We start from the raw sequence: 103,639 nt of genomic DNA on the forward strand, positions 1-103,639 counted from the left end.
TATGTGAGGAAACATATATGGTTCAAGGTTTAATAACACATAAAACTCTTATATGTTTTGAAATGGTTATATTCAACAACTTCAAAGTGGGTTGATGTAGAATATTATTTCAATAGTAAGGAAAAGCAAACTGTAAAAACTATAGAGAGGGGACATTTTATTTCTTTTATGTGTCGAGTACCAGAAGCCGAGTATAATTCCGCATCGCATTCTGAGTGTATTTCGATACTGTATTCTCGATTGTAAGTTGATCTCGCGTTAAGTTTAATAAACTCGTAATGCGGCCATAAAACGTTAACACGTATTCACCCGTGTGCGCTTTTAATATTTATTTTACAGAATCGATATAAGAAACGTGAGCGAACTATACACTCGATACTTTATACCCTTTGTTTATGTATATGCACGTGTGTGAGTTATAACTTATAAAACAATATCAAAGTGGTGGCAAAGATAATGGTAAATTGATTCAGAGGTGTGCAATCTCAGCGCAACAAAAATATTCATTATTTCTGAGAAAAAACAAAGTTTATCGTAGATATAATGAAGTGGGTAGTATGAATTTTTATTCATTTAATATATGCATTATTATTGAGTCATATAATCGTGCATGTTAATCGTTAAATTACAGTTTATTAAGATGCATGCATATCATGTCGAGTGACATGCAGCAGTATCTTTTAAGTAACCGATTTATTTATGTCGATATGAGGAAAAAGGGAATGGATATATATATATATATATATATATATATATATATATATATATATATATATATATATATATATATATATATATATATATATATATATATATATATATATATATATATATATATATATATATATATATATATATATATATCCACCGCGTACTTTTTTGATTCCGTGTGGAATCATGGTCCCTACGTTTCGGCCAGATTCGCCCAGCCATCCTCAGGGGAAAATTGAGATCTGAACAACCACATGCTGGGCTTTGCTCACACCGGATGTTCATATTCTCGTAAAATATAAGAAAGTTAATAATTGATATATATATATATATATATATATATATATATATATATATATATATATATATATATATATATATATATATATATATATATATATATATATATATATATCAATTATTAACTTTCTTATATTTTACGCTATATTATATTTAAAAAAATTATTTACGTGTTTTTTTCGCGTTCACTTTTTTTTTAATGAGTCTCTATATTTCGCTGAAGATTGTTCCAGCATCATCAGGAGTAAAAAAAGTGTACTCTAAAAAATGTGGAAACTCTTGATGATGCTAGGACAATCTTCGGCGAAATATAGAGACTCATTCAAAAAAAAGATGAACGCGAAAAAAACACGTAATTAATTTTTTTATATAATAAGTATCTATTGTACTAGCCATGGATGTAAATTTATTTAAAATATCTAATTTTAATAATGAGATCAATTGTTCTTAAATTTTATTAGATACACTTTAAGTTTACTCAAAACTCAATAGTATAGGAACAACTGAAAATTCTCAAAATTATGCGAAATAAGTTTGGTGCAGATGTGGGCAAGTTTTTTAGCATTGAAAGCCATATTTGACTGTAAATCGACTTTTAATTGCGGATTAAATTAGCTATTTCACATCGGTAGCATGTCAGAGCTTAAAAGGGAAGCAACGACTAAAAAATATAACTATAAAAGTCGTAATCATTAGAAGTTTTTGGTAAATACTCGTCGGTTTGATTCAAGAGAAAAAAATACTTTATATATGTATGTATTGTATAGAATATTTCTCTTTTCAAGACATAAAAATATTTATTTTTGCTTTTAAGTATTAGAGAAAGAACATATTTCTTAACAATTAATAGTATTCATGTAATATCGATACTTGAAGGTGAGCAAATAAATGTTGATTATCAATAAAGTTTGTTTACTGTTTCATGTAATTATATTAGAATTGTGAATTTAAAGTGAAACAGTTGTTATTCATTGCTTTGTCGATTTAAATATTTTTTAGATTCTTATATACAAAATATTTTTAATACTAATTAGTTGTATATGAAAATTTGATCATTAATTTACATTGAAAATTGAGTCACTCTAAGAATGTTTTTCATATATATTTTACATTTAATATAATACCGAGGATTTATTAGTTACGCAAAGCTTCAAATTATGATAAGAATGGTTTATTCTTTATCATTATGGAGCTTGGAGCACGTGCATCATATTATATTAAAATTTTATTACTGTATTACATGATGAATTTTCGTATTAATTCACTCTGAGACACAGAGACGTCGTTTGGAGATGCATATGCTTAGTCTAAATTTTGCCATAAACGTGTTAATAAACGACATACACAGAAAATACAAATTGAAAAATTTAAATCAAAAATATAACATTCATATATTTGATTTTACTGAATAAAATTATCGTCGGCGTCATTTTTTTAATTGTAGCAACACTGGGGATATAGTGTAACCTAAGCGATAAAAAACAAAAGACGATTTTATTAATCAATAATTATTTTAAATTAAATAATATTTTACATGCAATTAATTGATTTTTTGCATTAATTGGTTAAACAAATTGATACCCGTAAAAACTGAGAATTTCGAATTTTAATAATTGAGAACCTACCTCGAAACCTCCACAACCGAGTTTTAAAAATTGTATACGCTTAGGCCGGTTTCACACGTGCTGGATGGATTCACCCGGCACCGAGCCGGCGCTGTGTAGTAGGGATGGTGTTGTATGGGCTAGTACCTTCCATTTCAGACGTGCCGGACGAATCCATCCGGCGCCGGCCCGACGCTGGCTGCTGGTTGTCGCCGGCCGTGCTCACTACAACTGTCCGGCGCCGGGTACCGGGTCGAGTATGGTGGGGGTAAAACTCAAATATGAACTGGGTCGTTGACAGTGATTGTGGTATCTTGTAATGAAATTATTAATTATATTCCTCGTGTTTAAGCAATAGCGGAAGAAATAGACCTCGAAATTTTAATTATATTAATATAATCTCTTTTAATTAACTTAGTAGAATTCATACAAAAATAAAATGCGTTGAAGGACTTTTGTGAAGCCGTTAATCCTAAATGACTGGCATCAGTTGACGGGGTATAGGTCAGGTTGGGAAGAAACCGGCCAGAAACCGGCCAGAGACCGGCCCATCCGGCACGTGTGAAACCGGCATTGGAGTTTCATAAGTTGGCAGCACTGTAAATCAGACATCTGTCAATAATAACGCGTGTACAAAATGTCAAATGCAGGGACGTCGTTTCTTTTTTTTCCTGAAGGGGCAAAGGTTGGTCAATCAGTGATCGTTTTTTTTAATATTTCGATTTCATAGAGACTCATGGTATTTTTTATTAAATGACATGTATAATATTCTGAAACTGTAGATGTATCACCCTTTGTATATGAAATCATTCAGGATGCAAAATTCTATTGTACAACTGAAGGACTACTCTCGATTAAAATTAAAAACATTCAGTCAAATTAATCCTCGCGACATTATAGATTTATAATATGGTACAAAATAATAAATATATGATAATTGATTCGTCAACATCATTTTACAATTGGGAATTTAATGCTCTTAAAATATATTTAATGCTATTAAAATATATAAAATATATAAATTGAACTCTATATAAAAAAATATATAGAGTTCAATTTATTTAACTCACCGGTGAGTCATCTGTTGATTATTTTTTTAAACAAATAGTTTTTTAAAAGAAGCTAACGAATTATTTACTTTTTTTTTAATTATTGAATATTATTATACTAGCTTCATTTATCAGTAAATCAAGTATTTTATATTTATTCTTTAAAAGCGAAGCACTAAAAAATCGCCGACGTTTAAAGGGTTAGAGAAAATATGTTCTTAAATGTAAAAACAAAGATTTTAAAATTGCTTAGGTTTTGAGCGGTTGGCACAGACTGGTTAAAAAATGTTTCTAAAATATTTCTTTTAAAATCGAATTTTAGTAATTTGACAATTCCATGAAAGAAGTATCTCTGAGTAAATAATGAAATAAAATACTAGAACTTTTGTTATAAAAGCATTTAAAATGGCTTCAGAAAATATATTGATCATGACATTGGACTGCAATGTTAAAATCATTTTGGGCATGAATATGCACATGCCTTTGGTCTTTGAAAGGTTAAATAATATACACCTTACTGCCCTGTAGTCATCTGACAATATTTTAGGCATTACATCAATATACTTCTTACATAATCCCAATGTCCCATAAAACACAATTTGGCAACATCATATTATAATGTTATATCAAACATATTTTTATCGTCTACTTCTGATTTTATATTGCACAAAATGACGGCTTTCTATTTAAGGTAGAAACATCTTACCTATGTACAAGTAGCAAAATCACAAATTAAAAATTGCTAATGATTGATTTTGAGTACAATTAGCGATATGTACATACACACATACAACATCCTTTTCCATACAGCGTATAAAGTTATTGGCAGCATATGCAAGCGTAAACACTTAAGCACTTTATTACGGTGGAACACCGGTCCAGTGGTACCGCTCTCGGCCTACATGACAGATGGGGTAAAGTTAGCTCGTACAATAATGACTTTACACTGCTCGATTTAAAATTCGCAAACTCTACTATTGAAACTCTGCAACCTTTTAATCTAAATTTTCGAAATGCTTAAGCGAAATTCGTTCGGCGCAGCGGTCCGCGAAGTCTCGTCCGTTTTAGGCGGATTTTAGGCGAGGTCGGTATGCGAATAAAGTTGCGAGAGCACCGGCCTGCTGTGGTGCACCAAGGACCACCCAAGTGGCGGTCGGCGGAGACACCCCCCACCTCCCCACGCCAAACCAAACTAACTTTGCTAACCTCTATATAAATAAATGCATTACTCACATTCACACGCGACACGGTCCCCACGAAATCGCTTCCACATATTGAATTAAAATGAACAATGTAATTTTCTAATATTAGCTAAAAAACACAGTGAAGGGAGGAGGGATACTACATTTTAATAGTACACTCAAATTTTTTTTTTTTTTCAATTGTGATTTGAATTATTTTTTTTATTATGCAAGAAAAAATTTTCGACTATTAAAAAATAACTCTTTAGCTACTTTGATTTTTATAACAAATATAAGATAACTCAATAACTATTCTATAGAATATTGATTAATAATACATATATTGTCGATTTACTTTTATTTTGTTTTTCATATATTTTGCCTTGAAAAATGCTGTAAAATCACTTTTAATTTAATTTTCATGTGTATTTTAATTGCTAATATTTGTACATTTTTAATTTATTCAAAACTATGTTTTTGACTTTATATTATTTATAATCAGGTATTGCAGAAAAAATGTAAATAATTTAGCAGCATAACTGATGAAAAAATGGGATTTTTGGTATAATGATCAGTGGTGCAATTTTATAGACTATCGCTTAAAAATGTGTTCGAATCCGACATGATCTGGTGGATCGGAATTAATATTTATTATAATTATAATATTGATAGATCATCGCTCTTTAGGTTTCTAATCGCACTTGTTTTCTCTCTTAGCCGCTTGCCGGGCAACTTTTTATATCCAAGTGACTAGTGCCGCTCCAAAATCTATGGTCCTCTGTGCGTCTTTTGTTTTATTTCAAAATGCTAGACAAAAAGACGCTTTTTCTCATTAATATATTGTTTATCGGTCGTATCTACTATGACCGAAATTCGCAGAATTCATTCGTTGAACGAAACAAAATGTGGTAAAGGCACACTTTTTATTACTGTTTAACGCTCATCTCAAAAACAGGTGTGCGTCGCAAATTTTTGTGTACTTCATGTTACGTTTTTATATTTGTTGTTTCAAGACGCAACGATTTTATCAGTTTAATAATTCGATCGCGGTTAATTTACTGCTAGTTATTTCATATATATGTAAATCCGCATAAACCGAACGTTGATACGGATATAATTTTTATGTTGATATATCTAATTCGTTCCAAACATTATTAGTTATTGTATATACTCTAAATTCGATAAAATTATGTATTTCATTTTTTTTAATCAATTTTGCAGAATTTACTCAATCGCAGCTGATCTTCATTTTGGTGTTTTGAAAAAGCTGAAATGACGTCTTTGATCAAAAAGTAAGTAATAATAAATTAAATATTTTTCTTCTTTTATGCATATTTTATAAAGTGCAAAAAGTTTAACGATTATAAAAGTAATTAATGATGACATAGAATAATTATTATTGCTCATTATTTATTTTTAAATTTAAATTGTCGGTGGTTCAAAGTGCCTTAGCGAGTCGCGATCGCGTCCCTTGTTTCTTGATTAAAACATATAATACATCCTTTGAGATCATTCATACACGAGGCACAATTTTATATTTTTATTTAAAATATTGATCGAAGTATATACAAACCAAATTTTGGGTAATAGTAAAGCGCAAAAACAATTATCACTTCTCAGAAATCAAAAATTCACGTCAAAAGCAATAAAATCGTGTCGGTGCCGTCGCAGTGGGAACGCTTGATAACGACGGTTTTATTGCTTTTGACGTGAATTTTTGACTTCTGAGAAGATATAAGGTCGTACTTTCTTCAATTCTCACTTCTTGAAAGTCGTACTATTATTATAAAAATTCATAAAACGAACGCTAGATAAACGAGTGTTCCCACTTCAACGGTGATTTTATTGCTTTTGACGTGAACTTTTGCCTTCTGAGAAATAAATGTTTTTTGCGTTCACCTATTTCTTGTACTATCCTCAATTCTCACTTATTGAAAATCGTAATATACTATACACTGCAAAATAATTAAATTTTTTATGTTAAAAATATATTACAAATAAAAATAAATATTTTGATTTTAATTAGATTGCCAAAACTCTGGTGCAATTAAAATTATTATAAGTATATATTTAGTGTCCTAGAAAGTCGCGATCACGTCCCTAATTCTATATGTAGCTGTTACTTTGAATTCTTGATCTTTTTATTCTTTCCTGTCGCAACAAAGACGTCAGCGCTCAAAGACGCTTTTGAAGAGCTAAGATCATTAAAAAATATTTATGTTTGAACAGTAATATATTGCATTTAAATTATAAAATATATAGGATAATAATTTTACATTTATTAACCCAGCTTGAGCGAAAAAATCTATGGTTTAGGGCAATATCTCTTAAATTAATATTATTATTAAAATAATATTTTAAATATTATAAAAAAATCTGTGACTATTCAATTAAGCTCAAATAAATTTTAACAGATCGAAACTTGTTTTGGTCCTGTCCTACTACACCACTGATCATCATTTAGTCACTGAGGAGTTAACGCAAGCTGCTAAAGGATTTGGAGATGGTTCGGTGTGCGAGCAGAATATTAATTGAATAGTTAATTGTAACCAAAATACAGTTTATTTACATTATTTAATATATTGAAGTGTAAATAATAGAGACATTAATAACAAACTTATGATATGTTAATGCAGTACAAAATACGATAATTTACACCGCATTATGTCGCACGAATTGTGCATAATACAATTCGAAAAAGCATTTTAAATCAATGTAACTGGCTCATACTGGTTACATTTCCTTTTAATTGCATTGTATATATGTCGTGCTAAAGAGTTAACGTGCAACGATCGCGTGCACTAGACATGTGCAAAAATAAGTTAAAATTACACCATAAACAGTCGGAACTTTTGACTTATCGATTTTAGCATTTCAACACTTTGAAAGAAAGATTGAACAGTCTTTTTAAACATATATCTTATAGATAACAATTTTAAAAACTATTCTCAGTAGCTTACGATTAACACTTTTTTTTTGTAAATTATCACTCACAATAAAAACTAAAATAAATCATTATAGTAAAAACATTAGGTTGCTTAACAAGCAAATATATAATAATAATTGTAAATATTTTATTAATATTGATCTGGAAAAACTAGGAAATAATTCGGATTTTTTTAAATTTATAATGAAGTTTATATTTTATTTAGCTAATTGCTCTTAAATTTGTTTTATTTTTTTCATATTTTTTAATTCGTATTAATTTAGAAGCTTACTGATCATTAGTATATAAATATAAATGCCCACTAACTTTTTGATAAATGATCAGTAAAGCTAAGATTACCGCTATTAACCGGTTATAAGGACAATATAAAAACTGGGTTCATATTATTATTCGAGGGATTATATGTCATTTTAGTACATAGATATTTTATTTATCGATTTTTACGGAGAAATTTAATAATTCATAACTTTTAGTTTACATAACTTGTATTTATTGGGTCAGTTATTTAATAAACGATCATTAGAATAAATAAATAACCAGTAGCTGTAATTATTATGCAGTTTTATTATAATAATTCTATTAAATTATTAAATTTTTACCATATAGATAAAATAGCTCGATTTATATTGAATCTTTATTAGTAATTATCATTGAATTTTTTATTCTACTTAAATAAAATATTTATAAATTAATGTTTGTAACATTTAAATTATTGCTTATGCTAGATTATGATCATAAGTTAAATACATAATATTTAGTTATTTCAAAAATATATAAATATATATATATATGAAATTAAACTACTACGTAATATTGTTTAATATAAATAATCATTGATTTTTTTGTAAAAGCAAAAGATATTTAAAAAGATTAAGTTTGTGATAATTAAGGTATAAAAATAAAATAAAGTACCTCTGAAATAGTTTGTTAGTAACTATAAATAATCAGTAGCTTTGTTATAAATGGGCAATAAATCTCAGATTGATATCGAAACAATACGAAAAATATAAAAATTTTCATTACATTTATTTAATTGTGGGATTTTAGTATATAAATATTTTATAGTCAATTTTGAACTATACATCTATTTATTAGATCAGCTATTTTATTTAACGGTCAATAGATTAAGTGGCCAGTAGTTTTAATAAATGGTCAGTTATTATTAAACATATTGTATTGGATGTTCTGTTTAACTGAAAACGATACATACTTACTGAAATAATCAATTAAAACAACAAAATAAACACGAAATTCTATTAATCATACCATTTAAATTTGATATGGTGATTTTTTATTAAAACATGTTATCATTAGATTACTCTAGCCATTTAACTATCGTTTTTTTTAAATATAAACATTCAGTAAAAATATAACTAACCATTTAATTTTAAAATTTAAACATATAAAACTATAATTACAAAACTTTAAATAAATTTAGTTGTTAGTTAAAAATAGTCCGACCGTTTATTAAAAAATTGCTGGTAATATTTTTTTTGTATTATATTATGTATTATATATTATGCTAAAGTATTAAGATTCCTAAAAAATATAATTACATTTAATATTAACTGTAAATTTATTAAAGCTACTGAAACAATAAATACAAACCTTGTTATTACTTAGACTACATAAATTTGCTTAGTTTTTAATATTATTTAAAACAATTTACAGTAATCTAATGCCACAAACCCAAGATATTTTGATCTATATGATAGATTAATCGATTATTATGTAAAGTTTTGAACTCAATTCTTATTTTCATATTAAATAGAATAGATCTGATTTTTACTATTAAACTCATCACTAATTACTGATATATAACTAAAATTTACTATGATTATTTACGTATTGTTATCATATAAAGGACTTGTATTAAAATTTGTATTCAAAGCAAATAACCTAGAGTTTTTAGAGCATTTCTTCCAAAAGGGTTTTATTATAAAATATACATTTTCATAAAAAAATATTTTTATTTATAGCTGTAATGTATTTTAATAAAGAGTATAAAAAACCGTTATAATAAAAATCCTCTGTATACAAATATTCATAATAAAAAATAGTGTAATACTCTTTGTTAACATTTGTTAATTTTTTAGTATACATCCAGGAGAGAGTTATTTATGTTGTTATATATTTATTATTATTTTTTATTGCAAAAAATCAGTGATTTTCAACGTTTTAGTTCTTTTAGTTTTTGTATTAGTATGTTCTAGTAATTTATTTTAACACTTTTCTATTATTAAATATCATTAATTTATTTTACATATTTTATATATAATATTTGGATTTTATGGATTTTTTACATCAATTCATAGGTTCTTAATATTTTTTATAAAATATTTTTTTGGTGTGTCTATTTATTCCATACACTTGATATTATTTTCTGTAAAAATCATTTACATTGCATCTATTTATAAATATATAGCTAGATAGGGGTACCTCAAAACAGCGAAAGCTCGACCACCGTACATGTACGGCGATACGGCTCATAGGGTTAATATACTCGACTAATAATCCATTGACGTCACACGCAAACTGTACGTTCTTGTAATAGTTTGTGTTAAAATATGGCAATAGTTCTAATGAACGAAAAATTTGATTAACAATTATTTTTTGCTTTTCGTACGATTTGTGAATAAAAATAAAATGATAAATAAAAAAATTAAAAACTTCTTAAAACTAAACAGAAAAACTGCATTAAAGTGCAAGCGTAAATATTTACTTATTTATTACATTTTATTTCTAGTACTAATATTTTACATAAGAATAGAGTTATTATGAGCAATAATTTATTTTATTTTATTTTTTATATATAATAATCTCTATGAGCTATAAGTATTTTACCTAATATTTACAACATATCTTATTTTAATCAATTTCCATGGTATTTATTCATGAGATTAGATTAGTATATTTATACATTAATCACTAATTCTGATCTTACAGACACGATATAAATTAAGTAACACAAGGGTTCATATGGGATTCGAATCCATGTCTTTCATATATTATTCACTGGTCTTTCGTGCTGGTATATGTTGTATGTAATATAAATTATTTTTTATAATTTTAAATGATAAGCTAGTTAATTAAAATATATTTTTATACATTTCTATTATCATATTTAAACATAATAAATAAAATTATGTAAAACGTATTATGCAAAACATATTATGTCGCACTTTTGAACAGTGTTTTTTAAACTAATTTTATTTTATAGTCCTCAAAACCTAAGATGGATCTCTATTTAATTACTATTATACATATGATATATTAATGGGCTAATTATAGTTTATATCATAAATTCAATATATTACATTTATAACTTACAAGTGTGCTTAAATAAATTTACATAGTAAATGCTTAAAATATAATACTTATGTCAGGGTTTGCTTTAAGTCTTTGTATTCATGTATTACTTATGTCTATAATTTTTAATATTCAAAGAAATAATATTTATTATTAATATTTAATAATAATGCTGTCAATCAATTATTCTTGAGCAAATCTTAATTAATTTTAAAGTTTAATTATTAATTTAATTAATGTTAAGAAATTTATCTAAGCAATAAATTTTGATGGAAATGAAAGTCAGCTAAACTGCATTTGTCTCAATTAAAAATTTGAAGGATTCAGCAAAATTTCTATAAATGAGTCACCCCTTATCTCAGCCGTGCACAGAATATTGATGGATTATTTAAATGCATTTTTATACTATTAAAAATCACTGCTTTAAATCAGCTTTAAAGTAGCTGATGATACAGATATCTCGAGCGCTCTGCAGTAGCACATTGAATAAAATTATTGCACTAGAGGTCATTGGTTCGACACTCGTCGGTTCGATCGCTTTCTAAGGTACATATTTATTTGTTAATAAATAAATAAATGATGAATAACTGAACGTCAGGATTTTCCTAGTAAGGATGAGTAAATTGGCAAACACCGTGTAGGCAGTGGATGAGGCCCGTGAGCTGGGACGCGGACCGAAGCACTGACCCCTGCATTCCTCGGGTGCATTATGCAATTCGGGCCTCCGCCACGTCACCGTGACCGAGTGAGTGGCTCATAGGTCGATCGAAATTTGATATCGGCCGCCGAAACGGGAAACGCCTTTGCCGGGGCCGAAAAAATCAATATCGGCCCTGTGCTCCCCGATTCGCCATGCGCCGGCAACTTTTTCAATTACCCTTTGAAACGCGACCTTCGAGCACTTGGTGGAATTTTTTCTTCCTTTTTTACATTTAAGAAGGTCGGTTGGAACATTATTTCTTAGGAATAATTTTCTGCTAAGGAACTATTAAATAATCTAAATTAAAAATATGAATCAATTAGCCGAAGATCCATCATCATTTACACTAAAACATTCATATTTGTTTAATCGATCAAAATCTTCTCAAATTCATATTATATTCATTCTTAAGTTATCGATCCTTGTATTCCTAATTTTATTTGACGGGAAAATGTTCTAGAATTATAGTTTTTCTCGTATTTTAAACGATATGACAACATAACATTCACATGAAAACATCGACTGTTTCATTTAGTCGGTGAGCGAAATCTTACCAAGGACTTAATAATATAATCACTCTCAAGGAAAAGATCCTTTCATTATATTTTTTTTGGCCGGCAAACGTTCGAGGTAGGCAAAATGAAATGTTTGTAATATGCTTTGCTATAGTCAATTTTATTATATATTAAACAAGCGTAAATTGATAAAATATCTTAGATCCTAGAGCATTTGCGTTTATATTACTAATATTTTACATAAAGAGAGAGTTTTCAAGATCGATAATTTATTTTATACATATGTATATAAAATTCTTTATGAGCAAAGTGTCATCTCAATATTTTACATTTTTTACTTAATTTTTACGACCTATCTCGATTTGAATTCATTTTCACGGTATACGAAAAAGCTAAGTATACTTAAATTAAGATGATTTAATGAAACTATAATAATTTATTTGGTGAACAAGAACCTGCTAAGGACTTGATAATATAATCATCTTCATTCTAATATTTTGTTAACTGTCAAATGTAGGTAGAGGTAGTTGAAAGAAAATGTTTGCTTATCTGAATTTCTAGAATCTATCGATTACAAAATATTTTGGAGTGCTAATCAGAACTACCTGCTCTGTATGAATCTGTGAATATAGCGGGTTTGAACCACTATTTGATAAAAATTCCAGCAGTTGTATATAAATTACTTTTTCAAATAACACTTTGAAGAATATAAAATTGTTAAATAATACGTACCAATGGTTCAATATTTATGATAAATATGATGAAAGTAAAATTATATTAAATACAATCTGGCACAATTTACATTTATAAATATCATATATTTACTATTATAGCAATACTTATCTAATTTTTTAGTTATATTAATTTTAAATGACTGTCGTGGTTAATTAAATGTTTGTAAAGCCTTATTTTTTAACTCACGCCTATAGATTGACTGTACAAAGACGTAAAGCATTTGCTTACGAATCATAAGTGTATAGGCGAAGTGTAGCGCTAAAATTAAGATAAAATACATATTTCATTTTTTTTACCGTAAAATAAAACGAAATGTTTGCTAATAGTCAGATATAAAACAAATATTGGCAAAGAATGTTTTCAGTGTTAGTTAAAAATACTTGTCTCATTTATTACTACCTGCTCTGAATACAGCTGTGAATTATTAATGATGATGACATTTAGTGAAAATAGTGGGTTTAGTGAAAATCAAGGATGTCTTTTGGGGGGGGGGGGCAAGTGGAAGAATTTGCCTCCCCTTTGAATTTGGCTATAAAAATGCATGTCTTTTAACCTTTTTAGTAGTGAGTTAATTTTACGTATTTTTAGATTGTTTTTTTTATGTATTATTATTTTATATTCTGTGATTGTCTTCTCATCGAATATATATATATATATATATATATATTGATCCCGAATTATTTTTTTGCACTATAAATTCGACTAAGCGTATAAATTGACTATGCATAAAATCCAACTCTTGAGTTTAGGAAAATAATAGCATAATTCCATTTTTTATTATGGAAGTAATTGTTTTTCACTTCTACTGCTTTTATCTCAAAAATGGTAACATTACCTTTCTCCTCAATTTTCGAGCTTCTTCGTAAAAGTTCTCAAGACTTTCAGAAGATGCAATTAATTAAGCTGCTTAATTTTTTTAACTAAATAGGCAAGACGTTTTATTTAACACCCTATTCTGAACTAGCAAAAATAATTTGAGCTTATTTCGAAGCTCAATTTTGACATCCAATTCAACACGTAACTGCTAGAAAAATTATGAGTTAAGAGCCTCTTGCATAAAATTCACAATTTATTGTTTGATGTAAAAAATAATGGATCCGGGGGCATTTTTAAGACCTTTTAAAAGATTAAACAATCTTTCACTTTTTACGCTCGCTCCTTTACTCAACCTTTGATCATAATTTTCTCTTTAACATAATATAGTATCGGCACCTACAGTCATTATTACAAGAAAATATACAAAGAATAAGCTCTTAGTAGTTGTTTCAATTTTAGAACGTATACAAGACATGAGAAAACAATGGTTAGAAAAGCATAATAAAAAATATTTGTACAAATATATTCAAAGGTAGTTATGCGCAATTAGGGTGCCTAGAAATAGACGGGTGTATGTGTGTTATTTTTTTAATTGCCAACCGAAATTATCGCTCTGGTATTATATAATATTATAGTACATACACACGTCGGACCGAAAGTCGTAAACAGTTTATATTTATACGCGTTATACAATTCGAACGAGTTTACACGCGTTTCCGACGCCGTTATTAACTTTTAATTAACGTCAATTACGACGACAAATTTCCCACTCGGCAGTTATTGGAGCGAATAAAAATTAAGCGTTTTAATGGAGTTGTTGGATTTATCGCTAAACCGGTGATGACTAATGTCGAGTATTGGACGAAACATTGGTCACCGGTCATATCTGCGATCGTTTCGATCTTATGACGTCGAGTTAACAGCTTTACTTCGCATAATATATTGCTATTACTAAACTGAAAGGTTTTGAGTGTACTTTGAATATTATGGCAGGGATAACCAACTGTTTTAACTCTATATTTAAAAAAAATACAATTGAAACATTTAAATAAAAAATGTCCCTGTTGATAATTATTATTACTTTTATTATTTTTAATACTTATGGATACAATATAAGTTTAAAAAAATGTAATGGCATTTATTCATTAAATGTGGATATATTTTCAACCCATTACAATCTCAAAACATCCGTTACGTTAATTACAAATCGAATTTCAAGACATATGATTTTAATTCATAGGAGTTTAAAATAATAAAGCAGTTGCACTAATCGTGTTTTGCTATTAAAATGCTGTCAATGTTAGAGTACGCTCGGCCTAAGGATGCCGGTTTGTTATTGTGTGCGTGTACATGTATTATATATGAGAGGGAGAAGCGATGCAGCGTGTACTTCGTTGTCTCGCTTTCTCTTTTAAGGACAGTCGCTGATTCGTCAACGCTGGTATTCGTCATTAAAGTGCAGTGTAGCACAGAAGTTCGATCTTTTCTAGTGATTTATTTTAAATAATTTTGTGTTAATATTGGTTTAACCCAGATATGCCCACTGTCCCATGGGTAGGTCACTAAACTCGTGCCACTGTTTTTTATTTATAAATGAAATTTTAAGAGAACAAAATTTCTTGGGCATATCTGGGTTAATTGATATCAAGGCTTCAAATATACACTGTAAGTTATTCGTTCTCTTATCCGTGGATTAAAATATTTTAATTATTTTTCCATTAATCCGTACGTTGTTGGTTTTTTTACACTATTCTCTGTAAGGCTTAAAAAAGTTATTATTCTTATCGTTGCGCCAATGATAATTTTTTAATTTATTCAATGGTCGTCGAACCATTAAACAATCTGCGAATAATTTCTTTCCCCATTTTATATCTTTTTGCTTTTGAAGAATAGCTAAAAACTTCATTATTTTTTTGACTAGTGAAAGATTTTGAATTTTGTAAATATTTAATTAATGACATTAATGTCTGGTTTCTTCGATTGTATAATATATTTTTAATTGTCCGTTGAAATTTCCAGCTTAGCTCAGATGTATGTATGTTAAGTAAACATATATTTTCTTTTAAAATAAAAAAATTAAATATTCTGAGCGAAATTGTTTTGAGACACACAGTTCACGCACACAGTAACAAACCGGAATCCTTATCCCGAGCGTACTCTATCACTGGCAACTTTTCCTTAAAATTTAGATGGCACCCATGGATAGATTTTTTTTGGTCGTCAACGTAGTTGAAGTGCAATCTTTTGTGAGACGTCTGAATAAAACACATATAATTTTATGAAACAAATGTTTTATTTATGCATGTGGGTATACATATTTTTTAATGTAAAATACGATTAACAAACTTGAGTTTTATGAATTTGATGTGAGAATTAGCTCTTGCAAAGAAATCATGATGTCTTCTATGTTCGAATTTGTATTGGAAATCGCAATCCTCCGCTTCAGACAGTCGTTAAAAGACTGAGAAAGTACGCGATCTGCGTCGCGTCGCTTGGCACTATTACCTGTTTGCCCCTGTTACCGTCACAAAAATAAATATAAATTTGAATAATATTTATTTCGCAATTTTACTAATATATATTTGATTCTTATTATGTCAAATAAACGATTCCAAAATTTTTTCCATGATCTTCTCGTGGGTCAGTATCTATGGTTTGCGTACTACACTGCTTATTGAAATATATACCTAGCAACCTTAAATCTCTCAAAATTACTTCATAACATGCAAAAATAAAAATAAAAAATTCATAATTTTTTTTAAACTTTTTACTTTTTGTCATCGATATTTATTAATATTTCGCTCAGGAATCTATAATATGTGTTTTGGTTTTACAAAATAGCTCAAAACTATTAAAAAAAACTCAAGGCTGTTTCTAGGGATTCCTTGTAGTGATAATCCGGAAATTCCCGATTTTTAGTCCGGTATCCCAGGACTAAAAAAATATTAAATTTATCTAAGACTGATTTTCCACTGAAAATTTTTCTCAAATTAACACAACTTTAAATAATAAATAAGCAGCTTATTAATTAAATACATTTTTTATAAAAGTCCAACTATGTTACCAATGAAAAAGTTGCTATCAAAAAATATTTTTAAATAATGGAAAAATATAATATATTAGAAGTTATTTTATAATTTTGATAGACGATTTTATACATATGACGTTGTCAATAAAAAAATAATTAAACCATCAGATTATATCTCTCGATAAAAGGGTTAAATGTAATCGATGAATTGAATGAATTTACGATATTGAAATTAGCCGGAGAATAGATTCAAAATATTTTGCTCATAATTGTGTCAACATTAACGGAAAGCGAGCAAGTATTTTTAACAGTAAAAATATTCACTACAAAAATTATAAATAATCTATCTGATTCGACCCTAAATAAAAAACTTTTTTTGCCTAAAAAAATATATCTATTCTTATTTTTATATTATTATTTTATAATAACTGTATTTTACATAAAATCCGGAAAAATTTTCGCCCGCAATACACCACCAGCAATTATTCGCCAGTAGTTTACGCTGCGTCAATTGATCGCGTAAAATGATCACCTCATATAATTTATTAGTCATTTTAAATTAAAAATAAGATTTTTCTATAGATCTTATTTTTACGATTCGCGCAGTGAATAAATACAGTTTCCCTGGTATTGACCAGTTGAATTATAAATAAATTGCTTAATACAGTTTAACCGGTCTATTTAGTAAAATTATATTTATACTATTTAAAATAAATTTTACTGTAACATTTGAGAGCTGTAACCAAAGGTTTTCCTTACTGTATTATTCGATTAGAATGTTATAGACTATACGAATTCTTACCACTAGGTCGTTTGGGTAATAAGGAGTATTACTTTGTAATTTTACGACGTTTTCACGAGGCAATCAGAATAAAACGGATAGAATTGTGGACAAACATCGATTCACACTTTACTATTAATTCATATTTTTGCCAAAAACGACACCGTCGTGATGCCGCAACCACTGTATTTAACAGATATTTATCCCCTTACTAGTTTGAACTGTTCCTGCAGATTAATAGGACAATGTAGATATTTTCCATTAACTTTTTAGAGAATAGTCAAAACCCAGTATCTCCTTATTGTGTCGATCAAACTAGCAAAGGTCACCGGACGGATCTGTCTAAAAATGGGTCGCGATAGTGGCGACCTCTGGTGGCGGTAGTATTATACAATGGTTCGGTATCACATTCCCAACGGCACCTGGGTGGTCCGCCGTACCGAGAATCACCTACACGCACACACACACTCCGGGCCAGGGTCGCACACACCTACGGGCCGCGCTTTTAATGAGGCCCAACATTTCGCAACCGACCCATCATATTCGCGTTGACCCGGACGATCGATCCCCGGGTATTAATCAAACTTTTGGACAAATTAACTCATCAGCGTCAGCGGCGGGGAACCGTCTGGCTCGCGGGCCGGCCGTTGTTTATCTATAGGCTAAATAATTACTACTACCGGATTCTATCGATGGTCGCTTCTTGGTTGCTTTTTTTCCTGAGGAGCTATTGTTGTTCAAATTCGACTCCCACGCGGGCGGTTCCGTGATTTATTTATTTTTTTCTAATTTATATTAGCTAATTTATTTATTACTTATTTAGCTAATATAGCTAATTGTTTATACAGTAAGCAAATATAAATAAATAAAATGCGTTAATAAATAAATAATATATAGCAACAACGATTTTTTATTAAAAATCTCCTATAGATGTTGATTGATATTTTTGTCGAAACGTTGAGAATAAAAATAAAATAATATTTTGCACATACGTTAATAAATAAATTAAAATATTATTACATAACAGTTACGTGCAGCTTATTTTTTTTTTACCATAAATCAAACACGCAGGTTTTCCGTCATGATATGGACATCATACAAACGATAATTTTACATTTCAATATTTAAAAAAAAACAATTATAATTATATTCCACATTTTTTCCAGCTTCTCATAGCTATCGCTAAAACATCCTTGTGTTTGGCAAGTACTTTGAGAATCTTTAAGAAAAGCGTTTTCGAGCGCTATCATCCTGGCCGCGACAGAATAGAATAAGGGACGCGATCGTGATTATTAAAAAAAAAAAAAAAATTATTCACTAGATTTTAATTTTTAATGAATTTTAAAACATTGTGTTAATTTTTTTTATAAAATAATGAACCTTAAAACCTATTTTTTATTAAGCTTAAAATATACTACTAATCATCTTATATTTTAAACAGTAAAAAAAAACATTTTTTTAGGATTTATTTAACGTTAAAGAATAATAATGAAATTTTTTCACACAAATATGTAAAAATATGCATTGATTACAGTTGATCTATTGTTTTAAGTAAATACTCAAAAATATATTTTATTTGCATTTTAATGACTGTTTAAAGTATAATATGATGCGTAGTACATTTTACATTTATTTATAGCTTCTCAGTTTTAAAGTTTTATTAGGAAAAAAAATAAAATTTTATTTTATTTTTAGATATTGATATTTTAAATATTTTTAGATATTTTTAGTAGAACTTGTAGCACGATAGATTGAAATATATGTTTATTTAATCCACTTCCTATATTTCCCATATATTTCACTTAAAGTTTTATCACCCTTTATTATAGTAAATTAAGTTCTACTTTATTTATAATGAGTTTAAATTTTATATAAAAATACTCGATTATTAATTTAAAATTAATTTAAAAGAATATATGTTAATAATTTTTTTTACGTAAATACACGAGAGTTCATCCAAACTAAAATCGTGCAAAGCATTGCCCGAAAAAGCGGCCGCTTCCCCCTTCACGCTAAGCCTATGACGAGTTTTATAGACGCAGACAAGGCTACGTATTAATAATAATTCATAGCCAAATAGGTTTGCCTTCCATAAAAATAAATTCATAATAAATATTCACAATAACATATTTTCTAGCCCTCTTTCAAACGTATTTTTTACAAGAAAAATCGTGCATCGTTGTTAATTTCAATTACGACATTCCCAATCCAAGCCTGTTGTTTCTCGCCGGCATTTATTAGTGTTTTATAGCAAAATTATATTTATCGGAATCGAAACGAAATTATTGTGTAAGCCAGCAGCGGAACGTTTTACGATTTTGAACGTTTTCACTCGGCCTCCTATACTATAATCGATTCGTAACGCGTTTTGTCGATTGTTATTAACTTTTTCCTCTTCACACACACCTATATATTTCTATATTTACGATTTAATTGATTCAGAACGGACGGTTTCGTGATTTATCGAATCGAGAGAGGAGAATATTCCGCTTCATGTTTATGGACAGACAAATTATCCCATGCATCTAAATCTATACATTTGAGAGTCGCAAGCTGCAATTTCGTAATAGTCAATAAAATCACTACGCAATTTCGTTTAATAACTAATGTCGCTTGGAAACTTTAAGATCGAATAAACTGAAATAATTACCTCGAGATAATAACTATTTGAATGTTTAATGTTAATCCAACATCATAACTTCACTTCTAAATTGACCTATGGAAAAGTCGGGCTTAACTACAATATAAGTTCTATTATATAAGAATTATAAGATATACGAAAATATAAACAGAATCAGATATACCACATAAATTATATTTATAATAGAAAAATTGTGATTAGACGTTGGTTAATTTGGCAATTAATAATTTAACTTTAATGGCACGAGAATATACAAAATTATATGTTTGTAAATATTGTTTAGCTTCTTAGTGTTAAAAACTATAAATTTAATTCAGCAGTCTGGTTTCATTGATAGATTTTATGTATTAAATTACACAATGATGGATTTAAATAGAAATACGCCTTATGACGCTAAATTCCATTTATGAGTTTTTGAGGACACTTATAACTTCTGTAGCTCGGTTTTTTAATAATAGTGCATTTTTAGAGTGGCGCTGCTGGGAGTCGAGCCCACGACCTCAGAGTTACTAGTCTGAAACGTTACGGACTACGCTATTCAGTCCTTGTTATTTTTAATTTAATCCAATATGTTATTTTTAATTAGATTTTGAAAACATTTTTAGTAATTGATGCTTAGAGTTTAACTTAGGAAAAATATAAATTATATTGAAGCAATTATTATTTTAAACATAATATAAAAATAGCTTAAAATTAAATATTATTCGTAAAATTAAGCAATGGTTAATATGATATTTGTTATGTATATAATATTTTTTTTATATATTAAATATGTAAGGAAGTTATATAAAAAAAATGTTTAACACGAAATATATGTTTAACACGATTTTATTTATAAGACAGAATAATGTCAAGAAAAAAGTAAGAAAAAATATTTAAATAAATTATTTCGTTATATACCAAATCGCGCATATTATTAGAGCAAAAAATATTTTTTATTCGAACGAAACTTGATCTCTGAAATTTGCCATATAAAGTCGTACGTATGGATTAAAAGGTCGTATAGATTAAACCGTAAACAATCCATCATTTCTTGATAAGATTTATGTAGAGGCTCAGTATTAAAAAAAATGTGGTTTTGAATTAAAAGAAGAAGTCGAATACACATTTATTGTCATTTGATACTTTGACAAACACATGCAAATGTTCTTACAGATGGGTCATTGAAAAGATATTGTTGTGCTAATGATGCAAAAAAAGGAAAGGTGACCTCCGGCGAAAAGATCAACGGAGTAATTTATAAACACTGAAAAGCACTTGATATAACAAAGGATAAAAAAAGAGCATTCTGTTTATAAAGAAAATTGCTTTATTTAAAAGAATCAATGAATAAATATTACTGAGCAAAAGACTCAATAACTGAAACATGAGTCATGACAGCATATTTGTTTAGCAAAAGTAATACATTTATTGTAAATTAATATAATTATTAATTTACATTATAGGTTTATAATTTTGTATTTGAAAATATTCATCAAATTAATTTCTTTTGTATATAATAAGCTCTAAAGATAAATAAAAATGTTTAATTGCAATTTTTTTAATTTCCACATTCGGCTCTGCGCTATCGCTAATGTCATAATTGTGAAAAATTGTGCCGAGGCAATAGAAAGGTCATAAATGTCGAACTATTCCGTACGATCCAATAAAAACTTGAATAATTGACGAATTGTCGAATTGACTCGTAAATGTCCAAAGAGTTGCGTGGGAATTAATGACATACCCATTATTGTCCTAAAATGTTTTTTATATATTCATTTATTATTAAAACAACAGTTGAGATATGGTACATATATTTTTTAATTTTGCCGTGGTACTGCGACATAGTAGTCTTAAAGGCGTCTCGAAAGTCGAGTTTAACTCTTTGACAGTTAAGGCTGCTTGTATAGATTGAATCGTATGGGCTAAAGTGAAGTGTAGGCATCCGTATTTCTAAGGTTTCATATGGTAGTTTGGTTGATTTGAGTTCGAACTTGACACTCGTATACTCCAAGCTGAAAGCGAAGTGTTCATGTTGTATGTGCGAGTGGTGTGACTTATGCAATCATTTAAACGCCGGAAGTATTTATTGTTTGATACATTGTTTTATTTCACAGATACAGGAACAACTCAAGGCCGGTGTCTAATGAGGATGAGACTAGGTTGGTACAAAAGAGTTGTAGCAAACGATTAGGATCCATGTAGAGCAGCGCTGTCCAGCTTACCTTACTCCGTGGGCCATCTATTTTTTGCAAACATTTCGGAGGCAAAACGTCTTTTGCTGTTTTTAGCAAAAATAATAGTCACCTTTGACATTAAGGGATGCTAGTAGGAGCTATAAAAAATAAGCTCGATGCTGGGTAAAGAACCAAAAATTTCTGAGATGCTCTTTTATAGCTCATTTTTTTAAATTTAAGGCTAGTCATTTCTGAAGTACTCGATTGTACCTTTCAAAAACAAGAGTCTCTCGGGTCTCTAGTCTTTGCTGGTTGGCTTGTGGTGTTGGTCTGAGGAGAAAAGGCTTAATTATATCAATAATAAGACTGTTATACTTTACCTCTGTGACGCCATTGTAAATTTATCAGCTCTTCAGATTTATGGTTGTCCCGAAAATGACCATTTCTTTAGATTTTGTTTAGTGAATCACTTTTGTTCGATTGTCCGTTCTTGCGGAAGTAAAGTTTTAATGCAGCGTTCATCAAACAAAAGGGAAGAGACCAACGTCCCTACTTTATATATTGATTTTCTGACCAGTGCAGATAATCTGGGGCGGAGCTTGAATCTTTGTTTTTATTTAAAACATATTAGCGGTGCTTAACTGTGTCTAATGTTTAATTTATTGTTTTAGTAATTTAGATGCACATTGTTTCTTTATTTGCGTCGACACTATAGATCCCATTTATAACTTTCGAGTTTAAAACAAAAAAATGCACGATACTCATTTATTTCTTTTATGAGCCTTTTAGCGAGTCTTCTACAATTTCAATTCAACTATTATGGATGGTACTGACGGAAAAAATATTGAATAATATATAATATTATAACTTATTAATAATATATATATATATATATATATATATATATATATATATATATATATATATATATATATATATATATATATATATATATATATATATATATATATATATATATATATGTGTAGATAAAAAATAGCTTAATTATGTGCCAATAGAATTTAAATCAAATACATTTTTTTCACATGGAAAAGTTAAAAAAAATATATAAACATATATTTTGTTGTAAAATATATCATATTTTGTGTACTCTTTTATTCTAAAGGCGTAAGCGCAATGCGTTATAACGGGGTGAATTTATACTAGTCAGTATTAATATAGTAAATATTATCCACCAACTTTTTAGTTTAGAAATTAATGATAATAAATTAGTAAAATTATTACAATTTATAAACAAAAAAATTAAGTCTGTAAATAAATTAAAAAAGATATTGTCCAACGGCCCAGATTAATATATTTCTTTTAAAACATAACAAAAGTTTTTTTAAATATATAAAATGTTCCTAGATTGTCGCGATCGCGTTCTTTATTCTTGCCCATCGCGACTAGGACGTTAGCGATTGAGAACGATACTTTTGCATAAGCCACGCAGCTTTGAGCTTTCTAAGCACAATGTTTTCGACGATAGCTAGGAAGAGCTGCAACAATTATCTAGAACTAGCTGTCGGTACATCACTGTCGTGAGGTACCGAAGCTAGCGAGTGTGCGAATATCGGACCCTTAAATTTTTGGGTTTTAAATATTATTTTTGATTCGTTCTGATTTTAAAAATATATTTTATACAACCAGTAGGTTGAAATAAGACATTAAAATTTTGGATTTTCAATGATAGTCTAAATGGTTTAATCTATAAAAAAACTACTTAACATTTTCAATTCATTTGAAAATAGATTTACAACTAAGCTAAATATTGAAACTTAGATACTAAATGATAAAAAAAATGTATATCATTTAAATTTTATAATAAATTGATAGCATGTAAATACAAAAATTTTGGCTATTTATTTTATACAATAGAAATACAATTACATACTTATTGAAGTTGCTAAGTGGCTGTGTTCATAACCCTTCAATGCTCGACGAAAATAAAAATTAGTGCGTTACTGATCTAACCAGCCACCCGCCGATTATTTTCAGTCTTTGGCCCGCGACGATCAAAGAAATAATTCTCCAATTACCCACCTCTGCTCCAGATTATATTTATGATTTTTTTAAATATTAACAGTAATAATCGCGTAAAACAAAGATGATTAGAATTTTATATTCAATCTGTGTTTCTCTGGTGAGAAAACTGACACATTACGATGCCGACTAATACAATTTTTTTGGTTATGCACGAGCGCCCATATATATTTTTACGCTTTAATTCGACGTTTAGCGATTTTTAGGGAGGTCACGTCGCAAAGGTGAGCTTGTTCCGGAAGTGAGTCCGTTAAACGGACCACCCGCATAGCCACTCCGTGTCCATTGATTGGATTCATTATTTACGAGCCGCAAAGGGCGGAACTCGGAAGGAAACGCAAACACATGGTTCGCATATCGGACCATTAACTCTATACGACACCGACTAAAACTCTAGATTTATGACTGTTGATCTTAAAGTGAGCTAGCGCAGTCAAAACACCAGATAAAGGATCTCGGATCTTGGAGGATGACGTTTTTATTAGTCATGAGTCATACGTTTACTTCGGAAATTTATTCTCAAAACGTAAAAGACTACGTAGTCTACAGGTGTGAAGTTTTTAATACAAATACAAATATTTTTTATTTAAAAATATTATTGATTGTAAACCAATATTTAAATTATATTATTTTTAATTATTAAATTAGAAATATTATATACAAAGAAAATCATTTTCTATTGATACAATTGCTAAATAATTTAAGCGTTAATCGATAAAGGTGATCGAAAATACGTCTTAATAAGTTTATTGGAATAATTAATAAAATTCTCAATGCCATCTACAGATTAGGCAATACGTTTTGTTATCTGTTCATATTTAATAAAATGAAAATCTCTATTAGAGTACTTTTATCTGCAGAAATCAATAAACTTTACTTTTTATTTTGATTACATAAATCACTGCCATTAATATCTGTAGTATTTTTATTTGTAAGAATTAATTCTAAATTTTCACATTTTGTGATTTTTTCGGAAATATTTTTTAATCTAAACATAGCTCCATTTTTTTAAAAAATATCGATTAGTTGAAAAGCTTCTTTGCGAAAGACTAATATATTATATTAATATTTATATGCTATTTTTCAATTTTTCTTTCGAGTTATTGCTACCATTATCTACGCATCCGTAATCAAACGTTCGTTTCTTTCTACGTGTCCTTTTTCTACAAATATTGCTTCTACACCTAATATTTTTGTTAAATTTGTCTTCGTTGACATGATATTCAGTTAAAAATTATGTACCCGATTTCAACATTCATACTGCTAATATTAAATATATTACGACCTAAATCATCCGCTATTAGTCAAGGAAATAATAAAAAAAGTATATGGTTGATCTCCTCTTATTTCCCTAAACAAACATAACTGGAAAGTTGCCTAAAAATGCTGCCACAGTGCCTTCAGGATTTTATTGCTTTTGACATGGATTTTTGACTTCTAAAAATTGATAATTGTTTTTTGCGCTCTCCTATTGGTCGAAATTTGGTTTAGATGTACCTCATTCGATTCTCATTTATTTTAAGGCATAAAATTGTTATAAAATGTCTTAATATGGACGCTAAATAAACTAAGCGTTTCCACTGCGAGGCCAACGGCACGGTTATATTGCTTTCGACATGGATTCTAAACAGAGTACCTTGAATTTGGCCGGAAAATGCATGTTAATAAATGAAATATTTTAAATTTTGATGAAATCGAAATATTATTAAGACTTTTGCCAACTTTCCCCCCCTCCCCACCACCATCCCCTAGAAAAAATTGAATTTTTGTCCCAGCTTTTTGTACCTTCTTTTTAGTCTTCAGTAATTCTTTTTTTTATTAGAAAATCAGTCTCGTTGCTTCTTTAAAACATATGTTTGATCTTATTCTTATGACATTATCATTTCTTGTATATGTATTCATTAAAATAATAACTAAATGTGCATTATTAATTATATACTAGTTGCTATGTTGTAGGCTTCTGTCAAATCATTCGAAATAATCTTATATATAGCTATGTCTAATTCACTTTCAACATGCTTTATTGTACCAACAGCACGGTTTTTGACACGCATGTTCCATCTTTATTTTAATAACAATAAATTTGCAATTTAAAATAATGGGTCACAAAAAGTACATAATTTAAAAAAGAGACACATGGTAAAACAGTTGAGAAGCACTGATCTAGAGCACAAAACTTATTATTTATTGAATGAACTATATATTACGTGTCAATATATTTTAAATCACATTTCATAATATAATTAATTATACATTATTTACAATCAATAGATGCCACTTTGCAGCTAAGGCTGGTTTTCAATAATAGCGCATTTTATATGAGTCTGCTGCATTGACTCGAACCTGTGGTTTTTGAGTTATCAGTCTAGGAAGTACGGACCTTATTAGATTACATACAAAAAAACATTATCGATGAGTCACCCCTTATTTCGCCGTTACTAGAATTTTACAGTTACGCTTTTTTATTAAATTAAAGATCTTTTAACTAAATTTATTTGTAAAACTAGTGTTTTTAAATATTACTAGTGTTAATAACAAGAAATTATGTAGCTAGAAGAAAAGCAAATAGTAAGTCTCAGATACTTTAATTTTGAGACAAAAAATAAAATTTTGAGACAAAAAATATAATGAAGTTTTATTCCATTATGAAAACTGTATTTATTCCTTAATTAGGCACCATTTTTTCACAAAACATTAATCTATTTAAAACAATTAAAGTAATAGCCATTTTTTAAATATTTTTTTTAAATATTAATATTTTCTTAAAATATTCATTTTTTGCAAAATGAATATTTTAAATATTATGATTTAAATATATAATTAAAATATTGTTTTTACTTAATAAAAAATATAGTTTTTAACCTATAATAAATGTTGAAGATTGTCTTACAAAATATTAAAATAATTGCCATGGAACGTTTTAGACTATAATTAAATTATTAATATTCATATTCATACAAAAAATAATTGAACCATTGAACTGCACATGTTCATTGTTTACATGCTATTATTACGTTTTTTTAGCACTCGAATGTCTGGTATCAATTTTTTACTCTATTTACAACCTCTCAATCGCTTTTCTCAAAAAAACGATCATTTTTAATAGCAAAATATAACAACCGACTTACGAAACAACCATATTGCCTAATGCTACTCGGAAATTTCCCGAATCGGGGAGTCCGGAAAACGATCTCGACGTCGATTTTTCCAAGAAAGGCGTCGGTTTTTCTCCGAAACGCGAGCCAAGTGTTCTCGTAGCAGATGAGGAGACCACCCACGAAGCGGACAAAAACGCTCCGGAGAGAGATAAAGAGAGAGAGAGAGAAGAGTGGCAAAAAAGCGACGTGCGTTCTACATTTTTTGACTGCGTGCTCTTTTTGCGCGCTGCAATAATACCACTGAAAGGTGAGGACCACACACAAACTCGCCAACAATCGGCGACAATCTAATTCCGACGGTCGGAAATTAACTAATTAATTAACATTTAAGTAATTAGGTTTTTTACAATTTGACCAAACACTATTGAACATATTGTTATGATATCATTTGTATTATTATGCATATTTATTAGAGAAAAATAATTATTTTCAATACCACACCTTCCCTATACACTTAACATTTTTGACGTCGTTATTAGAGCATTAAATTGACAACGATAATGTTAATAATTTAAAAAATGCTACTCTAATTGTATATACATATGAACATAACATTCTATAGTTATATAATTTTATTTTAAGCAGCGTTGCTTAAATGATCTTGCAATTTAAAAAATTAAATTTATACGAATATTTTAAAATGATTTACCACCACTGCAATTTTGTAAATAAATAGTGATTTTAATGCAATTCACAGCTGCATTTAAATCAAGTAGTGAAAAAAGGTACAAGTTTTTCCGATTAACAGTCTGAAAACATTGCTTGACAAAATAAATTTAAATTAGTAAACGTTTCGTTTCGATTTCTTAAACATTTTCCAATTTTCTGTTGTTTTGATCAATCAATTTTTTGTTGTTATGAAAGTTTTAAGTAGTATCTACAGTTTTCGATTAGGCTCGGGGATTCTTCTAAGCTTTTAGGTGAAAAGTTTATCGTGAAAAGTTTTAATATATTTTTATAAAACTCTTGGTAGCTTTGGAAGGAAAACGAATTTTCAAAAAATGAAATGATTGAGTATGACAAATTTATATATTTAATCTAAAATTATTATTCAATAATTATATATTAATTTATATATTATACTTGATCAAGATTATTCCTTAATATCCTTTACGATCGTTTTTATATGTAGGTTAATTCCACATTAAATATATTATTGGGCTACTTATTTAAATGGCTAGCATTTTTCGCTGTCATTGGCATCGCAAAAAAATAATTTATTTTTTGCACCATATCAAAAATTCAATTGTCGAAAAAAGTTAATCACTTAGAGCAAATAAGCACACATAATAATAAAAGCTCGCGTCATCGCTGGATACGTAGGAATTAATTCAAAGCGGCGCAACTATTAATCACGTTTTAGAATTAAACTTTCGTGGCCGCGAAAGTCGCTACCGATTGGCTTTCCGTGTAGTCATTTTTTTTGGTCTGTCGTAAATCAAAAAAAAAAAAGTTTTTATAATGGCAATTTCAATTTGTCCGCGCTTAAATAATTTATAATCTATTTATTCAGCGACACAAGTGAAGCGGCGTGGAGCGCTTTGACGGACGGTTTAACGGATTATTAACTTTTAATGCTCGTTTCTAAATGCCGACCTATAAATACGCGTTAAACTTAACTGTGTGAATAAATTGTTGCGTCAACACGAGCGATTATTACATAAAAATAAACTGAACAAGAGACCTTTAATGTTAAACTTATATAAAGCTGATATTCTCTTTACTCTTTACTCTCTATATGTTGTATAATAAATTTATCTACATATTCGTACTTGGCGTTTTCAATTATTTTGGTTCAGTTCACTTGAAATATATTCTCTTGTCGTGTGCCGAACTTACGGTATTTTTTTTAATTACAAAGTTTGAAATGATGACGTGAAATTTTAGTATGTGTCTCTCTCTAAGTCGTATTAAACAGAAAGGAGAGTAAGGATGCTCCGTGAATAATACGACTGTATGATCCTGTAGTTCTCCTGACTGATTGATTTTTTATTCATTTAATTATTTCATATTTATAATTACACCGCAATGAAATTAATAATACGTTACACGTATACATAATCTACGTGTAAGCTTTATACATTACATATAATTAGTTCATGATGCATTATAGACATATATATAATAATAAAATGGTTATTGTGTTTTCGATTGATTGATATGTTACATAGTGCATTTATTTTAAAATGCCGTTCTAGCTTGGCACCTGGCAAATTTAGGTTACACAGCAAGCCTATAATAATATTAAATTAAAAATGCTCGTTTACTTTTTTACTTGCTCTGAAATAATATACAATAATCAGTAATAATAAAAAGCCATTAAGAACGAAATGCCTTCATGCATTAAGCACAGTTTCACATTTACATATGTCCATTTTTCACATTGTGTACGTACAAATTGAAAAATCGTTAGCCGATAATGGCCGCTCATTACAAATTGCCTCAATTAAGCCACCGATAATAATTAACGGCAAAAAACGGGCCGCAGGGAGTATATTTTTTTAGGCCTTTATTCTGTCATCCCGTGGTGTATTGTCGGACATGTCGCAAATGGTCGCTTGATAGCGGTTTGGCATGCCAACCGGTCGTAAAAAAACAACACAAATAACAACCGACTTACCTAATGGAAAATGGATTTTTCATGCGGGAAAACTAAAGCGGAGACCCTTTAGAGGGGCTCTTTGTGAAAGAAAGAAAAAAAACGAATTAACCCTAATTGAAATATTGCCTTGCTTTATTCGTGAAATGGTGCTAAATTTTTTTAGTAACCCTGAAAATGGCAATTATGTTGTTAATATAAATAAATGTATATGGTAGTTATTTGTGATTTTTTTTATGTATGCTCAGGGTGTCTCCAAGACGTCGAGATGGAGCAGGCTTTTTCTTTGCCTAGTTAATACAAACACAGTGGTCCAAGCTGGAGAGCTCTTGAAGTGAATCTTCTAATATGATTCTCAGCGTAACCGTAATTATACACATGGCCCCCTCAATACAAGACTTTATTTTACTTCCCTTTCGGTGGAACAATCGATTGCAAAAATAAATGAAAATTAAAAATCAATCCATTTTCTATGGATACATTTAATCTATGTTTAATCTTTAATCTATATTTAATCTATGTACTTTGATTTAATCCATAAAAAAATTCTCACGGTGGTGTGCAATTTTAACAGCTTTTTTTTGTTATATGTTTTAACACTGTCCTTGTATATCACATGCCGGTATTTGCTTTGCCACTGGTGCTTATGATTTTTTTCTATTCTTTTTAATTTCTCTATGAGCAAAAATAGTTCATTATTAGAGAATTTTCAAAACCTAATATGTACGCCTAATACGTAGCTCGATTTTAATTATTCATTATCTAATTGTCATCTGTGATATTAGATAAATCTAGATAAACCTAATCTGTGATGATCGATCGGAATTATAATGATCTTCCAGACACGATAGAAATTTAAAAACACTAAGGTTCATTAGGGATTTGAACCTAGATCTTTCAGGACAATAGTCAAAAACTTATACCACCCGTCTATTGTGCTGGTTAATTTACTAATAAAATATATAGATTCTGTAAAATTGACTGTAAAATTTGCTAAAGGATTATTGTCTGTATCAAAGTATCAAAGCATTAAATGCAAGATTATATTTTTTTATTTCTTAAAAACAATAAAAATTCAGGGTCTTATCCATTTAAATAAATAATTACTAATCATCAAAGACATTTGCGCAAATTTATTACTATTTTATGTGAGATATCACTGAAAAGTAATATTTTCTCATAAAAAAATAATTAATTAATTTTACAATTTTAAATTCATTCAAGCAATTAAGTTGAACAATTAATTAAAAAATATTATATGACAAAAACTTATTTAGCCATTACACAAAAAAAAAATATCAATAGCACGATAGATCAACATATAGTATAGTCGATGAATAATATTTGAAAGACCTGAGTTCGAATCCTATGTTACCAATTTTTTTTTTCAATTTATATTGTGTGTAAAAAAATATAAAAAAGTATTTTTAAGTAAGCTTAAACGACAATTTTCTTGTTATTATATTTGGGATGATTTAGGCATTTTATAAATTCATACTCTAATTTTAATATGTTCATATAACGTATACATTTTGTTATTCATTTGTTATTTTTTTTTAACCTATATACATATGTTTAAATTTTCAGAATGGGTTAATATGTGACATTGAAGACATCAGACCTGAAGTCTATTCTGTCTATTAGAATCATTTATATATAAGGTTTCGCTTTTGAGCTTTAAAAAGTATAAAATATATTTTTTTTAAATAATTAAATACAGCAAAATTGTGTTAATGAAAAAATAATATTATTTTTACATTCAAAATCTATTTATATATGTATGTATCTAATCTTTATGGTAAAAAATATTGTTGGAAAGTAGTATTTAACTCATGTAAAAATAATATGTTTCAATACCATCTCAGTCTCTCAACATTTGTATGTGTTTATATTATTAATCAACCCCTATATGCTCGCATTTTATTTAATTACAAAACACCCCTCACGTAGGTGTTCGTTGTTCGTTGACGTTTTATTTAAAGTCCCGATACCGCATCGATTTGGGTAGAAGCGGGTAGTTTAGTAGCAAGTTACAAGTATTTCAATTACGTCGATGTAAAACGCAACTGGTGCGAATCGTCGAACATTCCATTCGAGAGGGGCACGCATTTTTCCTCTGACAGATTCGCCCCGACAAATAAATTCCGATGAGATTTTTTCACCCGCGACCCCAACCCTAACCCTGTGCAAGGTTTCGCACTGTAACGCCCGTTTACAACGAAAACATCTCAAGTCACATACGCGACAAGGACATATGGTTGCGACGACTCCGTAAACATATATTATTATTTTCGCGAGAGTTTTAAAATCCCTCATAGTATTGTCTGCGTCACGTAGTCTCCGAGTAGTCTCCAAAAATCGGGTTTAACTCTTGGATTCTGGACGGAAAGGCATCTTGATCTAAGCTTGGCTTAGCTTTGATTGGTGCGACTTAGACTAAGCGGTATATTAAGTCTTTATGATATTATCTGTTACATGATTTTAAGAATTGATTGCTCTTTTGTAACGGTCAAGCAGCTAGAGATTTGGCAACGCTGTCACTGAGCACTTTTGATTGGCGTGTCAGGCGCATTCCACTAACTTTGTCTACACTTGTATTGCTTTCATTTGGCAAAATGCATTATTTTGTGTTTTTGTAGACAAAAACTGTGTATAAACCGATTTTAAAATAGCCCTAATCCACTCAAAATATTCGATTGGCACATGAGCTTATAGCGTGACAAATATACTTTTATTTTGAAAAGTAATTGCGACAAACTTAATCTCACTTTCAAACTAAACTAATCGATTCTAATATAGGTTTACAGCAAAATTTTGTACAACACAGTAAAAATCTGTTAAAAAAATATATTAAAAATAACTAATAATACTGCTAAAAAAATATAGAAATTAAGCTCATTATATTTACATATTATGCAACTCATATAAAAGCAGCGATTATTTTTAAGTTATTCAGAAATATATGTTCCAAAATCATATCAAAAGAGCCGCATTGAAAATAACTACAAAAACTGTATATATTTTAAGTGAGAACATCACTTTTTTATGGATATTATGTTCAACTTTTTGTGGTATAACATTATTATTCTAAATCGGCATAATCAGTCGTTTTTATAAAACACAATAATATACATTTTAATTTAATGATCAATTATGAATTTTCGTTATCAAATATCAATTCTTACAACTTCCTTCAGTTTAGTGTATTTGTACTCAAAATATTATATATATATATATATATATATATATATATATATATATATATATATATATATATATATAATTTATATTAACCTAACAATATAATATATGTAGATATACGAGCTAATAAAAATAGCTGTATACCTTTTTGCCGTACATTATATATTATAACTGTACTTTTTTATTAATTGTATCGTAAATTATTATTTGTCTATATATTACGCAATATAAACATAACTCAATAATAGCATTAACTAGTCGTATATTATCCGATTTCCTCCCATGTTTTTTTTCCATAGATTGAAATCAATACCCAAGTAGCAATCCGACTCGACGGGAGGTCATAAAAATATTTTCTTCATCATTATTTAGTACTTCCTTACAATCAACTTCTGTATTAGAACCGTTCGGATGTCTACTTTTTAATAACCGAGGGTGGGTGCAGACAGGTGGAATTCGAGCGACACTTTTTTTCTAAACTCCAATATAAACTTTGCGCCGATTCGTCACAGGGTGGTTTCCATCTGTTAACCCTCCGGCGAGTAGCCGTTTGATCGCCGGGACCCCAGCGCGATCAAACGAACATGACAATTGATTAAGAGGGGAGGGGGGCACTTTTTAATTTAAAACTCACCCCCGCGACTTATTGCCGACGTGAAAGAATTTCTAAACTGTCTATCGACCCCGAGAGTGGGCGTGAAACACTCCCACGACTCCGTGTAAAATTCAACCCTCCCCGACTGCCTAAAACTGTAGAAATAATTACCCTGAAATTATTTCATGGGCTCGAATGAATATTTTTGTCATACATGAGCGCCAGGCTCGCCCTTTACTCGTTTTGGAGCGTAGACACGTGCCACTTACGCAGGACCGAATCGGTAAATATTTGTACACACGTGAGAAATGTATAAATTTAAATATCACGTTTCATTGGTTATGGAAATTGCTCCCAAGTTCAAATTCTATAAGTGGTGATTATTAAAATTTTATTTATCACTGAATTAACAAAAACAATTCTATAAATAAAAGGATAGAAAAACTTATAATTTTATCTTGATAATATTTATACGAAGTAGATTGATGAAGTCATTTTACCATTAAAAAATAAAATTAATTTTTAATATTTTATAATTTTTTATATGTATCATTCACATAGTATTTTTTTATAATATGGATTTTTTTATATTTACCTCTCTATATCCTCTACGAATATTGTTCTTTAACTTTGGAAGAAATCTAGGCTTATGAACAAAAACTTTATTTTTTAGTGTTTCTCTAAAAAAATGTTTGTTTTTTAAGAATTTTAATCTGTATTTTATAAAACTACGATTTTTTAAATTTTATTTTTCGTAAGAAAAATGATTTCCTTTTAAAAAACATATATTTGTAATAGTTTATCTTACAAAAAAATACATAAAATTAGTTTTAGCCCAAGAAAAAATTGTACGTATTGACAAAAAAAAAATCGAAATTTCTGGATCTTATTCTTTTTTTTTGAAAATTTTCCATACAAGCTGCAATGATAACTGAGCTCAGAGCTCCCAAATTTTGCTACTAAATACAGTAAAAATAAATTCTACTTTTACTTACAGAACCTAAAAGTAAAAATTAATAATATATATCACTAAAATACTAATCTAGAATTTTTATTTAAATTGAATAACACATCGAAATATATGATTTATTTATTTGGATCATAGAACTGTATCTTATAATATTGAATACATTATTAAAATTTCGGATTTTACGATAAATTTTTGATACATTGATATTTTTAATTCTGCGTTCCATTTCTAAAAACCTAAATAGTATATATATTCGATAGAATCTGAGATAATTTTTTGCAGCAATATATGTAATTTTAGAAACATTCTTAGAAATTTAGATAAATTCATTTAAATTGCATTTTATATTATTTTGCAATTTATATTAAAATATTACATTTTATAATGTTGAAATAATAAATATTTTTGAAAAATATCTAGTTTTTGGCAAATAATTTAGTTAATATTTTTTATTTATTATTTTAGTGAAAAGTAAACATAGTCGTACATTATTTTGAACAGGTTTTTTTTCAGTTGCAGATCAGTTCTGTTTCGTCTTCGGTCGTGTAACAGCCCCAAATTAAAATTATCAATGAATTTATTACAATTGTATGAAATATTTGTGGACAGACAAAATATATTAAATTTTTACTAATCAAACGTAATAAGACATCTACACAAATTTGGGACGGTGTCAAATCGCAGCGTTTGGGTGCCATGATAGATGCTTAGCTTTAACTGACTTCGAAAAAATTATGTAGTAGTTAACAATAGTCTCTGGAACGATTTCATTATTAATCCCAAACAAAAATTGTACCAGAAAAGGGTAGTGTTGAACTTTTAAATTTAATGCGCCAAAGAAGTTTATAAATAGTGTTGAAAATTGAATTGAAAAACAGAATTCAGTTAACAAAAATGCATTTTCCACAATTTTACAATAACTATAATTTATTTCGATGCTTTAACTTTAATCCTGTGAAAGAAGTTTACACATATATAAATAAGATTTTCACCGTAAATTTACAGATTTTTATATAAATTTATAATCATTAATTAAAATAACATAATTAATTAAAAATTGAATATTGAAATTTTATATATCAATAGTCAATATAATTTAAACAATAATAATGAAAAAAATATCTAACGGAAACTATGTAGTGAAAATATGGAAAAAAAACTTTTGATGAATACAGTTATAAAACTATTATATTGAAAATGGTATTCAGTAAAAAAATCACAAAAAATAATTTTATCAAAAAAGACTCTTAATTTTATGTTATATTTTATTTTATTTAATCGTACATATAACATATTTTTACTACCTCATTGAACGTACATTATAGTACATTCTTTATTTTATATATTTTCAATTTAGGTTTTAGGTTTTATATACGTAAAATATACCGGTTTATATACACGATACGTGAACGTGATAATGTAGATTTTATACATATCAGATTATTTGCTGTCGGCAAACTATTGTAAAACGTCAAATTCAATATAAAAAGTAATATTTCAAGTGCCTCCATCAAATTTAACATGTCCAATATCCATCGCATTAGCCCGACGCAGGACCGAATCGGTGATAACATTAATTTTTATTGTTATAGAATTGCGTTTTGCAACGGCGTCTATTAGCATACGTATAAACCACACCGCAGCCTCCAATTAATATAAATCTCCGCAGCTAGGTGGTAAAAACGACGTGTTTTACTGTCTCGAATCGAAAGAGCACGTCGCTAACGACGTGATAAATACTTTAATTTCTCAATTCCGTTTTCATTAATAATAGGGAATAGGCGTAAAGGCGATTCGGCCACGCTTTTTACGGAATATCCAGATAAAAATATTCGCCCACATGCCCAGATAGATAGACGATTGCCCACGCGCTCTTCTTTCAAACGCGTGTTTGTTTTATTTTACTTTAATTTCTTTTTTATTATTGCTTTTTATGGCTCGCTTTTTATCCTTTCGCTTCGTAATAACACATGTAGAATTTACGAGTACTTCCGATGCAACCCTTCATACTCTGTAGTAAGACGATATGGTGATGTCTCAACCGATCGCATGTGACTGATGCCCGTTATGTACACATGTGTGTGGTCTTTGCTCAGAGGTTTCGAACGTTAATCGTTTTGCATTTAATTTATAATTATTTAAACATACATAATAACGATCACCTTTTCCTTAGTGCATTTAGTCTTAGATCAAGCTTATCCTACAATTAAGAATAGTGACAATCTAAAATAGTACGATTCAACTCATCCACAAAAACACACCAAAAAAAATGATGCACGCCCCCCACTCGAAAGTCGGATTCTAAAGATCCGCCAAAACTGTCCAAACTTGCTACCAGTGAAGCTCACAACAAATCAACTGACATAATTAAATTGCGAAAAATGCAGTCTTTTACTTCGATTGTTTAATTTTCAAAAAGGCAATCTAGCTTTAGAACATGTATCTAAATATAAATTAATTTCAAAAATTTATAAGGGCGGATTATTAACTCTTTGCAATTGAAATTTGCAAGCATAAGTATTGCAAATATTTTATTAACATTTTAAATAAATATTCATAATGTCGGAAACACCCGTAATTGTTGTTACTAAATCAACTGAATTAAATCTATATACTTAAAAAAAATGGTATCAAAAGTTTGAGAAGCACTGCTCTGGTGTATTTCTGGTGTATCCACTAGCATTTCTAAAGAAGTGCACTAAAAGGTATGTAGTAAACGCTATGCGAACAGGTAATAAAACCTGATTCACACATTCAAATAAATGACGACGTTGTCGTGATAGAATTATTTGTAATATACCATAATCTATAAAAAGAATATTGATAAGATAATCGTAAACTAAAAGGGACGTTGAATTTTGCTAATTTTTATTTGAATATATAAATTAAAACACTACCGTAATGAATTACTTATTTTAGATAATTCAGTCAGAAACCTACTTCCACTACTTCATCAAGAACTATCTTCGCTTTCGACTTGGAATAACGCACCAAGCAGAACCAGGTAAAATCTACCGATGCCAATACCTTCCCTCTTTAAACAATCACCTAAGTTCTAAGAGTGCAACTTGCTCTTCGAGAAGACTGAGATGACGCAGTACTACTACAATAACAGATACGTATATATTAATTAATGCACAATTCGATCAAAAATCGCATCGCGTTAATTTCTAAAATTTCTTTACAGCTTAGACTGAGGTGTTTTAGGAAGATATACTTTTGTCGATGACTTGATAGTCTAGCAAGAATACAGATTTTTTGTATCTATTTTATATTAAGACGTTAGACTTTATTATGCGGAGCGCGTGTCACTTTAATATTCTATTGAAGATTTTCGTCCTCGAATATGTCCCCATTTTCCAGAATTTATGGCGCCAGTCCACCACACGCTGCAGCACATCATCCATAAATGTGGGAGAGCGAGGTTAAGACCCAAACCCTTGAGGAGATGTGACCTCTTGGGCTGGCCGTCTGAGATAACGCGCGAGGTACTACCTAGGACGAACAAAGCATAGCAGAGTAACGCAAGCATGGCTAAAGGCAGCATATACACCACCCATAGATCTAGGGGGGGGGGATACTGAGATGATGCGCATTGCATGCAGTACAAATCAATACAGGCCAGCCAACGAGAGCATATCTCGCCGAGGAGAAATACTAATACAACTCCAATAACATACTTAGTACTAAGGGGAGTGGGAAACCCCTCACCCGGCTGTCAAAAGCTGGGTGCCCACCCATAAGGGTTGGACTCGTAGAGCTTTAGTACTGGTAACGGCAGTGGTGCACGCAATGGATAACACCTAGCTATACTTCAGTCCAGAATATAAAGGAAACAAAGTACTCTTTGTTGCTGGAAATAATTTTAATACAATTTCAAAGACATCTCTACAAAAATCGAATGGATCGTATTTGTATTTGAATCCTAGTGCCTTTTTGCTAAAACTTTAAAATAAAATTTATTGCAATCTCGACGTAACGTTGCTTTTAACACTTTTTTATGTTGCTAAGGATGGTGATAGCACAATTAATCTTTTTAAGGTATTGATCAAAGTATTCAAACCGAATTTCGGTCAATAAGAGAGCGAAATAAGTCAAAAATTCACGTCAAAAGCAATAAAATCGTGTCGGCGTCGTCGTAGTGGGAACGCTCGGTAACGAGCGTTCCCACTACTCTTCTATTCATCAAAATTTGGTTTAGTAGTACTTTCTTCAATTCTCACTTCTTGAAAGTCGTACTATTATTATAAAAAGCCATAGAATGAGTATTACCACTGCGACGGTGATTTTATTGCTTTTGATATGAACTTTTGACTTTTGAGAAGTGAAAGTTTTTTTAGCGTACCCCTATTTATCGTACTATCTTCAATTCTCACTTCTTGGAAATTGTAATATATTATACTATACACCGCAAAATAATTTTAAAATAATTTTAAATATATACAGTCCGTCCAAGATGTGAACGCTCATCGATATAGTATTGGTGAGAACTATTTTAGGGTGACCATGTGAAATTACACGTTAAATTAATTTTTCCTTTCTTAATTCAATTTGTTGGGGAAAATGTAAAATATCACTTTCTTGCTTATTTTGTTAATTTATATACATATTTAACTAAAAACATGAGTGCAGTTTTGGAATCACTCTCTAGATTGAATATCTGTTTAATCTAATATTTAAAAATATTAATAGAATATTACAGTAATTATTTTTTTGATTACAAAATACCACAACATTACAATAATTTATAATAAAAATATTACACATTTTAATTTTTAATTCAATTTCCAACGTATGGTCTCCCTACCCTCAAAAATTTTCCTATCGGTGTAAACAAATTTGCGGATAACTGTATATGTATGCATGCATGCGTACACGCACTCTTATAATGAGCGTTAACATCTTGGATGGACTATACATAGGTACGGGAAGAAATAATAAATAAATGACATAAATCACGCAACTTTTTGTCTTTTTGCCGATAGATATTTTTATCAGCTTTTACAAGAGATTTGTAATAAAAATAGCACAGGTTTAAAATAAAATTTTATTTTTACTCTCAGAGTTTTGACAAAAATATCTATCGTTATCATCAGGAGGTCATCTTTGGCGAACTTTATTTATAACACAAAATTAATGAAATTGACACGTTTTAAAAGAATTGTATTATTACTTACAAATTACAACTAATCTGCTTTGTGATAGTATTATTAGCTAGTATAACGAAAAATGGTACACCAAAAATATAATACAAATCCTTACTTGATATAATCAGATGTTGCTGAAAAAGTATGCTACCTTATAGTAAAAAAAAACAAAAGAATAATATAAATTAATTAATTATTCGTAATTTTATGTGAAGCATATTATTTCATTTGTTATATGTATATACATAATTTATGTCAGAAAAATATTAAAATTTTAATTAAAATGTTGACAATCGCTCGACACAAGTATTTTAGTAGGGCCAATTACCATCTTAAAAGTGATAAATTAACAAGGGGTCACCAGATGCTTGCAAGAACACCAACCAAGCTCAGGCTTCTCAAACGTTCCGCTACTTGCGCTCTAATGTAATCTTCTAAATTATATTTAAAAAATCTTACTTGTTTCATCGCCGAAAATACAAGCAATCAAAGCTTCACTTCAGATAATGTATATTTTTTTAAATAATTAATTGTTACCGGAAAAGGTTTCGAAACTGGTCCAATAGGAATTCGATGAATTTTTCGATAATTGACTAAAAACTCGGACCCCTCTGAGCTCCGGACGAATTTCATACCAATTAAGTTGTGAAGATCGTAAATACCCCCAAAACAAATATTTATATAGTCTTTGGGATCACACGGCGAAACGGTCGAACAAAAAAATTCTTCCTCTCGTAATTATTACAAAACAGATAAGAACAAAAAAACATTCATGATCATCTATCTTTTTATTTCACATTATTAAATATTATGTTCAATATTTTAATTTATTTTTTACATATGTATATATAATATAATAGTATAATGTGACTACTTACAATTAATTCGTTTCTACACATGGGATATGGATTTTTAATAAATTATAATTTATTTTAGTTTTTTATATATATATATATATAATAATAATATAATGCTCTTTTTGTATTTATTGTAATATTATATATACTCGCAAGATTTATCTATTTACATTTATTTACAAAATCAATTTAATACGTGTCCACAAAATAAATATCAACATATCGAAAAAATACATAAAATGAACACATATAATTAAGTATATAATACTGAAAAAAACAACATAATATCTTAATATAATAAAATAAAAACACATAATTATCACTATCTAATATTTATGTGTATATAAGTTTTGTACCACAAAATATTGCATCGATTTTGGCTCTATTTTTTTATAATAATATTTATAATAATATATAAATAAATTTTAAATAATTGAACTATTTTTATTATTTACAGTGATTTTTATTTATACTTGTTCGCTTTATTTAAAAATGCATAATTTGTTCTAATCGACGGATCGCGCTAGTTAAATACCATATTATACTTATAACCACGTCAGCATTTCTCAATCTGTGTGTGTGTTTATTTTATTTTTCAGTCTCAAAATTTATTCGTTCGATTTTTTTTTAGTTTCAAGCGCTGTTCTCTCGAGATTCTCTCGCGTGAAGTTCTTGAAGTTCTTCTTCTTCTCGGCTCAAAGGTATTGTACTGTGGTTGTAGAGGCCTTGGGCCATCAGCTGAAGAGCCAGAGGGTTCTTCTGGCCGCTGGCTTTTTTTATCTTTGCTCTTTTGTTCTGAAACCAGATTTTGATCTGAGCTTCGTTCAGACCTAATTCGGCTGACAACTGCTGTCTTCTTCTTTCTGTCAGATAACGATTTTCGGCAAACTCGTGCTAGAGAGACAAAACATAAAAAAACAAATTAATATATTATAAGAAAATCATTTCACAAATGTGTGCTCTAACCCAGTGCTCCCAACGCTAAGATTTGTGTTTTTTCTCATTGATAATATCTTCTAAGATTTTTAATTTCTTAGTAATAAACCTAGATTGTAAAATATATTCGTCCCATTTTCTTCGCTTGGTGGCTGAACATTCATTTTCGTAATGTGCAGATTTTTTTACGCGGCAATATGGCGACAGTCTGCCTCGTGAAATGAGATAACAACGCTTCTCTGAACGAGATCAAGAATTTATTCTCAAAAAGGGTGTGCTTTACCGAAGAGGTTTTTGTTCTGAGAAGCTCCGATTATATTCTAAGCATCGCTTTTTCGTACTAATACCAACTTCTCATCAAATGTTTTTTTCTACTTATATAATATAACGTAAAAAATAAGTAGTGAGTTGAATAATAAATTCTAATGATTTCATCACCAGCGAAATATTTGTTAAAATATACTTTAATCCATGAAAATATGGCGACTGTCTGCCACGAATATAAAAAACGAGACAACGCCGCTTCTCGGAACAAGATAAATAAATGCGTCTTATAGAGGGTGTATTTTTCCGATTTCTAAAGGGTTTTGCTTTCAAGAATTCCTATCTGATATTAATGGATTTGAGCCACGCTCCAGTCAATAGAAATTAAGTTAAATCACAGAGAGGGCTTTTATTATTTGATTTCATTAAAAAATGTTTTTATTTTGCTTATCTAAGATGTTAAAAAAACATTCAAAATTGAAATAGCACTTAAACATAAAAAAATCCATAATCAATAAGCAAATAGATTCGAGAGAATTAATAGATGCTCAATCTAAAATAATTGCTTTTAAGGTGTGAAAATTAACGCTGAAACTGGTTATCTACATATTTAACATCTCGAATATGTGATAAAGCAAACACCAAGAGAACGATTAAGCATAAAGTAATAGAATATTTTTTAATAAAATTGAAATATAATCAAAATGCGTCACGAAGAAAAAAAATAATACAAAAACATTAAAATTAAATAATATGAAAAAAACCAGCTCCTCGTAACTGACGCTAAATGGACATAATGCCAGCGTATTATGGAGCTGGATGGTGATTCGGCTAATACGGGCGTCTTTACTCTAACAAGCATCAAAAGGGGATGCGATCGTGACTCTCAAAAACGTTCCAGAGCCTAATTTTTTTTGATCAATAAATTAATTGCTTTATGTCAGGTTGAGTAAATGCTTCTAAATTAGAATGTATAAATACTATTTAAACATTCAAATCTATTTTACGTAACATTTAGTACAAGTAATAAAAATTGAGTCATTTGAGTCGTTAAGAATTATAAATATAAATGGACTACAGAAAAATGTTTAGAATTTCTAATCACAAATTATAAATTAAAACATATTTTTATTTTAGATATTTTGAAAGTTTAATAATTTATTTAGCTTAATAGTAGCTAATCTTTTTTAGTAGATAAGGATAGATTTTTTTGCTATTGATCCAAATATAGTGACTTTTTACAGGAAAATATAAATTACCTCAGCACATTATTTAATTTATGCGATCATTAAAAAGTGTACCGTCGCGCGTCGTCGTCGTCGTCGACGATTGAATATGATTAATTAATTATTCAAATATTAATTACTTTTAATCTCGCCAATTGAGGCCCGCTGAAAGCAGTTCTTGGTCTTTTCTCTTCTTCCCTTGTCCCTGGACTTTTTTCGCCCGGAGTTTTCTTGGGTCTTCTCGTTCTAGGACCTGTTTTTAAAAATACACTATTTTAATAATTAGGAATATTTATTTTTAATAAAATTAATCATAAATAATAATCAGAACATGCACAACGTTTTCACATGCATTTTTTTCAATTAAAATGGCGGACGACGTTGTCGAGTCTCGCGATGCAATATCTTAACCAAGTTGATTGCAAAAATTGGCCAAAAATTGTTTAAGACATCACACCACGTGACACGCGACAATAGGATTCTTCGGGTTGTTCATGCATTATCCTTCGTGCTGGGACGTTTTTTTATATAATATATTGTAAATAACATCGAGTATTATTTGTGTACATAAATCATATTGATACATTACTTGCGGTTAGACCTAAAGATTTTTTGTTAATCTACTGATATGCTGTTGAAGGGTGAGGGTAGTTAAGCATCGAATCTGCTTTCTACTTACTTCTTCCTATAACAAAAAGAAAAGCAACAAATTAGTAATAGGCAAAGGCATCGAACACAAACGTAAAAATAATAATTATCATGCAAGATAAATTTAAACAGTAATTATGCATTTTATATATATACGTACTATTAATATGACAATTTTAAATATTTTTTATTTTATTTTTTTAAGCGACTGATATGTCCATTATATAGATGAAACATCGCCATTGATGAAACATTAACACTTACATTATAATATTGTAAATTAATATATATGCTTTTTGAGTACAATAAAAAAAATTCTTTACAAAATTAACAGCTTATAAAAAATTGTATAAAATATGAAATTTGTGGTACTGAAAAAGTACATATGCATATGACAAACTTAAAAAAGCTAAGCATTCGTTTTTAAGCTACAAATTCGAATTTGCGAACTATACAGATTTTCTACTCAACTATGTAGAAACAACCATTTATCGAGTGCGCTGTTAATATTCTGTTATTAATGACACGTATGTTATTTTTAACGATATTTAAGTAATGAGAACATTATCGAGTTCGGCGTTAATACTTTGAAACCTATTAATTTAAAAAAATTGTGAATTTTGTTCGATTTTAATGTTTTTACGACCCAAGCCGTCAATTTCGCGACGCGTCTTGATGGATGCGAAATGATGCGAAGTGGAAAAAAGAAGACGAAAACGGAGACAGGGCAGGAGGCGCCGGCCGTAAAACGCGGGGGGTCTCTTTGTAATAATTAAAACATAAAGCGGCCCACTTTGATCCGATGTGAAATGGCTTTATTGGTCTCATTAAGGGGCCGCCGGGGCCGGATCGGGCTAATTGAGAAATTATGCCCGTGCGCTCTCCTCGATAACCGCTCACTATTTTTATGGTCTTATCCCGTGATTGCGGCCGATGTCATTGATGTGGTCCGGCGAATTCACCAAAGACATGCCGGTTAATGTGAGTAAAAACCAAGCCCACAAATCGATGGTTGTTGTGAGAAAATTTCACGAAAATTATCAGCGAGATGCGAATTACGCAAAATAAAAATCAGCGTATTCCCTTGACGGCATTAAACATTATTAGCGTTATTATTCATATTTTATGGCAACATGGTGTTTGGCTACGGGGCTTGTAATAATACTTTAGCTACTAGAGATATCTTTTGATTATAACATTATATTTACTTAGTAACACTATTCTCCGTTATTGATTTTACACATTTTTATCTGTGTTAATATTGTTTTTAACGAAATTTTGACTAAAATATAATAAAATATTCATATTAGAAAAATCAGGCAAAAGTCAAAAATGTTTTATAATATAAAATTTGTATATGGGATTTTGTTACAGAAATAGAGAAAGAGATAGGGATTTTGTAATAATTTGTATAAAGCTTTTGATAAAAAATATTTAAGTAAATTTGCCTTTAATTGAAATTTATAATAAAAAATAAATATATTATTTAAAAAAAACTAAAGTTTTGTAGTAAGTATGCAACAAAACTAGAAATTCAACAAAATATTTCATTACTAATCTATGGTTTTTCTGCATTTTGGTGTCACCGTGATTCAAAAATATATTATATATTCTTACAGTCATTCATACTTTGATGGTTACGGCACGATTTTACGAATTTTTGTCTAGTTTTATTGGATGAAATATTTAAAAATCGAATTTTGGTCAATAGGAGAGCGCAAAAACAATAAAAGCAATAAAATCGTGTCAGAGCCGTCGCAGTGGATACGCTGGGTAACGAGCGTTCCCACTGCGACGGCACGATTTTATTGCTTTTGACGTGGATTTTTGATTTCTAAGGAGTGATAATTGTTTTTTGCGCTCTTCTATTAGTCAAAATTCTGTTTATATGTATTGTATTTTATTAAATTCTGACTTTTTTAAAGTCGTAATATTATTATCTTATATATAATTGTTCTAAGCCGTCGTTATCGCTTCCGCTTCCGGACGCGCATAACTAAAAATGAAACATTTTCTGTTCAATTCTCTACTCTTTAAATCGTGTCGCATTGTATGAACGATGTATATTAAATAATACACGTAAACAAAAGAAATATATTTAATTATAATAATAAATAATAATAAAAATGTAATTTGCTTCATTGCTTTCCGAAGCACCGATAATGCATTCTGCTGTTTCGACCAATGAAAAATAAGCATTCAAATATAAAACAAGATGGCCGACAGTACCGTGACAACAGTTTTAAATAATTATTATTTAATAATAAAATTTTGCTACGCGACAATAATTTTCATTAATTCGTCATTTCTGTATATAAATAATCGGATTTCAATTTACCTAGGTGTGTTATAACTATGAAAATGAAATATATACATAATGTTTTGAGGATTAGAAGAATACATTGATTAAACTAGATAAACAAACATAAAACAATCCTAATGAAATCTTCAAATTTTGCTCCGGGCTCCGAGGCCGAAAAGTGAGTTTTTCTTTTTATATTACATAAACATTATCATTGCTTCCGATTTAATACACATATACGTTAGATTTGACTCAACGTTTAAAACGTACTTAGTATAAATAATTGTAATATGAACGCTGGATAACCGAGCGTCACAATATGACGTTAATTTTTGACTCCTGAAAGGATATATTTTTTGCGGTCTTCTATCGGTTTATTTCAAGTCTTAATATTGATATACAAGAATTGTAGTATGAACGCTAGATTATTTATCGTTCACTTTACGATAGCTATGTCATGATTCAATAACTTTTGACGTGAATTTTTGACTTCTAAGGAGTAATAATTGTTTTTGCTTTCTTTTATTGGTCAAGATTTGGCTTACTAGATTAAATTCGTAATATTATTTTTAAAAATATAGTCTACCGAACGTTGCTACTACGATGTCGACGGCACGATTTTATTGCTTTTGACGTGTATCTTCTGAGGAGTGATAATTGTTTTTGCGTTCTCTTATTTCAATTAAAATTTAAAATATTTCATACAATTTTTAGCTAGAAAAAATATATTAACTAGTTTATCAACATTTTTTATGTGATAGAATATTTTATTAAATGCAAACTGCTTTTTAAAATAATATTTATAAGTATTTTATATAAAAAAAAAAATTTTAAATCAGTTTAATAAGATAATTTGACATTATTCATGTATTATTTAGTTATTAGTACTAAAAGGTTACAAAAAAATCAAAATATTGCTATATAAATATTTTTACTTACCATAAAAAATCATTTTTATATACCATGAATAATTTAAACCTTGCCTAGTTTGATTCACAAATAAAAATCTAATGTTACTCAAGTCGTATCCAATCAACATCATATGATGCACCATAACAAGCTAACGTTTTTCTGACATGAAATAGTCTATAATTTGTCCATAACTTTCAACCAATTAAAACATAATAAAAATCAATATACGCTTTTTTCAAATAATATCATAAAATACAGTATTTGACGAGCGAACGTATAAAACTAATTAAAAACAATCACAGCATTTAATAATAGCCGTATTCCGCATGCGAGTCGATAAAACGCTTAGTTGATTCCCCGTAGTAAATATTTCGCGTCGTGTAAACCGCCACGAATATACATGTCTTTATGGCAAACGAATCGTTATTACCCCAGTCGACCGACCGTAGTAATTAAACTCGCATGATTCGCATTCAATTAGTATAAAATCGCTTTATAAACACACACGATTAAAAATCATTTTCGATTTCCGCGATTCGTTCGATTTTCGTTTGATGAAGCTTTCGCGTGGCCGCTGATTAAATTATATCCACATTAGTCAAATGCGGTATACCATATAGTATTATAATGCCGCTTTTATGGTGCGTTATAAAGTCATAAGATTTTTTTTCGAAGACCATCGGTCGGCTGTAAAGCGGGCGGCCCTTGTAATAAAAAATATTTTATTGATGTAATAACTCCCTTAATGGTGGCCATTAGATAAAATAAACAATATAATTATTGCCCCGAAAAAATACATTTTGTTTGCTTTTCGTGAAGACCGCCGCGAAAATTAACCGTTTAGTTAGTAGAATAAAAAAATAACGCCTGGAAGATCCGCTCGATCGCAAATAGCATTAAACTTTTTATATGAAATCAATACCGAAAGTTATAGCATTTTGTATTATAATAGTGCTGAATGGTAAGGACATAGTTTATGTTTAAAAATGTTTGTATTTAAAGAACACCAGGTGTGGCCCACTGTTCGCAGGTGGTCCATCCTAATCTGGGGGCCATCGGATGGAACACTGGTTAATTGGCGACAGGTGACAAATGTTTGAGACCCCTGCTACCAGTCTTCAAATATCCTCTAATTTATATCGAACTTTTTGTTTGTTTTTTCTATTCATCCATCGATCTACTTTCAATTCTTCAACAATAAAATCACTATTGATCACTACAAAATAGTTGTTTATCAATTGCTATAAAAATAAACTACATCCTTCTTAAACCCGATTGATCGATCGTTATTATCCGGAAGGATTTTTTAAGTCCTAGAGTTGCCGAGGTGGCACGTTGACAGGTATGTAGGCACAAAAACACCTATAATATAACATCTCGCTTTCGAATTCTACTCTTCTTTTTTTCTCTCTCTTCCTTCAAGAAGCTCGCGCACACAATGGGCCCACGCAAGTGAGAAATAACACTTCATACCATTGATTTATTTACGTTAAACTCACCAAATGCATTATTCCACCTCATTGTGTTCATCCCACAAGAGCGGCCACTCAAAAAGCTCTTTTTGAAATATTCCACGGCCTTTGTAACTTGGCTTCTTGTTGGGATTTGACGTCTTAATACACGCACTGACACGTCCCAATATTGATTTTTCATATTATAGTTATTATGATGTATAAATGATGGGTACCGGAAAGAAATGCATTTAAAATAACTAAATTCTGAAACTTTAATATTAAGTTTTTATTACAATAATTTAAATAAAATATATTCAATTTTATTTTATTTTATATTAAAGAAAGCTTTGAAGTTAGTTTAGAGTAAAACAATACATGTTTATTATATTTATTATTTTTTAACATAATATATGTATATTAAGATTATTTTTTTAATATTTTATAACTCAAGTTTAAAAAATAATGGTTTTATTACAGCGAAAAACACTAATCTAGTCAACCATAATATATTATATTATATTGCAACTTATAAACAATCAAAATAAATAAATAAATTCTGTTTTTTAATTTTTGTAACATCTAACCATTTCAATAATTTGCAACTAATAAATCTATATTTATTCAATACTATTCTAATCGCCTTTTTCTGTTATTTTAGAGGCATTGCTTAATCTGATTTATTTAGCATTGAAATAAGGCATGATAGTACTCCTGTGAATTGTTAATTTTATATTTACTCTTAATATAATTTCAGCATTAATAATAAATCATTACTTTGTAAAAGTATTTTTAAAATTAAAAAAATATGTATGATAAAATAAAAAAATCTTAAAATAAAATCTCTAAAATATAGAATTTTAAGAAGATGAGCTTTGTAGAACATGTTTTAGGTTTATAATACATTTAAGTAATTAACATTTTATACTAGACACTCGAAATTAATTATTTATAAATAGTACCTGTAAATCAAAATATACTAAATTTATAGATTCCTTTTTTAATAAGCTAAATACTATATTGCTTAAGAAATTAAGCAACATAGTATTAGCTTATTTAAATCCATAGAGCCAATTGCATTAAAATTAAAATTAAAAATATGTACCTACTTCTAATTTTTATATTTAATTTTCTTAATCAAAACATCCATTTTTTATATGATATTTAATGATTTTTAAGGAAATCAAAACTGTGTGCAAAAAATAATATTATCATTTGAACACAGATCATTTTCAACCTCTCGACGTTTCGCCAAAAAAATATTAGGTATCCTTTGGAGAAAAACATGGGAGCACAAATTAGTATAATATATGCAAATTAATATTATTATTTTATACAACTAATTTTTTTGTTCAATAGATTAATATTTTTTACGCGACTATATTTTTATTGCTACAATAAAAACAATAATATCAAAACGATCGCGCAATAAACTTATACAGATCATTTTTATTTTATATCATTTATTCTTCTCAACGCTTCGCCAAAAATATTTTTCAAGAATAAGATATTTTTTTTTTGCACAAATTAGTACAATTGATGCGTTTATTTATACACTACCTTGCTGTTTGTTATATAATATAATTATAAATTATATTCGTGTTACTTTTGAGACTTTTTTTCCGACATTTCGCCGAAAATGTTTTTCGGCATTATCAGGAGAATCGCATTAGTGCACATATCTCTGCACAAATTTATTATAAGCAACGCATTTCATCGAAAGAATTGCTTTTCTTAGAAAAAAATCGGTTTAACGATATTAATCAGTATGACTAATTTATTTCGCGCTTATCTGTGTATATAAATATATGTAAAAAATAATAAAACAATTATTTTTTTATTAAAATTAAATATTTATATTACAAAAAAAATTAAAAATATTTTTCTTTCTCTGTTTTATTATTTTTTATTATATAAAATAAGATCTCGAAGTACTCTAGTACAGAAATAATAGTTTAATATGACATATAATCCAATGTTATTTTCAAATACTGTTTCAACTGATAAAATATTTATAAATAAATAAACAAATCATCAAAAATGTTTGCTATGCTGATGACACGGTATTTTTAAAGACAGCAAGTTTTTTATAATATTTAAGTGAAGCAACACAATAACTTGTTGCTTACCAATGGAAATTTCATATAATTTATCATTTTTTAAATATTCACCGCGTCTGGAAAATCATTATATTCATTAGATTTCTTAATATGGCTGAGAATTGCCATAATGTTTGACTCAATTCTAGCTATGTCATACATGTATGACATAAAACGATTTTACAATATAATTATCTATGTAAAAAAAAAAATTAAATACATTACTAGAAAAAGTTAAAAAATAAATAAATGATTTACTACTTTTGATTCGTAGTTAACGATATTAAAACATCCCAATATTAATACCGCAACTTAGATAGTACCATAAAGCTGTATTCGGAAACATTAAAATATTATTAAAAAAGCCTTAAGCATGAAAAAGTGCCTGCAGCTCGTATTTCAATATCAATTTGTATAATAGCTAAAGAATTTAAGATATTGCTTTCTTTGCAGCACAAAGTAAATTTGTAAATAAATTTAAGAAAATTTAATGGGCAATCACTCTACAGTTGTTGCCATAGCTGATTTTTATACTGATGAAGAAGTAGTAGCAGTAGAGAAACGCTTTCGCCTAAATGTGAAGTATCAAATGATTTCAAAGTCAAAGTTTTCGACGTCGGCATTGATAATCCACAGTTTGAGAAGCTCTCCCGCAGACAGCGTGTCTGATATTCGCCACAGCAGCGTCTTGGCAATCGTCCCGACATGTTCTGTCACAATACTGTTACGAGTCGTTTAACAGAGTCAAAAGTTCAGTAGCTTTCGTGGACGGCCAATCAAAACGTTTTGATCGGTGCGCGCATTTTGAAGAACTCATTTTAATCGGTTATTAGAAACTTAATACGATTCGACCGAGTGTGTGTATGTGTATTTGAAGAGTAGAAGTATAAGACGTTGAAGAACGTCTCGCGTGTGGTCCGCGCGTCACTGGTGACACGCGCATTAGCCGCGGGCGACATCGGGCGGATTGACCGGTCAATCTGCACAACAGAAGTCGACAACCAGCTCAACCAGGGATTGGAAACTATTTTTTAGATCGGATTAGAACACAGGCGAACGTCGGAGACGATTCATTGTAGCTTATCATTAGTCAAAGCTATACAATTCATAGATATTACAAAAAGAAACGGCAAAAGTTTCGCTGCACGGTTTCTTGAGTACATTGCATAAAAAAGTAAAACAATATTAAGATAAAATAAGTATTTCACTATTTTTTATACTTAATTAAATATATTTTTTAAAAATATCGTAGTATGATTGTACAAAGAAGGACTACGGTAAACTCGAATGCCGCGCGAAGAGCGATTAAAAATAAACAATTGCCTTCTGCATGAAAACGATCAATGTTAAACGAAAAAAATTGTAATTACTGAAGTACTGGTAAAAATAATTTTACATTGCCTAATTTTAGAGCAGAAGTAATCAAGAGTGCATATTCTAGCACCGGCGCACATAGCGTGGGCGTACAACGTCTGTAGAAAATAAATTAGAAAATTGAATCGTTTTAATATTTTTCAATTAGACAGTAGTTTTTATTTTTGGATGTGTTAAAATTCGTGGGTTTTAATGCCACATGAACCACGATTTAAAAATTTCTGTTATAGGTACATAAAATAATTTTATAATATCGATTTCGATCGTTCTCCTGAAATTAGGTTTTACTAGCTTTTACTAGTCATATGAACATTAATGTAAACTGGTGACTAATACCAGAAAGATCTAAGTTTCAATCCCATATGTATTAGTGATTATTATATAAATATAATTCTGGTTAATCAACACAGATTAGGTTTTCATAGATTTTTCTAATCTCACGTATAAATATCGTAATGATTAATTATGTATTAGGTATTAAAAATCTTCGTTTAATATAAAACTACATATAAACAAAATTTAAATTAATATTAATTAAAATATATTTATGGTGTATATTTCTAATATCGTACAAGTCAATAGTAAGTAAAGTACGTCAAAAACATAGGTTACTGCCATAATTTTTTGTTATTTTCTTTCATCATTATTGTGGGAATAAACATTAGTATTTTCTGAGATCATTTTTACTAAAATAAATTTGTAGAAAATTAATTAATCTCGTAAAGTTTGTTTGAATAACCAACTCATTGTTATTGCTTTCTGACTGGCTTTGAAATATTTCAGGCAATATTTCAACATCATTATGAGAAGAAAAGTAGCCACTACCGTTTGAAGTTGTAGAGGGAGAAGAATGTGCATTAGAAACGCACGCTCACTACATCATACATCATCCTTTCGTCATATTATGATTTATTCATATTTTCAACAGAATTATCATTACAAAAAACGCATTTTCGCAATTTCGTGATAATTAGAAAACGAAAATTTGACGGCATTTGATAGAGACGTGGCCAGCGAATGTCAAGTGAATAAATCGCATAGCGTCGATATTTATTTCTTAATTAATTTGGCAATATCTACTTTTTTATATGATGAGTAGAAAAAAAGAGAATATTTATCAGACGGCGAAATGGGAGGTCCGAGCGTCGCTACATCATTTATATCTTAATTGATTATTATAGCATAGCGATAAGCATAATTACGCATTCGAATTGGCCATAAAACATAGTTTGTACAAGGAAAATCGCGCAATAAAAGTATTGTGACTTGATTATCTTTACATGTTACTGGCAATGTGTATAATTTGCATATTTACACACGCATGATTTGATAACGGCGATAATAATTAATTCAATACAATTTCGCCAATCATACGGTCCACATATTTTTGTGAGTTGCGAATGTAATAAAATTATAATTTTGTGTATATGTTCATGTGCTATTGACTTCGCTAGTCATTCCAGAATATGAATCTATTTTGAGAGAAAATACTCATTCCAGACAGTCCAGAGAATGTCGTAATTACGCATTCAGCGTGCAACTTTTTTCTTCATTTCTAGCATCATAAAATCAATCTCTGATCTTGAGATAAAATTTTACTAATTATTATTTAATTGCCAGCCTCATCTGTGCATTTTATCGACTGGCAACTATTTTAATAACGATAATATTTATGCGGCAATACCGTGTGAATTTACAATTCGCATTTGCCAATATATAGAAGAAGCGGCGTTGATTTATTACACAGCGTTGTGCAATTAATTAAGCAATAAAAATGTGTGATGTTAGAATTTGTCCGACCATGGGAAAAGAAGATGTGCTATACACGCTAATGGTACAATAAAATACACAATAATGTAAAGAAGAAGAGATACAAATTAAAGCACTGTTTGTTCTCATCGAGGTGTGAGTTGAAGTATCATTGTTTTTCCGAATATAAAGAAGACGTTAATGAAATTCAGCAGAAGAGATTTTAGATCAAAAGAGTCATATAAAATATATATATGTATATATTTGATAATGACTGAAACTGATCAATATTTCGGCAGTGATAGTCCTACCATGATTACGAATTCCTTCTCACATAGAGAAAAATGATTATTTTATGATTTATGATCTATGGATTTTTTATACTTTTTGCGAATTGAAATAATACTATATATTATTTATGACCATTTTGACGCATTGGAGTAACCTATTAGGTTACGATGGTCTAAATTTAATTTTAATAAATATATATTCTAATATTATTTAGGATTCGCAAGTATACCTCTATTTTGAAAGCTGACTTTTATTTTTACTAAGACTCACTGTTCGATATTTCGGCAGTGACGAAGCTGCCATGATTACAGCTGTCTCAACGAAAATATGAATATATATATATATATATATATATATATATATATATATATATATATATATATATATATATATATATACATATAATAACTGTTAAATATTTCGGTATTGATGAATACGTTGAGAATATATTTATTTGGTGAGTTGGTAAATAATAATTATACTATTGAACGTTAAAAATTCTGAAAAATATTGCTCTTATTATAGAATAATTTGCCTACTAATGTATTAGAGTCTAATAATAATTAATTAATTACAAAAAGTTTCCGAATCACCTAAATTAAACGTTGACTAAAAATAACGTTGGACTTTCTCAAAATATGAAGGTTTTATGAGCCTGAATCAATATTTGTTTTAGACAATAACAAAAAGTTTGGTTCCACCTCGAAACATCGACATTGGATATAAAATTATACTTTTAGTATCACTTTCTCCAGGAATACACTAATTTGGAATATACTGAATATACGCTTACAAAGATAATCATCGACATTGCTTAGATGATTACATAGAGTAATACTTAGAGACTTCAGAAAAATCTGCCACAATGAGTCACTTCCTTTGAACACTTCAGTCTGTAATTTACTTTTGCCACTTAATCCAGAACTACCACTTCGCTACCAACTCGGAATAAATACGAGCTTAGCCGAACTCGCACAAAGAGACAATTATTAAAAGTCTGAAAAACAACTTTTACATGACCTTTCGATCTTGTCTCGGCAGCCATCAGAATCTCAAGAGTTCAACTTGATCTTCGAAACGACTTTAAAACTATGAAAAGCAGTACAATTAGCATCATTGTCATTATTGTACGGCTATAACTGTTGTGACAAAATATCTTTTTACTTACAAAAATAAATGCGTTAATATTACGAATGTAGAGCACTATGTTATAATATATATACCTATAAAAGAAAAAATAAGTAATTTTTTTTATGGTTATTAGAGCATTTTCTATAGTTATATATGCAAGACTTTCAAATTTATTTTACCTAATTTTTATATTTAAAAAAATATTATTTAACATTTGATGTTATGTCAAGCATATATTTTACAACCAAAAATATTGCAGAAATAATTATTGTTAAAATTAAAGGTTTTATTGTTAAAATTGGAATAAATAATAAAAATATATCGAAACTCTGTTTATGTTACTTAACACGATTGTGCCTTAAGTTTTACTGATAGTTAACTCTATTTTCTGGAATAAACTAGAACCTGAATGCTAAGAAGAACTGAAGTTTCATCAAAGACATCAAACCCTCTTAAGAACCTTCACAAACAAAACAACAACATCGAATTGGCGACATCAATTTATAACAATATGTAAATATATATAAAAAAATAAGTTTCATAAAACTTTGAAACGGATCATTGCTAATATAACAATATTTTTAATAGACTGTTATTATTATTCAAAATATATACTATTACTACAAAATATGAGTTAGCCCCTCAATTTTTTTGGACAGTTCGCCATTTTTTAACCCATCAGCCGATCCGCTCTGATATCTTCTTAATTGAGCGATAAACCTCGCTTTCAACATCACAGAGATAGACGGGAATTAGAAAAGGAGCATCGACGAGGAAGAAGAGCCAGCAGAGCCGAGAGAGCGGCGAGAGGGTCAAATGGAGACGAACAAAAAGTCAGTGTACGACAGCAAACAATACAAAAAAGAAGAAGAAGGAGATGAAGATGAAAAAAGAACACGGGGCATAACGTCTTAATTTCACGGCCGCCTCCGGAGGACCACACAACGACACTCGCGGAGGGCCCAAAGCAAACATACGCTGTGTGAACGAGCCATTACGTTATAAATACACACACACGAGCGGCCAGGGGTACCCAACCGCCAATGGCGTAATATGGAATTAGATACGAGCAACGGCGGGTTTCGGTTGACCACGCATGCATTTGCGTTAGTGTACGTTGGCGCCGGGTAAAATTATAAAAAACTCAAGCTTAAAATGTAGTGTGACACACAGTGCAATGTTAGATTCAGTATATATATTCCCCACCCCCCCTTCCCATATTTATAAATCCAAATTCTGATCCTGAAAGATAATTATTTATACATTTTTTAAATTTAATTATATATTATGTTATAAAAAGTATTGTTCATAAAATTAGATTAAATTAACTGAATGTTGTAATCAGACTCCATTACTCAATTTACAAATTAATAATTCAATACTTAAATTAATAATTAAAAATAAACCATTTATAAAATATTTCTATAAGGAAAAAAGTAATTTCTAATATCTGCTATATTTGTCATACACTTATTTTAAAAATAATAATATTTATTATGCAAAAAGCGATTTTATTAATAAATACTATTAAAATTAAGTGATAAAAACGTCCATACCAAAAAAGGCATTTATTTATCTAGTAGACTCTCACAATATATTAATTTACTATATTTTAAAATAATTATTTAAACTATTATTATAAAATAATAATAATTCATAAGTATTTTTTCTAAATAGTATTGATTCACATAATCTGGTGATTTATTGAATAATAATATTTTTTTAAATTTAAATAACATATTATCTTCGTATGGCACAGTTACATAATTTAATAATTTAATTCAGCCAAGATAATGTCTTCTTGTTACTTTACATTTTTAATAGCTATTACGTTATAAATGGAAAAGCTTCTTTGGCTATGCGAAATAAGCATTATTATTAGCATTCCGTACCAAACGGTCCGTCAGGACACCTGCGTCGCAACTAGCTCAACGAGATAACAATTAAAAAGTTTATAAATATACCTGTAGTTTGAGTTAACAATATCTAAAATCTTCTTAGAAACTTCCCGCGATAAACTTTGAACCTAGAAGTTGAGAAGAGTCGCCTAGTTTCAAGACTTCAAAACACAAGAGAGATTGAATTTGTGCTATTTTTTTATTAGCTGTCTACTTTGAACTGTTTTACACATAAAAATGAGGTAAAACCATTTTATGCGATTTTTTTATATACTTAGCATACCATGCAAATTTCTGCTTTTAAGCAATTTTAAGCGATTATGATCTATGGAAATTGCCCATAATGGAAAACAGTTATCTCCTTCGGGCAGAGAGGTGGAGATGGAGATAGAGCGAGTCGGCTGTCGATTCCGTTCGGAAGAGTTATAGGAACTAATATAGCCATTAAAGGTGGGTAATTTTTTAATTAAGGCCGTGGAGATGTATGTTATATAAACATGCTGTAAAGTGAGGCCCACACGCAGGACCACACCGTGACCCTGAAGCTGCTTCATCATCGCTCCATTCATGGATAAAGGCGGCCTAGACACTTAATGATTTAATCAACCGAAGTTACGCCTCTCGCTGACCCGAGACGCACACAGGTACACGCGTGTAAAAATATTTTTTTAATAATATACCCAAAATTGCAAGGGTAAAATTAAGGTCAAATTAAAAATACGATGATAGATAATTTATAAAAAAAGTTTTTCAATTTATATTATTATTTTCGGATGGATCGTGTTATTATTTTATTATTCGGCCGTCAAATTATACGTCTAAAACGCGTCGATGCATATTTAATTATTATGATACTAAGTGACAGCTGTCAAAATTCCTGTAAATTAACATACTGCATAACTGATATATGCGATAGTAAAATAGTAATTATATACTCAGGGATTTGTGGAATGGTTTTTGATAGAATGCAAAAAATAATTATGATGCTAATTAGTAGGTTCACATACATATATATTTTAAAAATTGCATTATATTTTATAATCGTAGTATAGTTGAAAATATTTTTTATTTAAGATTATTAGATAACAAAAATAAAATTTGATTAGGTTTAATAACAATACTTTAAAATAGATAATTTCAATTGCATTTAATATAAAAGTTTATGTTGAAACCCGTTTTTATGACGATCTGATATTATTTAATATATTTATGTTGCAATATGACAGTTGTTACAACGATGTTAACACAATCAACAACTATTTATTAAGTAGTGGGACAATACACTTAATAAGGTGACATATATTTTATTAATTAAAAACTAATATTATAGCTTACAATCAATATATGTCACAATGCTCGATTTCATTTTAATTATTCATCAGTAAGATTAGAAAAATCTAGGAAAACCTAATCTATGATGATCGATTGAAACTAAAATCATATATTTATCAACATTTTGCTATCTTAGACACGATAAAAAATATAATTGGGATTTGAACCAATATTTTTCTGGTAATATTCACACTGCTCAAACTAAAATTATACAATAATCAATACTTTTGCTCTCCCAGACACGATAAAAATGTTATAAGGGATTCGAACCCTGATCATTCTGGTATTAATTACATTGCTCTATCGCGCTATTATATTTTTATATGGAAGTTCAATGCAAATGTATAAATATCTTTACACTATGTTTATGTCAGTTAGCTCTTAAGGCTTTTTATCTAGTTACACATTGCTTAAAAAGTGGATTTTAGCAAATCCACTTTTTAGGCAGGCTGTGCGTAGCGGTGACGTCACGCGTGTGATATCTAAGCGGCGCAGTCAGAAGTTAATGCGTCAGGATTAGACCACACAGAGAGGTTGTATCTTGACATCGAGTCCCATAATAGGGTCCGTTCAATAATAACTTTTTGCATACACAGCAAATACGCGACGCCGTATCCAATTAAAACGGGTCACGGGTCATTTATTCGCTGGGTGTTGTTTTTACTTTTTGTGCGCATGCGCGCATCGAACACTGCCATCCGGCACTACTACGCAACCGTGCCAAATTTTGATTGTCAACGTCACGAACCGATTCTTTATTATGTGGCCGCGGAGTATTTCCAAATCTCACTTTTTCACGACAAGACCACACACGAATCGCCGAACGAAGAAGAGAAAAAACACACAACAGGAAATACTAGAAATCTGCATCTCAAAAAAATCAATTGTAAAAAAGCTCATAAATTTAATTGTGTTTCTATTAAAAATGTATTAGAGTGGCGGAATTCGGGCGTAGCTGAGATATTAAGATATCATTTGTGAGATATTTTAGACTCGGGATTAGGTCTAAACCGGATTTATGCGCCGTCTGTGCATGTGGACACCTCTAGATATAGACATTAGTGATTTGGACATGCTGGATTACAGTCGATCTGTACGAAAAAGGCGTTTACTAATAGCTTTGCTACCGTATTTAAGTATTTTATTTCGTCACAATAAAGGTGTGCCTTTCGACGGTTAAGGGTTAAGACATACTTTATTTTATCTATTGACTTTTAATATTTTTTTTATTATTATTTTATTTTTAGCAACGTTATGAAATATAATATATGTAATTTACATGTAAAAATACATTTCAATAAAAAATATTTTTTATTTCGATTTCGATTAAGCTTTTTTTTATAACATGTGACGCTAATCGTATACCTCTAGATTTATTCTAAAAATATGTGTTCTTAAAACTAGTAAAAAAGAATAAAGCACTATTTATTTATATATTTTAAATCTCTGTTGAAGCATAACAGAAGTAAGCACAATCAACCACTACCAAGTATGTAGTAAAACAACTAACTGAAATCAGTGACATAAATTTTATTGTAATCACGATATTTATCTGTAAAATTAAGCAATTTAAGGAAAACTTAACATGTGATATAAACACAAGCAAATAAATATATACATATAAAAATATTTAATACAGGAATATTCATTTTATACTGGAAGGGCTTCAGCCCCGCAGCCCATATGGACGAACCTCTTAGTATAAAGTAACCACATTTAAATTTAGGTAAAAGTTAATTTACTAATATTATTTTTGCATTCAATTCATAAGATTAAACTCAATATAAACTAAGTTTAATTATAATTTAACAAATTATTGAAAAAGCAAGAATCTAGGGGTTTAAATGTACCACGTTTAGGGATACGAAGGTATTTATTAGATATTATAGTTTTTATTTGATACGAATAATTTTTTTTTTAAATATAATCTAAGTCAGTTTGACAGCCGGTTTGAGCTACGCGATCATAAATTCACGCTTTGCGGCAATAGCAATAAAATCAATCCGTCGCCGTTGTAATGTGAACGCTCGGTATCGAGCGTTCACATTACAACGTACACACATTACAACATACATATTTTTATAACAATATTGCAATTTTTAATAAGTGAGAAAACAATTATTACTTTTCAGAAGTCAAAAATCTACGACAAAAGCGCTTAAATTGTGGCAGTGTGAACGCTTGGTCATCTACCGTTTAATCTAGTTTTTTTTTATAAAAATATTACAAATTTTAATAAGTGAATTCGATTTTAAAATATCTTTTTCAATGAAAACAGACAAAAAAGTGACATACCTGTCATAGTATAAATTATTTGTATATATTATATTTTTAGTATTATATATCCTTGCATATAAACCATGGATTATTAATAAAACATTTTGTTGTACACCTATTTCTAGTTTTATTGTATAATGCTATGGTAACTCTAATTTTTTTGAATTAATTTTATTTAAAAGAGATTTCTACAATTTTTTATTTTAATTATAAGGATTCGACGGCTTTTCCCAATGCGTCATTTATACAAAATAGAAACATCAGCTAATACTCAATTAGAGTGTTTAATAAAATAAAATATATTTTAAAGTTATAGTGACACATAAATTGTTTTAGCTCCTCTTAGCTATCGCCGAAAACATCAAAAGAAGCTGTATGAGCTGTTTATAAATTATTTCCCTAAATTATGTTTATCTTAATAATAACCATTTTAATTAATTAAAGCAATTTTGAACAATATCTTGGCATCTATTTTTATGTGATACAACAATATTTTAATACTTTTTAAATTAAATATTGTATATTGAAATAATTCACATGAATTATATATAAAATAATTGCTTAATTTATATTTTATTTCTGTATAATTTTGATTCTCTAGTTTTTTGTGCTATTTTTAAAATTACAAAGTAATAAATATTATATATTGCTTCAAATTTTCATATTTGTTTAAAGGAATTTTATAGGATTGTTAAATTGTATTCAATTGTGTAGCGAGAAATTTGCAAATGTTACCTTTTATTATTGCATATTTCTGTAAGAAAAAAGATACTATTGATATTTTGATACGCAACTAAAAATATTATATTATGATTTGCGTATTTAAAATAGTCCATATACCTATTTATTGCATATGTTATATTTTTTTCTTAAAATTATAAGCATTTTCTAGTCTATAAAAAATATGTAATATCAATAATAATATAATTTAACTAAAATCACAAAAAAATCTATTCAAGAGTAAAATTGAGGTCGTATTTTTTAGTACAAACATTGAAAATATGGCAGGACAATAAGCTTTAGTTTGTACGGGTAAACACTAGAAGTCAAGAAAGGTTGATTCAATTCATTACATGGATTGCCATCAGCGAACATGACGGATATGTACTACTTAACCCGTCAGTAAATGTTATGTAATGCTTTTATTAATATAATTGAGAGCCAGATACTTGATCTTGAATAATTTTCAAAATATATCTAGCTACGCAGCGAGAAATTTTAATATATTCTATTATATCTTCGAATTGTGTATGTTTGTATTCATTTATTTATAAAAACCCATTTTTTTAATTAATTCTTTTTTTCAAAACTGTTTTAATATGTTTATGTTGTAATAAAAAATAAAAGTATATTATATAATAGGTCTAATATATAATTCTATGGTTAATCTAATATTATATTATTTTATTATGTAGGCACTAATGAACCTAAAATAATATTAAATATCTGATAACAAATTCAGACAAATTAACCATTACAATATGGATAAGTGTATTTATTTTATTCATATTACTGAGCAGAATTTTTTTTTAAATGTATTGCTTAAAAAGCTATTGCATATTGTTATTATAACTATATGATACATTTCTTTAAATATTTTAGTCGACTACTACACAGTACCAATTCTACTGTACCAGTATGTTTATTCTGAGCGGGATTTATCTGTGAATAAGGCCGAGACCTCACATGCACAAATTAATGTTACCGAATAAAATGTGTTTATACAAAGAGCGTTCGGGGCGCTATGCCGCCTCTAATTCGATATCATTCCCATTACTTTTTTATACACACCTACGCACTACATTTTTACAATCCGGCATAAATTATACTTTCTAACCTCGTGTGAAATTACATATCCAGCGCCAATTGCGAAAGGTCTGTCAATATCTATCGAAGTTCTTTAACCCTTTTAACTTCTACATTCCGGCCCGGTCGTTTTTTCCTATGAAATTCGACTTTTTTATGAGATTTTTTATGACCTCCGTAGATTTACGAGGGTGTTCCCTTTGTGCGCGATGTCAGAGATACGACCTCCGAGATTTTGACGTCTTCATCTCGATCCATTAACTAACCGATAATTATGCCTAGGGATACGGACCGGCAATAAATATTTGTATATATTATTTTTTTATTATATCACTAATAGCCGATAATTAGGAGCTTACCAGGAATTTTGGAATAGAAAACGATAACGCAAAACAAACATATCTATTATACACCATAATCGTATTTAATGATTGAGAATAAACTTACTTTTTAAATGACTTAATTATTGAAAACTACCATAGATCAGTGGCATAAATCACATATAAATATAATGAGATTCAAAAGATAAGTATGCAAAGCAATGTATAAAAAAATGTTTTGATGGATTTGCAGTTTTATTGGATGCATTCAAATAGTTATTATGTATGTATTTTATTAATAAATTTAACTAATATAGCTAATTGTTTATAGACTGAGCAAATATATTCAAAATATACATATAAAAAATAATATGATATAAATATAAACAGAATATAAAAAAACTTTATTATTATAATTTATTTCTTAACGCACAAAGATGTTTTTTTATTTCATTGAGGATATTTTTATTTTTCGAATTGCCCTAGTAATATTATTATACAAATTCAAAGCTCCATATAATATTTCCTTGGCCGTAATAGTTTTTTATACCTATCTATCCTAAAATTATCTCTTAAATTTTAATGATATAATTAATAATATAGAAAAATGTTAAAATACATCTGTTTGCAGACGACACTTTAATTTATTGCATAGGTGATAATGTTAAAGAAGTTGTAGATAACTTAAATGACAAATTAAGTATAATAAAAAGATCGCTACAAAATAATGTATTTAAACTAAATGAAAACAAAATTAAATGTATGTTTATATAAAACAAAAAGTATGATAGCATGCCGCATAAAGAGTGATTTAAACGGTTAATGTTAAACGGAGTAGTAATAACTTAAAGCGTGGCTTGCAAAATATATATCTAAATTTAAAAAATATATAATGCACTACTTATAAGTAACACAAATGAATAATACTACCCTCTAGACGTCAACGACCAATATAAAGTAAAAATAAATGAGAAATTAAAATAAATATTAAGCATTTAAACTGACAATTTGTGAATATGGTACCATCATTTTTTTATTTATTTTTTATTTTAAGTATTGGTTGAAGTAAATTTAAATTGAATTTTTGTCAATAGGAGAGTACAAAAGCAGTTAGCTCTTCTTAGAAGTAAAAAAAATCACATCAAAAGCAATAAAATCGTGTCGGAGCTGTCGCAGTGGAAACGCTCGGCAACGAGTATGTTACAAATATTAATCTCCCAGATAAATATTTGTAACAGCAAACTTTTTGATCGTAATTTATCGATTGAACATCTTGGACCTCAGTATCTATTCGGCACTGGACCCACACGCATCGTCTCATGAATAGAATTCCAAGATCCTAACTGTCCCTGGAACGACTCGAGTGTTTTTTTGTCATTATAAAAAGAGTATCACGAGATGATGATGTCTTTATTAGAGAAGAAGAGGTCTTTGTGCTTTGTGAGGAGAACCCGCGGCGCTCTCAAGACGGATGGGTGTATAAAAAACGAAACGCACCGTTTACACGCGGGTAATGTCCTCTAAAAGGACACCAGGATGCCCATTAGGGATTCCGTCATCGTCGGCCGCCAGGCAAATCACCGAAAACCACCATAAAAACAAAATGATGAGCAGAGGTCTCATGCCCCCATTATACACCAAGCAAAATTCGCACAAATCGTCCGAGATTATTGCAGAAAATGGCAACAGCTGCATAACGTGCCATGAATGTGTTATTTGTTGGATTGAGGTGAACGACGGAGATATTTCACTTTTATATGGGCATAAAATAAATTGGACTTGTGTATTAAATTTGATTATTTTTCAAGCCAATGTCCTCGTTAAATTCCTGAGCCTGCGTTCGATTAAGCAACTAGTAGCATTACTATTGAAAAATACAAAAATAGTATAAATTAATCAAAAGGTTCATATGTATGTAAACCTAGAAAAAAAATGAATTATTATCAATTTCAATTTATTTTAAATGAATTACTCTTATCTTTAATATTTTTTTACTGCTGAATATTGTTTTAGTTTATATTAACAGATTTGTTATATTATACATTGCTACTTATGTACATATATTAACTAAAAAATAATAAAATAAGTAGTATATAAATTCAGAAATAACCTTAAGTCCATTAAAAAGTAGTTCAATTACAAAATTTAGTGGTTAAATGCTAGCGACTAACTTTAAAAGCGTTCCACGCGAATCCAGATGTTAATTTTATTGACTTAAAAACCTTATTTGTGAAATTAACATTTTTAAGTAGTAGTAGCGGTATTGCGTTATGTGCAATATAAATAGTAATAATATATCTGGAATTACTTTATATATTATAAATAAAATAATAATAAGTATCTTATACATCTGATTTTAATAAAAACTATACTAATCTCTTGCAATAACCTTTGATTTAAACAGTGTTTTGGTTAAGCTAAGATAAATCAGAAAAAATACAGATTTAAAATATTTTTTTGTAAAAAAAAAATACAGGTAGTCATTGACAAATAAATCATAATAAAATGTGTACATATGTATATATATTTCATTAAATGCTCCCACCTGTCCCCCCCCCCCCCCGGCAAAATCAACAAAATCTAAAATAAACGAGACATTAAGAAGAAAACGAACGAAGGACCTATATTAACTCTATAATTTTTTTATAAATATAAGTTATTATATATTTCTAGCAAAAAAATATTAAGTGAAACTGATTTTTGCAAAAGACCTTCCCAGATTCTTTTACTATTTATTTTTTATTCCTAAAATCCTACAAATTTTACTCATGCCACAACCTAGGAGTAGAATTCAATGAATTAAGATTGCAGTTAAAAATACAATTCTTTATATGTGCATGTATTAAATCAAAATAAAGCTTCAGTTTATTGACTGCATTGTGATATTACCATCAAAAGTGATTTGTAATTATATGAATATCTCCATGCTCTTCTAAAGAAATATTATGTTAACTAATATATAATCAGTCCCACAATTTTTCCGTTTAAATTAAGAAATTAACTATCACTTTTTTTATTCTAAAGTCACATTTTAATAAATGAACTCAATTCTTACTTCCCAGAACTCCGGCGTTACTTGTTAGTCATCCGCGGAATCCTGCAAACGATAAGCTTCAAGTACCGGGGCTCCAATTAGTGGTTGTTTAAATTTTATAATTTGGCAAAGGAATCCTCGTTGTCGAAGAGCGAGAGGAGAGTTGAGTTTTTTGGTTTACCGAAATCCTACGAATCCTACGTGTCGGGTGGGTGGTCGCTCTCCGTTATCATTTGTCGTGTTCGTCTGCATTGGGACCTCCGAGAGAGGCCCGGATGATTGATGCCGCGAACCAACAGAGTCGAGAACCTTTTAATACCCGATGCATACTAATACTCGCCAGAACAGTGCGATTTTTTTAATTTGTGAATTGTAATTTAAAAAAACGGTGATTAAAAGTATTGGAATCTAAATTGTTGGGAAAAAATGTCGGATTGGTCGAGCGTAGAATTCGCTCTGTGGATCGGTTTCGTTCGAGTACGACATCTAAGCGGTGGTCCGTCCCGAAAAGAGCGATGGTACTCGAAAGTACACGGTGTTTATCAAGTGTATGTGTTTAATGAATTATTTTTTAAATAATCGCAAACTAACATAACAAAAAATGGTAAAGTGACACGCGCTCCATATATCAAATCTGAGCATCTTCGACGGCCTATCGCAAACTATGCAGAAATGATGCGAACCAAATTCAACATGAATTAATTAACAAACATTTTAATATTTGCTATAAAATAATTACCTTCTTACAAGCATATACAGTAGGTTCTCGAGTTACGCGGTATCTACTTACGCGGATTCGTAGTTACGCGGTTAAAAATTTCGAAAATTTAAAATTTGTTATAATATCGATGTTGATATAAATTTTTGTTCCTGGTTGATAATGCACCGGGACATCCGCCGTGTGATCACGAACATATCAAAATAGCATTTTTGCCCCCAAATACGACCTCTATAATACAACCTATGGATCAAGGTCTAATACAAAGCTTTAAAAAATATTACTTAAGGACAACTTTTAGAAATGCCATAAAGGTAACTGAAGGGCAAAACAGTATATCACTCACACAGTTTTTAAAAGAACACAATATTTATGAAGCTGTTAAAAATATTGGTGTTGCCTGGAATGATATTGCAGTCTACCATGAAAAACGTTTGGAAGAAGCTTACTCCTCAATTTTTTGAAGTTGTTGATGACCCCATGCAGGAAGATAACATAATTAATGATCTTGTTGAAATGACAAACCAATTAAATTTAAATCTAAATGAAAATGATTTCGTTGAATTGTTAGAAAGTCATAGAGTGGAATTAAACAATGAAGATTTAATAGAACTTTAAGAATATAGAAAACAACGGCGGTGATTCGGAGGAGGAAGTCAAAGAAACAAAAGAATTTGAGTACAAAAAATAAAAGAATGCCTCAATTTGATAGACCAAGGAATGGCTGGATTAAAAGCACAAGATCCCGACATTGATCGGTTTGAGAAAGCCAATAAAGCAGTTCAGGACGCTATTTCCTGTTATAAAAATATCTAATATGAGAAAAAAAGATCTAGTGTACAATCTTCACTGGATAAGTACGGTTTCTTATTAGATAAAAGAAATCCAACGCCTAAAGATATTGAAATGGAATAGTATAGACATTATGACATGATATTTTAATGAATATGTATGTATAAATATTATTTTTATGTTTCTCATTTTATTTTGTAAAAAAAGTTAAGATTATAATGTATGTAGACATTTTACACATAGAATAAATTTTTAAAATGCTTTTATTTTCATTTTAACCTAATGTATGCATACAAGAAGACGGCATTTAGTTCTTTTAAGTATCGTTCGGATGATTGGGGGAATTTATTAATATTTAATACATATCGGATGAGTATTCCTCTACTTACGCGATTTTCGACTTACGCGAATTTTTCTGGAACGAATTAACCGCGTAAGTCGAGAACTTACTGTAACACAAGTGTCAAGCTACATTTAATGTGAATTAAGACTAGCTAGTTTAAATTTAAGCTATATTAACAATATAAGTATTATTGTTTTATTTCTTTAAATAATCTACATTCATATTGTTTAGAAAAGAAAATAATTAATAGAAATTAAAATATCTTGATACAATACAATAAAATACAGTACATTGCAGAGAAAGGTTAGGTTATGTGGAGGTAAGGTGTATTAATATTTATATAAGAAATTGGTTAATTTTTTTGAATTCGTATTACATAACATACTGTCTGATTTTATAAAATACAACAATATTATTCTCACGCGTTATAAGTAATTGAGTTTATTTAAAACAGTATGATAAAATAAAATACAAATATACTTTTTATTAAAGTTGTTAGATTCTAAAATAAAAATACGATATTTAACTTTGAAACACCCGTTCGTATAAAATACAGATGCTTCGATAAATAAACACATATCCATAAATACAAATGCATATCCATAAATATTTATGCGCAAATACATACATTTTTTGCTGCGACTTCTTAAAAACCCGTTACCGAACGAATTCTTTAGGATCCGGTAATGACTTCATTTAAACAAATGTAAGATATGGGCTTTTTTCGACTTGATAAATACGCTCGGTCATTTTGATCCGGTACGTCTCGAAGATTGCTCCGTAGATTAATGGGTCGAATTTGAACCGTATACCTAACATTTTTTATTCATACAAACAGATATTGTTAAACCACATATCAACTATTATAATTATAGATTATTTAAAAAGTTTCTAAACAAATAACGATTTTTCCAAATAATAACAGTGTATGTATTATATAATATATTAAATAGATCAATCTCATCTATTTAAAAACCGTTTTTATTTATGGGTTTGTTTCGGAATACATTAAAAGTGTCGTTGTTTCAACGTTTGGCTCATAATTGGTCTCATTTTATTTTTAGTTACTGTGATTATTCACGGCATAAGCTGACAAAAAATGAGTTAAGATCCGTGATCAGATTTCACGTGTATTTATTGCGTGTTTGCCCTGAAGAATGGTCGGCAATTACGTTCCAAACTCCAGACGACCCATTTGATTCGGCTGACAACCTTTTTTATATTTATTTTTTGTATAAGAGATGAGATGTGATTGGCATAGGCGATAAGTCTAAATCGTGAATGCGTCCATTATTGTCAACGATTGACCGCAGTATCGTAACGATATGCAAAGCGACATAATAGAATCTGCGGGGGAGTTCATTTTATTGGATAACACAAGTGATTAAGATTGTGTTTTTATGTGCAGGAGTCCCCTAAAAGCAATAAACGGTTATGGACTTGCAAGTGGCACCCTCTCGTCTCACCCTCGCGACTGAACTAGCGTAAATGTTGTCATGAATTCAATTTAAAATCACGGCTTTCGCACGTGCAAACTTATAATTTAATATCATTCTTATGAATATCTGTGTGAAATTTAAAGATTTGATGTATTAGTGCTATTATTTAAAAAAGGAACACTGCTCTTAAAAATGCATAGCCTATAATCATGCCAATGTTATTTCATTTGACACGCCAGCAAAAAGAATTCTCAATTTTTTTCTAAAATAAAGTAGAGTTCGAATTTGTTAAATAACCTATTATTTTTGTTATTAACTATATATTTATTTAAATTAAATACACACTCTTTGCCACAAAGATAAAAAACTTAACTGAACGGAAAATTACATGCTGATTTTAGTTCTAATACTAATACTTTTATAAGTATTATTATTCTTCAACACGTTTGCTTTGACAAAATCATTTATAAAGATTGTATAATTATATGTTATAAATAAATACATAATACTAGGATACGCATAATATATTTTATTAATTTAAAGTTAATTTAATTAAGAATTTTGAAACAAGAAAAAGTAAATTGTTTTGATATAAAAATTGATGGAGTCATTAAATTATAATTTTAAAATTTAATCTGTCATAATTATGTTATTACTATTGTGTTTAAATTTTATATTTTATTTATTCGATTTTATCATTTTTATGGCTACTTTAAAGCTATTAGCTATGTGCAGTATTTCGCTGGAATTCCAATTCATATTATATTTTTAAAGTTGAAGTTTAAATTATTTAACTAATTGTTGTTGTATCAATAAAATATTAAGCTATATTATTAAAAAGGTATAATTTTATGTAAGCTTTTTTTTAAATGAAATGAAATTATCAATGAAAGACATATTTTAATTTTAAAATCTAATAAATCTAAATTTTTGACCTCTTTACTTTTTTCTCTAGAATTTTAATAAAAGAAATTTTCCTGTAAAAAGTGAAACAATTTTCTAGTTATCCAATATAAATGACAAAGATAATTTTTTTATTGATTTTTATTTGAATTTAATTTTCATTTATCTCTGTCAGATATTTTTACTGAAATTGAGATTCTTTTGTTTTTTGATTAACGGCTATTTTGAAAATTGCAAATTATAAATTTAGCCGAGAGATTTACAAGAGTTTCAAATTTTGTTCTAAACTTGCCAAATCTTAAAAATAATAAAATAAACATTTATTTAAAAAAAAAATGTTTGAAGGTATTAATAAAATGATTATATGCATAATAGCAATTTTAATTAAACCTGCTGCCGAAAAAACCACAACTCAATATTTTCAAAAAATAATATCATGATAAATTACCTGCGTCAGACTAAAATAAAAAGAACATTGTTCATTTTATGTAAAATTTATAAAAAAAAATATCAGCCGTCGAAGAAATCCACAGCTGCACAATAAAAATTAAAATATGAGTAATTTCTGGAATTTTCGGCAATCAAAATGTGTTTTTTTTTTTATTTTGTTTGTTTATTAGACGTTATGGACATGACAGTAATAATAAAATTCAGATAAAAATATATAAGTAATTTCGCGTAAAAAAATTGGGCGTTAAATAGTGCAGTAGTAGATCGAAAAAAAATACTACCATCGTTGTTGTAATTCAATAAGACTGTGATATACACTTACGTAATATATAATTTTGTTTTTAGAGTTTTAAAATATTTCACTTTAAATATGAACGAATACCTTACGAATGAGATATTACATTTTTTGGATAAGATTCTCTAATTATCCTATATTTAAAAAACATTATTTTTAAATTTTCATTTTTATTTGAATTTAATTTCGGACTTGCTAACAAACTTATCTGAAATATTTACAAGTTTCATGACGATATCATTAAAATAGTGGCAGATATCGTGTCCTCGAAAACCCATATAAATGGCAAAAAAAAAAAAAAATATATATATATATATATATATATATATATATATATATATATATATATATATATATATATATATATATATATATATATATATATATATATATATATATATATATATATATATATATATATATATATACAACTAGTATTATGTAATGATAGTAAATCTGCGGCGGATAACATGTCCTCAAAAAACCATATAAATTACCAAAAAAAGTAAAAAAAAATTTATATTTTTAAACATATTTTACGTTTTTATCTCAGATTTGTTTAACAAAGTTATAAATATCTTATTTTTTTATTAGCACTCATTTTGAAACAATGTTACAGATCAAATTTCCTAACAAAATTATCCGAAATATATACATGATTCATTTTTAGAAAAAGTTTTATAAATTTATTATTAAAACTACGACATATAAATGACCAAAAATACCAGCGTATAATTCTTAATAGAAATTAACTATTCCTATCTTTGCGGCAAAATATTGTTTAGTAAAAAATAATTTGAATAACTTGATTACTTATAAAAATTGTAAAATCGGATCCAATAAAAAGCTCAAATTTATTTTTCTCGCTTAGCAGCCCTTTAACCATATGTAGCGTAAACACAAAAACTAATATTATAACCCTTATCCGATCCGAAGAACACCATGTACATACATATAAGAGTGAGATAATCTCACCCCCGATTCAAGTTCATATCCAAACAGAAAGGGAAGCTTTCGTTAGAGGTGATAGTTTAAACGCTTTAGACAGATTGCTCTTGGGGGGTGAGAAGTTCTCTTAAAGTTCTAGGGTTACCATCTCACATTAATACTTAATCCAAAATGTAATAATATAATCAAAAGATTTTTTTTATAAATTTGTTTATCGATTTTATCGTATTAAGATTCTGCGACTCTCGCGATTCCTGAATCGTCCAATCTCTTACCGAGCGCTTGTGAAGATATTTTAATAAAAAGGCATAACAACCCTATCCGTATTCCACACCCTCGTCGGGGCCACATAATAAAATTCCAAAGTGAATTGATGTGGAAGCCGAAATAAATAAATTTACATGGCGTAAAACGTTTCGCCCCTTATCTGCGATCCCTCTTCAACTCGAGCGCCGATGTTAATGTTTGTTTTTCTAACCTTATACAATCGTCCACACTGCGAGAGTGTCGTAATTCATGCCGTTGAAAAATAAAGCGACACGTTGTGAATTTGTGCGTTGACAGATTTCACATAGGGATCAATCGACGAACATCTTGTTAGATTTGACCTTTTAGATAGTGCGAGAGAAAATCTTGCTTAAGCGTTTGTTACCAAAGCTTTAATGTAACAAATATAAAATTGCATAACAAACTTATTGTAGTTCATATTACAGCACGCAATAAATAATATGTGGGACTGACTAAATAAATTATTTCTCTCGCCATACTACTGCATCACTTAATCTTTAAGTCGTATCGAAGATTAGGTTAGACCCTTGGGATTCAAAGACTGCAATAACTGGATTAGATCGGACGGTCTAATAAGGGTTTTAATTGATTCGAACTCTCCTTTATTCCAAGTCAAAAACAAAGTGGTATTTCTGGATATAGTTACTGACTAAATTGTCTGAATAAAAAGATTTTGGATTATGTACCCTTCAAATTTAGAGGAAGTCAAACGTTTTTTTCAATCTACATTCCTTAATTCAAGCTCAATGTTTTAGGGTACAACCAGATACTTTAAGTTTAATACAGATGTGAACATGTTTTTTAATAATTAGAGCAACAATCAAACGTTAATAATTTTAAAGAGCCACTAGAAATAATGTATTATTTTTTAGTATTAATAATAAAAATATTAATGTACCTATTTTTCCCTATTCACCAAAGCATAATATATTTAATCACTATACGTACAAGGCTTTGATTGCGTCTTAAGAACCGTAATGTTTACCTTTAATAATTTTATTGCAGAGAAGAGATATTTAAAACAATAAGTTATCCTAAAAACAGAGAATAGTTAAATAAAGATTGTGATAATTTATTTATGTGATTTAATTCCTAAAGTCATTTAAAGGTAAAAAAATTTGTATTATCTTTAAAGTTTATAATAAAGCAACATCAGTATATGCATTGTTAATGAAGTGGTATCAACTTAAAGAATTAATGAAAAGTCTAACGTCCCTTTAGTTTCTTAATTCTGCAAGTAATGTGGATAATTCGGATTGAAACCAGACTCTTTTTCTGTCGTATAAAACAAACCATATTGGATTATTTGGTACGTAGAACAGCGTACTGAAATTATTGCACATAAAAGAAAAAGTCACACTCGGTGATAAATTATTAATATATTTTATATGCTGACATTAGCCAACATAAAAAATTATGAGACAAAATTAAAGATATTCCAACTATACATGTGGATACCAATGAAGGGTTTTTTTATCAATAACGCACGCCTTCGTAATGTGCGCCGGTGCTGTGTTAGCCAAAAAATATTTCTAGTACTTTATTTATTTATTTTAAATTTCCCATTTCAACATGATAGATATTAACCTAATGTGTTACAACGAGGTAAACACAATCAATAGCTGGTTTTATATGAGTTATGATATTAAAATTTTAATGGAAAGTTAATGATTTGTATATAGTGTATATTGTTAAGGAAAATCCGTTAAATAAATACAAAAAAAAAGTCTTCGTCATCGATCATTACTTTTCTTTTCGGTCTTTGTTTCCCTATCTCTCTCCGACAGTCGGTTCGAGATTAATGTACCGAAAACATTGTTGCGATTGATAAAATTAGGGAGGCGAAAGCCAAGAGCGAGAAAGAGGGTGAGGGTTGTTTTAATCCAACCGAAAAACAACACCGGTGTTGACTATCCGACCGAAAAAATAAACAATCCAAAAAAACACACCTAATTATCGACTCAATCTAATCAATCATCGCGCAAGCTGATTTTATTCATTCTTAATAATGTAATCTAGTAATGGGCGAATTTTCGATTTCCGCGGTGGCAACAATGACGGGTTTCCTTTTTTGTGATTGCGCTGGAATGTTAGTGATTCCGTTGGTTAATAAGACAAACCTGCCACTCACCTAATCGAGGAATTTCTTAATTGGCTCACTTACATTAAATATGCCTCATTATTTTACACCGAATCAGCAACGCGAGGAGTATTTGATAAGTTTGGAGACAAATAAGACGAATCCATGAGTATGATATCCTTTCTAACATATAAATAATATTTAGTCATTTTTTTAATATATTTTGTCATAGCAAAAGTGAAATTTATTGTTTGCTTTAAATAAAATTTATGTTTTAAAAACACAATGATTTAGGTAAAATCAATGTTATTTTAAGTTATGTCTTATATAACGTCTTCAATCACTTTCGGCAAGTTTTGTTGGACCAACAACATGAGTTTCGTCTCACCTGTTCCACTTTTTTCACCAAAACGGTGCAGAAATTCGAATGGATGTCGCATATATAGATTCTGAGAAGTGATAATTGTTTTTTGCGCTCTTCTATTGGTCAAACTTTGTTATTTTGAATTAAAAGCCCCACAAGAAAGGGTCCTAGGGCTAATACTTTATTTTGGTACACGTATGATTTGCCACAAATAAAATATTACAACATTCTTGAATGATATAGCAATTCTGTCAATTACGAACATTGTAAATGCTCCGTGGTATGTTCACGATAGAGATATTCATCATGACTTAGGGGACGAAAACGTCGCCAGTGCCAAACAGGAAAAAGGGCTCCAACAGCACGTCAACATCGAGGCAGAAAACTCCTCAATGTGGACAATTGATAAGACGGCTGAAGAGGACTAAGCTCTTACTGGAATTAATTTACTGTTAGTAATTGTGTAGTGTAGAACAGAAAAGTTTTGGACGGCAATGGGTGAACATAGTGTTTAAAACATAAATGAATAAATATAGAGTAAAATCAATTATTCGTCATTAAAACCAATTTAATGTTTAAAATTAAAAAAAAAAAAATTATATAATGGCATTGGAGAAACATATTAAGAAATGAGTGTCAGATTAGTATAAAAAGTATATATATTTATATATACATAAAAATATATATACTATAATAAGCAATACCTTTGGACTTGAGCCCCACAATTAAAAATCAATTTGATAAAATTACTTGATTTATTTTAAATAAAAAAACTATAGATGCGTCCCTCATTCATTAGCCATGATTTCAAGACGCACTCACTGTTTCACGCAATGCGTGCTTATGCTTATACCCATACACATACAAGCCCACAATATTATCATATAATATTACACACACAACCAAAAATCAAACTATGTCGTCAACCCCTGTCAGTTTTAACCCCTTCGGTGCAATTTATCACAGATGGTTAAGGTCATCTCTGACCACACACACTGCAGCCCATCATTACGCCTCGTTAAATTAACGTGCAAAACTCGTTTGCGACATACGTACCAACGTATGTAATAAAAGCCCAATATGTGTGCGTATGCGTAACAATAATTTCACCTGTTAGTCACCTTCTTACACACTCATTAAGTAAAAATGGTGGTTCACACCCACTTTTGCGAGCAATTAACTCGTGTTTCTTATTATTACATTGTAATGTTGATTTAGTTTGTACGGCAAAATGTTGCCGTTATTGAAATGTTGACCTTTCACGGCTAATGAAAATCGACAAGTAAAGAAATACGACCGACGATGAGGAAAACGTTTAACAATGAGAATTTATGGTTTATGCTGCAATTTTACGTTATAGACGTTAAATAAATGTCGAATCATGATGAAATATTGCGGTATTCTCTTATCCATAAACAATTAATTATTGTTATACTTATTACTAGAAGCTAAAATATATTTGTGATAGAATGTATTATTAAATTATTTTTTCTGATCCGCAAAACATTAGTGGAATGCATCATTTGATATACTATTCAGCTCGCTCAGTGATTTTGCCCTTATCTCGTCTATGGTTTCAAATAATAATCATTCTAATGTCCGCTTTATCAGCGAAAACAAGATAAAGTCGCACAAGAGCATTTCTGGTAACTGTAGTCGCTGAAGCATAACGACAGCGTCATATTAGGGACGTGTGAGCAGGGTTTTTATCGTGGTTCAAAATAAGAATTGTTTGCCCAAGAATCTAGTCTTTGTATTTGTATTGCCTTACAAAAATTGTAATAGTGCGTTTTTATTTTAGGTTCTACATGACGCTTAGATTAAAATGTTTAACCATTTAGAAATTATATTAAATCGTCAGCGACTTCATTTAACAATAACTCAGAAACGTAATGTCTCGGAGACTTTCAGCTGCGAGCTTTAGAGTGCCATAGAACAATGGTCGCCAAACAGTGATTGAATGATCGCAAAGGTTCGGAGATATCTTTCAAATGCCTTAAATATTTTTCAATTTAAGGACATATAAACAGCGACCACTTTAGTAAATCCAGAAAAAGCTAATAAGACCGTTTGAAAAACAGAAGATTTTAAATTTACAAAAAAATCCTGACGAACTTTATCAAATAATTTTTGAAACTTGGTATGGGTGCATCGACCTGGATTTTAGTATGGCGATATCATACTTTGTCACTCCATTCGATGCCGTGGAACGACGTGGACGAAAACCATGTTTATAGAATACTAAAAACCTATCGACTTTAATTATGGATATTTAATTTAGGAAACATAGAAATTTAAAGTGACAAAATAAAAATATATCAATGGAAGCAAGAAGCAAAAATCTATAATTATACAAATATTTTTTATGAATATGAATCGCTAAACATACTACAAAGTAACACTATAATCATCCTTATTTCCTAATAATTACATAGCTATTGTCCAACCTAGATTATTCGAATTATTGAATAGCATAACGGGCTCTAACTACTAAGCCTTCATGTCGGTAAACAATGTAATTGGTAAGCTAACCGACAATTAGCTACTGTTCAGCATATGTTACGCATAATATTCAGATTACAAATGAAATCTGTGATTTTTCGACCGGTTCAGGAGAACCGGGGCGAAACCGGCGGATCATTACTGACTCGAAACATGTCTAAAGTCTAGACACATAACATAAGCCTACAACAAAGTAAACAAACATTTTTCGAACGAATTACGCGCATCGCGACGCACACGAGGGCATTATTCGAAATTGCACAATAATTATTATTCGCATTGTTGTTGCGACCGCAGAACAAATAATGGGGTGAGGTGGTATTTGAACGGATCACCTCCCCGCGCCACTTGACTGACACTGACTGACGGTTGACTCTCATATTAATGAGGAACACTGCGCCGACTCGTTCTTCAATTAATTATTTTTTAATTTTTAATCACACGGCCTTTGGATGTTTTTTTAATTATCATGCTCAAAGTTGATACTTTATATTGTTTAACATTGTAAACCGTTTTATTATAAAGAGAGGTTTAATTGATGATAAAACGGTATCGAATAAGCACTGCAAAAATTAATTATACACAAAAGAACACTACATTTTAACGACTGGAAGTAATAATAATAATAAACCTAAAAATATGTACCAGTGGCGGTACAATACCACTGATTTATCCCCTCAAATATAGCATGAAAAAATAATTTAACAAAATTGAAAGAATTTTATATAATTTTGCCATATTATTTAAATAATAATAATAATAAATTGCGAATACTATTATTTATTACAATGTTTACTGTTATTATTTTTATAATAATAGTACGACTTTCAAAGTGTGAGAATTTAAAAAAGTACGACAAAATCAAATTTTGACCAAAAGAAGAGCGCATAAAACAATTATTACTTTTTGAATGCGAAGTATATTTATCAATTTTTTCCAATACTTGATTGTTGTTAGAGCTATTTTTATTATTAACGTAAATATTTATTAATTGTAAAATTTTTGAGAAGCGGTGATAAAGTCAATCGTGCAACACTAAACCGCTGCCGATTGACATAATTTACGTTTATCTTTATCAATCAATCACACGTGTAAGGAAAGATTGCATTGCTGCATTTAAAGTGCACTTAATGTACAATTTACAAGGCCGCTGTCGATTGACTGCTGCATCTATATATAAGAAGATAACTAATTAAAAGTTCTTCGGTTACAATTAAATAGTTTTTGTATCGAAGGTGCAAACAACAGACACGCGTTGTTAACACTCGAAATGACCGCAAGTTGTTCAAACACAACCGAATTGCAGGAATGTATTAAGTTCAACGTAGTATTTATATTTTAAATTGGTAATAATAAAACATCTGAGCAAATATATAGTTTAATTGATACTCGGGAACACACGATTAAATACCTGCTTATGTTTGATATAGGTAACTAATCTGTTTATTCTATTGTGAAAGAAAGCAGTTGTGAATCGAGCGAAGCGTGTTTGAACAGTTCTTTAAACACATCTGAAAAATGTATATTAATTTCAGTAAACATGGGATAGATCGGTCGATGAGCTGTGAAATTAACTAGTATTTAAAATTAGTTTTTAAATAAATTAACAGATATTGTCAGCCACAAATTAGCAACCCTCTATCAACGCGCGTAACTTGTAACTTGAGCTGCTTAACAGCTTATCAATTAGCTCGGCCGGTAAGTGGGATATATATATTTTAATTAGTAAATATTGGCGTAGCGCCGCCCGTTTTGCAGTTAGTGAAGAAGTACAGGTTAAGTAATCGCGTCTCGAGTTGCTTTCTTAATAACTCCCCTCACTCGTTAACTTGACTGAGTGACATTTAAATTAAATTCTAGCTGCTTCCTGCCCTCGCCGGACGCCATCTTGAGCAAATCTATCTGGGCCAAGGAGCTAAGGAGGATCGTAACTCTCGTTTTACATCGATTGACTCGTTATTTACATAAGCTGTGATTTTGTATTATAAACATAATTGATTCTAATACTTTACAAAACCTAATTATAAATATAGTACTGTAATCATGCTATTACGGAATATTATGCCATGTGCCCCATAAATATTATTTAATGAAGCTCAATGGCTTAGCTTGAATAATGACAAATACCACCGTTACAAGATCATAAGGTTCATTGGTCGCAATGACCATGTTAAAGGGTCCCGACATGATAAAACCTAAAGCATTAAAAATTAAAAAATAGCCCTTTCTATATGTTAAGAATTTCATATGACAATATGACAATAAGAATATATAGCAGTTAGAAATAAAAATAAAATATATTTACCAAACAAACAATTATCTTTGCCTAAAATTTTTGTTGTATGGAATTTTCATGTACGATATTTTTGTTTGCGCAATAATCCGGTGACAAAAGTTTCTACCTTTTTTAATAGCAGTCATTTTGAAATAAAATAGATCAAGCTAACTAACATACAATAATAATAAATATATGGATATCTAACTAAAACTACGACAAATGTATAATAAATATAATGGTTACGCAAATCATTATATTTATTATACATTTAATAACAAAATATTATTTTTGTCGAGACTACCCATAACCGTTGCAATGAAAATATTTAAAATTAAAAGACTTGCTAAAAGATTACAAAATTAAAATAATATTTTTTGCTGATTTTTCTCGTCGGAACGATTGCATATTCCAGCGGACGGATTCACTAAACAGTGTCCATTAACAGTTTCAAAGCATTTATAGTCAAATAATAATTAAGACCTGCTCCAAATTATCATCATTGGCTAAGGTGAAACGATGGACTTTTTCTAATTTTAATTGGTATTATTGCTCAGATGATCGAGGGCTAGAAGGGACGTTGGACTTGCCCCATTTCTTCAAGCGTATATAATCTAAAAGACTACAGTTTTTGATCGCTTATTTCAAACAGCCGAACTAGCACTAAGCAGAGACGCGCCAAATTGACCGATACGACCCTTAGAAGTCCGATAAAGCAATTGTTTTCCACTTCGATTGTCAACCATGTTAAACAGTCACTTAAATCATAAGAGTACAACACGATCTATAAGAAGACTGGGAAACTACGTGACGCAGTACTACGGTGAGAACCGACACGTGTATATTAATTATTGCACAATTTGTTTTAAGATTTTATACAGTAAGTAGTAGTTCTATCAAAAACAACTTAAAAATAAAATAGCAGAAGAAAGTTTATATCATTTTACTTATTTAGAAGCCCTATGTCGAGTTAAATTTTTTTGAATATTTTGATCAAAATATATAAATTACTTATATATTTTTTGTAAGACCACTTATAAATAATATTATATATATATATATATATATATATATATATATATATATATATATATATATATATATATATATATATATATATATATATATATATATATATATATATATATATATATATATATATATATATATTTAAAATATTTTATATATTTTAAATATATAAATTACTTCTATATTTTTTCTTAAGACCACTCATAAATAATATTTTTATGTACGTACTTAAACCCTATGGCTGCCGAATTCTTTACTTACTACTTCAACAATTTGGTAGCATTATTGAATAGCGAATAGAATATTTTCTTTCAGGAAAAATGAAAGATTTTTTAAAACACATATATTTTTAATATGTAATACCTTGATATTTAAATAGTAATCTCAATGGATCGGCAACTAAAGAGTTAAATAATAGTTTTCGGTAGTTTCTATAGACTTTCTATATATTATATAATTCACAATGAATTGTATATTAAGCAATTAGTTGTGAACTAATATATCTACGCAAGCTAGAAAATGTATATGTTAGTGTATTTTGTAGAAGCAAAAGTGTTAAATGAAAATTACATACTGCTATTCGTAAGAAAATCTAATCAAATAATAATTTACACAAAAATTTTGCACACTGTAGTTTTACAAAAGCTATGAAAAATCAACAGTAACGCCTGCGCCGATTGAGAACCATTCGTCAACACCCAAAGCGAACGGTGTCAGTCGCCTTTGCTGAAATTTGCATTGTCAGTCGGCGAATATGGCATTAGTTGTATAGTAGTAATATAGCTATCGGCAACGCTATAAGTTATACGATTATTTAGCTCGACCCGTATATCCCTTCTAGTGCTAATTATAGCTATAATTTATATGTTAAACGAGCCGATTGTCGGCGCCGTTTTTTACCTGAGCCGCTTTGATATGCCGATTCAATTAATTGCAACATTTTTCAACGCTCATTGCACATCGCATATATACTACGTGCTTATATCATACTATCTGGCACAAGTATAGCACGTAACGAGCGGACATTCTAGCAGAACGCTATGACGTGTTAATTGCTGCTCTAAACTAGATATATGTATCTATAATGGCAGTACGTGTTCAATTAGCATATTGAGAATTTCGGTTGTACCCACACTTTGAGCGCAACTGAACGAATGCCGTGTCAAAAGCCGGCAAATCGATACCAGCGAAATAATGGCAACTTTCCGGGAAAACTTTTCACTGTTTGCGTAATTGTGAAAATTTATGGGAAATTCATGGATCGATGCTATTAGTATAAACTATATATAAAGTACACAGCTACACAAGGAAATATAAATATCAACCCTTCAAGATAACCAATCTAAAATTCCGAAAACAAAAGCAGTAGAGCAAATTTAGGTTATAAAAAACCATTTTCAAATTCATGTTCAATCACTCAACTCATTTGAAGATAAGTATTATTATATTACTTGAACAAGAATACTTAAGAGTTGAGATATAATTCATTGTATTATAGTCGTAGCGTGTATTAAATTAAGCAACTTTTAATTAATGATGTTTTAAAGAGGGCTGCAGAAAGCCTTTGAGAGTCGCGATTGCGTTCCTCAATCTGAGATGATGCGGCCAGGACATCAGCGCTAGAGAATGCTTCCCTTAACGTTTTAGGCTTAAACGAACCATTCAGCACACAGTGATGTTTCAGATATTTTCCATTGATCTATAGATACAAAGAGCTAGAACAATTTATCTGTGATAATGCAGATATTGCTTGCTGCGTGCCACTTATTTTTTACTATTTTAGTATATAAATGAGTGCATTTTTGAGTGTATCATTTAAAATAACCAGTACGATAGACCAAAGGTATAAGTCATTAATAAATTATTGACGATTTTGGCTCAAATCCGTTATCTCTGGCAGTTGGTAAAGTTGGGTTCTCGGAACAAAAATTAATTTATTTCCTCTTATAGCAATTTTTACTTCGTAGAGGTTATATATTATATATCGTCACACCCATCGATATAAAAATCATGTGTAATTCTACTTCATACGTCACTAAAAAATCTGCAAGTTCCGATGATGTACAATCAGTGTACATGATAAAATTACTGATTATTATAGAATAAAAGTCATAATAATTATAATGACGTAGGGCATTACAATTATTTTGAATAAATGTAGAAATTGAACGTAGCACATAATTATTTACAATATAATAAGAAATTGATTAGAAAATTTCTGTACGCAAACATCACTTTCGTGTAAAACAAAAAAATATAACTGGCAACACTCATACCTTTAACTATATAGATAAATTGATACCTAGTTTTTCGGAGAGAATATTTATTTTTGTTACCTCTGCTAATTAATTATAAATTGTAATTATCTAATTCAATTTAATTCGACATATTTATAGAGATATTCACATAATAATATGACATGTACAATGAGTGTACACCACAGAGTAGCGGAATAGTTAAGCCAAAGATAGAGGGATTTAGTTAGTTCAGACTAGTTAATTCGAAAAATGTATTTGTATATCATAAATAAATGTATCTGAACTTTAAGAATATTTTTCTTGAAACTAAAACTCTATTTATTACCATGAATTTTAATAAAATAGCAACTAGTTTATTATGAATGTTACTAATAAAGATAATATATTTAACACTTTGTAAATAAATAATTACGGTAAAAAGCGATCGATCATAATATATGCTTTATTAAATTGTAATAAATATTATAAAAAATATTTTAATTAAATAATGTTAATACGTACGTCTGTATATAATTATGCGATTAGTTTAATTTATTTCAGGGCATTAAACCTAAAGATAATTAAAACAAACGACAATAATAACCATTCATTCAGCAATAACGTGATATATAAACATCGTGATAATCGATATTTCATTGGTCACGAACAAAAATTATATCAGTTTAGGATTTATAGCTTAGTAAAAGTGACTAAACGAATTAACGACGCTCTTAAATAACGACCATAATGTCGTTTCCAATTAACGCCTATTAAAAAGTGTTTAGAATGTTAAAATACTAGTTTAATGCGAACGAATGGGCAAGTAATATAATATTATTGTTAAAAATAAAAGTACGCAGCGAACAGTTAGAAAAGCCTGAATTGTACAATGTAAGAGCGAACCGAGAGACGTCAACACTAAAGTATCAATTACAAATGACATGTTTAATCATATAAGGCATCGCGGCGATCATGTGTTTAGATAAAAACTATCTTCTAGTTAGCATCAAAATCAGATTGGTTCACTTGCTAAATGGTGTTGCGGAGCTAGTGATCTTTTATTGAATTAAAACCCAGATGTGTGATATTCAATATGTCCGACGCATAATATAATTTATTTATATGTATATGTTTCTCATTCAAAAACAGTAATAACACCAACAATATATTTTAATAAGATATATACAAGTAGTATAAATTAACTGAAAGTGTGTCACATTTATTAGCTATAAAAATATATTTTATAATCCCTCATTAAACTTAAAAACTATTAATCTTATCATTAATATGTATTAAGTACCTAAAACGGTTTAAAATTTACCTTATCAATTTATATACTTGGGAATAACAATGTTGTATTTCATAAAATCAAACAGTATGTTATTATTGGGCAATGAAATACTTTTAAAATTGCTTGGAAATAAATATAGAAAATTGAATAATATTTTTAAATTTACCAAAACTGCTTACTGGACGAAATCTTGATTCGGCCATAGCGAGAATCGTCCGAATTACGTCGTTCGACCGCAACCCGCACATTGTCATCCGATCCATGATGTCCGAAGGCTACACGCTTTGGTACCTTGGGATAATTTTTAAAAAGCGATAAACAAAAACGATGAGGTGTGTTTTTTAACGATACCTATGGTAAAAACACACCATCTCGCCAGACTGAAAGGTATCGGATTTGAATATCAATTTATGGGTTGACCGCAAAAAGCATGTCCGCTAACAGAAATGCGTCAATCGCTTCATTACTTTGAAATAGAATGAATCTATTTATTAGACACCTTTTTAATCGGACTATATTCGGCTGCAGAACAGATTTGTAATACAAGGTGAAGTGACATTTCTAAAAGCTAATTTATCTTAAAAGGATTGGTATACATTACAAATAAATAAATGGTAGGTTGTTTTTGAAAGGAAACAAAATTTTAGTACATACTTACATATATACAGACACATTTAATTTAATTTTTACACTTGAACTTAAAAAGTCGTTTACAATTACATTAATATATTTTCAAACAAGATCCCTGTTTTATGTATTACCTACATAAAATATATTATATATTAATATGATTAATCAGTAGTTCTATTAAATAGTCAATAATTAATTAATTACCCTAGAATTTTTATAGCAATTTCTATTTTCTATGAAAATCGTTTTGTTGTGTCTAATGTATAAAGTTTACTCCTATAATTAATTGATTAGCTGTTTATTTTGTAAATAAACACAGTAAAATACAAAATTGAATTATAAGGTTATTTTTCAAAAAATATACAATAGTCGTATTTAATAACATTTTTATGATTGTTCATGATATTATATATTATTAAATACACTATTAACTCATCAAGAACTTGATACATAATATTTTAAATGAAAAAAAGTATTTTTAAGTAATTAAGTAAAATTGTTTTGTGTGAATGAAGTTTATTTCAGTACTTTTTTGCCTTGCTATTTTTTTTTCAAATATAGCAAAAATTGCTACAAAGTAAAATTACTATTATGATGTTTAATACATTTCAAACTTAATAATAGCTTATTATTTATCGTTATTTAATTTAAATATAAAATATGAAAGTCTTATTGTGAATAATGAATTCTTATAGTTATTTGTTTAGCTGTTTATTTTGGTAAAAACACAACAAAATTACTCTACAAAATAAGATATTTATGTTAAATAGGTGTTTATCTCATTTAAAGCCCAGTTTCTAGCTTTTCGCTAATAAAATAATCTAAGTAAAAAATATCGACTCGTTATATCGTAACTAATGTACAGTTTACTCCTGTAGTTATTTTATTTTATTAGTTGTTAATTACTCAATATGTTACTTATTATCTTTAAAAAACTAATAAAAATATATATAGTTCTAAACTCATTTAAAGTTTACTTTTAAACGTTACAAGTGTACAGAAATATAATAGTTTTTATATAATAGCATGAAAAAATAATTTTAATTTTTAATATTTAAAAAAAATATATATAGACACAACTTTTGTATGAAGCTTTTTTCTAGCGTGTGTAATTTTATAATCATGATATTTTTTCACGCTTTTGAATTGAAAAAATGCAAAAAAGTAATGTGTAACATATTTTAAGCTTGCTTTTAAACTTTAAATTACTGAAATAGTTTTAAAATAATATAAATTAAAAATCTTGTTATGAAAGAACTTTAAGCTAGTTTTTTACTATATATTTGAACCGTTTCTTTAATATACATATTTTATATTGCTCAGTGTGACTATATGTATTAATTTACTAAAATAAACTTATGTTCTACAAATATATAAAACTAAACGCTAAATTTCTAACATTTTTTATAATCGATTATTTATTGAGCAATTAGTAATTTTAATAAATGATAATTATTTATTTAAGAATCTGTTATTTTACAACAAATGTTCTGCTTTTTAATTAAATGGCAGTTATATTTTGATTTCTATTAAAATATCAACAATTAGTTAATATATAATATAACAATCATTTAATTAAAAAAAGATAATTTAACATAAAATAGCAGACCCTTTAATAAGCATTAAGCATTTATTAAAACTACTGGTTATTTGTTACTATTAACTACTAACCACTTATTAAAGTAACTTGTCCATTAACTATGGTTATAGTAAGCATTACTAAATTTCTATATTTTGAATTCAAAAATAAATATAATGAAATATAAATTACTTTTAGTATTGTCCGTATGATTAATAATAAAGGCAAATTAAGATCAATTGACTATAAAAATTAAGAACTATTTATAATTATTTTTAACTGATCGTATAATAATATTATTAATAATTAAATTTATATCATTTGAAAAGCTATTTAAGTAAAATGTTACAAAGTCAATTTTATAATGAATCAAATCGCAATTTACAAAGTACTTCAAACACTACATATAAATCGGATAATTTAATCAAAATGGCAATAAGTGTATATTTAAAGTGAACCGTTGCGTTATAAATATTCGTAAAACAATTATTAAGTCGATTATATTTATCTCCGACAAAGAATTTAGTAAATAAAAATATGTTTACTATTTAAATTAAAAAATTGTATTTAATAAACATGTTATAAAATGTTTTAACCTTTTTACTTTTATGTAAGTAATATGTTTTAATGGAATTACGAATTTTTATAAATACTAAATAGCCGCCATTTAAAACAAGACGACATATCAGTCTGGTTAACGAAATTAGCTTATATTTACATTAAAGTAGATTATTTAAAGTTTTACGGTGAACTTATTAAAACTATAAGCGTTTCAGTAATCTCAAAAACTGATATATGTTTTCATATTATTAGCAAAATAATATAATAAAAAAATTTAAACTATTGTAACCAGTGCGACGTTTTTATTTTAATTTTAGAAATTGTTTTCTGAAGCAATCTGAGCTTGCCAGAAACAGTCGCTAGGTATTTATTTAAACCACTGACCATTAAATAAAATAACTAACCCAAAAAATAGAGGACCTAGACATTAGGAATGATATTATTTTTTAGTATTTTTCAACCATGGTTACGAGTTTTATAATTTTGCATAACTATCTACTTTAATACAAAACAACGAATCAGTCTAGTTGTCAAAATTATGTATAGATATTTACAGGGTCTAATTAAAACAAGTGGTTATGTAATTATTGCGCTAATAAAAATTGCCCAAACAAAAATTTACCACTGCGAAAATTTTAATTTTAGGTATGTATTTTTTAAAGTTCGTCAATATAATAATGTCTATATAAATAAAAGATGGCAATGATTTTATCAGACTGACTTGTCGGTTAATATATTTTTAGTCAAAATATATTAAATTTTTCAGAAAAAGTTTCATAAAAAAATTTAAAATTGAGGTAGTAACCGTGTGATTAAAAACTCTTAAAAAAATCAATGAGTTTTTAAAATAAAAAACCATTTTTACAAACAAACCATAGTTTTAAATGAATTGTATATACAAAATTTATCCTAAAATACCAAAAAATTGGAAAGGGATTTTTGATATTTTTTACCTAAATAATTAAAACCTTTTTTTAGAAACCGCCTAATAATATCGTTGAAAATATATGTATAATAAATTATTGTTATTACCTGAGCTTGGTCTGTCGCTGTATCTGGTGCAGTAGACCCATGCCGGCCAGACCATGGGGCCGTCTCCCTTGGTCGTCTTCTCTTCCTGATCCTGCTTCGAAAGATCGATGGGATTCCCACCGGTCGACTTTTCACTAGCACTTCCGCCGGAACTAACACTACTCGTCACCAAATTGTTCTGTAGTGACGATCCAGTCTTCAAATCGGCACTCAACCTGGACTCGGCGCTCAGTCTAGGAGCGCTAGGAACGCCATTGCTCACCGCGGGTCCGTTCTTATAAAAACTATTACTAGAATCTTTGGATTGCGGCTGAAAAGCGACCGCTTTAGCACTGGTGCCGCTGAACGAAGACTCCTTGGAGCCAAAGTTCGCCTTCGAAGGAGACTGGAGGGCGTTTGCGTTAGAATTTGCGGCAAACTTATGTTTATGCGCAGAACTCTTCCTTTTATGCAGAGGATCCGTGATTCTCCTGCCGAAATCTGCCTTCAATATATTATCTATGCTAAATTTCAATCCGTTGTGGTTCAGGATCAAGTTATGTCTCGGATCGTCAGCGCTCAGATTAGAACTAGCTTTATTGCATCCGAACAATCCGCCGGAACTCAGCGGGATGCTTCCGTTATTACTAGTAGGAATTTTACCCTTATCTTCCCCTTTGTTGCCCAATATGGGCGCCTGTTGATTCATATGTAAAGGCATGGGGCTCCCGAAAGGCATCTGCTTATAGTACCTTAGGTTTTGTCCAAACGGTTGTTGTCCGAGAACGGCGAAGTTAGATAAATTGGGCATCAAGTTTAATTTATCGCATCCAGGCGACGGAGGTCGATTCGGCGATTCGTTGGGAGATAATCGCGACATGGGCGGAGATAAACTCTGGTGATTCGGATGCACTTGTTCCTGAGGAATCGGAGGCTGTAGCGAATGATGCGGATTGAACAACAACCGGTTTTGGTTCAGGAATAAAAGCGGATTTGGCGTAATGGGGTTCGGTCTCAATAACATGTGCTGTCCTGGGTGTAAATTCTGACTCAGTTGCGATATAGCGCTCAGATGCGATTGAATATGCTTAAAAGACGAGAGGTTGTTCAAAGAGTTTTGGACCACGGAAGCCGGAGACGGAGTAGGACTAGATCTCGGTGATAGTATTTGAGAATTCGCCGTAGAAGAAGTCCTGTTTTCACTGTCGAAATTCGTCATTTGAACTTCGTTTCCGACCGATAAGACAGTGTCTTCGCTGCAGCAGCTGTTCTCGTCGCCTTCTTCCAATCTGTACCGTTGAGTTTCTTCTTCATTATCTTGACTTCTGTATTTGATCGGTTCTTGATCCATTTTTCTGGGCGATCCTTCGTCCAGAGAGCAACTCTCCCGCCTGGATAGCGTGGGAGAATACGCGACTCTGTCTTGATTGTCCATCATTTGGGGAGATAGCTGTCTTGTGTAACTCGGAGTGTTTTCCAGAAGCTTTTCCGTCGAGAACACTCCGGGATTCGCGCATGGCACTGAAGAAGGACTGACGCTGTCCCTCTCCTGCTTCATCTTCAACACATTGTGCATAGAGAAGGGCGAGTTTTGGAGGGAGTTTGCCGGTTTTGTTTCCGGAGAGTTGTCGCATGGCTGCTCGGAGGGTTGGTAGGATTGCGGAATCCTGGCTTCCGGAGTTCCGGGCTTATACTCGGGACTTGACCCGTCGTTTTTGTCCCCGGCGACCGAGTGGAGACTGCCGTCGTTGGACTCTTCGTCGCTTTGCTCCTGCATCTTCACATGGTGGTGAATGACGTTGGCACTCACCGCCGCCATCTTCGGCGCTTTTCACTCCGACCACATTCTAAAGCGGTCGATCATCACAAACCTGCGGCAGAAAGTACATTCAAGTTAGAATATTATACAAATCACTGGTTAAAACATATGTAGAATTACGTGCAGATTTGAGCTAATATGATATTTTATTAATTTTATTTTTAATTGCATTTTTACAATTGATTATATTATATATAGTATATTAATTGTTTTATGCTGCATATTATAAAATTTATACATGTATAAAAAGTGAAATTTTTGCTAAGAATATGACTAAGTATATTTTTACAGAAAAAAATGGCATTTTATTATTTCTACTTCAAGTGTGAGATGTAGCGATGCATTAATTTATATTTATATCTTTCGTTAGTTTTTTAGAATTTAGATATACTTATTTAAATTTTATTTTATTTCAAAACATTACACGCTGAAAAAACTAATGCTAGATTTAAAATCAGCTCATAACTTAACTTAGAAATCATTCAATGCAAAAAAATAATAAAGATACAATAGTACGCAAAAAAATAACTATACATGAACATAACTAAATAATATACATAAAAAAATAAACTACAATATTAAAAACAATAAGTATAATAAGAAAATATACCGAGAATTTTTTATACTTGTGTAGTAAAAAATTTTCAATGCGCTGCCAATTTTTCCTTTACATATTATTTTTAGCTTATACAACTTCATTGATAATAATTTAATTTATTTGAAACTATTATTAATTGATTCTACTTTTTTATTAAATGTTTTAATGAATTTGTAGCAAAATTTATAGAACACTTTGGAAAGATATTAAAATTACCTATCAGAGATTATATTAAATTATAATTATGACATACAGTATTTATTTAAGAGTCTGTTTTATATTTTAATTTCTATGTTTTTAAATTAAACGGTTGGTTATATTTATATTGCATGTTGGTATTTTATTGGAGAACTAATAAATGTATTACTAAACGTCATACATTATGAAATTGCTCTGTAAAAAAATACTATAAAATATTTGTACATATATAAAATATAGTATTAGAATTAAATGGTTAGTGGTTTTAATAAATAGTCAATGATCCTATTTTAAAATTTACATCAGGCCTGTAAAACTCATCTACTGATATGGGCCTAAAATATAACATTTAATTTTATGTGGGCCGCAAAAAGAATCTAATTTTATATTCTTCATTTATTTTATAAAGTACAATATATGATTCTATAATGAACATTAAAAATAAAGAAAGGTTCGAGCAATTTATCTATAAAATAATATTCTCTTCTTGACATTTGACACCTATTTCCCGATACTAATTTTTCAATTTCAGGTGAAATGTTGTTTGTGATTATTATTTTTTTAAAATATGAATATCGTTAATGCTGGATATGGAAATGTATTTTCTTTCATGCATGAAAATAACTCTTCACACTGACAATTACTTTCAAACATTGAAATAATTTTCAAGTATTTTCAAACCTGGCTAGTAGATTTTTGTAAAAGCGATTCGCCCGTTTATGGCGTCCGGTAAGTCAACGTGCATACGCACAAGCCCTCCGATTATGGGGTCCAGTAAGCCAGTGGGTGTGAGGAGTAGGGATATGCACATATGAAGAGATGAAAATAACTTCAGATTTTTAAGGCAGCAAAAAAGTTTACTGTGGATCGCATGCATGTAAGTTTATTATTTACTTCAAATACGATATTCTTTTAAAATATAATTTATCTTTTTACTATAATACTCAAAAGTGTTTTTTAATTAAATCAATATGTTAATAATATCCTATAATGTGTAATGTATTTTAAATCGTATGTAATATATTCTAAAGCTTACTTTTAAAAGCTTTAAATATTTTATATATAACATTTATGGTGAATAAAGTATAAAATTCACTAATGTTTTTTTTAGTCAATAAGACAATATATTGCCACAAAACATTATATCTCGATTTATACGTAAGGTATTTTTTATACACCTATGTGTAATATATTATTACATACTCAAATCGATGATTTATCATTATAAAAAATATCTTTTAAGTAAACTTATATTTTTTGCTAGCGTACAGAATTATTTATTACAATTTCTTTTTATATGCATTATTTCGATGGAATTTAATTTAACCATAAATATTTTCTCAAAAATTTAAAAATATAGTTAATATATAAAATTTATAGGCAGATTACCTGACTTTTTTTGGTTATATTTACATCAGTAGTTTTATTAAGCTATCGAGATTTTATTCAATTTTATTTAGCTGCCATTTGGAACAATAAATGTTTTAAGTGGCAGTTATATTTGAATTGTATGTTGATATTTTAATATATAACGATTATATTATGATCTTTATTTATGTATAATATATTTTAAACACATTTAAAACTTACTTTTGCACAATATAAAATAGTTTTTAATGTATAATTTTTTTGTTAAAAATATCTCTACAATCAATATACATATATACAGTAAACATTTGTAGTAAGTTATTTTTCTAGCGTATACAATTTTTATTATAATCGGTTTTTGACATATATTTTTACATCGATAGAATCAAATTTGACTAAATCTACTTTTTGCAAACATGCTAAGATATATTTTAATTGATAAGGTCAGTAATTTTGTTAAGCAATCAATAGTTTTAATAAATGATCAATAATTATTAAAAAGTCTATTTTTTATATCAAATGTTCTGTTTTTAAATTAAATGGCAGCTATGTTTTGTTCGACTGTTGATATATTAACAGAGAACTATAATATGCTAACGCATATTATCGTATATAAATAATAATTACTGACTATTTAATAATTACTGACCATTTATTAAAACTATTGGCTATTTGTTTAAACTACTGACTGCTAACCGACCCAATAAATTGATATCCTAACATTTAAGATTTTTTTATTATTTTTTTAAGCTAATTAATAAAAAAAAATATATTCTCAATATCTTAAAAAATGGTTTATAAACAAAATTTTATTTATTATTTTATTAAATAAATTTATGGGTGTTTAAAAAAATATATAATTTTATTTAATTTGAATTGATAATTAAATTATTTAATTATAATTAAAAAGACAATATTTTTAATGAGTACTAAGCATGTATTGAAACTACTGACTATTAATTATAATAACTGACCCACTTATAAATATTTAGTATCCTAGAATTTTAAAATAAATTCAAGCTTAAAAAAACACATTTACGACATTTACGAATAAAATGATAGAGCAACTACTGCTTACTATTTATATGAAATTATTTTGAATATATATTTAATTATTATATTAATTGATTTTATGCGTATTTCAAAAATATGTAAGAACAATTAACTTAATTTTCAATGTTTTACTTAAATAATAATTAAAAAATAAACTATTGACAATTTATTTGCCCATTTAATCGAATAGTTGCCTCTGAATCTGAATGTCAAGGTACTATTATATATACAAAGGTACCTTGACATTCAATACGCCTTTTTTGTTATTTTTACGAAACTAAATAATACAAAAATATATTTACGATATCAAAAAAGTGATAGAAAGTGCGAAAAGTGATAGAGCAACTACTGACAAATTCATGAAATTCTTTTTCATAGATTTAATTACAATATTTATTAATTTAATGAGTATTTGTATGAGCATGAGTATGAAACCAATTTACCGAAAATAATTTACCGAATAATTTAAGTTATAGTAAACTAAGCATCGTGCATTGAAAAATTGTTAAAAAATTGAATTCAAAATATTTATAGATTGAAATCACATTTAATAGTATAAGCTTAAGTATAAATGAAATGAAACATATGTTAGCTTTTATTTAGTCGTTACTACTGGTAAACAAAAGCAATCCAAGCTGATCAAAAAACTGACAATTTAATAAAACTACTGACAGTTTAAATTTTGAGCTAAATATAAATGTAATAAAATATATTTTAAGCAAAATTTTGCGGAGCTTTGCTGTCCATTGATCAAAAAGTTACTGACCGTGTAAAAAAATAACTAACCATATATTGATTTCATTACTAAGCGTTTCATTTTAAAATTACATTTCATTAATTTTTTTGCCAAAATTAATTTACTACTACTAACCATCTTGTTGAATACATAATAGTTTCTTTGAGCTGAAGTAACTCATTAATAGAGAATTTTTAATACCTAATATTTACGAATTTAATTTTCATCACGATACTCATCCATGAGATTAGGAAAATATAGGGAAACCTAATCTGTGACGATCTATCAGATTTATAAACATATAATAATCACTAATTTCACTCTACAAATACACGATAGAAATTGAAAAATAATAAGGTCCATTTGGGATTGGAACCCAGGTTTTTCAGGTCGATAGTCAGCGGCTTATACCACTCGTCTATTGTGATTATTATTGGACTATTATATTATATAAAATAAAAGACCAAATAAATAAAGGTGTAGTAACCTAGACATTACGCACTGAAAACTTGCATCGTAAAAATATTAGTATATTGAAAAAAAAACTAATCTTTCGAATTATATTATAAATTTATAAATAATATTATAAAAAACGAGTAAATTTATCTTAATGGCAAAAAGTATCGAGCATAAAATTATACATTACAATATGCAGCTGAATTTTTGAATCTAAGAATTCTGAAAGTGTCTCGTTTTATCAAAAACAATAGTTGATGTTTGCGAATTAAAAAATATAGCCGGTTAAAGAAAGCAAATATGCTTACAAAAGTATTGTTTTCTGCTTATTCAGTAAATAATATATTTTTTAATGTATAAAGTTAGTTTTTTATGTAAAATGTATTATAATTAGTTTATCTGTTCTGCGTTTTTTTTTATTTAAACCGTAATATTGAAAATATAAAAAATATATTTAAACTAGTAATGAATATTTTTTAATGCTGCTATACATATATTTAAAGCTTACAATTTATTTTGGATAAGCTTCGGTGATCGCAAGATTAAGAAAACTTAGAAAACCAAATTGATAAGATTTGAATTTATAATCCTAATTAATAATTAGATAATTTTTTCAAGCACAGCTAATTATATCAATTGACAACAAGTGACTTTTATTATTCATAAAGTATTTCTAAAATTATTCATTATGAAATATATTATTAAAAAACTAACATAATTTTAAATCGGAAATAAATCATAATATAGTGTGGTTAATTAATGTGAATCCATAATTTAGATCTACTTTGAATACATGCTTTAAAGATATGTTTAAAAAAACACCATTTTTCAATATACTGTTTCGGAATACGGTCGATGAAATTATCAGCTTAATTTGCATCCCATTAGTTTCCATTGAATCAAATCTTCGAGGGCATTGTTTTCCATGAAAAATGTTTCAGCACACGTTAACGATTAATTAGGCCCGTTTTCGGCAAAGTTAACGTCGCTATTTTCCGTAACCGCTATCATTAATATAGCTTCATTAGCAAACAATGTAAGCAGGTATATTTTCGCGAGCGCCGTCAAACATCGTGTTAATTAATTGCTTCCTACCGTATTAAATGTGAGCTAAACCCCGAGATTTTAATTTACACCAAAGTGCGGTATTGTTCGCAATAATACATCTGGTTCCCACGGTGAAATAGGAAACAATCGAGATACGGCACAGGTTTGTTTATTTGCCTCTTTTGTTGTTGCCATCATTTCGCTAATGTACCGCGAAATGTAGTTTCTTTTTAATTTAAGTGCCACCCTCGCGACCATTGTCCAAATTACACACAACAAGTCGTAAAAACTTAAGTTTCGCCTCGACAATTTGGAACAATGAATATTTTACGATATTTTTTACAAAAGGAATTCGTAAAACGCTAAAAGCACGTACAGAGGCGAATTTACGAAAAAATACTTTTACGCGTAAAGATTTAAATCAAGATTTAAAAACATATTTTATAGTGATTTATGATTTTAATAACGCGCATTGAACATAATAATAAATATAAAACCTTTTAATAAATTAATTTATGATTTTAATAATGTGCATTAAATTTAATAGAGTTAGTATTATTTTCCATTTAGTTATTATATTTAACTTTACGTTATTTTAATTTTTAATAATAAATAATAGTAAACAATTACAAAAATATGATAAAATCGTTAAAAAATTGGTAAAAATATAATAAATAATCCTTAACTACTATATTTATATAAGATAATCCCAAACTGAATGTATTTTTTTTTAATTAATTAAATAACCTATTGGCTTACACCTATTTTTATTTTATTGATTCCAAATATAATTTCTTTCTGAAGAATTTTCTCCTACCTTTTAATCATTTTTTTAATCTTATTAGCATACAAATTGAAGGCTTTGATGCAAAATATTCCGATAGCTCCCTTTTAACTTTGATTTTTTTCATCAACCGAAATAAATAATTGTCGGAAGGAGAAAGGTCTAATGAATAAGGTGGATGAGATAAGCCCTTCCAGCCAAGTTCCTTGATTTTATTGAGGCAATTTCGCAAGAATTTTCGTGTGGTAGTTCGACTTCTGTTGACAAGTGCAGCCCTATTTTTTACAAACGATCCAAATGATCCCAGAAGCTTGTTGTTTGGCAAGGTTCAAGAGTTTCATAATGCACAATTCTTCTGCTACCCCATCATACACAAAAAAATATATTTTTAACGTGAATCACCTACCACTACACAAATAATTTTAATGGATGCAGTTGCGGATTTGAAAATAAAAATCATATAACATGCATTTTCGTATAAATTCTTCACATGATAAAAAATCTACCATCGTAAATTTTGGGGCACAATTTTTTTTAATATAAAAATATGGAATCCATGTGCGCTTCGACACGAATATAAAAAAATATGTGTACTTATATATCAACGGCAACAACTGACTGTTAAAAAAACAGTATTCATTTTGGGATTACCTAGTCAATATAGTTTTATATATATATATATAAAGATTTAGTGAAAAAGAGAATAAAAATATATATGCAACAAAATATTTAAACAATAATCTCTTTTTAAAATAAACACATACGAGATCAAATTGGAAAAAGATCCAAGAAACTAAAATTAAGATTAAACATAAGATTATATTTTACCTTTAAAATAATATTTCAACCTTCAAATAATATGATTATTTTATGAATATTTATACGTTTGTAAAACTACACATTAAACCAATTACCACAATTTAAAAAAGCATGAAAATATTTTACTTATTTTTTAATACAGGGCTTATTATTTTTCGATGCAAATAATACAGCATATGTGTACAAAAAATCAGAGCTTTTTCTCAAACTTATAACACTAATTAACATATTTAAGATTTAACTATTTTAACTATATAGTAATTAAAATATAGTTCAACTATTAAATTAATTAGCTTTTTTTAATAGCAAAAAATACTTATAATTTTAAATCAAAATATCATATCATAATCAAATATAAACTTACGTTAATTTATATTTTAAGAAATTAGTTAATATTAATTTACCTTAACTAATTACCTAAAATTGTTAATATTAAATAATAATAAAAAAATATATAACTACTTCAGGATTGAGTCATTCATTTAATGAAAATAATATTTTAATATAGTTTTACTCACACTATATTTAGTTAAATCATAATAAATATATATTTAATTATTCATACGAATAAATATATAAGAGTGTAAATTGAACCATTACTCACTTAATTAATAATTAAAAATTCATATCTCTTATCTAGCAAAAAACGTTTTCTATAGCTTTTTCTGCTATATGCGTTTAACACACCCATACGTTTCAACCGGTTTTATCGATGGTCAAAGATGAGCTCCATAACGACATCTATCATTTACCGCACAAACTAAAAGAGAATAATTATTTTCCGTGAATTATTATTCAAACGAAAATCTAACGCCGTGTGAAAACGAAATCTACATAATTAATTAAGCATCAATTAATTACAAACGCACACAAAAGCTCGAGCGAGCTTTTGATTTATTTCTACGTTAAATAATAAAGGAAATGAAATAAAACAATATTTATAACCGACTTGCACTAATAGGGCGTGTAATGAACGTTTTGATGCGAGTTTAGCAACAGTGTATTGTAAACGGATCAATTTAAATGTTAATGAGATGTGTACGTATATGTGTGTGTGTGCATATAAGGTGGTAATTATACACTATTCAAGAACGAGAGCGGAAAGAGTCTCGGCTGTCTTACGTAATGATACTTGTCCGTTATAACGACGCGAAATGTCCAATCGTGAAATAACTCACAATTTAACTTATTATTCACCAAATACTATTTTAAGGAATTTTTTTCATAAAAATAATCAAAATATTTTTATTTACAAAATTATAATAAACATCAATGCTAAATAATTTACTCAAAAAACTTACATATGTATTATTTAAAAAAATATATATTATATAAGAAATAAAAATTATAATATAAAAATGTTTATGTGAAAAACTTGTTTAAGAAAGGATAAAAGGATATAAGTATAAAAAAAAACGTCTTTACAGAAAGATTTCAAAAAATGTCTCGGAATAGAATGATTATTTTATAAAAATATGAAAAACATGTAAGACAAATTAAAAAAACTTGGAGTATTACTTTTATATATAAGCTATTACTTAAATATTTTTATCTACATGCTTTTTAAAATAGTTCAAAATATAATATTTCAATGCCAAAACACATATGGATAAATTCTAAAATAAATTTATTAATATTTATAAAAAAAATTAGGCAAAAAATTATTATATAAGCATTATATGGTCAATCAATAATAATAGCCGGTAAATAACTTTTTAATTATTGGTCAATAAAGCTCCACAAAATTAAAATTACATTTATAATTAAAAACGGTCAGTAGTTTTAATAAATGCACAGTATTTATTCAAGGGATAAAAAATAAAAAGTTATGTAAGTCGATTATATACATTTTTTTAAATAATAATTAAATAATGAAATAAAATAAAATTTTATATATTTGGATATATTTTTTTATTATATACCTTCAAAAAATACTATCTCAATTTTTTGGGTCAGTTATTTTATTTAACAGTCAGTAGTTTAAACAAATGGCCAGTAGTTTTAATAAATGGTCGGTAATTATTAAAGACTTTTTCTTTGCTATGTGTCACAATTATCATATATATAAAAAGAAAACAATATAATAAAAAAAATATTCGCTAGAAAAATAGTTTATTGTATACATATTTTATTTGGAGATTTTTGTAGCAAAAAAGTTTATACTTTAAAAACTATTTATTATTGTAAGGCTCAAAAGTATGCTTTTAATGAGTTTAAAATATATTACTTGTAATTTTAAAATAATCAAAGCTCGTGTAAAAAAATAATTAAGCATCTTTAAAAAGGGGGCCTTTATTTTAAAAATGGTAATCTTACATATTATTTATGATGTCTAATTCTGTGGTAATATTTGTATGATTTAATAACATAATAAACAATAAATATTAACTACAAGAGTAACATTTAAATTTTTGTACTTGAAAACAATTTGAATTAATATAAAGTTTAAAAATATGCTTTAAATGCATTTAAAATGTATTAAGCATCTTATATTATAAAAAATAATAATACAAATGTAATTAAAATTGCTTTTTGAATATTTTTTAAAGCTCGAGTGTAAAAATATAAAAAGATTATATACGATATTTAAACAATAAATAATAATCTTACATTTCTTAATTTATGGTGACGTGTTGCTGTGTTATTAAAAAATTAACAACAACAAAAAATCAGGAAGTAATCTTTACACATTACGTTCTACAATAAAAATGTATACACATAAGTTTATTTAATAATTTCTGACCATTTATTACTATTACTGACGATTTAATTAAATCACTGACCGATAGCATAATATAATATAAATAATTTACTTTATAAATACAGGTCTTACATATTTAATTTTTAACCAATAATAATTCTACAGCAGGATTTGAAAAGTGTATGAGGAAATATAAAGCAGTTCTATTATAAATATAATTAAATATATGTATAAGTATAGAAAATATTATGTTTTTACTGTTTTATACAAGTTATTATCTACATATAATAAAACATATTTTTTCTAATAGTTTTCTATAATGAAGATAATATTTTTTTGCTAATGTCAATCAAAAATATTTTTGAAGAAAATGAATATTATATAAAAATACATAATGTAATCCCATGTGATATTTATTATTGATTTAATAGATATTATATAATACATATTTAAATTTAGGAAAAATTGGATTCAAAAATCAAAATAATAATATCTATATTAAATTAGCACAATTTATATTTAATTTGTAATTAAATATAAATTTTTAATTTGTTGTTTGTCAAAAAAGAATTTTTAATGTTGATTATATTATATGGAGATGAACTTATTGTAATTTTGCCGAATTATTAGCAAAATAATGTTTTTAGTTCAAATAATTAGTCAAGCATATAAACATATAGGAATTTAAATATTATATTTCGATGTTTAAAAGAGTTTAAAAAACGCATATATGTATGTTATACTAAATTATTAGTTTAATATGACATCTATTAAACTGATTGATCAGTTCTAAAAAAAATATATATCTAAGTTAAAAAAGCATGATAAATAAATTAAGGAAATATGGATTACTATTGTATTTATATATGAGTTAATATATTAATGTGTAAATAAAATAGTCATTTATAAAGTTACGTATGTATGAACAAGCTAAAAAGCGAAAAAGTAGACCTATTGTTCCCATTATTTTCGCAGATTTGAATCACCTTAAATATAAAACAATTAATTTACCCAAAACAGATTTAATTATTAAACATTTTTATTAATAAAGTATAGATAATATTTCCTCTTATTCCTTTATACATTATAGAATACACAAAATTTATTTTTAAATATATAAAAATCTATTTTTAATCAATGATTTTTTGTATAAAAACGTTGGACAGTTTTTGCATATACTAGGATACATCGTCTGGCATTAAAAGGGGTAAATGTTTTTAATAAACGATATTTTAATGCGACGATCAATTAAAATTATTTGATAAAATGGCACGTGATTATATTATATAAAAATCCTTGATATTTATTATTGAGAAAAATTGATGGTATATAAATTTACTATTTTCTAAGTATTTCCTAAAACAAAATTTTTATAAAACATATTTACATTACCTATTTTTAAAAAAAATCGAATTTTCCTGCTGCCTGTCTACATAAAAAAATAATTTAAGTAAGTAATCAGATACTCTTAAATTATAAATCATCCTTGTAATTATTAATAAAGTATTGCCTTATAATATTGCCCCAATAGAAAAGTTTAATATTTTTTTATGGTGAATTATCATTATATAATTTTTTATATAGGGGTGGGTAGTTTGTATTTCCTGTAAAACTGTACTTATTTTTATATAAAAAACATTCCTTGCAGTCGCATCTTTACAACAGACAAGTACCACTGTATCACTACAAATACTCAATCACAGTATTCATCACTAACTTTGCTAAAAATCGCACACATGTGATCGACACACCGAACGACCGGCGATTGGTTATTTAGCACCGTACCGCTAGCGGCGATCGGCTTCGGCGATTGCGATTCCGTTTGCGATATCGTGGATGGGGTCCGCCATGAGCCCGGTGGTTTGCGGCGCACCACCAGAGCGAGACTGCGAGACTGGCCGCGGGGCGGCGCGACCGACTCGGAGAAGGGCGGAGCCAAGGCACAAGCCCCGCCCTAGCAAACGCCCCCACTCCGCGAACGGAATCGCCATCGACGGGCCGGCGCGAGGCGGAAAATCGAGCTTTTTCCAACTTGAATCGTGTCGGAAATTTTCTCGTGAGCTTTTTGCTCTTGTGAGATTTCAATTGGTATTTTAGAGGTAATATACCTAATGCGAAGGTTCTCAACTTTTTTTATATTGTGAGATAGTTTGTATTTTTAATTTAATAATTCGTTTCATCAGGCAAAATAATCTGGTATATGTTGTAGATATAGAATGCCATATTAACTACAATAAAAAATCAAATAAAATACTGTCAGTTATTAGTCTGTAAAAGCAAAATTAACATATTTTTCGTAATATTTATAATATTAATAAAATAATCAAGTGTGAAATTTTTAATAATAATGTCTAGAACTTTATTTATTGGGTTAATTAATTTATTAAGTAATCAGTAGTTTAAATAAATTCTCAGAAATTATTAAACGAAGTGTTTTTGTTTAACTCAGATTGCTTTTATTATATTATATTATAGTAGGTATAGATTTTTTCCTAAATATTGTAAATAAATATTTTTATTTCTCAGATAGGAAAAAATAAAAATGGCGTTTTAAATATTCAAGAGGTTAAAAATGTGTTTTTTTATGTAAAAATTAAAATTAAATAATCCAATTTAAATATGTATATTAAACATTTTGTAAACTAGGATTACATTTAATATAAAATAACGCATAACTTTATCTGTTAAAATATAAAAACTCAAATTTAACTGGTATTTAATTTAAAAACAAAATATTTAAGTTAAAAAACAGACGCTTCAAATTGGTTCTTAACTCTTAGAAATTAAATAATTATAATAATTATTTTTCAGATTATTTGGACCAACTATGTTAGTCAATTTAAATTGTAGTTAAAATAGGTATTTCTTTTATATCAAGAAATATTAAAAATTTCACTCTTACAAAACGAAAGAAGCGTCTCTTTATATTACTTTGTTCCAAAGAAATTTTTAGTGTTTTGAAAACCCAACAACTTTTAAATTTATGATATTTTGACAAATTTTCCTCCACTTAAATACAGATAGCATATTCAAAGATAAAACTATAATACTTTTAACTGTGCATTTATGTAATTAAATAAATTATTTAAAATATTAATTTGAGTTGAATAATAAAATCAATAGCATCTATAAGAAAACAATGTTAAATAAAAAGTATTTAGATAGTATGTAAAGATTTTTATATTATAAAAAAAAAAATATAAAAATCAGCATCATGTGCTTAATTTAAAAGTTTTTCTGTAATTTTAATATTGCAATAAATATTTATTTATATATAAAATATCGATAAAATCAAAGCGAAAAATGGCACGTTCGTAATTGATATTAAAATCATGAAAATCACGCAAACATAATTTACAAAATATTTTATTAAACATTACTACCAATAGCTTACTAAAATCAATAAATTAAAATAATCTAATCCTATTAACTCAACCTTACTAATGTTTTACATTTTTCAACAGTAAAACTAATTTATTATTTTACAAGCTGTCCTTTTGGCAAAAGAAAGCTTAGAATAGCTTAAAAATGTCTCGTGTGTGAGTTATGCTTAGATTGATATATTGTAATTAATTTTAAAAAATATATTGCCGGAACATAATAAGAATATTTAAAGCTTTTATGCACTAATCGAAAACAATCTAGTTTTAATGTCTACATACCTGCACCACTCCGCATTTTAAAATAAATTAAATACGTAAACTTATAAACTTCAGGAAATTTTCTTTTAATCATTTCAAATATTTTTTTATTATAAATACTAAAGTTATAAAATTTTGTATTATTAACGTTTGAACAATTTGATGAATAATTAAATAATGGTAAAAATGAGCTTCATAACAATTTTAAAATCTTTATTTTAAACTAATTAACCAGAAATTTCCAACTTGATTTCACTCCTACTTAAGTGATAAATTCTTAGATTAATAATATTATAATATCAGGAATAATATATACGAGTATCTAAATATTGAAAAAAACATATAAAGTGAATCAGAAAAACCGTATTAATAACAAAAAAAATCTATATTTATATGCAAAAATATTTATTATTTAAAACAAACATTTTTTTAAATAAATTTGCTTCTAACTAGTGAATTTTCCTAATGCTCATAACTCTTATTATTATATATCTATTTGAATGTCACTGTTTCTCTTTAGCTAAAATTGTATTTTCATAATAAAAACTTTACAATATATTTAAAGGTGAAAGAAATAAGTTAAGCAATAAT

At 28.6% G+C, this 103,639-nt stretch overlaps 1 protein-coding gene across 3 annotated transcripts; it reads right to left on the minus strand.

Annotated features, from left to right (window-relative positions):
- Positions 1 to 41,530: 41,530 nt before the first annotated feature.
- LOC148228993 (uncharacterized) lies at positions 41,531 to 101,303 on the minus strand. Of its 3 annotated transcripts, none has more exons than XM_088200147.1 (4): positions 101,193 to 101,303; positions 87,850 to 89,699; positions 43,610 to 43,722; positions 41,531 to 41,937 (listed from the first exon to the last, which is right to left on the minus strand). In XM_088200147.1, exons 2-4 carry the CDS (start codon positions 89,645 to 89,647, stop codon positions 41,677 to 41,679), a joined length of 2,172 nt encoding a protein of 723 aa, XP_088056273.1. In that variant the 5' UTR covers positions 89,648 to 89,699; positions 101,193 to 101,303; the 3' UTR covers positions 41,531 to 41,676. The 3 variants fall into 3 exon arrangements, with proteins under 3 accessions (XP_088056273.1, XP_088056274.1, XP_088056275.1); XM_088200148.1 differs by having other exon boundaries at positions 101,125 to 101,295; XM_088200149.1 differs by lacking the exons at positions 41,531 to 41,937; positions 43,610 to 43,722 and adding an exon at positions 44,059 to 44,154 and having other exon boundaries at positions 101,193 to 101,294.
- Between the last annotated feature and the right edge of the window lie 2,336 nt (positions 101,304 to 103,639).

The sequence above is a fragment of the Plectrocnemia conspersa genome, unplaced genomic scaffold, assembly GCF_051122295.1.
Source record: "Plectrocnemia conspersa isolate PC_06_02 unplaced genomic scaffold, ASM5112229v1 ptg000012l, whole genome shotgun sequence".
Taxonomy (NCBI): domain Eukaryota; kingdom Metazoa; phylum Arthropoda; class Insecta; order Trichoptera; family Polycentropodidae; genus Plectrocnemia; species Plectrocnemia conspersa.

Coding starts and splice junctions, on each gene's coding strand:
- LOC148228993 (XM_088200147.1), bottom strand. CDS start 89,647: ATGGCGGCGGTGAGTGCCAACGTCATTCACCACCATGTGAAGATGCAG. Junction 43,723..87,849: donor CAGCGACAGACCAAGCTCAG/GTAATAACAATA, acceptor TTTTAAAAACAG/GTCCTAGAACGAGAAGACCC. Junction 41,938..43,609: donor CTCAATTGGCGAGATTAAAA/GTAATTAATATT, acceptor TTGTCTCTCTAG/CACGAGTTTGCCGAAAATCG.